At 47.3% G+C, this 144,179-nt stretch overlaps 1 protein-coding gene across 1 annotated transcript; it reads left to right on the top strand.

The window, feature by feature from the left end:
* The first annotated feature begins 54,650 nt into the window (after positions 1 to 54,650).
* ATMIN (ATM interactor) lies at positions 54,651 to 100,115 on the top strand. The gene is made up of 4 exons (XM_086945090.1): positions 54,651 to 54,952; positions 77,686 to 77,814; positions 79,375 to 79,574; positions 97,506 to 100,115. The coding sequence occupies exons 1-4, from the start codon at positions 54,728 to 54,730 to the stop codon at positions 99,349 to 99,351; spliced, it is 2,400 nt and encodes a 799-aa protein (XP_086801216.1). The 5' UTR covers positions 54,651 to 54,727; the 3' UTR covers positions 99,352 to 100,115.
* The last annotated feature ends 44,064 nt before the right edge of the window (positions 100,116 to 144,179 follow it).

Raw genomic sequence — 144,179 nt, 5'->3', positions numbered from 1 at the left:
CTCTGGCTGTGGGCCTGCTAATCAGACCCACAGCCTAGCTGTTCTCTCACTAAATTACAACGTGTACCTTAGGTGCATTTACCAATTGGTACTGGGTCACCTTATCAGACCCTGTAACTCAGGGCATAGGTGTACCCAGGGCCTACCAGGGGCTGAAGCATATATTACGCCACCCCTGGATGGCCATCTAAATCGGACACAACTGGCTACACGACAGCTGGGGCAAGGTGGTGTAATCACCCTTTGCTTTAGATATAGTATACCTATATTTAACCCTAAAAATGGACACACAGATTCCTATCAGTCACTCCTATGGCAGGCCTTGACAATCCTGAAGGCAGAGTGCTTGGAATCGTGTGAGATGGTGCTCTGGCATGAGCTGAGCCCGTCTGCAGCTTGCGGAACCAAGTCCTAATAGCTGTTCCATGATAACGCATACCATATACTCTTAAGTGCATTATAATCCTCGCGGTTAAATGCTATCTTTGGTATTGCTTTATCAAAACATGTCGAGTAAAGTGTCATACGAATTGGAATACTAACCCCTCGCCAATTCTGGCGACGAGGTTAGCATTCCACCCTTCTAGAGGGACACGACATGTATGTAACTGTGAACCCCGGTTAAAGTTAACTCAAGCCTCAGCTCCACAAAATGGATGCTGCCACCACAGACACGAGTCTGACCTCCTGCTGCTGGGAGTCCTTCCAGCGAGGAGAGCTTGGACAAAGGGTTTCCTGTCAGGGGCGGTGCTAGCGCCATCCCAGACAGGGTTTTGTGTATCCTGGGTAGGCAGGGCTTTACAGGAAGGTGACTGCAAGTGGCACCCCGGTGCTCACTACGCATCTGCCGGCTAGAACCAGTTCTAGGGGCACACCAGCCCCTGGCCTGGGGAAAGTCCGGCATGGGAGAGGGGTGTAACCACCCCCCTTCCTAGTCCCACCCCTAGGGCAGGACCTAGTCGCGTACCCACCCCTTTCTTTAGGATAAAGGCAGGAGCGGGGACCCTTCCAAATTAGATCATCTTTGATTCAAGAAACTACTTTCTACGAAAGGAACTCTCGACTTCTCAAGATTTCTCCCTTGTGGCTAAGGAGTAGTCACCCTGCATCCGCAGGCACCATCTAAGAACTCTGCGGTTTGCTGCACGTCCTTCCTCAGGAATCCGACCGACCAGCTCGACAAGACCCGGCTTCCCTGGCACCTCTGACCTCTACCTACCTCTACAGCTAAGCTGAGAACCGTAGGTGCGACGAGACGTCGAGGGACCGGCCATCATCAGAACTGCACGACTTCTATCCAGCACGACCGCCGAGGGATCCTCTGGTGAGTGCTTTGGGGTCCGAGAAGCCCCGACCCTGAGCAGCTCCAGCACCGAAGTCCAGCCCCCCAGCATCTCCACGATCTGCGTGGGGCCCTTCTGCTTTTTGGCTGCTCACCGCGTTGTCTGGCTACTAGCCCGCTGGCTTGTGGCCTTCCCGACGACGATCAACGACGACAACACTGCTGGTCTGGTTGCTCCAGACTGGCCCTTGCTCCCTTCCAAAAGAGGAGCACCCCGGACCCTCCTGGTCCACTCCAGACGCCATTTTAGGTCCACCGCGTGGGCTTGAATTTGCCAAGACTTCTTGCCCCAATCCTGGGTCCAGCGACGTCGACAGCATCAACCATCGTGGGACAGCTCGCACCTCCATCCTGGTCGCCGACAACGCCTCCTGGTCCGTGAGACTGCAGAGCCCAGCGTCGCCCACTCACCTGGTTGAGGTGACTTCGCCCGGTGCCATCCTGGTGCCCACACAATCACTGGCTAGTGATTAAGAACTTGGTCCCCTTTGCTTTCAGGTGTCATCCATCTTCGATCCAGGCTTGGATCACTCGAACAATCTTCACTGGTCGCCTGCCAGCAACTTCTTTCTTCAGGCTCCTGGTTCGTCAACGAGGATTCCCGACGTCTTTTCTGACCTATGCAGCTGCAGCCCCTGGGCTAGGTAACTTTGGCATTTTGGTGCCCCAGCATAGCCTCACTATCCAAGGGTCCAGATCCACTTTCGTTTTCAACCTACCTTATCGGGTTCGCCCGAGAACACTAACTTTGCCTTTACTAGCTCCCATAGACTTTGTCCCGCATCCCGCGTGAGAGTGCACACTCTGCACCCGAGTCCCCTAGGCCTCCTACTAGTAATCTGAAGGTTCAGTAACGTAGTCCTAGCGATTCCAAAGCCTATTAGTACAGTACTTACCTGCTAGTAATTTCGCATTCCACTTTCATAGTATATGGTTTTTCGTGCCCCTCGGGCATTTGTGTAAATTGTGCGAACTTAAGTATTTTCGTAAGAGTTTTGTTGTGTGCTTAGTACCCTGTCCTCATAAAGAGTACAGGGCTGTTGTGATCTAAATAAATACACTATTTATTTTCATAACACTTGTGTGGTGTCCTTTCACTTGGTGTTCAAGGGGTATATGTGATAGTATAACAGCTGGCTTAACAAGCCCTCTAGAGTTTAGCCCGAAGACTGCTCGTATCCATGCTACTAGGATAGCTGGTCTATAAGGTTGACTTAAAACCAATCACCATAAGGGTTGTTTGGACTGATACAATGTGCTCACTAGAATAGTGGACATTATATATCAGGCCAACTTCTCACATTGGTGAGCAGCGGTTGGGATTTGAGCTTGCTGTTGTTTTACCACACGTATCCTAAGAATATCTTGTGAAAGATCACATAAGTACTTCAGGTACATATAACTTAGCTTAGCATACTCTGAGTTCTACTGAACCAGCTGTTGTAGCTCCTCAAGGCTTAGCACACCTTGGCTACAACTCTTAGCAAGGGATCAGTAGGCAAACAAATAGTGTAGGTAGGTGCATCACTTACACCACACTAGAAACAGCATGTCAGACAAAGGAGGAAACTCTGAGTCTCCCCTTGTGTCAGTGGACCCTCCACAGGTCACTTCCAGATATGCTGCTCTTAGCTTCCAGGAGATGAGACAAGTGTGTATCTCCAGGAAGCTAAAACAGGGTTCTAACCCTACAATCCCATTCCTGATTGGTCTCTTAGAGACTTATGATGCCAGGAGGGCTGGTAACCCAGAACCTTCTAATCCAGATGGGACAATGCCTCCCCTAGAGGGAACCTCAGGTGACCCTGACCTTATCCATCTCTCTGCAGAAGGTGAAGAGGAGGATGAGGATCTAGAGCCATCTGAGGACGAGGCAGACAAAGGTCCAGAAGTAGTTAGCCAGCTAACTAGGGCCAACTTAAGCAGGCATGAGAATGGTACTAGGAGACCCCTGGGGCCCCTCTCAGGCCAGCTTAACATTGGGAATGGACGAGTTAGGTCTCTATCCAGAGGCTCTAACAGATCCATTCGAACCAATGGCTCTCAGGCCTCTTCTCACAGAGGGATGACATCCCCTCAGAGGAGAGTGTATGAAGCCAAAGTGAGGGAAGTCAATCTGAGGATTGAAAGGGAAGAACTTGCCCTGGCCAAAGAGAGACTTGCCTTTGCTAGAGAGCAAGAATTGAGTGGGACAAACCCCACTGGCGGCAGCATTCTCCCAAGAGAAAACAGGAGTTTAGATACTAGGCACCTGAGTAAGATAGTGCCCCCCTTTAAACAAGGGGATGATATCCACAAATGGATATCTGCTTTGGAGAGGGCTTGCACTGTACAGTGTGTCCCCCAGAGTCAGTGGGCAGCTATCTTGTGGCTCTCCTTTGAAGGTAAAGGTAGAGACAAGCTCCTCACTACTAGAGCTGAGGATGCTAATGATTACCAAGTCCTGAAAAATACACTGATAGATGGGTTTGGCCTAACCACTGAGCAGTACAGGTTGCTGTTGTACCCAGAAAACTCAGTCTCAGGATTGGTCTGATTTTGTAGATTGTGCCACTAAGGCTTTGGAGGGCTGGTTGCTGGGCAGTAAGGTTACTGATTACACAGGATTGTATAATCTGATCATGAGGGAACAGATTTTAAACAATTGTCAGAACCAGTTGTTGCATCAGCATCTTGTTGACTCGGATCTGACATCTCCCCAAGAATTGGGAAAGAAGGCAGACAGATGGGTCAGAACAAGAGTTAAGCAGAACCAGGGCCAGAACCAGGGTGGTCAGAAGAAAGACCAGAAGGGTAAAGATACTAAAGGTGAACAAAATGACCAGAAGTCTTCAACAGGTCCCCAACAATCCAAAGAGGGTGGGGGTCAGGCTTCCCAGAAGAAGAAGACTCAAGAAGGCCAGTCAAAAAGGTGGTGCCAGTACTGTAAAAGTAAAACTCACTGGTTTAGTGAGTGCACCAAGAAAGGAGGGCAGACTCCTACTACTGCAGCCCCTAAGGCACCTGTGCCCCCTAGTACAGCCAGCAGTAGTAGTGCACCTCCCAAGGGACTAGTTGGGTTAACCTTGGGTTCTGAGGGGTATGACAACTTAGTTGGCACACTCACTCAGGCTATCCTTGTCTGTACAGGGGATGTGGATATATCCCCTGATGTCAGTCCCAATACTTTGGGCAAATACAGACAGACACCTTTTATCAATGGCAAAATGGCTCAGGCCTATAGGGACACTTGTGCCAGTGTCACAATGGTGACACCTAACTTTGTGGACCCTGGACAGATCATGCCAGGGACAGATTTCCTGGTGACCAATGCAAGCAATGTCACTACCAGTCATAGTATGGCAATTGTTGCTTTCTCCTGGGGAGGGGTAATTGGCCAAAAGAAGGTTGTAGTTAGTTCAGACCTCCCAGTGGATTGTTTGTTGGGCAATGATTTGGAGTCATCACAATGGTCAGAGGTGGAGCATAGCACTCACATGGAGATGTTAGGCTTGCCAGCACATGTGCTTGCTGTGACTAGGTCACAGGCCAGAAGATGCCCCACTGAACAGGTGCTGGATCCTGGAACAATGGACCAGCCACCTTCCAAGAAGAAGAGCAGTAGGGTAAAGGCATTGCCTTCCCCCTTGCCCCAGGTTGAGGATCAAGTCTCAGAGGAAGTGTGGCTCACTGGATAGAGGCGGCAGACCCGAGAGCAGAGGACGGCCCGGGACCAGGGTTCGATTCCCGGCGCGGCACGTTTCTGGACCAGGGTCAGCGGACTCGATAATTCTCTCGCCTCGGTGCCCACTCTGATCAGCGATCACACTCGGCAACTCTGGGCATTAGCTTGCCTCATCTTCACTAACGGCCCCACCAGACCGCCGGGGATGCCTGGTCTCACCCTGGAGATACCCATTAAGGGACCATCTCTCAGGGAAGCCAGGAAGGGTTTCGCAGCGGTCGAAGCGCCTTGGGACCCTCCGGGTAAGTAGTGCGCTATATAAATGCCTATACATACATACATACAGAGGAGGCTGACCTACAGGAATTGAGGGAAACTGAGCCTAAAGAATTTGAACTTGATCAAGTTGAATTTCTGGGCTCAGGGGGACCCTCAAGAGAAGACCTGGGGAAGGAACAATTAGACTGCCCTTCCATTGAACCCCTCAGACAGCAGGCTGCTGCTGGGAACGCCACAGGTACCCACAAGGTATACTGGGATGATGGACTCCTATACACTGAGGCAAGAGACCCCAAGCCTGGCATGGCCAGGAGGCTGGTTATCCCCTTGTCTCAGAGAGGTTTCCTCCTTACCTTGGCCCATGAGATTCCCTTAGCAGGACACTTAGGCCAGACAAAGACTTGGGACAGACTTGTTTCACACTTTCACTGTCCTCACATGAATGAGGATACCAAGGAGTTTTGTCGCTCCTGTGTCACTTGCCAAGCCAGTGGTAAGTCAGGTGGCACAACAAAGGCCCCCCTTATACCAATGCCTGTGGTTGGGGTGCCCTTTGAAAGAGTGGGGATTGACATTGTTGGTCCAATGGAACCCCAGACAGCATCAGGGCACAAGTTTATACTGGTGGTAGTGGATCATGCCACCAGGTATCCTGAAGCTATTCCCCTTAGGACCACTACAGCACCTGTTGTGGCAAGAGCCCTAGTTGGAGTGTTCTCCAGAGTGGGCTTCCCTAAGGAGGTTGTCTTTGACAGAGGTGCAAACTTCATGTCAAGCTACTTAACTGCTATGTGGAAGGAATGTGGTGTCAACTACAAGTTCACTACACCCTATCATCCACAATGCAATGGGCTTGTTGAAAGGTTCAACACGACCCTAAAAGGGATGATTCATGGACTACCTGAAAAGCTCAGGCGTAGATGGGATGTCCTGATTCCCTGCCTTTTGTTTGCTTACAGAGAGGTCCCACAGAAGGGGGTTGGCTTCAGCCCTTTTGAACTTCTGTATGGGCATCCTGTGAGAGGACCCCTGTGTTTGGTTAAGGAAGGATGGGAGAGACCTCTCAAAAAGCCTGCAACCAGCATAGTGGACTATGTACTTGGTCTCCGCTCCAGGATGGCTGAGTATATGGAAAAGGCATCTGAAAACCTTAAGGCCAGCCAAGAACTCCAAAAAGCTTGGCATGACCAAAAGGCTGTCCTGACTGTGTATCAGCCTGGACAGAAGGTGTGGGTGTTGGAGCCAGTGGCCCCAGCAGCACTCAAAGACAAATGCTCTGGGCCCCACACAATCCTTGAGCAAAAGGGAGAGGTCACCTACCTGGTGGACCTTGGAACTCCCAGGAGCCCCCACAGGGTTCTCCATGTAAACAGGCTCAAAGCATATGTCGACAGGAAGGACATGAGCTTGCTCATGGCCATAGATGAGGGACAGGAGGAAGAGAGTGACCCTCTCCCAGACCTGCTCACTCAGAATCCTGATGATGGATCAGTGGATGGTGTTGTCTTTTGTGGCAGCCTCTCTGAACATCAACAGAAGGATTGCAAACAAGTTCTTCAATCCTTCAGGCATATGTTCTCTCTAACACCCAGTCAAACCAATTGGTGTACCATGAGGTTGACACTGGTGACAGCTTGCCAGTTAAGAGTAAAATCTACAGGCAGCCTGATCATGTTAGAGACTGCATCAAAACAGAAGTGCAGAAAATGTTGGAGTTGGGAGTCATTAAACCCTCAGATAGCCCTTGGGCTAGCCCAGTAGTTCTAGTGCCAAAGCCTCACACCCAGGGTGGTAAGAAAGAGATGAGGTTTTGCGTAGACTACAGAGGTCTCAATGCAGTCACTAAGACTGATGCCCACCCAATACCAAGGGCAGGTGAACTTATAGATAGATTGGCTTCTGCCAACTACTTAAGTACATTTGACCTGACAGCTGGGTATTGGCAAATCAGGTTAGCTGAGGATGCCAAGCCCAAGACAGCATTTTCAACCCCTGGTGGGCATTATCAATTTGTGGTGATGCCCTTTGGTCTGAAAAATGCACCTGCCACCTTCCAAAGGCTGGTGAATCATGTTCGCACTGGGCTGGATGACTTCTGTGCAGCATATCTTGATGATATAGCTGTCTTTAGCTCCACCTGGGAGGATCACCTGGTCCACCTGAGGAAAGTGTTAGAGGCACTGCAAGCAGCAGGTCTCACTATCAAGGCCACCAAGTGCCAGATAGGGCAGACACAGGTTGTATACTTGGGCCACCTTGTAGGTGGAGGCCAAGTTCAGCCACTGGAGAGCAAAATACAGTCAATCAGGGACTGGGCTCCTCCAACCACCCAGACTCAGGTTCGAGCTTTCTTGGGCCTGACTGGTTACTACAGAAAGTTTGTCAGGAATTATGGATCAATTGTGACTCCACTTAATGAACTGACAAGTAAAAAGATGCCAAAGAAAGTTCAGTGGACAGCAGGCTGTCAAAAAGCATTCGATGACCTAAAGCAGGCCATGTGCACAGCACCTATCCTCAAGAGTCCAGACTACTCCAAAACATTCATTATCCAAACAGATGCTTCTGAGTTGGGTGTGGGAACTGTTCTATCTCAACTGAATTTTGAAGGTCAAGACCAGCCCATTGCTTTTATAAGCAGAAGGCTGACCCCCAGAGAGAAAAATTGGTCAGCTATTGAGAGGGAGGCCTTTGCTGTGGTTTGGGCCCTGAAGAAACTGAGGCCATGCTTGTTTGGCACTCATTTCAAGATTCAGACCGACCATAAGCCCCTCTTATGGCTAAATCAGATGAAGGGTGAAAACCCCAAACTGCTTAGGTGGTCCATTTCCCTACAGGGGATGGATTTTACAGTGGAGCGTAGACCTGGCACTGATCATGGCAATGCAGATGGGCTCTCCAGGTATTTCCACTTAGAGCAAGAAGACTCACCTGGTCAAGGTTAGTTTATTGTCCCAAAGTTTGGGGGGGTCATGTAGGAGAGTAGGGTCTGCAATCCTATGATCACCCAGATTTTTTTGCTTTTGTTTCACTGGTTTACGACTTTCTCTGGCTGTGGGCCTGCTAATCAGACCCACAGCCTAGCTGTTCTCTCACTAAATTACAACGTGTACCTTAGGTGCATTTACCAATTGGTACTGGGCCACCTTATCAGACCCTGTAACTCAGGGCATAGGTGTACCCAGGGCTGAAGCATGTATTATGCCACCCCTGGATGGCCATCTAAATCTGACACAACTGGCTGCACGACAGCTGGGGCAAGGTGGTGTAATCACCCTTTGCTTTAGATATAGTATACCTATATCTAACCCTAAAAATGGACACACAGATTCCTATCAGTCACTCCTATGGCAGGCCTTGACAATCCTGAAGGCAGAGTGCTTGGAATCGTGTGAGATGGTGCTCTGGCATGAGCTGAGCCCGTCTGCAGCTTGCGGAACCAAGTCCTAATAGCTGTTCCATGATAACGCATACCATATACTCTTAAGTGCATTATAATCCTCGCGGTTAAATGCTATCTTTGGTATTGCTTTATCAAAACATGTCGAGTAAGGTGTCATACGAATTGGAATACTAACCCCTCGCCAATTCTGGTGACGGGGTTAGCATTCCACCCTTCTAGAGGGACACGACATGTATGTAACTGTGAACCCCGGTTAAAGTTAACTCAAGCCTCAGCTCCACAAAATGGATGCTGCCACCACAGACACGAGTCTGACCTCCTGCTGCTGGGAGTCCTTCCAGCGAGGAGAGCTTGGACAAAGGGTTTCCTGTCAGGGGCGGTGCTAGCACCATCCCAGACAGGGTTTTGTGTATCCTGGGTAGGCAGGGCTTTACAGGAAGGTGACTGCAAGTGGCACCCCGGTGCTCACTACGCATCTGCCGGCTAGAACCAGTTCCAGGGGCACACCAGCCCCTGGCCTGGGGAAAGTCCGGCATGGGAGAGGGGTGTAACCACCCCCCTTCATGGTCCCACCCCTAGGGCAGGACCTAGTCGCGTACCCCCCCTTTCTTTAGGATAAAGGCAGGAGCGGGAACCCTTCCAAATTAGATCATCTTTGATTCAAGAAACTACTTTCTACGAAAGGAACTCTCGACTCTTCTTAAGATTTCTCCCTTGTGGCTAAGGAGTAGTCACCCTGCATCCGCAGGCACCATCTAAGAACTCTGCGGTTTGCTGCACGTCCTTCCTCAGGAATCCGACCGACCAGCTCGACGAGACCCGGCTTCCCTGGCACCTCTGATGTCTACCTACCTCTACAGCTAAGCTGAGAACCGTAGGTGCGACGAGACCTCGAGGAACCGGCCATCATCAGAACTGCACGACTTCTATCCAGCACGACCGCCGAGGGATCCTCTGGTGAGTGCTTTGGGGTCCGAGAATCCCCGACCCTGAGCAGCTCCAGCACCAAAGTCCAGCCCCTCAGCATCTCCACAATCTGCGTGGAGCCCTTCTGCTTTTTGGCTGCTCACCGCGTTGTATGGCTACTAGCCCGCTGGCTTGTGGCCTTCCCGACGACGATCAATGACGACAACACTGCTGGTCTGGTTGCTCCAGACTGGCCCTTGCTCCCTTCCAAAAGAGGAGCACCGCGGACCCTCCTGGTCCACTCCAGACGCCATTTTAGGTCCACCGCGTGGGCTTGAATTTGCCAAGACTTGTTGCCCCAATCCTGGGTCCAGCAACGTCGACAGCATCAACCATCGTGGGACAGCTCGCACCTCCATCCTGGTCGCCGACAACGCCTCCTGGTCCGTGAGACTGCAGAGCCCAGCGTCGCCCACTCACCTGGTCGAGGTGACTTCGCCCGGTGCCATCCTGGTGCCCACACAATCACTGGCTAGTGATTAAGAACTTGGTCCCCTCTGCTTTCAGGTGTCATCCATCTTCGATCCAGGCTTGGATCACTCGAACAATCTTCACTGGTCGCCTGCCAGCAACTTCTTTCTTCCGGCTCCTGGTTCGTCAACGAGGATTCCCGACGTCTTTTCAGACCTATGCAGCTGCAGCCCCTGGGCTAGGTAACTTCGGCATTTCGGTGCCCCAGCATAGCCTCACTATCCAAGGGTCCAGATCCACTTTCGTTTTCAACCTACCTTATCGGGTTCGCCCGAGAACACTAACTTTGCCTTTACTAGCTCCCATAGACTTTGTCCCGCATCCCGCGTGAGAGTGCACACTCTGCACCCGAGTCCCCTAGGCCTCCTACTAGTAATCTGAAGGTTCAGTAACGTAGTCCTAGCGATTCCAAAGCCTATTAGTACAGTACTTACCTGCTAGTAATTTCGCATTCCACTTTCATAGTATATGGTTTTTCGTGCCCCTCGGGCATTTGTGTAAATTGTGCGAACTTAAGTATTTTCGTAAGAGTTTTGTTGTGTGCTTAGTACCCTGTCCTCATAAAGAGTACAGGGCTGTTGTGATCTAAATAAATACACTGTTTATTTTCATAACACTTGTGTGGTGTCCTTTCACTTGGTGTTCAAGGGGTATATGTGATGGTATAACAGCTGGCTTAACACGCCCTCTAGAGTTCAGCCCGAAGACTGCTCGTATCAATGCTACTAGGATAGCTGGTCTATAAGGTTGACTTAAAACTAAGGGTTGTTTGGACTGATACAAAGTGCTCACTAGAATAGTGAACATTATATATCAGGCCAACTTCTCACATTGGTGAGCAGCGGTTGGGATTTGAGCTTGCTGTTGTTTTACCACACGTATCCTAAGAATATCTTGTGAAAGATCACATAAGTACTTCAGGTACATATAACTTAGCTTAGCATACTCTGAGTTCTACTGAACCAGCTGTTGTAGCTCCTCAAGGCTTAGCACACCTTGGCTACAACTCCGAGCAAGGGATCAGTAGGCAAACAAATAGTGTAGGTAGGTGCATCACTTACACCACACTAGAAACAGCATGTCAGACAAAGGAGGAAACTCTGAGTCTCCCCTTGTGTCAGTGGACCCTCCACAGGTCACTTCCAGATATGCTGCTCTTGGCTTCCAGGAGATGAGACAAGTGTGTACCTCCAGGAAGCTAAAACAGGGTTCTAACCCTACAATCCCATTCCTGATTGGTCTCTTAGAGACTTATGATGCCAGGAGGGCTGGTAACCCAGACCCTTCTAATCCAGATGGGACAATGCCTCCCCTAGAGGGAACCTCAGGTGACCCTGACCTTATCCATCTCTCTGCAGAAGGTGAAGAGGAGGATGAGGATCTAGAGCCATCTGAGGACGAGGCAGACAAAGGTCCAGAAGTAGTTAGCCAGCTAACTAGGGCCAACTTAAGCAGGCATAAGAATGGTACTAGGAGACCCCTGGGGCCCCTCTCAGGCCAGCTTAACATTGGGAATGGACGAGTTAGGTCTCTATCCAGAGGCTCTAACAGATCCATTCGAACCAATGGCTCTCAGGCCTCTTCTCACAGAGGGATGACATCCCCTCAGAGGAGAGTGTATGAAGCCAAAGTGAGGGAAGTCAATCTGAGGATTGAAAGGGAAGAACTTGCCCTGGCCAAAGAGAGACTTGCCTTTGCTAGAGAGCAAGAATTGAGTGGGACAAACCCCACTGGTGGCAGCATTCTCCCAAGAGAAAACAGGAGTTTAGATACTAGGCACCTGAGTAAGATAGTGCCCCCCTTTAAACAAGGGGATGATATCCACAAATGGATATCTGCTTTGGAGAGGGCTTGCACTGTACAGTGTGTCCCCCATAGTCAGTGGGCAGCTATCTTGTGGCTCTCCTTTGAAGGTAAAGGTAGAGACAAGCTCCTCACTACTAGAGCTGAGGATGCTAATGATTACCAAGTCCTGAAAAATACACTGATAGATGGGTTTGGCCTAACCACTGAGCAGTACAGGTTGCTGTTCGGGGATACCCAGAAAACTCAGTCTCAGGATTGGTCTGATTTTGTAGATTGTGCCACTAAGGCTTTGGAGGGCTGGTTGCTGGGCAGTAAGGTCACTGATTACACAGGATTGTATAATCTGATCATGAGGGAACATATTTTAAACAATTGTCAGAACCAGTTGTTGCATCAGCATCTTGTTGACTCGGATCTGACATCTCCCCAAGAATTGGGAAAGAAGGCAGACAGATGGGTCAGAACAAGAGTTAAGCAGAACCAGGGCCAGAACCAGGGTGGTCAGAAGAAAGACCAGAAGGGTAAAGATACTAAAGGTGAACAAAATGACCAGAAGTCTTCAACAGGTCCCCAACAATCCAAAGAGGGTGGGGGTCAGGCTTCCCAGAAGAAGAAGACTCAAGAAGGCCAGTCAAAAAGGTGGTGCCAGTACTGTAAAAGTAAAACTCACTGGTTTAGTGAGTGCACCAAGAAAGGAGGGCAGACTCCTACTACTGCAGCCCCTAAGGCACATGTGCCCCCTAGTACAGCCAGCAGTAGTAGTGCACCTCCCAAGGGACTAGTTGGGTTAACCTTGGGTTCTGAGGGGTATGACAACTTAGTTGGCACACTCACTCAGGCTATCCTTGTCTGTACAGGGGATGTGGATATATCCCCTGATGTCAGTCCCAATACTTTGGGCAAATACAGACAGACACCTTTTATCAATGGCAAAATGGCTCAGGCCTATAGGCACACTTGTGCCAGTGTCACAATGGTGACACCTAACTTTGTGGACCCTGGACAGATCATGCCAGGTACAGATTTCCTGGTGACCAATGCAAGCAATGTCACTACCAGTCATAGTATGGCAATTGTTGCTTTCTTCTGGGGAGGGGTAATTGGCCAAAAGAAGGTTGTAGTTAGTTCAGACCTCCCAGTGGATTGTTTGTTGGGCAATGATTTGGAGTCATCACAATGGTCAGAGGTGGAGCATAGGACTCACATGGAGATGTTAGGCTTGCCAGCACATGTGCTTGCTGTGACTAGGTCACAGGCCAGAAGATGCCCCACTGAACAGGTGCTGGATCCTGGAACAATGGACCAGCCACCTTCCAAGAAGAAGAGCAGTAGGGTTAAGGCATTGCCTTCCCCCTTGCCCCAGGTTGAGGATCAAGTCTCAGAGGAAGTGTGGCTCACTGGATAGAGGCGGCAGACCCGAGAGCAGAGGACGGCCCGGGACCAGGGTTCGATTCCCGGCGCGGCAGGTTTCTGGACCAGGGTCAGCGGACTCGATAATTCTCTCGCCTCGGTGCCCACTCTGATCAGCGATCACACTCGGCAACTCTGGGCATTAGCTTGCCTCATCTTCACTAACGGCCCCACCAGACCGCCGGGGATGCCTGGTCTCACCCTGGAGATACCCATTAAGGGACCATCTCTCAGGGAAGCCAGGAAGGGTTTCGCAGCGGTCGAAGCGCCTTGGGACCCTCCGGGTAAGTAGTGCGCTATATAAATGCCTATACATACATACATACAGAGGAGGCTGACCTACAGGAATTGAGGGAAACTGAGCCTAAAGAATTTGAACTTGATCAAGTTGAATTTCTGGGCTCAGGGGGACCCTCAAGAGAAGACCTGAGGAAGGAACAATTAGACTGCCCTTCCATTGAACGCCTCAGACAGCAGGCTGCTGCTGGGAACGCCACAGGTACCCACAAGGTATACTGGGATGATGGACTCCTGTACACTGAGGCAAGAGACCCCAAGCCTGGCATGGCCAGGAGGCTGGTTATCCCCTTGTCTCAGAGAGGTTTCCTTCTTACCTTGGCCCATGAGATTCCCTTAGCAGGACACTTAGGCCAGACAAAGACTTGGGACAGACTTGTTTCACACTTTCAAAGGCCTCACATGAATGAGGATACCAAGGAGTTTTGTCGCTCCTGTGTCACTTGCCAAGCCAGTGGTAAGTCAGGTGGCACAACAAAGGCCCCCCTTATACCAATGCCTGTGGTTGGGGTGCCCTTTGAAAGAGTGGGGATTGACATTGTTGGTCCAATGGAACCCCAGACAGCATCAGGGCACAAGTTTATACTGGTGGTAGTGGATCATGCCACCAGGTATCCTGAAGCTATTCCCCTTAGGACCACTACAGCACCTGTTGTGGCAAGAGCCCTAGTTGGAGTGTTCTCCAGAGTGGGCTTCCCTAAGGAGGTTGTCTCTGACAGAGGTGCAAACTTCATGTCAAGCTACTTAACTGCTATGTGGAAGGAATGTGGTGTCAACTACAAGTTCACTATACCCTATCATCCACAATGCAATGGGCTTGTTGAAAGGTTCAACAGGACCCTAAAAGGGATGATTCATGGACTACCTGAAAAGCTCAGGCGTAGATGGGATGTCCTGATTCCCTGCCTTTTGTTTGCTTACAGATAGGTCCCATAGAAGGGGGTTTGCTTCAGCCCTTTTGAACTTCTGTATGGGCATCCTGTGAGAGGACCCCTGTGTTTGGTTAAGGAAGGATGGGAGAGACCTCTCAAAAAGCCTGCAACCAGCATAGTGGACTATGTACTTGGTCTCCGCTCCAGGATGGCTGAGTATATGGAAAAGGCATCTGAAAACCTTAAGGCCAGCCAAGAACTCCAAAAAGCTTGGCATGACCAAAAGGCTGTCCTGACTGTGTATCAGCCTGGACAGAAGGTATGGGTGTTGGAGCCAGTGGCCCCAGCAGCACTCAAAGACAAATGCTCTGGGTCCCACACAATCCTTGAGCAAAAGGGAGAGGTCACCTACCTGGTGGACCTTGGAACTCCCAGGAGCCCCCACAGGGTGCTCCATGTAAACAGGCTCAAAGCATATGTCGACAGGAAGGACATGAGCTTGCTCATGGCCATAGATGAGGGACAGGAGGAAGAGAGTGACCCTCTCCCAGACCTGCTCACTCAGAATCCTGATGATGGATCAGTGGATGGTGTTGTCTTTTGTGGCAGCCTCTCTGAACATCAACAGAAGGATTGCAAACAAGTTCTTCAATCCTTCAGGCATATGTTCTCTCTAACACCCAGTCAAACCAATTGGTGTACCCATGAGGTTGACACTGGTGACAGCTTGCCAGTTAAGAGTAAAATCTACAGGCAGCCTGATCATGTTAGAGACTGCATCAAAACAGAAGTGCAGAAAATGTTCGAGTTGGGAGTCATTGAACCCTCAGATAGCCCTTGGGCTAGCCCAGTAGTTCTAGTGCCAAAGCCTCACACCCAGGGTGGTAAGAAAGAGATGAGGTTTTGCGTAGACTACAGAGGTCTCAATGCAGTCACTAAGACTGATGCCCACCCAATACCAAGGGCAGGTGAACTTATAGATAGATTGGCTTCTGCCAACTACTTAAGTACATTTGACCTGACAGCTGGGTATTGGCAAATCAGGTTAGCTGAGGATGCCAAGCCCAAGACAGCATTTTCAACCCCTGGTGGGCATTATCGATTTGTGGTGATGCCCTTTGTGTCAGGTTTACTCCGCGGGATCCAGCCGATGCAAATATGGTTCCACCTCCAAATGTCACCAACACCCTGAAGTATAAACACAGGGTGTTCGAGCCATTAGGCGAGGAAGAAAAATAACAAACTAAAATAAAAAAAATGTGGGATGGGTAAAGGTAGGGTCAGCACGGAAAGGATGCCTGTAACAGAAGACAAGACAGATTTCAGTCAAGTGCTTACTAGCATATAGTACTACGCTCATATAGTCTCACTAATGAAGCATGCACGTGGATAAGTACCTGGGCAGAAAGAAAACCCGACCTTGGTTAGAAAACATCTACAATCCTTCTGCCATAATCTGTGAGGAAGGCCTAAGGAACACATAGATATATGGTAAATGAACACAGTCCTGTCTTAACATACACACACACGCCGTACTGAGACACTTAACCCAACACTCACAACATACCACAGAATTTGTCAGAGGACTCAATGTACAAGGGGGGTCCAAAGGTATCCACAGAAAGTAAAGATATTCCACCACAAAGTAAATAAGGATACGGTAGTGTGTAGGAAGCAAAAACTACAACACTCCGCTCTCTATATAATAACCCAAAAGTGTGTGCATGGAAAATGCCAAACAGGAAAACGTAGTTGCGACCACCACTGAATTCTGTCAACCATACATCCACTGGAAGACAGGACAATAAGACCAGGGGAAATCTGTAGTTTCCTCACTACACGCCCTGATCCTTATTTCCACATGTATCTCCAGCATATAACGGAGACGCGTAGTTGTCCTCACTACAGCGCCCCGCTATTACAGTTCCAAGGAAATTGCAGAGTGTATGGTAACACGTGGTTTCGACCGCCACTGTGTTCCGCCACCTCCAAATGGCCAAATCCGAAATTACAGTGCAAAGATCTGCCAATTAATAATGCAGCATGTCTCCGAGCCCCTCGAAGACAGGAAAACAAACAGCTGACCGCGGAAGCGGCCGGGGAAAAAAGAACAACAGTACCTGTGGGCGCCGACTCTGTCACTAGCCTGGACAGGATGCGGAAGCTCTCCCCACGAGCCCTAGGGGAGTGAGAGCCCACAGGAGACACGATATGGCTGGCGTGCAGAGCGTCCGCTCTCACGCCGAAGGCAGCAAGGAATCCAGAATAACGCGCAACAGGAAGTGCGTCGGAACCTGAGTTAAGCTTCCTGCGGGACCCCGCCTGCTCATGGGAAATGTAGTTTTCCCATTGCGGTAGGCGCGATGCAACCGCGAAACCTGACAGTACATCCCCCCTTCCCTAGCGCCTCCTAGGACCAGGGCGCTGGGGGAATCTACGATGGAAAGCACGTACAGCCGCCGGGGCATGAACGTTCCCCACAGGCTCCCAGGAATCATCCTCCACCGAGTAGCCCTTCCATGACACCAGATACCAAAGGACGCCTCTGCACAGTTTGGAGTCCTTGATACACCGCACCTCGTATTCAGCCCCAGCATCTCCGAGCACCGGAGGTGTGGCCTTCCTTCTTGCCGAATGAGCTAGTTTCAACAAGTGACAATGGAACACAGGATGAATACGCAAAGAACCAGGCAGTTTCAATTTGAAAGCAACAGGGTTGATACGTTTCACAATGGTATAAGGCCCAATGTATCGTGGATGAAACACACTACGCAACTTGAACCGAATGTTGCGAGTCGACAACCAGACCTTATCACCAACCTGGAACGAGGGGCCCTCCATACGATGTTTATCCTCCCATTTCTTGTACACTGCTTTAGCCTTCTCCAGATGCCCCCTGACCTTCTTGTGCAGAACACGGAGCTTCCGTACTTGTCCTAAGACCGTAGGCTGTCGAGACACTTCCTCCGGGATGTGCACAGGAAGGATGCGTGCATCAAACCCATAGGTAGCATGGAAAGGTGAGATCCCCACAGAACAGTGCCAAGCGTTATTATAGGCCATTTCGGCCATCCATAACAGGGAAACCCAAGACTCCTGGGCATCCTCAGCAAAACACCGCAGATATTTTTTCAATGTTTGGTTTACCCGTTCTGTTTGCCCGTCCGTCTGTGGATGGAAACTGGTCGAGAGGGAAGACTGTATATGCAATGCCTGACACCACGCCTTCCAGAACCTCGCAATGAACTGGGGGCCCCTGTCAGACACTATAACCTCTGGGACTCCATGTAATCGTATGACGTTGGTTAGCAACAATTGAGCCGTCTGCCCAGCAGTTGGCAAGTTGACACATGGTATAAAGTGGCCTAACTTAGTGAGGCTATCAATGACCACCAACACCGCCGATTTGCCCTGATCAAGAGGGAGTCCTGTGACGAAATCCAGACTTATTGTCTGCCAAGGTTTCCTAGGGGAAGGCAACGGCATCAACAACCCTTTTTTCTGTCCGGTTGTGTTTTTAGCCCTGGCGCATGTCTCACATTGCCCAATCCATACAGGGACATCGGTGTTAACTGAGTCCCACCAGAAATGCCGTTTCATGAGCCGCAGGGTTTTTTGCACACCCTGATGTCCTGCCAAAGGGGACTCATGACACCACATGAAGGCCTTTTTTCGCAATGCTAGAGAGGGAAGAAACAATCTGTTGTCTTGAAAAGGCAACCCCTTCACCAAAGTGCGATTCCCCCCATATGTGGCCCAACTGACCCAGGCATCATGATTCTTGGCTTGTCGGACAAGGTCCAAAAAGGTATTGGCCTGTATTACGCAAATCACCTTCTCGGGACTGACTATTGACGCTTTAGCGTCTCCTTTGTCTTTCTCCTCCGACTGGTCTCGTCGGGATAGGGAATCGGCTTTCAGGTTGTCTGTCCCTGGTCTAAAGGTAATGGTGAAATCGTATTCCGCAAAGAAGAGCATCCACCTCATCTGTCTTTGCGTGAGGTGTTTTGCGGTCTTCATGTACTGAAGGTTGCGATGGTCAGTATAGACGGTGACAGGGGATCTGGCCCCCCAAAGGTATTGCCTCCATTCCTGAAATGCTCGTTTAATGGCTAGCAGTTCCTTCTCGGAGATGGTATAGTTCTGTTCAGGAGGGCTTAGTTTTTTGGACAGATACGCCACGGGGTGGAGCTGACCGGTGTCCTTATCCCTATGAGCCAGTACGGCTCCTATAGCTTCGTCGGAGGCATCCGCTTCAACAACGTAAGGATGTTCTGGTCTAGGATGTGCCAGGATGGGAGCCGTCGTGAAAGCCTCTTTTAGATACTGGAATGCTGCTGTGGCTTCGGGTGACCACTCGAACTGCACACCTTTACGCAACAATCTCGTCAAGGGGACTGCTACTTGGGAGAACCGCGCTATAAATCGGCGGTAATAGTTGGCGAAGCCCAAAAATCTTTGCACGTCCTTCACACAGGTAGGGGTAGACCACTCCTGTACCGCCTGTACCTTTCTATCAGACATTTGCAGTCCCTCGTGACTTAGCATGACTCCTAAGAACTCTACCTTGTCCACACTGAATTCGCACTTGCTCAACTTGCAGAACAAACGGTTTTCTCTCAATCTTTGGAGTACCTCAATTACGTGTTGTGTATGGTCCTTGACGTTTTCCGAGTAAATCAGGATATCATCAATGTATACCACAGCACTGATATCCACCACATCCTTCAAAACATCATTCAAAAAGTATTGAAATGCCGCTGGGGCGTTACACAGCCCGAACGGCATCACAGTGTATTCATACAAGCCGTATCTCGTTTTGAAGGCGGTTTTCCATTCGTCCCCCTCGCGAACCCGGACCAAGTGATATGCCCCCCTTAGGTCCAATCTGGTAAAAACCTTGGCATACCGTACTTGGTCCAGCAAAACAGAGATAAGTGGCAGTGGGTATCGATTTCTGATGGTGTTTTTGTTAAGCATACGATAATCCACACAGGCCCTTAAATCTCCGTTGGCTTTTTTGATGAAAAAGAGGGGCGAGGCAGCAGGGGATCTGGATGGGCGTATGAAGCCGATGTCCACATAATGGTCCAAGTACTCCTTCAGATGAGTGGTCTCAGGGTCGGACAATGCATAAACCCTACAGGATGGTATGGTGGCTCCCTCCACTAGATCAATCCTACAATCATATGGCCTATGTGGAGGGAGATTCTCAGCCTGACTTTCGCTGAAGACATCCCTGTAAGCCCTATATTCCAGGGGTAGACACACGTCTTTCTCAGCAGCTGTTGCGACCACCAAAGGAAGAACAGACGGAGAGAACCCGACGCCCTCTTCCATATGATTTTTACATTCCTCAGACAAGAAACGAATCGACTTCTCCTTCCAGTCGATTGAGGGATTATGATGACTAAGCCAAGGCATACCGAGAATTATCTCGTATTGAGGGGCTTCGATGATGTTAAGCACCAGTTCTTCCCTATGCCTGCCGTCAGTTACAGCAACAGACAGTGTTACCCTCTCAGTTTGTTCCTTTATGAGGCCAGATATCAGTGGTTTTCCATCAACCGCCAACACTTCCTCAGGGGTGTCTCTGGGTACCCTGTCTATAGACAAAGAGGTCACAAGCCCGCTATTAATGAAATTCCCTGTGGCCCCCGAGTCTATCATAACCGTGACATTGTATACCTGCAACTGACACTCCAGCCTCATGGGCAGCAGTATGTGGGATTCGGATTCACGCAGAGTTAACACCGTTAACGATGGCACCTTCCAGGGCTGAGGTTCCTTCTGGTCTCTCTCTCCCTGAGCACCAGCTTCTTCTAGAGCGTTGCCCGCTGCTATAGCTACACTTTTATTACGAGACCATGACCCAGTGTTTCTGGATTTGGAAGGACAGTTCCTTACATAATGTCCCTTTTTGCCGCAGTACAGGCAAAGACCTGCAACACGACGACTCTCTTTTTCTTCCCTGGTTAGTGGGGACCGAACTGCACCAATTTCCATCGGTTCAGGTTGTGCATCTGCAGAAGGCAAAGGCCTACGTGGACTCCATTCCGACCGCCCCTGCCTTAGTTCCAGGAGTTCTCTATCTGCGCTGAAGGTGGTTGCCCTTCGATCAAACACCTTCTCGAATTCAGTCCGAAAAGTTGCCCAATCGGAGAGCATTGGGTCGTCATTCCGTACCAAATGTACAGCCCAATTGGCTGCATCCCCTGTCAGGAACGAAATCGCAAAAGCCACCCTAGAATGGTTGTTAGGGAACGAGGCAGGTTTACATGAAAAGTGCAACATGACTTGCGTTATGAACGCCTGAGTTTTGGATGGATCCCCGGAATACCTCTCCGGACTAGCTAGAGGAATAGGGGGGGGAACCGTTACTTGTACCTGGGGTACCGATGTAGAAAAGGGATTCCTAGATAGCTTATCTACTTTTTCTCTGAGTGATGCTGCCTCTGCTTTAGAGGAGGCCAGCTCCTGCTGCACTAAAAGCAGAGCCTGCAGAAAATCATCCATGGTGGCCATATTGCAACAACTGGACCGGGCAGAGCAACGTTCGTGGGCGCGTTATTCTGTCAGGTTTACTCCGCGGGATCCAGCCGATGCAAATATGGTTCCACCTCCAAATGTCACCAACACCCTGAAGTATAAACACAGGGTGTTCGAGCCATTAGGCGAGGGAGGAAAATAACAAACTAAAATAAAAAAAATGTGGGATGGGTAAAGGTAGGGTCAGCAGGGAAAGGATGCCTGTAACAGAAGACAAGACAGATTTCAGTCAAGTGCTTACTAGCATATAGTACTACGCTCATATAGTCTCACTAATGAAGCATGCACATGGATAAGTACCTGGGCAGAAAGAAAACCCGACCTTGGTTAGAAAACATCTACAATCCTTCTGCCATAATCTGTGAGGAAGGCCTAAGGAACACATAGATATATGGTAAATGAACACAGTCCTGTCTTAACATACACACACACGCCGTACTGAGACACTTAACCCAACACTCACAACATACCACAGAATTTGTCAGAGGACTCAATGTACAAGGGGGGTCCAAAGGTATCCACAGAAAGTAAAGATATTCCACCACAAAGTAAATAAGGATACGGTAGTGTGTAGGAAGCAAAAACTACAACACTCCGCTCTCTATATAATAGCCCAAAAGTGTGTGCATGGAAAATGCCAAACAGGAAAACGTAGTTGCGACCACCACTGAATTCTTTCAACCATACATCCACTGGAAGACAGGACAATAAGACCAGGGGAAATCTGTAGTTTCCTCACTACACGCCCTGATCCTTATTTCCACATGTATCTCCAGCATATAACGGAGACGCGTAGTTGTCCTCACTACAGCGCCCCGCTATTACAGTTCCAAGGAAATTGCAGAGTGTATGGTAACACGTGGTTTCGACCGCCACTGTGTTCCGCCACCTCCAAATGGCCAAATCCGAAATTACAGTGCAAAGATCTGCCAATTAATAATGCATCATGTCTCCGAGCCCCTCGAAGACAGGAAAACAAACAGCTGACCGCGGAAGCGGCCGGGGAAAAAAGAACAACAGTACCTGTGGGCGCCGACTCTGTCACTAGCCTGGACAGGATACGGAAGCTCTCCCCACGAGCCCTAGGGGAGTGAGAGCCCACAGGAGACACGATATGGCTGGCGTGCAGAGCGTCCGCTCTCACGCCGAAGGCAGCAAGGAATCCAGAATAACGCGCAACAAGAAGCGCGTCGGGACCTGAGTTAAGCTTCCTGCGGGACCCCGCCTGCTCATGGGAAATGTAGTTTTCCCATTGCGGTAGGCGCGATGCAACCGCGAAACCTGACACTTTGGTCTGAAAAATGCACCTGCCACCTTCCAAAGGCTGGTGAATCATGTTCGCACTGGGCTGGATGACTTCTGTGCAGCATATCTTGATGATATAGCTGTCTTTAGCTCCACCTGGGAGGATCACCTGGTCCACCTGAGGAAAGTGTTAGAGGCACTGCAAGCAGCAGGTCTCACTATCAAGGCCACCAAGTGCCAGATAGGGCAGACACAGGTTGTATACTTGGGCCACCTTGTAGGTGGAGGCCAAGTTCAGCCACTGGAGAGCAAAATACAGTCAATCAGGGACTGGGCTCCTCCAACCACCTAGACTCAGGTTCGAGCTTTCTTGGGCCTGACTGGTTACTACAGAAAGTTTGTCAGGAATTATGGATCAATTGTGACTCCACTTAATGAACTGACAAGTAAAAAGATGCCAAAGAAAGTTCAGTGGACAGCAGGCTGTCAAAAAGCATTCGATGACCTAAAGCAGGCCATGTGCACAGCACCTATCCTCAAGAGTCCAGACTACTCCAAACCATTCATTGTCCAAACAGATGCTTCTGAGTTGGGTGTGGGAGCTTTTCTATCTCAACTGAATTTTGAAGGTCAAGACCAGCCCATTGCTTTTATAAGCAGAAGGCTGACCCCCAGAGAGAAAAATTGGTCAGCTATTGAGAGGGAGGCCTTTGCTGTGGTTTGGGCCCTGAAGAAACTGAGGCCATGCTTGTTTGGCACTCATTTCAAGATACAGACCGACCATAAGCCCCTCTTATGGCTAAATCAGATGAAGGGTGAAAACCCCAAACTGCTTAGGTGGTCCATTTCCCTACAGGGGATGGATTTTACAGTGGAGCATAGACCTGGCACTGATCATGGCAATGCAGATGGGCTCTCCAGGTATTTCCACTTAGAGCAAGAAGACTCACCTGGTCAAGGTTAGTTTATTGTCCCAAAGTTTGGGGGGGTCATGTAGGAGAGTAGGGTCTGCAATCCTATGATCACCCAGATTTTTTTGCTTTTGTTTCACTGGTTTACGACTTTCTCTGGCTGTGGGCCTGCTAATCAGACCCACAGCCTAGCTGTTCTCTCACTAAATTACAACGTGTACCTTAGGTGCATTTACCAATTGGTACTGGGCCACCTTATCAGACCCTGTAACTCAGGGCATAGGTGTACCCAGGGCTGAAGCATGTATTATGCCACCCCTGGATGGCCATCTAAATCTGACACAACTGGCTGCACGACAGCTGGGACAAGGTGGTGTAATCACCCTTTGCTTTAGATATAGTATACCTATATCTAACCCTAAAAATGGACACACAGATTCCTATCAGTCACTCCTATGGCAGGCCTTGACAATCCTGAAGGCAGAGTGCTTGGAATCGTGTGAGATGGTGCTCTGGCATGAGCTGAGCCCGTCTGCAGCTTGCGGAACCAAGTCCTAATAGCTGTTCCATGATAACGCATACCATATACTCTTAAGTGCATTATAATCCTCGCGGTTAAATGCTATCTTTGGTATTGCTTTATCAAAACATGTCGAGTAAGGTGTCATACGAATTGGAATACTAACCCCTCGCCAATTCTGGTGACGGGGTTAGCATTCCACCCTTCTAGAGGGACACGACATGTATGTAACTGTGAACCCCGGTTAAAGTTAACTCAAGCCTCAGCTCCACAAAATGGATGCTGCCACCACTGACACGAGTCTGACCTCCTGCTGCTGGGAGTCCTTCCAGCGAGGAGAGCTTGGACAAAGGGTTTCCTGTCAGGGGCGGTGCTAGCACCATCCCAGACAGAGTTTTGTGTATCCTGGGTAGGCAGGGCTTTACAGGAAGGTGACTGCAAGTGGCACCCCGGTGCTCACTACGCATCTGCCGGCTAGAACCAGTTCCAGGGGCACACCAGCCCCTGGCCTGGGGAAAGTCCGGCATGGGAGAGGGGTGTAACCACCCCCCTTCATGGTCCCACCCCTAGGGCAGGACCTAGTCGCGTACCCCCCCTTTATTTAGGATAAAGGCAGGAGCGGGAACCCTTCCAAATTAGATCATCTTTGATTCAAGAAACTACTTTCTACGAAAGGAACTCTCGACTCTTCTTAAGATTTCTCCCTTGTGGCTAAGGAGTAGTCACCCTGCATCCGCAGGCACCATCTAAGAACTCTGCGGTTTGCTGCACGTCCTTCCTCAGGAATCCGACCGACCAGCTCGACGAGACCCGGCTTCCCCGGCACCTCTGATGTCTACCTACCTCTACAGCTAAGCTGAGAACCGTAGGTGCGACGAGACCTCGAGGAACCGGCCATCATCAGAGCTGCACGACTTCTATCCAGCACGACCACCGAGGGATCCTCTGGTGAGTGCTTTGGGGTCCGAGAAGCCCCGACCCTGAGCAGCTCCAGCACCGAAGTCCAGCCCCTCAGCATCTCCACGATCTGCGTGGGGCCCTTCTGCTTTTTGGCTGCTCACCGCGTTGTCTGGCTACTAGCCCGCTGGCTTGTGGCCTTCCCGACGACGATCAATGACAACAACACTGCTGGTCTGGTTGCTCCAGACTGGCCCTTGCTCCCTTCCAAAAGAGGAGCACCGCGGACCCTCCTGGTCCACTCCAGACGCCATTTTAGGTCCACCGCGTGGGCTTGAATTTGCCAAGACTTGTTGCCCCAATCCTGGGTCCAGCGACGTCGACAGCATCAACCATCGTGGGACAGCTCGCACCTCCATCCTGGTCGCCGACAACGCCTCCTGGTCCGTGAGACTGCAGAGCCCAGAGTCGCCCACTCACCTGGTCGAGGTGACTTCGCCCGGTGCCATCCTGGTGCCCACACAATCACTGGCTAGTGATTAAGAACTTGGTCCCCTCTGCTTTCAGGTGTCATCCATCTTCGATCCAGGCTTGGATCACTCGAACAATCTTCACTGGTCGCCTGCCAGCAACTTCTTTCTTCCGGCTCCTGGTTCGTCAACGAGGATTCCCGACGTCTTTTCAGACCTATGCAGCTGCAGCCCCTGGGATAGGTAACTTCGGCATTATGGTGCCCCAGCATAGCCTCACTATCCAAGGGTCCAGATCCACTTTCGTTTTCAACCTACCTTATCGGGTTCGCCCGAGAACACTAACTTTGCCTTTACTAGCTCCCATAGACTTTGTCCCGCATCCCGCGTGAGAGTGCACACTCTGCACCCGAGTCCCCTAGGCCTCCTACTAGTAATCTGAAGGTTCAGTAACGTAGTCCTAGCAATTCCAAAGCCTATTAGTACAGTACTTACCTGCTAGTAATTTCGCATTCCACTTTCATAGTATATGGTTTTTCGTGCCCCTCGGGCATTTGTGTAAATTGTGCGAACTTAAGTATTTTCGTAAGAGTTTTGTTGTGTGCTTAGTACCCTGTCCTCATAAAGAGTACAGGGCTGTTGTGATCTAAATAAATACACTGTTTATTTTCATAACACTTGTGTGGTGTCCTTTCACTTGGTGTTCAAGGGGTATATGTGATGGTATAACAGCTGGCTTAACACGCCCTCTAGAGTTTAGCCCGAAGACTGCTCGTATCCATGCTACTAGGATAGCTGGTCTATAAGGTTGACTTAAAACTAAGGGTTGTTTGGACTGATACAAAGTGCTCACTAGAATAGTGAACATTATATATCAGGCCAACTTCTCACATTGGTGAGCAGCGGTTGGGATTTGAGCTTGCTGTTGTTTTACCACACGTATCCTAAGAATATCTTGTGAAAGATCACATAAGTACTTCAGGTACATATAACTTAGCTTAGCATACTCTGAGTTCTACTGAACCAGCTGTTGTAGCTCCTCAAGGCTTAGCACACCTTGGCTACAACTCTTAGCAAGGGATCAGTAGGCAAACAAATAGTGTAGGTAGGTGCATCACTTACACCACACTAGAAACAGCATGTCAGACAAAGGAGGAAACTCTGAGTCTCCCCTTGTGTCAGTGGACCCTCCACAGGTCACTTCCAGATATGCTGCTCTTAGCTTCCAGGAGATGAGACAAGTGTGTACCTCCAGGAAGCTAAAACAGGGTTCTAACCCTACAATCCCATTCCTGATTGGTCTCTTAGAGACTTATGATGCCAGGAGGGCTGGTAACCCAGACCCTTCTAATCCAGATGGGACAATGCCTCCTCTAGAGGGAACCTCAGGTGACCCTGACCTTATCCATCTCTCTGCAGAAGGTGAAGAGGAGGATGAGGATCTAGAGCCATCTGAGGACGAGGCAGACAAAGGTCCAGAAGTAGTTAGCCAGCTAACTAGGGCCAACTTAAGCAGGCATGAGAATGGTACTAGGAGACCCCTGGGGCCCCTCTCAGGCCAGCTTAACATTGGGAATGGACGAGTTAGGTCTCTATCCAGAGGCTCTAACAGATCCATTCGAACCAATGGCTCTCAGGCCTCTTCTCACAGAGGGATGACATCCCCTCAGAGGAGAGTGTATGAAGCCAAAGTGAGGGAAGTCCATCTGAGGATTGAAAGGGAAGAACTTGCCCTGGCCAAAGAGAGACTTGCCTTTGCTAGAGAGTAAGAATTGAGTGGGACAAACCCCACTGGTGGCAGCATTCTCCCAAGAGAAAAACAGGAGTTTAGATACTAGGCACCTGAGTAAGATAGTGCCCCCCTTTAAACAAGGGGATGATATCCACAAATGGATAACTGCTTTGGAGAGGGCTTGCACTGTACGGTGTGTCCCCCAGAGTCAGTGGGCAGCTACCTTGTGGCTCTCCTTTGAAGGTAAAGGTAGAGACAAGCTCCTCACTACTAGAGCTGAGGATGCTAATGATTACCAAGTCCTGAAAAATACACTGATAGATGGGTTTGGCCTAACCACTGAGCAGTACAGGTTGCTGTTCAGGGATACCCAGAAAACTCAGTCTCAGGATTGGTCTGATTTTGTAGATTGTGCCACTAAGGCTTTGGAGGGCTGGTTGCTGGGCAGTAAGGTTACTGATTACACAGGATTGTATAATCTGATCATGAGGGAACAGATTTTAAACAATTGTCAGAACCAGTTGTTGCATCAGCATCTTGTTGACTCGGATCTGACATCTCCCCAAGAATTGGGAAAGAAGGCAGACAGATGGGTCAGAACAAGAGTTAAGCAGAACCAGGGCCAGAACCAGGGTGGTCAGAAGAAAGCAGACCAGAAGGGTAAAGATACTAAAGGTGAACAAAATTACCAGAAGTCTTCAACAGGTCCCCAACAATCCAAAGAGGGTGGGGGTCAGGCTTCCCAGAAGAAGAAGACTCAAGAAGGCCAGTCAAAAAGGTGGTGCCAGTACTGTAAAAGTAAAACCCACTGCTTTAGTGAGTGCACCAAGAAAGGAGGGCAGACTCCTACTACTGCAGCCCCTAAGGCACCTGTGCCCCCTAGTACAGCCAGCAGTAGTAGTGCACCTCCCAAGGGACTAGTTGGGTTAACCTTGGGTTCTGAGGTGTATGACAACTTAGTTGGCACACTCACTCAGGCTGTCCTTGTCTGTACAGGGATGTGGATATATCCCCTGATGTCAGTCCCAATACTTTGGGCAAATACAGACAGACACCTTTTATCAATGGCAAAATGGCTCAGGTCTATGGGGACACTTGTGCCAGTGTCACAATGGTGACACCTAACTTTGTGGACCCTGGACAGATCATGCCAGGTACAGATTTCCTGGTGACCAATGCAAGCAATGTCACTACCAGTCATAGTATGGCAATTGTTGCTTTCTCCTGGGGAGGGGTAATTGGCCAAAAGAAGGTTGTAGTTAGTTCAGACCTCCCAGTGGATTGTTTGTTGGGCAATGATTTGGAGTCATCACAATGGTCAGAGGTGGAGCATAGGACTCACATGGAGATGTTAGGCTTGCCAGCACATGTGCTTGCTGTGACTAGGTCACAGGCCAGAAGATGCCCCACTGAACAGGTGCTGGATCCTGGAACAATGGACCAGCCACCTTCCAAGAAGAAGAGCAGTAGGGTTAAGGCATTGCCTTCCCCCTTGCCCCAGGTTGAGGATCAAGTCTCAGAGGAGGCTGACCTACAGGAATTGAGGGAAACTGAGCCTAAAGAATTTGAACTTGATCAAGTTGAATTTCTGGGCTCAGGGGGACCCTCAAGAGAAGACCTGGGGAAGGAACAATTAGACTGCCCTTCCCTTGAACCCCTCAGACAGCAGGCTGCTGCTGGGTACGCCACAGGTACCCACAAGGTATACTGGGATGATGGACTCCTGTACACTGAGGCAAGAGACCCCAAGCCTGGCATGGCCTGGAGGCTGGTTATCCCCTTGTCTCAGAGAGGTTTCCTTCTTACCTTGGCCCATGAGATTCCCTTAGCAGGACACTTAGGCCAGACAAAGACTTGGGACAGACTTGTCTCACACTTTCACTGGCCTCACATGAATGAGGATACCAAGGAGTTTTGTCGCTCCTGTGTCACTTGCCAAGCCAGTGGTAAGTCAGGTGGCACAACAAAGGCCCCCCTTATACCAATGCCTGTGGTGGGGGTGCCCTTTGAAAGAGTGGGGATTGACATTGTTGGTCCAATGGAACCCCAGACAGCATCAGGGCACAAGTTTATACTGGTGGTAGTGGATCATGCCACCAGGTATCCTGAAGCTATTCCCCTTAGGACCACTACAGCACCTGTTGTGGCAAGAGCCCTAGTTGGAGTGTTCTCCAGAGTGGGCTTCCCTAAGGAGGTTGTCTCTGACAGAGGTGCAAACTTCATGTCAAGCTACTTAACTGCTATGTGGAAGGAATGTGGTGTCAACTAAAAGTTCACTACACCCTATCATCCACAATGCAATGGGCTTGTTGAAAGGTTCAACAGGACCCTAAAAGGGATGATTCATGGACTACCTGAAAAGCTCAGGCGTAGATGGGATGTCCTGATTCCTTGCCTTTTGTTTGCTTACAGAGAGGTCCCACAGAAGGGGGTTGGCTTCAGCCCTTTTGAACTTCTGTATGGGCATCCTGTGAGAGGACCCCTGTGTTTGGTTAAGGAAGGATGGGAGAGACCTCTCAAAAAGCCTGCAACCAGCATAGTGGACTATGTACTTGGTCTCCGCTCCAGGATGGCTGAGTATATGGAAAAGGCATCTGAAAACCTTAAGGCCAGCCAAGAACTCCAAAAAGCTTGGCATGACCAAAAGGCTGTCCTGACTGTGTATCAGCCTGGACAGAAGGTGTGGGTGTTGGAGCCAGTGGCCCCAGCAGCACTCAAAGACAAATGCTCTGGGCCCCACACAATCCGTGAGCAAAAGGGAGAGGTCACCTACCTGGTGGACCTTGGAACTCCCAGGATCCCCCACAGGGTGCTCCATGTAAACAGGCTCAAAGCATATGTCGACAGGAAGGACATGAGCTTGCTCATGGCCATAGATGAGGGATAGGAGGAAGAGAGTGACCCTCTCCCAGACCTGCTCACTCAGAATCCTGATGATGGATCAGTGGATGGTGTTGTCTTTTGTGGCAGCCTCTCTGAACATCAACAGAAGGATTGCAAACAAGTTCTTCAATCCTTCAGGCATATGTTCTCTCTAACACCCAGTCAAACCAATTGGTGTACCCATGAGGTTGACACTGGTGACAGCTTGCCAGTTAAGAGTAAAATCTACAGGCAGCCTGATCATGTTAGAGACTGTATCAAAACAGAAGTGCAGAAAATGTTGGAGTTGGGAGTCATTGAACCCTCAGATAGCCCTTGGGCTAGCCCAGTAGTTCTAGTGCCAAAGCCTCACACCCAGGGTGGTAAGAAAGAGATGAGGTTTTGCGTAGACTACAGAGGTCTCAATGCAGTCACTAAGACTGATGCCCACCCAATACCAAGGGCAGGTGAACTTATAGATAGATTGGCTTCTGCCAACTATTTATTAATTTATTAATTTATTTTTAATATTTATAGAGCGCTGCGTATACCCATGGGCGTCTTGGCGCTACTTAAGTACATTTGACCTGACAGCTGGGTATTGGCAAATCAGGTTAGCTGAGGATGCCAAGCCCAAGACAGCATTTTCAACCCCTGGTGGGCATTATCAATTTGTGGTGATGCCCTTTGGTCTGAAAAATGCACCTGCCACCTTCCAAAGGCTGGTGAATCATGTTCTCACTGGGCTGAATGACTTCTGTGCAGCATATCTTGATGATATAGCTGTATTTAGCTCCACCTGGGAGGATCACCTGGTCCACCTGAGGAAAGTGTTAGAGGCACTGCAAGCAGCAGGTCTCACTATCAAGGCCACCAAGTGCCAGATAGGGCAGACACAGGTTGTATACTTGGGCCACCTTGTAGGTGGAGGCCAAGTTCAGCCACTGGAGAGCAAAATACAGTCAATCAGGGACTGGGCTCCTCCAACCACCCAGACTCAGGTTCGAGCTTTCTTGGGCCTGACTGGTTACTACAGAAAGTTTGTCAGGAATTATGGATCAATTGTGACTCCACTTAATGAACTGATAAGTAAAAAGATGCCAAAGAAAGTTCAGTGGACAGCAGGCTGTCAAAAAGCATTCGATGACCTAAAGCAGGCCATGTGCACAGCACCTATCCTCAAGAGTCCAGACTACTCCAAACCATTCATTGTCCAAACAGATGCTTCTGAGTTGGGTGTGGGAGCTGTTCTATCTCAACTGAATTTTGATGGTCAAGACCAGCCCATTGCTTTTATAAGCAGAAGGCTGACCCCCAGAGAGAAAGATTGGTCAGCTATTGAGAGGGAGGCCTTTGCTGTGGTTTTTGCCCTGAAGAAACTGAGGCCATACTTGTTTGGCACTCATTTCAAGATTCAGACCGACCATAATCCCTTCTTATGGCTAAATCAGATGAAGGGTGAAAACCCCAAACTGCTTAGGTGGTCCATTTCCCTACAGGGGATGGATTTTACAGTGGAGCATAGACCTGGCACTGATCATGGCAATGCAGATGGGCTCTCCAGGTATTTCCACTTAGAGCAAGAAGACTCACCTGGTCATGGTTAGTTTATTGTCCCAAAGTTTGGGGGGGGTCATGTAGGAGAGTAGGGTCTGCAATCCTATGATCACCCAGATTTTTTTGCTTTTGTTTCACTGGTTTACGACTTTCTCTGGCTGTGGGACTACTAATCAGACCCACAGCCTAGCTGTTCTCTCACTAAATTACAACGTGTACCTTAGGTGCATTTACCAATTGGTACTGGGCCACCTTATCAGACCCTGTAACTCAGGGCATAGGTGTACCCAGGGGCTGAAGCATGTATTATGCCACCCCTGGATGGCCATCTAAATCTGACACAACTGGCTGCACGACAGCTGGGGCAAGGTGGTGTAATCACCCTTTGCTTTAGATATAGTATACCTATATCTAACCCTAAAAATGGACACACAGATTCCTATCAGTCACTCCTATGGCAGCCCTTGACAATCCTGAAGGCAGAGTGCTTGGAATCATGTGAGATGGTGCTCTGGCATGAGCTGAGCCCGTCTGCAGCTTGCAGAACCAAGTCCTAATAGCTGTTCCATGATAACGCATACCATATACTCTTAAGTGCATTATAATCCTCGCGGTTAAATGCTATCTTTGGTATTGCTTTATCAAAACATGTCGAGTAAGGTGTCATACGAATTGGAATACTAACCCCTCGCCAATTCTGGCGACGGGGTTAGCATTCCACCCTTCTAGAGGGACACGACATGTATGTAACTGTAAACCCCGGTTAAAGTTAACTCAAGCCTCAGCTCCACAAAATGGATGCTGCCACCACAGACACGAGTCTGACCTCCTGCTGCTGGGAGTCCTTCCAGCGAGGAGAGCTTGGACAAAGGGTTTCCTGTCAGGGGCGGTGCTAGCACCATCCCAGACAGGGTTTTGTGTATCCTGGGTAGGCAGGGCTTTACAGGAAGGTGACTGCAAATGGCACCCCGGTGCTCACTACGCATCTGCCGGCTAGAACCAGTTCCAGGGGCACACCAGCCCCTGGCCTGGGGAAAGTCCGGCATGGGAGAGGGGTGTAACCACCCCCCTTCATGGTCCCACCCCTAGGGCAGGACCTAGTCGCGTACCCCCCTTTCTTTAGGATAAAGGCAGGAGCGGGAACCCTTCCAAATTAGATCATCTTTGATTCAAGAAACTACTTTCTACGAAAGGAACTCTCGACTCTTCTTAAGATTTCTCCCTTGTGGCTAAGGAGTAGTCACCCTGCATCGGCAGGCACCATCTAAGAACTCTGCGGTTTGCTGCACGTCCTTCCTCAGGAATCCGACCGACCAGCTCGACGAGACCCGGCTTCCCTGGCACCTGTGATGTCTACCTACCTCTACAGCTAAGCTGAGAACCGTAGGTGCGACGAGACCTCGAGGAACCGGCCATCATCAGAACTGCATGACTTCTATCCAGCACGACCGCCGAGGGATCCTCTGGTGAGTGCTTTGGGGTCCGAGAAGCCCCGACCCTGAGCAGCTCCAGCACCGAAGTCCAGCCCCTCAGCATCTCCACGATCTGCGTGGGGCCCTTCTGCTTTTTGGCTGCTCACCGCGTTGTCTGGCTACTAGCCCGCTGGCTTGTGGCCTTCCCGACGACGATCAATGACGACAACACTGCTGGTCTGGTTGCTCCAGACTGGCCCTTGCTCCCTTCCAAAAGAGGAGCACCGCGGACCCTCCTGGTCCACTCCAGATGCCATTTTAGGTCCACCGCGTGGGCTTGAATTTGCCAAGACTTGTTGCCCCAATCCTGGGTCCAGCGACGTCGACAGCATCAACGATCGTGGGACAGCTCGCACCTCCATCCTGGTCGCCGACAACGCCTCCTGGTCCGTGAGACTGCAGAGCCCAGCATCGCCCACTCACCTGGTCGAGGTGACTTCGCCCGGTGCCATCCTGGTGCCCACACAATCACTGGCTAGTGATTAAGAACTTGGTCCCCTCTGCTTTCAGGTGTCATCCATCTTCGATCCAGGCTTGGATCACTCGAACAATCTTCACTGGTCGCCTGCCAGCAACTTCTTTCTTCCGGCTCCTGGTTCGTCAACGAGGATTCCCGACGTCTTTTCAGACCTATGCAGCTGCAGCCCCTGGGCTAGGTAACTTCGGCATTTCGGTGCCCCAGCATAGCCTCACTATCCAAGGGTCCAGATCCACTTTCGTTTTCAACCTACCATATCGGGTTCGCCCGAGAACACTAACTTTGCCTTTACTAGCTCCCATAGACTTTGTCCCGCATCCCGCGTGAGAGTGCACACTCTGCACCCGAGTCCCCTAGGCCTCCTACTAGTAATCTGAAGGTTCAGTAACGTAGTCCTAGCGATTCCAAAGCCTATTAGTACAGTACTTACCTGCTAGTAATTTCGCATTCCACTTTCATAGTATATGGTTTTTCGTGCCCCTCGGGCATTTGTGTAAATTGTGCGAACTTAAGTATTTTCGTAAGAGTTTTGTTGTGTGCTTAGTACCCTGTCCTCATAAAGAGTACAGGGCTGTTGTGATCTAAATAAATACACTGTTTATTTTCATAACACTTGTGTGGTGTCCTTTCACTTGGTGTTCAAGGGGTATATGTGATGGTATAACAGCTGGCTTAACACGCCCTCTAGAGTTTAGCCCGAAGACTGCTCGTATCCATGCTACTAGGATAGCTGGTCTATAAGGTTGACTTAAAACTAAGGGTTGTTTGGACTGATACAAAGTGCTCACTAGAATAGTGAACATTATATATCAGGCCAACTTCTCACATTGGTGAGCAGCGGTTGGGATTTGAGCTTGCTGTTGTTTTACCACACGTATCCTAAGAATATCTTGTGAAAGATCACATAAGTACTTCAGGTACATATAACTTAGCTTAGCATACTCTGAGTTCTACTGAACCAGCTGTTGTAGCTCCTCAAGGCTTAGCACACCTTGGCTACAACTCTTAGCAAGGGATCAGTAGGCAAACAAATAGTGTAGGTAGGTGCATCACTTACACCACACTAGAAACAGCATGTCAGACAAAGGAGGAAACTCTGAGTCTCCCCTTGTGTCAGTGGACCCTCCACAGGTCACTTCCAGATATGCTGCTCTTAGCTTCCAGGAGATGAGACAAGTGTGTACCTCCAGGAAGCTAAAACAGGGTTCTAACCCTACAATCCCATTCCTGATTGGTCTCTTAGAGACTTATGATGCCAGGAGGGCTGGTAACCCAGACCCTTCTAATCCAGATGGGACAATGCCTCCCCTAGAGGGAACCTCAGGTGACCCTGACCTTATCCATCTCTCTGCAGAAGGTGAAGAGGAGGATGAGGATCTAGAGCCATCTGAGGACGAGGCAGACAAAGGTCCAGAAGTAGTTAGCCACCTAACTAGGGCCAACTTAAGCAGGCATAAGAATGGTACTAGGAGACCCCTGGGGCCCCTCTCAGGCCAGCTTAACATTGGGAATTGACGAGTTAGGTCTCTATCCAGAGGCTCTAACAGATCCATTCGAACCAATGGCTCTCAGGCCTCTTCTCACAGAGGGATGACATCCCCTCAGAGGAGAGTGTATGAAGCCAAAGTGAGGGAAGTCAATCTGAGGATTGAAAGGGAAGAACTTGCCCTGGCCAAAGAGAGACTTGCCTTTGCTAGAGAGCAAGAATTGAGTGGGACAAACCCCACTGGTGGCAGCATTCTCCCAAGAGAAAACAGGAGTTTAGATACTAGGCACCTGAGTAAGATAGTGCCCCCCTTTAAACAAGGGGATGATATCCACAAATGGATATCTGCTTTGGAGAAGGCTTGCACTGTACAGTGTGTCCCCCAGAGTCAGTGGGCAGCTATCTTGTGGCTCTCCTTTGAAGGTAAAGGTAGAGACAAGCTCCTCGCTACTAGAGCTGAGGATGCTAATGATTACCAAGTCCTGAAAAATACACTGATAGATGGGTTTGGCCTAACCACTGAGCAGTACAGGTTGCTGTTCGGGGATACCCAGAAAACTCAGTCTCAGGATTGGTCTGATTTTGTAGATTGTGCCACTAAGGCTTTGGAGGGCTGGTTGCTGGGCAGTAAGGTTACTGATTACACAGGATTGTATAATCTGATCATGAGGGAACAGATTTTAAACAATTGTCAGAACCAGTTGTTGCATCAGCATCTTGTTGACTCGGATCTGACATCTCCCCAAGAATTGGGAAAGAAGGCAGACAGATGGGTCAGAACAAGAGTTAAGCAGAACCAGGGCCAGAACCAGGGTGGTCAGAAGAAAGACCAGAAGGGTAAAGATACTAAAGGTGAACAAAATGACCAGAAGTCTTCAACAGGTCCCCAACAATCCAAAGAGGGTGGGGGTCAGGCTTCCCAGAAGAAGAAGACTCAAGAAGGCCAGTCAAAAAGGTGGTGCCAGTACTGTAAAAGTAAAACTCACTGGTTTAGTGAGTGCACCAAGAAAGGAGGGCAGACTCCTACTACTGCAGCCCCTAAGGCACCTGTGCCCCCTAGTACAGCCAGCAGTAGTAGTGCACCTCCCAAGGGACTAGTTGGGTTAACCTTGGGTTCTGAGGGGTATGACAACTTAGTTGGCACACTCACTCAGGCTATCCTTGTCTGTACAGGGGATGTGGATATATCCCCTGATGTCAGTCCCAATACTTTGGGCAAATACAGACAGACACCTTTTATCAATGGCAAAATGGCTCAGGCCTATAGGGACACTTGTGCCAGTGTCACAATGGTGACACCTAACTTTGTGGACCCTGGACAGATCATGCCAGGTACAGATTTCCTGGTGACCAATGCAAGCAATGTCACTACCAGTCATAGTATGGCAATTGTTGCTTTCTCCTGGGGAGGGGTAATTGGCCAAAAGAAGGTTGTAGTTAGTTCAGACCTCCCAGTGGATTGTTTGTTGGGCAATGATTTGGAGTCATCACAATGGTCAGAGGTGGAGCATAGGACTCACATGGAGATGTTAGGCTTGCCAGCACATGTGCTTGCTGTGACTAGGGCACAGGCCAGAAGATGCCCCACTGAACAGGTGCTGGATCCTGGAACAATGGACCAGCCACCTTCCAAGAAGAAGAGCAGTAGGGTTAAGGCATTGCCTTCCCCCTTGCCCCAGGTTGAGGATCGAGTCTCAGAGGAAGTGTGGCTCACTGGATAGAGGCGGCAGACCCGAGAGCAGAGGACGGCCCGGGACCAGGGTTCGATTCCCGGCGCGGCAGGTTTCTGGACCAGGGTCAGCGGACTCGATAATTCTCTCGCCTCGGTGCCCACTCTGATCAGCGATCACACTCGGCAACTCTGGGCATTAGCTTGCCTCATCTTCACTAACGGCCCCACCAGACCGCCGGGGATGCCTGGTCTCACCCTGGAGATACCCATTAAGGGACCATCTCTCAGGGAAGCCAGGAAGGGTTTCGCAGTGGTCGAAGCGCCTTGGGACCCTCCGGGTAAGTAGTGCGCTATATAAATGCCTATACATACATACATACAGAGGAGGCTGACCTACAGAAATTGAGGGAAACTGAGCCTAAAGAATTTGAACTTGATCAAGTTGAATTTCTGGGCTCAGGGGGACCCTCAAGAGAAGACCTGGGGAAGGAACAATTAGACTGCCCTTCCATTGAACCCCTCAGACAGCAGGCTGCTGCTGGGAACGCCACAGGTACCCACAAGGTATACTGGGATGATGGACTCCTGTACACTGAGGCAAGAGACCCCAAGCCTGGCATGGCCAGGAGGCTGGTTATCCCCTTGTCTCAGAGAGGTTTCCTTCTTACCTTGGCCCATGAGATTCCCTTAGCAGGACACTTAGGCCAGGCAAAGACTTGGGACAGACTTGTTTCACACTTTCACTGGCCTCACATGAATGAGGATACCAAGGAGTTTTGTCGCTCCTGTGTCACTTGCCAAGCCAGTGGTAAGTCAGGTGGCACAACAAAGGCCCCCCTTATACCAATGCCTGTGGTTGGGATGCCCTTTGAAAGAGTGGGGATTGACATTGTTGGTCCAATGGAACCCCAGACAGCATCAGGGCACAAGTTTATACTGGTGGTAGTGGATCATCCCACCAGGTATCCTGAAGCTATTCCCCTTAGGACCACTACAGCACCTGTTGTGGCAAGAGCCCTAGTTGGAGTGTTCTCCAGAGTGGGCTTCCCTAAGGAGGTTGTCTCTGACAGAGGTGCAAACTTCATGTCAAGCTACTTAACTGCTATGTGGGAGGAATGTGGTGTCAACTACAAGTTCACTACACCCTATCATCCACAATTCAATGGGCTTGTTGAAAGGTTCAACAGGACCCTAAAAGGGATGATTCATGGACTACCTGAAAAGCTCAGGCGTAGATGGGATGTCCTGATTCCCTGCCTTTTGTTTGCTTACAGAGAGGTCCCACAGAAGGGGGTTGGCTTCAGCCCTTTTGAACTTCTGTATGGGCATCCTGTGAGAGGACCCCTGTGTTTGGTTAAGGAAGGATGGGAGAGACCTCTCAAAAAGCCTGCAACCAGCATAGTGGACTATGTACTTGGTCTCCGCTCCAGGATGGCTGAGTATATGGAAAAGGCATCTGAAAACCTTAAGGCCAGCCAAGAACTCCAAAAAGCTTGGCATGACCAAAAGGCTGTCCTGACTGTGTATCAGCCTGGACAGAAGGTGTGGGTGTTGGAGCCAGTGGCCCCAGCAGCACTCAAAGACAAATGCTCTGGGTCCCACACAATCCTTGAGCAAAAGGGAGAGGTCACCTACCTGGTGGACCTTGGAACTCCCAGGAGCCCCCACAGCATGCTCCATGTAAACAGGTCCAAAGCATATGTCGACAGGAAGGACATGAGCTTGCTCATGGCCATAGATGAGGGACAGGAGGAAGAGAGTGACCCTCTCCCAGACCTGCTCACTCAGAATCCTGATGATGGATCAGTGGATGGTGTTGTCTTTTGTGGCAGCCTCTCTGAACATCAACAGAAGGATTGCAAACAAGTTCTTCAATCCTTCAGGCATATGTTCTCTCTAACACCCAGTCAAACCAATTGGTGTACCCATGAGGTTGACACTGGTGACAGCTTGCCAGTTAAGAGTAAAATCTACAGGCAGCCTGATCATGTTAGAGACTGCATCAAAACAGAAGTGCAGAAAATGTTGGAGTTGGGAGTCATTGAACCCTCAGATAGCCCTTGGGCTAGCCCAGTAGTTCTAGTGCCAAAGCCTCACACCCAGGGTGGTAAGAAAGAGATGAGGTTTTGCGTAGACTACAGAGGTCTCAATGCAGTCACTAAGACTGATGCCCACCCAATACCAAGGGCAGGTGAACTTATAGATAGATTGGCTTCTGCCAACTACTTAAGTACATTTGACCTGACAGCTGGGTATTGGCAAATCAGGTTAGCTGAGGATGCCAAGCCCAAGACAGCATTTTCAACCCCTGGTGGGCATTATCAATTTGTGGTGATGCCCTTTGGTCTGAAAAATGCACCTGCCACCTTCCAAAGGCTGGTGAATCATGTTCGCTCTGGGCTGAATGACTTCTGTGCAGCATATCTTGATGATATAGCTGTGTTTAGCTCCACCTGGGAGGATCACCTGGTCCACCTGAGGAAAGTGTTAGAGGCACTGCAAGCAGCAGGTCTCACTATCAAGGCCACCAAGTGCCAGATAGGGCAGACACAGGTTGTATACTTGGGCCACCTTGTAGGTGGAGGCCAAGTTCAGCCACTGGAGAGCAAAATACAGTCAATCAGGGACTGGGCTCCTCCAACCACCCAGACTCAGGTTCGAGCTTTCTTGGGCCTGACTGGTTACTACAGAAAGTTTGTCAGGAATTATGGATCAATTGTGACTCCACTTAATGAACTGACAAGTAAAAAGATGCCAAAGAAAGTTCAGTGGACAGCAGGCTGTCAAAAAGCATTCGATGACCTAAAGCAGGCCATGTGCACAGCACCTATCCTCAAGAGTCCAGACTACTCCAAACCATTCATTGTCCAAACAGATGCTTCTGAGTTGGGTGTGGGAGCTGTTCTATCTCAACTGAATTTTGATGGTCAAGACCAGCCCATTGCTTTTATAAGCAGAAGGCTGACCCCCAGAGAGAAAAATTGGTCAGCTATTGAGAGGGAGGCCTTTGCTGTGGTTTGGGCCCTGAAGAAACTGAGGCCATACTTGTTTGGCACTCATTTCAAGATTCAGACCGACCATAAGCCCTTCTTATGGCTAAATCAGATGAAGGGTGAAAACCCCAAACTGCTTAGGTGGTCCATTTCCCTACAGGGGATGGATTTTACAGTGGAGCATAGACCTGGCACTGATCATGGCAATGCAGATGGGCTCTCCAGGTATTTCCACTTAGAGCAAGAAGACTCACCTGGTCAAGGTTAGTTTATTGTCCCAAAGTTTGGGGGGGGGTCATGTAGGAGAGTAGGGTCTGCAATCCTATGATCACCCAGATTATTTTGCTTTTGTTTCACTGGTTTACGACTTTCTCTGGCTGTGGGACTGCTAATCAGACCCACAGCCTAGCTGTTCTCTCACTAAATTACAACGTGTACCTTAGGTGCATTTACCAATTGGTACTGGGCCACCTTATCAGACCCTGTAACTCAGGGCATAGGTGTACCCAGGGGCTGAAGCATGTATTATGCCACCCCTGGATGGCCATCTAAATCTGACACAACTGGCTGCACGACAGCTGGGGCAAGGTGGTGTAATCACCCTTTGCTTTAGATATAGTATACCTATATCTAACCCTAAAAATGGACACACAGATTCCTATCAGTCACTTCTATGGCAGGCCTTGACAATCCTGAAGGCAGAGTGCTTGTAATCGTGTGAGATGGTGCTCTGGCATGAGCTGAGCCCGTCTGCAGCTTGCAGAACCAAGTCCTAATAGCTGTTCCATGATAACGCATACCATATACTCTTAAGTGCATTATAATCCTCGCGGTTAAATGCTATCTTTGGTATTGCTTTATCAAAACATGTCGAGTAAGGTGTCATACGAATTGGAATACTAACCCCTCGCCAATTCTGGCGACGGGGTTAGCATTCCACCCTTCTAGAGGGACACGACATGTATGTAACTGTGAACCCCGGTTAAAGTTAACTCAAGCCTCAGCTCCACAAAATGGATGCTGCCACAACAGACACGAGTCTGACCTCCTGCTGCTGGAAGTCCTTCCAGCGAGGAGAGCTTGGACAAAGGGTTTCCTGTCAGGGGCGGTGCTAGCACCATCCCAGACAGGGTTTTGTGTATCCTGGGTAGGCAGGGCTTTACAGGAAGGTGACTGCAAGTGGCACCCCGGTGCTCACTACGCATCTGCCGGCTAGAACCAGTTCCAGGGGCACACCAGCCCCTGGCCTGGGGAAAGTCAGGCATGGGAGAGGGGTGTAACCACCCCCCTTCCTGGTCCCACCCCTAGGGCAGGACCTAGTCGCGTACCCATCCCTTTCTTTAGGATAAAGGCAGGAGCGGGGACCCTTCCAAATTAGATCATCTTTGATTCAAGAAACTACTTTTTACGAAAGGAACTCTCGACTCTTCTCAAGATTTCTCCCTTGTGGCTAAGGAGTAGTCACCCTGCATCCGCAGGCACCATCTAAGAACTCTGCGGTTTGCTGCACGTCCTTCCTCAGGAATCCGACCGACCAGCTCGACGAGACCCGGCTTCCCTGGCACCTTTGATCTCTACCTACCTCTACAGCTAAGCTGAGAACCGTAGGTGCGACGAGACCTCGAGGGACCGGCCATCATCAGAACTGCACGTCTTCTATCCAGCACGACCGCCGAGGGATCCTCTGGTGAGTGCTTTGGGGTCTGAGAAGCCCCTACCCTGAGCAGCTCCAGCACCGAAGTCCAGCCCCTCAGCATCTCCACGATCTGCGTGGGGCCCTTCTGCTTTTTGGCTGCTCACCGCGTTGTCTGGCTACTAGCCCGCTGGCTTATGGCCTTCCCGACGACGATCAATGACGACAACACTGCTGGTCTGGTTGCTCCAGACTGGCCCTTGCTCCCTTCCAAAAGAGGAGCACCGCGGACCCTCCTGGTCCACTCCAGACGCCATTTTAGGTCCACCGCGTGGGCTTGAATTTGCCAAGACTTGTTTCCCTAATCCTGGGTCCAGCGACGTCGACAGCATCAACCATCGTGGGACAGCTCGCACCTCCATCCTGGTCGCCGACAACGCCTCCTGGTCCGTGAGACTGCAGAGCCCAGCGTCGCCCACTCACCTGGTCGAGGTGACTTCGCCCGGTGCCATCCTGGTGCCCACACAATCACTGGCTAGTGATTAAGAACTTGGTCCCCTCTGCTTTCAGGTGTCATCCATCTTCGATCCAGGCTTGGATCACTCGAACAATCTTCACTGGTCGCCTGCCAGCAACTTCTTTCTTCCGGCTCCTGGTTCGTCAACGAGGATTCCCGACGTCTTTTCAGACTTATGCAGCTGCAGCCCCTGGGCTAGGTAACTTCGGCATTTCGGTGTCCCAGAATAGCCTCACTATCCAAGGGTCCAGATCCACTTTCGTTTTCAACCTACCTTATCGGGTTCGCCCGAGAACACTAACTTTGCCTTTACTAGCTCCCATAGACTTTGTCCCGCATCCCGCGTGAGAGTGCACACTCTGCACCCGAGTCCATTAGGCCTCCTACTAGTAATCTGAAGGTTCAGTAACGTAGTCCTAGCAATTCCAAAGTGTGAGAAGTTGGCCTGATATGTAGTGTTTCCAATTCTGGAACCACTGGGTATCAGTCCAAACAAACCCCAAAGATGTCAGGTTGTAAGTCAACCTTGTAGACAAGCTATCCTAGTGGTAGCATGGACTAAGCAGCCTTAAAGGCTTAACTTAAGAGGTCGTGTTAAGCGAGCTTGTTTTACCACATACAATCCTGTAATCAAATGAAAGGACACCACACAAGTATATATTGTAAAAATATATGTATTTATTTCTAAATTACTCCCCAGTACTCTTTATGAGGAAAGGGGCACAAGCGTTAAATCAAAAGCACTGTTAAACATATAAAGTTGGCACAATTATGGCTGAGGGCGGGGGGCCACTCAGACCATATACTAAAAAAATGGTATAAGTAACACTTATCGAGCAATGGTTAGGCCTAGGGCCTAGAGATTCGCTGGGAGCAGTCAGGACAAGCAATGAAGAAGTCGGGAGTAGCCCACAGGATACGGGTGCAGCACGGAAAGTGCGGCGCGCACCAATGTAAAGTCAATGGTGCGTAAAAGTTAGTTAAAGTGAATTAAATGATACTTCCGCTGAACCTAGGAACACAAAACTTTAGACACAGACCCTAGAGGTGTGTGCCAGTGTAAGGACACCGGCGTTGCAAAGTTACCTCACCCACAGGCCGTGGGTGCACAGGGTCGAAGTGGCGTCGGGTTCTGTCACGCAGGTTCTTGGTGCTTGGAGCTGTTGCAGCTGCAGGCGCTGTGAAGCAGAAGTGTCCGGTGCGATCCAAGGGTGGATCGAAGTAGAAAAGTACCTGAAAGCAGAGGGGACAGAGTCTGGGTCACTCAGCAGTGACCAGGGTGGAACCAGGACGGAACCAGGCAATGTCGGGCGCAATCAGGCGGTTGTCGATAGGCTTCTCTCCGCTGTCACGTGGGCTCTGGGGCATCTGCGACGTCCAGGAGCAGGTCACGATCTGTCCCACGTAGGCTCTCGCCGTCAGTACCGTCGGCTTCAAGATTGCAGCAAACAGCACTTGGCAAAAGCAATCCACGCAGAACCGGGAGATTGCTTATCACTCGAACCAGGAGGGTCAGAGTGGGTGCTCCTTTTCACAGGAGCTGGTGCAGATCTGGAGCAACCAGAAAAGCAAGTCGGATTTCAAGTTTCGTCGGCACAGGGGCCACAAGCCAGCTGGCAAGTGACCGGGCCAACGCGTCGAGCACACACAGGCAGAAGGGCCCCACGCAGCACTCGTCGAGTGTGGAGGGGTGAGCTTTGGTGCAAGTGGAGCTCGGGGCTGGGGCTTCTCAAACCCCGGTGTACAGCTTCGAGGGTCACTCGTGGGCTGCACGGTCAGCGTCTCGTGGCCTTTTCAAGATGGCGTGCCCCACGCTTCCGGTCGCCTCCACGGGTCTCAGCTCTGCAGGGACTGTGGATCGGGCAGGTAGAAGGCAGGCAAGCTTGATCTCGTCGATCTCTGTCGCTCGAGTTCCGGCGGGAACTGCAACAAAGCAAGGGTCAAGGGCTGGATGGTGCCTGTTTGCACAGGGTGGTCACTCCTTGACCACAAGGGAGATTCTTCAGTCTTCTCACGTCGTGTAGAAAGTCGAAGGGTCCAGATTTCGTTTCTTATGTTTCTTCAGGATGATCTGAAGTCCGTTGGGACTGCTCCCCCTCTTATTCGAATCTAGGGGGTTGGACATCCTGCTAGGTCCCCTCCTATGGGTGGGACCCAGGAAGGGGGTGGTTACACCCCTCTCCTTTGATCCTGGCCGCGCTGGGACAGGGGCTGGGAGGCCCCAGAACCGGTTTGGCCGGATCCTGCAAGGGGCAGCCTTGTGCTCCCCAGGCAGTGTCTGGTTTCTTTGAAACCTCCCTACTCCAATCCACTATCTCCTGTCTGGGGTGGTTTGACACCGCCCTGTGACAGGAAACTCTTTGTCCAGGCCTCCTCTGCCGGGTTTCGGTCAGCAGCAGGAGGTCAGACCCGTGTCTGTGGCAGGGGCATCCATTTTGTGGATCTGAGGCTCATTTTAAATCAACCGCGTTTCAGTAAAGTAACATGTCTTCTCCCTCTAGAAGGGTGGAATGCTACCCCCGTCGCCAGAACTGGCGAGGGGGTAGTATTCCAATTCGTATGACACCTTACACGACATGTTTTGATAAAGCCAAACCAAAGTTGCTATATAACCGCGAGGATTATAAGGCGCTTAAGAGTATATGGTATGGCATTATCCCGGATCAGCTTAGGGAGTTGTTCCCGACAGCTGCAGACAGGCTCAGCTCATGCCAGAGCACCATCTCACATAAAACCACGCACTCTGCCTCCAGGATTGGTGAGGCCTTCCATAGGAGTGGCTTACAGGCTATATATGTGTCCAGATATAGGTTTAGATATAGGTATACTATATCTAAGCAAGGGGTGATTACACCCACTTGCCCCAGCTGAGGGATCAGCCAGTTGTGTCAATTTAAGAACCAGCCAGGGGTGGCAAAAGCTATGCTTCAGCCCCTGGTAGGCCTTGGTGGCACCTATGCCCTGAGCACCTATAGTGCATGGTACAGGGGCTGACAAGGAGTCCATTTCCAATTGTGGTATGTACCTAGGGTACATGGAATCCATTTTACAGAGAGAGCAGATAGCCTGGGGCCCTGATTAGCAGGGAACCAGGCCAACTAAGTCGAAAACCAGCTAAACACAGGGCAAAAAATCTGGGGTAACCATAGTCAGGTAGCCACCTTCCTACATAACCCCCCCCCCAAACGAAAGGAGATAAGGCTATCCTTGGCCAGGTAAGCCTTTATTGCCTGAGTGGCCATATAAGGAAGTACCTGCACTAGCATGGGTACCCCCTGTCTCATGGTCCACTAAGCAGTCCCTCACCCTAGGGGTATTAGAGGGTCTCCACCATAGGGAATCACTACCTTGGGTGTGTTTATGCAAAGTTAAAGGCTGGTTTGGATATGGAGTATTGAAGTGAGGCTCCACTATTTTTGGGCTCAACTTCCTCCAATTATCTTCCACCATATGTGCCTTTCTTTCTTCAACTGAGTTGCACTGAGCTCTCAGGGTCAACCTCTGGCTACCTAAAGCTGGAGGCTGGGTCCCTCTGTTTGGCTTGCTGGAGGGACAGTTCAGGTTTGGGCCCTTTGGGTCCCAGGTTTGGCTGTGCCCAACAGAATCCATCTGTGGGAGGTCCCTAACTATTTTTAAGGGGGCTCCCTCAGGAGTTTTTAAAGTTTTCACCTTACTAGGCCTACTAGTTTTGGTGCCCCTAATCTGTTGATGGGGGTGCTTTATTTGACAGGGGGCCCTCTGGGTCTCACTGTCCTTCTTGTCCTCTGCAGCCCTGGGCTGACTAAGGCAAGGTAGAGAGGGGCAGGTTACCTGCTCCAGACTGGATCCCACCTGAGAAGGGTCCACTGCCATCAGAGGCTCTGTCAGGCCAGGCCTAACAACCTCTGGGGCAGTTCCTTCATCAGGGGTAAGATCAGTTCCCTGAGGAGGCTGATCCTGTCCTACTGTCTGGTGAGGGGGAGATTTCTCTTCCTCCTCCATGCTCTCAGTTTGGGTGGAGTGATCCATCATTTCAGGCTTCACAACACACATATCTGTTTGAGTTTGGGCTGTGGCCATCACAGCCCCACCAACCTTTTCAGGTGGAGACTCAGTTTGGGTTTCTGCTGTTATCATAACAGCTTTGCTATTCTGTCTTGGAAGAGCTTCTGGTAAAGATGGGGCAGAGAGTTGCTCAGCCCTACCAACCTTTTCAGGAAGGACATCTTGAATTGGGGCTATAGCCAGTACAGCCCCACTAACCTTTCCATTGGAATTTACCATTCTAGAATGGATTTCCTGTTCAACCTCAGCCCAGGCTGAGATTTCCAAATCATTACCCAGTAGACAGTCTACAGGCAAGTTTGGTGACACTGCCACTCTCTTTGGCCCAGTGACACCTCCCCAGCTGAGACTTACTACTGCCATGGGATGATTGGTTTGGATGCCATCAATGTTTGTTACCTGGTATGTGGCACCTGGTAAAAGTTGTTTAGAGGGGACTATACAGTCAGCCACCATGGTGATGCTAGCCCCTGTGTCTCTAAAAGCTTCAACTTTCAAACCATTGATGATGGGTTCTTGTCTATATTTGCTCAAGGTATTTGGGCAAACAGAGAAGTTGGCAAACCCCATGCCAGTCTCATGAACAAGATTATTTGGGGATGGGGACCTGGATAGGCCAGGGTCCCCTTGGGCTCCAAAAGTAAACCCACCCAGATTCCTGGGTGTGCTCCCACTTCCTGGGGGATTACTGCTGACAGTAACAGGAGGTGTTGGAGCTGGCTTTGGAGGTATGTTTTCTTTATTGCCATTCTTGGGACAACAGCTGTCTGTTTTGTAATGCCCAACCTGTTTACAGGCATGGCAATAAGGCTTTTTCTCTGTTGAAGAAGTGTCTTGGGACCCACCCCCCTTCTTGGAGTTTTGGGGCCCTGGGGAAGTGTTTTCTTTACTTTTATCCCCACCCTTATCTTGAGGCTTGGTAGACTCCTTCTTCTGGTTATTGTCCTGATTCTTAGGCCTAATCCTGGTTCTGACCCACTTATCTGCCCTCTTTCCCAATTCTTGGGGAGAGGTCAAATCTGAGTCTACCCGGTGCTGGTGTAAGAGCTGGTTCTGACAATTACTAAGGATCTGCTCCCTCATAATCAAATTATACAATCCTGTGAAGTCATGTACTTTGCTGCCATTCAGCCAACCCTCCAGAGCCTTAGTTGCACAATCAACAAAATCAGTCCAGTCCTGAGTCTGTGTCTTCTGGGTATCTCTGAACTTTAACCTGTACTGTTCAGTGGTTAAGCCAAACCCATCTATCAGAACACTCTTCAGGACTTTGTAATTGCTGGCATCCTCATGTCTGACAGTGAGGAGCCTATCCCTCCCTTTCTCTGAAAAGGAGTACCATAAGATTGCTGCCCACTGTTCCTCAGGAACCTGCTGTACCATGCAGGCTCTCTCCAGAGCAGTCATCCATTTGTGGATGTCATCCCCTTCCTGATAGGGGGGCACAATCTTTGTCAGGTTTCTACTATCATAGGACCTGGGTTTCTCTTTAGGAATTTTGCTGCCACCAGTGGCATCTAAGCCACTTATTTTTTTTTCCCTTGCCAAGGTAAGTTTAGCTTGTTCCAAGGTAAGCTTAGCTTGAGCCAGGGCTACCTCTTCCCTCTCTATCTGGAGTTGGACAGCCCTCATTCTGGCCCTATGCTCTTTTCTCTGGGAGGAAGTCATCCCTCTTTGAGATTCTCTTGAGGCACTAGAAAGATGAGAGTCCCCTGATGGAGATCTCACCCTCCTGTTGCCTGGGAGAATTTGGTTATGAGATCTGGAGTGGTGCTGGCCCTCTCCATTCTCATGTAGGTCCAAGTTGGCCTGGTTAAGGCTGGTAACCTGTACCTGGTTTCCCCTCTGATCCTGATCTTCAGGCTCTTCTAAATCAGAGCCTTCCTCTTCCTCTTCCTCCTCCTCTTCTTCTTCTGGAAGATTCTCATTCTCAGGGGAGTTGTTCCCTTCACCTGAATCTAAGGGAGCCTGACTCACCTTATCTAGATCATCCTTTTCTAGGAGAGCTATTAGGGAAGGAATGGTAGGGCCTCTGCCCTTTTTTAGCCCCCTGGCTGTGCACAAGGCACCCAGGTCTTTGTGGCTAAGGTTGTCATATCTGGATGTTGTCCCTATAGGATCAACTTCTACAGGAGCAGAGCCTGAGGCTCTATCTGTATCAGACATGACTGCTAGTGAGGTGTAAGTGGTGCACTTACCTACACTAAGTGGTTTCCTACTGTACCTTGCTAGTGAGTTGTAGTCAGGGTGTGCTAATCCCTTTAATCTACAACTACTAAGTTCAGTAGAACTTAATATGCTAAGCTTTTGATTTATATGTACCTAGAGGTACTTGATGTGATCTTTCAATTTGATAAAGATTGCAATGGTAAAACAAACAGCAAGCTCAAATCCGCACCGCTGCACACCAATGTGAGAAGTTGGCCTGATATGTAGTGTTTCCAATTCTGGAACCACTGGGTATCAGTCCAAACAAACCCCAAAGATGTCAGGTTGTAAGTCAACCTTGTAGACAAGCTATCCTAGTGGTAGCATGGACTAAGCAGCCTTAAAGGCTTAACTTAAGAGGTCGTGTTAAGCGAGCTTGTTTTACCACATACAATCCTGTAATCAAATGAAAGGACACCACACAAGTATATATTGTAAAAATATATGTATTTATTTCTAAATTACTCCCCAGTACTCTTTATGAGGAAAGGGGCACAAGCGTTAAATCAAAAGCACTGTTAAACATATAAAGTTGGCACAATTATGGCTGAGGGCGGGGGGCCACTCAGACCATATACTAAAAAAATGGTATAAGTAACACTTATCGAGCAATGGTTAGGCCTAGGGCCTAGAGATTCGCTGGGAGCAGTCAGGACAAGCAATGAAGAAGTCGGGAGTAGCCCACAGGATACGGGTGCAGCACGGAAAGTGCGGCGCGCACCAATGTAAAGTCAATGGTGCGTAAAAGTTAGTTAAAGTGAATTAAATGATACTTCCGCTGAACCTAGGAACACAAAACTTTAGACACAGACCCTAGAGGTGTGTGCCAGTGTAAGGACACCGGCGTTGCAAAGTTACCTCACCCACAGGCCGTGGGTGCACAGGGTCGAAGTGGCGTCGGGTTCTGTCACGCAGGTTCTTGGTGCTTGGAGCTGTTGCAGCTGCAGGCGCTGTGAAGCAGAAGTGTCCGGTGCGATCCAAGGGTGGATCGAAGTAGAAAAGTACCTGAAAGCAGAGGGGACAGAGTCTGGGTCACTCAGCAGTGACCAGGGTGGAACCAGGACGGAACCAGGCAATGTCGGGCGCAATCAGGCGGTTGTCGATAGGCTTCTCTCCGCTGTCACGTGGGCTCTGGGGCATCTGCGACGTCCAGGAGCAGGTCACGATCTGTCCCACGTAGGCTCTCGCCGTCAGCACCATCGGCTTCAAGATTGCAGCAAACAGCACTTGGCAAAAGCAATCCACGCAGAACCGGGAGATTGCTTATCACTCGAACCAGGAGGGTCAGAGTGGGTGCTCCTTTTCACAGGAGCTGGTGCAGATCTGGAGCAACCAGAAAAGCAAGTCGGATTTCAAGTTTCGTCGGCACAGGGGCCACAAGCCAGCTGGCAAGTGACCGGGCCAACGCGTCGAGCACACACAGGCAGAAGGGCCCCACGCAGCACTCGTCGAGTGTGGAGGGGTGAGCTTTGGTGCAAGTGGAGCTCGGGGCTGGGGCTTCTCAAACCCTGGTGTACAGCTTCGAGGGTCACTCGTGGGCTGCACGGTCAGCGTCTCGTGGCCTTTTCAAGATGGCGTGCCCCACGCTTCCGGTCGCCTCCACGGGTCTCAGCTCTGCAGGGACTGTGGATCGGGCAGGTAGAAGGCAGGCAAGCTTGATCTCGTTGATCTCTGTCGCTCGAGTTCCGGCGGGAACTGCAACAAAGCAAGGGTCGAGGGCTGGATGGTGCCTGTTTGCACAGGGTGGTCACTCCTTGACCACAAGGGAGATTCTTCAGTCTTCTCACGTCGTGTAGAAAGTCGAAGGGTCCAGATTTCGTTTCTTATGTTTCTTCAGGATGATCTGAAGTCCGTTGGGACTGCTCCCCCTCTTATTCGAATCTAGGGGGTTGGACATCCTGCTAGGTCCCCTCCTATGGGTGGGACCCAGGAAGGGGGTGGTTACACCCCTCTCCTTTGATCCTGGCCGCGCTGGGACAGGGGCTGGGAGGCCCCAGAACCGGTTTGGCCGGATCCTGCAAGGGGCAGCCTTGTGCTCCCCAGGCAGTGTCTGGTTTCTTTGAAACCTCCCTACTCCAATCCACTATCTCCTGTCTGGGGTGGTTTGACACCGCCCTGTGACAGGAAACTCTTTGTCCAGGCCTCCTCTGCCGGGTTTCGGTCAGCAGCAGGAGGTCAGACCCGTGTCTGTGGCAGGGGCATCCATTTTGTGGATCTGAGGCTCATTTTAAATCAACCGCGTTTCAGTAAAGTAACATGTCTTCTCCCTCTAGAAGGGTGGAATGCTACCCCCGTCGCCAGAACTGGCGAGGGGGTAGTATTCCAATTCGTATGACACCTTACACGACATGTTTTGATAAAGCCAAACCAAAGTTGCTATATAACCGCGAGGATTATAAGGCGCTTAAGAGTATATGGTATGGCATTATCCCGGATCAGCTTAGGGAGTTGTTCCCGACAGCTGCAGACAGGCTCAGCTCATGCCAGAGCACCATCTCACATAAAACCACGCACTCTGCCTCCAGGATTGGTGAGGCCTTCCATAGGAGTGGCTTACAGGCTATATATGTGTCCAGATATAGGTTTAGATATAGGTATACTATATCTAAGCAAGGGGTGATTACACCCACTTGCCCCAGCTGAGGGATCAGCCAGTTGTGTCAATTTAAGAACCAGCCAGGGGTGGCAAAAGCTATGCTTCAGCCCCTGGTAGGCCTTGGTGGCACCTATGCCCTGAGCACCTATAGTGCATGGTACAGGGGCTGACAAGGAGTCCATTTCCAATTGTGGTATGTACCTAGGGTACATGGAATCCATTTTACAGAGAGAGCAGATAGCCTGGGGCCCTGATTAGCAGGGAACCAGGCCAACTAAGTCGAAAACCAGCTAAACACAGGGCAAAAAATCTGGGGTAACCATAGTCAGGTAGCCACCTTCCTACACAAAGCCTATTAGTACAGTACTTACCTGCTAGTAATTTCGCATTCCACTTTCATAGTATATGGTTTTTCGTGCCCCTCGGGCATTTGTGTAAATTGTGCGAACTTAAGTATTTTCGTAAGAGTTTTGTTGTGTGCTTAGTACCGTGTCCTCATAAAGAGTACAGGGCTGTTGTGATCTAAATAAATACACTGTTTATTTTCATAAAACTTGGTGTTCAAGGGGTATATGTGATGGTATAACAGCTGGCTTAACACGCCCTCTAGAGTTTAGCCCGAAGACTGCTCGTATCCATGCTACTAGGATAGCTGGTCTATAAGGTTGACTTACAACCAATCACCATAAGGGTTGTTTGGACTGATACAAAGTGCTCACTAGAATAGTGAACATTATATATCAGGCCAACTTCTCACAATCACACAATGGCCAAAGTGGCCGAGAGTAGTTCAAAGTTCACAGCGTTGAGTATATGTGCACTATAGGAAGAAGATAAAACAAGAGAAAATAGTCAAAAATAACTCAGTATTGAACAAGTGTTAAAGGTACGTGTGAGTCACTTGCGTGGTTCCATGCGGTCTAGCCGATAACGTGTTCATCCACCATCTTGACTAATCAAGTGCCGCGGGGGACAATCTCGTCCGGCGTCGCGGGTCCATCTGCGGCAGTTCCTCTCTCCATTTCTTGAATGGCCAGTGCCAGCGGGTGGAGCGACTGATCCTCTCCTTCCTCGATCTCGGACAGTTCTCCTCCCGTTTCGCTCTCCATCTCCGTATGCTCTTCTACAGCAAGGGCGCTAAACCTAGATCCCGACGGGTCTCTAGGCCTCGGTGAGCCAGGCAATCGCTCTTTCCATGGGGATCCATTCTGAGGTGGATATGGCGTCATTTGTGTCCTCCTTTGTCCCCGTAATCTATGTCTCCTCTGTGGTTGTACTCGCTCCCATAGGTTTCCGGCTACCGGGTCTGTCCCCGGCGCAGTTGTCTTATTCCCCTCTCGCCTGCGAAGAGGCGGGCGTTCTTCAAACCATTGCCACGCATCATCCGGATGTACGAAGAAGTACGCTTTGTCCTTATAGACGACCCTTAGTTTCGCCGGGAAGAGGAGCAGTTACTGTATTTTCAGCTCTCTAAGTTTGGCCTTTACTGAATCGAAGGAGCGTCGGGCCTTTTGTACCTCCTGACTGCAGTCGGGAAAAATCATTATTTGAGCGTTCTCGAGTCGGATCTCGCCCAATTTTCTGGCCCCTCGTAGGATCAAGTCTCTGTCAGCAAAGTTTAAGAGCCCTTATGGCCAATGGCTTGGCCATAAGGGCTCTGTGCGCCCTTTCAATGATGAAGCAGTTGGAGAAGTGCGCCCGGGGCAGTGTCTCAATCAGCCACTTGCGCATAAACACCGCCCTCAATACCTTCTCTAAATCCCACAAAACTGAGGTTGTTCCACTTCGCCCTGTTTTCTGCATTGTCCACCTTCCATAGAAGCTGATTGAGCGCTGTCTGTAAGTCTTTAACACCCTTCAGGTGGCTGTGTATGACATCCTCCGCCTCCCCGAATCGCGTCTCCGCCGTGGTGACCCTCTCTGTAAGGTTTCTGAAGTCCTGCCGTAGTAGATTGACCTCTACCTCCACCTCACCGATCTTCACTTCAAGGGCTGCTCTGGACGCCTGAATGTCCGCTCTAGAAGCCTGAATCGCGCTCATCAGGAGAGCTGTATCCGAGCTCGATCCCGCCGCATCTCCGCCGCCATTCTGCTGCGTCACTGCGAATTTGTCAATGAGGCCTTGCTTCTGCGCCTTTGCGACCGCCTCCTTCTTCCCCATTACGGACTGGCTTCTCTGGCGCCGGTGGGGGGGGGTCAAAATCTAGGGTCCGAGTGCCTGCCCGCAGACCACTTCTTCCCTCCACCGTGCTCTCGGAGTGGGGGTCCAGCAAGGTGTATTGGGGAGGATGTCAGTGGCCCCAGGAGAGTGGCCCGGTCGGAAAGGGCCTCAGGCTGCAGCAATCTTCTTCTGGGTGCGGGAGGCAGGGATAGCGGCCAACCGGGGCAGCCGGTCAGGTCAGGGCTAGAAGGGTGTCTCTCGGCCCTGTGAGGAGGAGGCGGGGGCGCAGCCAAGGGGACACCCAGCCCGCAAGCTAGGGGTGTCAGCGCTCGCCCGCTCCCATGCAGTCCCCCGGTCCAGCCGAGTCCACCGGGCACCAGGTATATGACACGCAATGTGCGGCTGCAGACACCACCGCGCCGTGCACCCCCCAACCTGCCTCCTTCCTCCGATCTCCAGGCAGCAGCGGGGTCGATCTCCTCCTGTCCGTGATGCTCCGCAGCTCCGGTCGGGTCGTCTCTGCACCCCGCAAATGGGTTGGGGGCCCCACTGTCTCGCAGGGGGTCTCTCTACCGCAGCCCTCACACCCGGGTCCCGTCAAGAGTCCGGACCCGGGTTACTCCGCCTGCTAGCCCTCGCCCGTCAAAACCCCGCGCCGCGCGGGGGGGGGGGGGGGCGGGCGGGCGGGCGAAAGTCGACCTCCTCCGGTCCGCCACCTCCGCTAGGCCCGGGCAGGTCCCAGTGCAACAATTGAGGGCTCCGGTACAGCCTCCAGCCCCAAAGACGGTAAGCGCCAGAAGGCCGCAGCTCCGCCGCCCCACCGGAGGCCCTCCGGTCCGAGCCTCGGGTGAGTCAGTAGTCCGATGCGGCTGCCGCCATCTTGGCCCCGGCTCCGAGTCCGGCGGTTGTTTCTCGACGATTCCTGTGTTCTCGGGTCTCAGGAGGGTTGGCAAGGGCAGTCGCTTGGGTCAGCCAGTCTCGCACTACATCATGCTGTAGAATTGAAGGATGGCACTTCAGTGTAGGTTGAAATAGGTTTAATCTTCAAACAAGCAGGTACACAGCTGACAGGTAGTCAGTCAGCGTCAACTGAATAAATGTAGAACACATAGAGGAAAGTGGAACACAGTACACTCAATTCTAAAGAATGTGGAATGCACAAAGTTAAAGGTACATTACATATTACACAACATAACACATGCCTTGGTTAAAGAATCGGTGGATCAAGGTAATAATGTCGGATTATTTTGGCTTGCCGGAGCTGGCGCAGAGTGCGACTCACTCGGCTATGCTGCTAGCCACGCCCACCATATTGCAAGCATCCTTGTCTCTTCTTGGCACTGAACCATAATTTCTCTGTGGATTATTTTTGGGGGATTTTATAATAAGATGCTCTGCCCACTGGCAATGCACTCAATGCAACATACACTCCAAATAATACCACTCACTGCCACATAATTACATACCACATAATTACACTTAACTCATTACATTAATACAATCCACATCATATCAGTCAGGGCCACGTAATAACACACCACACATTTATAACTACACTCAATACAATATACATACACTACACATAACAACACTCAGTACCACATAATTACACACCACATAATTACATTATACTCAACATCAATACACTCCACATATTACCACTAAGGACCACATATAACACCCTTTATTACAAATTGTCTACATAAAACATCAGACACAATACTCTACAACGTAGCCAAAACTTCAAACTAAACACATAAAGTCCCAAAAGCAGACCTCTTGGCTACACCAATCCTTGCTTATATTTATATGTTTCCCTAATCATCTTTGCTTCATTTTGCTGGGAAGAAAGTGTCACTCATAGTCTTTGAAATGTCACTCATAATTATTCAGAAATTAAGAAAATGTCACACATAGCAATCTGAAACCTGCAGCTATGTAAATCGCGTGTTACTTGAAATGTCTCACAATCAGTTTAAATATCACCTAAAGATCCTTAACCAATGGGCGTGTTCAGGCTCTCAGCTAATCAAAGCATGCGCTGCTCGAGGACACATTCTGAGTCCTCATTTTGTGGGCTTGTCCCGTTTTAAACCTTTTTCTTTGGACAGTTGGCCTTCTATCCTTACTACACTTTGCTACTAGCTCCGCCCCGGAAATGACAGCGGTGTCATTGCTTAGTGTTTTGGGGCGGCTGGTCCGTCGTGCGGCACCATGGCAGCTGCCTGTGTCTCTACTGCCAAAAGGACATCTAAGAGTGGAAGCCCGCGGGTTCGGGCCGATTTCTCCTGCGAGCATTGGGAGATCGTGAAGCCGTCTGTTACCGACTTGACGCGGGAGGGGCGAAGCAACATCCTCTGCACTGTGCAGGGCTGCGGGAAAGTGCTGTCTAACCCTCCGGCTCTCAATATGCATCTCGTTAAGAGTCACGGTGTTCAGGTGTGCCGTCTCCGTTTAATTACCAGTTTGTGTGTATGGTCTCAATTTTCTCCAGTTCTGCCTCCCAAATTACCACATTTTTCAATCGCATCTTTTCTGTCCTGACCCTGCCGGGCCGTGTCTTCCACCGTGCTACACCCGTCCTCTCATTCCTCATTATGGCGTGGAAGTGCACACCGTTGCCAGTCCTGCATTAATGTTTCTCTAGTGTCCCTGTAAGCGACCTTCTTCCACTATTTTATAGCCATTAATGATCTCTTCTCCTGTCATTAGTGTCTCTTCCTCTATGGACCGTTTTAAGTTCTATATAGGTGAAAATTGGACCGAAGACATAAAAGCACCAGATTATTTCACACATTCTTTAAACATTGAGAGATTATGTGATTTGACCAAGATCACTGGTTGCTAAACCGAGGCCGGGACTCCAACGCGATTAGTTCCAACCAAAGTCGTCAGCTTTGGCTGGATCAATTTCCTACTTCACGTCCAGACCCACTCCCTTCTCTTTCATGAACCCGTGTATAGATTTTCAACACGTTTTCCTGTCTATTCTTTTCTCCTACCTTAACCATACTATCATTATGACCACTCGGTTTTGTTACCACTGTTATCAGGGCTCGAGTCGGGGTACCACGCGGGTGGACGGCGTCCCCCCACTTATTTTACTGGGAGCTCGATAAACTAGAGCAAATGGAGCCACATATTCACTCTATGGCCTCTCTAGGGCGAGATTGAGCTCATTCAGAACGCTGCTCACGCGCTGGCTTCTTTGGTGTAATTGCATCTAAGGGGTGAGCGAGGGGGAGGCAATGAGTCTGATGGTGCAAGCCACCTTTCGTGACGTCACTTCCTGTTGTGACGTCAGCGTCCCCCACTTCTTTTTTTTTTTTTTAGGACTTTTGCCCTGACTGTTATACAAATTTTGTGACCTCCCTATCTTGCCCCTTTTGCCTTCCTTCAGTAATAGCTTTTACTGCACCCATTTACTTTCTATTTTACACATCCCTTACATCGGCAGTTTTCTCTCATTTTGTTTCAGACGAAATATAATCGTTTTTTCCCCAGTGGATAGAATGATAAACGAGCTTGTAATATTGTATCGTGTTAAAGATGCAGTAGCGTGGTGGCCATCATGTTTGAAATAATTCTTTGATATCGGCACATTATATTAAGTATCTATGGTGTGGGGCCTCTCTGTAATTTAAAGACAGGATGTTTCCGCTTTCTGAGGTTATTGAATATGTATATTGAAGACAAAAGTCCTGCATTACTTAAACTGCTTGTACACGTACGGTTCTTTGTCATAGCAGCACTTTGAATAAGAGTTGTCTAGTGGGACTGTAACTTAATTGTAGAATGTATGTAATATTGGTTGTGTAGCATGAAAAACAAAATTCAAAAACATTTTTATTCAGTAAATATCTAAAACATCAACATTTTAAGAGTAAAATAGTTAATCCGGTATAAATCAGTAGAACGTTTAAACTCCTCGCTTAACTCGTTCTAAATACAGAAAGCAAAATTGTTTATCGTAGCTGCAGGCAATTTTTATTCCTCCATATAATTCTTTTACTTTAAATGAAGTAACATTTGCACTAAAATACGGAAAACATGTGTTATCACTCCAAGGTCTTTGCACTCAAATATATTTTCTGTACAAATAGTGTTTTTTTAGGTTTCACTCTCGAGACCTATTGTTGTGGAGTTGCCTCTCAAGGGAGACAGACCTGGGCACGCGCGGCGATTCTGGTGTGTGGACGCGCACGTCCAGCCCGGCTCCGTGCACATCTCTTGCTCCACATTCACAGCGGCAGCCTCTCACAATCGCTCGCGCGCGCACACAGCCACACTCACGGAAGTACACTCTCTCACACACTCTCACACACCTACACACACACACCCCTCCTCCTCCTTACCTCAGCACATCTTTTGTTGCACATTCACAGCGTCAGCCTCTCTCCTTCACACACGCAGGCACACACACACACACGCAGGCACACACACACACGCAGGCACACACACACACACACACGCAGGCACACACACACACGCAGGCACACACGCAGGCACACACACACACACACGCAGGCACACACACACACACACACCCACACCCCTCCTCTCTCTTACCTCACCGGGCTCCTGTTAGGTCTCGCACATTGGCGACGCAGTCGCTAGCGAAGAGCAATCTTAACAGAGTAAACTTTTTGTGGATGTCACTTTAAAGAAGAATAAAACACCTTTTACACAAAAACAGATGCTATAGTTTGGCTATTATCATGGTTTACTACAAAAAAAGTCTAGGCTTAAGCAAGAAGTTCTCCTAACATCAAGAACAGGGGCTCAGTACTGGGAAGTAGCAAAAGAGTTAAACGTTATCGCTCCAGAACATGGACAATACTGTAAGCGGATGGTTTAAACGGTTCCATAACTACACCTCAGGAACCAGAGGTCATTTATAGCTACAATCAGGAACAGAATAAATGGGGATTTTAAAATGAGGAACGGTGAAAAGCTGTTTCCCCTTATACTCTGAAGCAATGGAGGTTTTGAGCATAAAAAAGCAAAAATAAAGTAAGTTTTGGCTTACAGACTTTGTTTTTCTCCTGGCTAAATCACAACTGTTGAAATGCATGAAAGAACACTCTTGTGTCCGTCTCAGTGCCTGACAAGGAAGAGGCGTCAACCCTGGTGCCTTCGTAGTTCAAAAAACTCACGCCAGTGTACACAGCACTGTCAACACGACATTCAAACAAAAAACACCAATACATGTCCATTGTACCTTGCTGTTATTCTTTCCAGTGCTGCTTTGAAGGAGACTGCAAATCCGCTTCCCCCAAGGTAATCGGAGATGGGTGCCTGTAAGGGTTACAAGGAGTTCCTAACTGGAATTTATCAAAGACGAATCACATAGTAGTGACAGGAAACACCTTCTTTCTCCACAAAGGAAACGCTTAGGAGCAGCAACATCAGTGGAACGACGCACTGACGGCGCCTGTGAGAACCGTGTTCTTCTAGTCCACACGTGACACGTCAAACCTTAATTGGCACCTGACTGCAGCAGCGCGCACGCGTTCCTGCAGCAACTAATCAATGGGAGTCGCAGCTATGAGTGTGGCGGGGTGAGCTGACAGTTATCTGTCCTTCAGCGAGTCGTCCCACTGTGAAGGCGTGTCTTCAACTGGCTGCCTGGAAAGTGCCTGCTCTAAGCTCCTCCTCAGGTGATCATTCTCGAATCTACCCATCAACTTTCAGATGTAAGCCTAGCAGTTGCCATGTTCAGCTGGAGGGGGCAGCTTCAGAGCTAAGTGCAGCTACTGTGAAACCACGAGTATTTATGACCAAAGCGCAACTAACTGCCAGTGTTCTGGCTTATTGAGTTTAGTTGGTTCCTGGCCTGTAGTTACATCCTTTAAAAGTTTTGGGAAACTAGCAAAAGATGGTTGTTACCTCTCTTCGAAACCTGAAAAGTAAATATGTGCCACATTCACTTAGAAATATTTTAGGGCTGTATTAATCGTTCTACATTAAAAGAGAGGCAAATATGTTATGTTAAGTATAGGGAATGCTAATAGGCCTCACATTGGTTGTAGACCTATTGGCTCGTTCAATGCTTGTTTCGTTGCTCTATTCTTATATGGCTGACCATTAGGTTTTCCACCTTGCGAGTTTTTTACTGGCGAGACAAGTTATTTTATATTCCGGCGGGTAGACAAATGTGGAAAATCACAATGTACAAGTGCAGAGTGCAGAATGCCATCATTCACAGTGAGGCGAGTCAATACCTGATGTGGGCATACTCATTGCGCTATGCTCTATGATGCGGTGGACAGAATCAAAATGTAGATGACTGCAACGAACCAATGGATGGAGAGAATGACCAAAAGCCTTCTATGTATGATGTATATGTTCTATGTATATTTTCAAAAGAGTGTGGCTAAGATCAGGCAAAGGATTTACATTAAGTGTTCCTCATCCATTAAAAAGAGATGGATGTGCCAACAAATTAACTGGGACAGCTGAGTAAAGGGTGGTCTCTGGCTCTCATAGCTTGTGTAGGAGCTGAGTCCTGAAAATAGCTGGCATGTAAATCATGCAACAAATATCATATTATGGTAAAGTACGGTAGATGTCTTCAAATTTAAACATTTCATAAAAGTATTTCTTTAACACATGGCAGCGTTTCACCTTAGTACTGCTGATTATTTGCTAAGTATATATTAAAAGTGCCCGTTTTTAGGGCTCGCCTAGCGTTGCAGCGCGAAGCGCTGCTGCTAGTGAGCCTTATTGTCGATGTGAAGGCCTCCCTAGTGGTACAGACCGGTGCACGAGCAGACACTGGTCTGTGAACGCGCGAGCCGCAGGGAACGTGAGCGTGCACGCTCACTGCGTGCACGCTCACTGCATGCACGCTCACTGCGTGCACGCTCACTGCGTGCACGCTCACTGCGTGCACGCTCACTGCGTGCACGCTCACTGCGTGCACGCTCACTGCGCTCCCGCGTCTGTTCCAAGGCGCGCTCCAGGCCGACTTGCGGTGTGCGTGCTCCAGCATTTTCTTGTTTCGGGCTCTTCTGGTAGGTATTGTGCTTGTTATTATATACACACCTTCTATGATCTGTCTAGTGAATCAACGTCCCTGGCTCTCAGTCATTTTATAATCAATGTGTGCAAATTTCCAAGTGGCATTAATTAGTCGAATGATGTTTTGGTTGCAATTTTGAATTTGTTCTGCACCTAGTACATGCACATCACTGCAGTTTCACCAAAAGTATTGGGTGTTTGTAAATGCTGTCTCTGAAAAGCATTATTTGAATAATACTGCTGGCCCTTCTCATTCTGTACTCTTGCTTGAGCACCGAACCTGTGTCCAGTGTACGCGCAACATCGCCTCTCCCTTATCACACCTTTTTAGGACGTCCGTTTTTGCAGAAGCTCTGTTCAGTGTTGCAGACTGTGCATACAGCAATGGCAGTAACAGGCATAGCGATGAGAGTGGGTCTCCTTTGGTCCCTGGGAGATTTTCAACTTTGATTAGCCAAACTCTGCAATTTAGATGTATGAAATGCACACATGACCCTGCTTCTAATCAGTAGGGATATCGGGTAACCATACACAATTGCAAACTGTTTCTGTTAGTGAAATGGGAGAGGTGGGGGTTTACAACTGCACTCTGGTGGATACATCTGGAGCAGTGCCCTGTGGAAATGGTCCAAGTGGTGCGATTTGCACTGGCAAGTTTGCACACTTTTGTATATGTAGGTCCTTCCATGCCTTCTTTTTGGACACACAGCACTGATTTTCGCCACCAATAACAACGTATTAACCCAATCGTTATAAGGTGCAACATAGCAGAAACTGTTCATTTACCATTACCGATGATCTGCAACGGACTGCCCATACCCGAAGTTGTTGAAATAAATTGTATTTGTTTTTCTTCTTCATGAGTGGTCATAAACTATGTGTGTTATGAGTACACTTGGCTTACCCCTAAGCACCCCACTGTCTAAATGTGATGGCGCCAGGTCCCCAAGTTAAGGTCACGTTTTAACTCTACTTTTATTTGTTAATTGATTTTCACTTCTTTTTTCAAGCTTACTCGTTAAGAGAAAAGGGAGTTTGTGAAGTAACTGTACCCTCGCCTGCGATTGCGACATAAAATACTCAGTTCTTGAAAAGCAGAAATGCCAATGAGCTTAACTGAACATTTTAATTTGAACACGTTTACAGTGCTCTTCTTTGAAAAACAGAACAAATATATACCCTGCATGTCCCAATGACAGCTGGGTTCCAACGACCCCTTGAAGTTGCACCTCAGAGGTCTGGCAGATGTCCAATGAACATGAAGATAAGTAACTCGCACACAGACCTGTTTTTCGCAAGCCTCCTTCATTCACCCCAAGGTGCAATGTGACACATATTTTGTTTTGTTCATAGCTGGAATAACTTTACAGCACATACTGCCCTTTCTGATCTCAAAATGTGTGAACGCTTGAAGCTATCCTGGTAAGAATTTTCCACTTGAGGGTACGCAATCGAGCAAGTGCGCTGCTATGTAAGTAGATCGGTTGCGACAGAATTCTCTCTGTTATCCCATCGCATACGTCTCAGTAATCCGTTCCTGACAGAAGTAGAAGGGAATTCCAAGGTTAATAACATAATTGAAAAAGGTGGTGCATCAAATATGATTTGTTTCTAATTTAAGTCTAGGTTATCCGAAAGAGTTCTTAATTTTATTCAAATGAAAACTGGATCTGATTCCTTGTTGTGCTGAGCGACATTGCTTATCCACTTGGCTTCCCTTTGTTTGAATAGTGAATACAATCTGTGTCCTGGATGTTTATTTTATGCTCCGCAGGCCCTCTCTTATGCCTCCAAGCATGCAAACATGCGTTGCTCTCAGGGCTTTCAACTTATTTTAATTTACCATGCAAACTACACCACTCCTTAACCTCATACTTTATCATACTGTGTATCTTCACACTAATTGCAATGGAATAGCTTAGATTCAGGAAAACAGTAAACAGTTATCGAAAGATCATAATCACATTAAAATACATCACCTTTTTAGGAAGGTTATGCAGCCAATCCTCTTATTGAACACACACTGGAATCTTGGTACCCCAGCTGTAGACCATTCAACAAAGTACTAAACCAAAATGGGCATGCTAGAGTGCCCATAACAATGCTCCCACTATGCCCCTAGCCCCTGTATAGCTTGTCTCACCCCTAAAGACCAGCAAACAGCATTGTTTGTCACTAATGTAGGATTCTCTTCCTCATCCCTAACTATGAGTGCACCAATTGACAACATGAGTTCCAGGAGCGCCTCACCTTCTGTCAGCACTAGTGGGCTGATACCCACCTAGGACATATGTTATAGGATTGACACACAACTTTGTTTCTCTGGATTTCCTGAGCATGGATGTACCAGAGAATTATGGGTTTTCGGTGTTTTCATGGTGCCGACAGGCAGTAAATTGGGTGTAGTTTCTTTGGAACTTGGGAAAGCAGCAGCAGGTAAAATCTCTGCTTAGTCTACTTGTCTTTTGTTCACAGATACAACTGCTGCGCTGTGTAGAAACATACCATATATTTTTTAATATATACATATCCTAAGATGATATTCATCCCTCATTGGTTGTTTTTGATTCCAAATAGTTTTTTCCAAAACAGATTTTATTCATTTTCCTAGGTACGGGATGGACAATGCCCAAAGCAACATTGAAAATACAGTTTGATGTAGAAAGTACCATATTTGTGAATACTTTAACAAACTGGCCTGCCATACAGCTGGCCTAACAACTGAAATGTAGCACAGATCATCACAAAAGTCCCTCATACGCAAATGACATACGTATGTGTATCAACTCCAGAGTTACTCGTCTTAAACATAGTAGAAAGTAGGGCATGGTACCTGGTGAATTTGTATGGGGTCAGTTTATGGCAAAGGGGGTAGATCAATACCCCGATATGCCGCCCAGCCGGACCATATGTTCCTGTATTTCTGCGGGCAGCCCCATGCCTGGTAGACTTGAATCTCGGCCCCTATACATATGCCCATAGCCGTCTTCCACCCACCCATCCTTGGCGGGGAGGTCGCCTTCCACGCCTGAGCGATGTCCCTTTTGGCCAGTGTGAGGCCCAGGAACAGTAAGCGTTGTTTGGAGCGATTCCCAACAATCTCCTCAGTCCTGTGGAGTAAAAACAGCCAGGGGTCAAGTGGGAGATCCCAGGACAGGACACTGCCCAGGCAGGACGAGATTTTCTGCCAATATGGTTGTAGTGCCTCACAGCTCCAGACCATATGTAGGAATGTGCCCTCTCCGTCCCGAAATCTAAGGCATATGGGGGACTGGATGACACCCATTCTTCATAGACTAAACCCTGTATAATATGCACAGTGAAGGTATTTAAACTGAATAAGGCAGTATTGTGTGGAAACAGCAGCACTCCAGGGATTGGAAAGGGCCTCGGTCCAGTCATAATCTGTCATGGTTAGCAAATCTATCGCCCATGCCTCCCTGGTCTTGTGTAATGTGGTTTGGGTGTGAGTTGTTAAGGTCTTGTATATTTGTCATATTTTTTGTGCTACCAGGTCTCCCATCAGTAGACGGCCCTCTAGGGGGTGAAATTCTGGTAGTTTGTCCAGCGGATGAATCAGAGGGGTCAGGGCATGCCTCATCTGTAGATATTTGTAGAACTGCGACTTGTGTTGCTGAAACTAGTTTTGCAGATATTGAAATGATTTGAGGTGAGACCCTGCATGATATCGCCTAGTGTGAGAATCCGGAGGAATTTAAAAATAATTAAAAGTTTTAAGAAAGAACAAAACAATGAAAGAACATTCAAGTGTATACAATATGTGCAGACTGTAGTGACCCCAGCGTGTCATCCATATGAGTACATTAGGACAAGTAAGTAAAGATTTACAAGAATAGTTTGATCACAATTGATTGTCAATACTCCCTTAAATTAATGATAACTCACAAAGAGAATGTTAATGGTTGTAAGAGAAATAATGCAATTGTAGAATATTTTGTACCCTACTATCTAGAGGTTGGGGACAGATGAATTTACGAAGATGACATTGAGAAACAAGCATCGAAAATGCAATAGGTCTCGCTTTTGGTTAAGTTAAAGCCATTTGCTTTGCTAATGGTATTGTATAGCAAAGCAAATGGCGTTAACTTAATGAAAGGCGAGACCAATTGCATTTTTAATGCTTGTTGTGTGACCTGCTTAGGTTTTACAACCTTTAGGCACAAAATGTTAGTCCTGCCCCCTCCAAGCCGCCAGTTGCCTGTAATGCTTTCCTTCAGAATGTGCCTAGTCTGAGACAGCCTTCACGAATCCTACAATATATCGCTTTCTGATTGCATTCTCTCTTCCAATAGTGGGGAGGGAGGGAAGTGTGCTGGTGATAGAACTTGGAATTATATAAATGTAACCTAGTCATGGTGTAATACCGGTCGCAGAGTATCTTATAATTAACCTCTTCATTCTCCACACAAAAGACCGCTTTTGCCTATCAAGACATAATGTCTCCCTGTTTTTAGGTGTAATCCCTTGCTGCAAATGTGACTTCCGTTTCGTCATACGGAGCAGTCTGGCAGAAGCTATGGACTTCAAGGTTTGCATGCAGTTTGGTGGTTATCCATCTTTTAGGCATTGTGGAGAAAAATGTTCTCTCAAAGTGTCCTCATCTAATGGCTGACTCACTTATTGTCAGATGCATCTTTCAATTTCGAAGTTGGACATAATGTAGATCTTCAGATTTGGTTAGTCTTTAAGTCTACCTTGCAGAGGCAAAAGGACTTCACTGTGCAATTTCTAAATGTATCAGAAATCACACTACCCCCACTGTATCGCCATTTGTCAAACAGTACTTATTGAAGTATGCTGTAAAGTCGCTGTTACTGTGTGTGTGTATGTATGTGTGTGTGTGTGTGTATATGTATATATATATATATATATATATATATATATATATATATATATATATATAATTATTTGCCAAACCTCTTCCTTCCAGAAAAGAATCTGGGCCCACTCCAGTGATAGTGTTTCAAAACTTCAAATTAATTTATTCCATAAGGTTCCAAACAAAAAAACACACCAACGCGTTTTGATCTTCTGTGATCTTGTTCACGGTCCGTGAACAAGATCTGAGCAGATATTGAAACTCGTTGGTGTGTTTTTTTTGTTTGTTTGGAATCATATGGAATAAATTAATCTGAAGTTTTGAAACACGATTACTGGAGTGCGACACAATTCTTTTCTGGGAGGAAGAGGTTTGGCAAGTCTTGTCGGTTTGGCTGAACTGCAGGGTCACGCACGGCAGAAAGCCACGTCCGTGACTAGAGCCACATGATTGTTATATATATATATATTCACTGAAAAAACCATAGGTTATAGACCATATATAGTTAGGGATTAGCATTTAAAAAACCTTATTTTATTTGCACAAAACCATTGAAATTCCATATATAGTTAGTTGCACTAACTATATATCGCGGACCCGCAATCCACTGCTAATGATGTCACATATTACATCATTCATGACATGGTCAGTGACATCACTGATGACATCACTGATGACATCTCAAATGACATCACTGATGACATCACTGATGACATCTCAAATGACATCACTGATGACATCACTGACATCTCATTTGACATTACTGATTACATCACTGATGATATCATTTATGTGATAATACATCTTCAGACTCTAATATAACCTTTGATACACTCAGTGTAAACAGGCACTCACAGACTGTCACACATCCATGGAGTTACTCACACACCTATTCAGTCATGCAAAGAATCAATCACATCTCCATTTCCTTAACTATACAGTTATACACACCTTACTTATTCAAACATATACTAACACATATTTACTCTCTTATACAATCCTTGATACAAGTTCACAATGATTCATACAGCCACTCTCACATTCACTGACTCTTATGTTCAGTTATTTATATATGTCAACTCTCACATGGAGTGTGTTTTACATATGTACTTACTTTGACATGTAGAACTGAGATATCCATTCACTCACCAATATACTCATGCACACAGTCAACTGTCCATACAGCTGTTTCTACATGCACTTTTGAACCCATACACCTAGGGAATCAACCGCTCACACATCTATGCACAGAGTTATACACCTCCCAGCCACCCACACACACACTCAGTCTCCCATACAAATACTTGGGCAACCATTCAATAACCCATATAGTTACTGATATAGCTACTGATTTAAACATGCAGCAGTTTACAGAAGAACATAAATATTGATTGCCAAATTAAGACACTTTAATCACTAACCCATGCACTCAGTGAGACACATTTAATCATTCTCTCATACAGTCAGTCATGCACCTACTAAATCCTTCATCCAGACACTTATACATCCACTCATTCTTCAATATGTAAGACATATTTTAACTTTACAGAAACATACAGTCACTGGGTGTTGTCATCAGTGATGTCATCAGTGATGTCATTTGAGATGTCATCAGTGATGTCATCAGTGATGTCACTGACCATGTCATGAATGATGTAATATGTGACATCATTAGCAGTGGATTGCGGGTCCGCGATATATAGTTAGTGCAACTAACTATATATGGAATTTCAATGGTTTTGTGCAAATAAAATAAGGTTTTTTAAATGCTAATCCCTAACTATATATGGTCTATAACCTATGGTTTTTTCTGTGAATTTCATTGGTTTTTTAAAAGCTAATATCTATAGCTGTAAAATATATTCTTTATTAAGTGACGTATCACGTAGCCCGTGAGACGCCTCATGATGCATCGCATAACCGTGACGTATCGTCTCTGCAGCGCAAACCAAACCCAAAACGTAAGCGCGCCAGAACACGCTTAAAGATATATATATTTTTTTTTAACCTTAATTAGACAAAATCCACACGTGCACATATCACAAACGTTCAAAAAACACAATATGTCGGACTCCCGTTACGCTGCCGGTTAGCTGCCCGGTTAACGTACCAGGAAGCACCTTTACCACGAAAAATCGCAAATTTTTTTTTTTCACCCCCCAGGGAACTTTAATAGCACCCTCATCAATCCTAGGGGTTCAGGAGGGGTCTGCCTTACCCCTTTCATTCATTTACACCTTTTTTTTTCCACCTCTTGTCTCTCGATCCCACAGAGAGACAAGATGGCGGCCGCTCCAGACTGTTTACAATGATAACAGCCAATCAGCTTCTCCTCAGACTCCCGTTACACTGCCGATTAGCTTCCCGGTAGCTGCCCGGTTAGCTGCCCAGTTCGCGTACCAAGACGCGTCTCTACGGCGAAAAAAATCGGATTTTTTTGTTTGTTTTTTTTTGGCCCCACGTGGCTTTATAATATCCCCCTCATCAATCCTAGGGGGTCAGAACGGGTCTACCTTGCCCTCTTTCCTTCATTTCCCCCTTTGTTTTGGCCTCCTCTTGTCTCTCGATCCTACCGAGAGACAAGATGGCGGCCGCTCCGGACTGTTTACAATATTGACAGCCAATCAGCTACTCCTCAGACTCCCGTTACACTGCCGGTTAGCTTCCCGGTTAGCTGCCCGGTTCGCGTACCAAGACGCGTCTCTACGGCGAAAAAATCTGATTTTTTTTTTTTTTTTTTTTGGGTTACACTGCCGGTTAGCTTCCCGGTTAGCTGCCCGGTTAGCTGCCCGGTTCGCGAACCAAGACGCGTCTCTACGGCGAAAAAATCGGGATTTTTTTTTTTTTTTTGGGCCCGGCGTGGCTCTATAATATCCCCCTCATCAATCCTAGGGGGTCAGAAGGGGTCTACCTTGCCCCCTTTCCTTCATTTCCCCCTTTGTTTTGGCCTCCTCTTGTCTCTCGATCCTACCGAGAGACAAGATGGCGGCCGCACCGGACTGTTTAGAATGTTGACAGACACCGGAGAGCCAATCAGCTTCGCTTCGCAAAGTTCCGATACGCGAAAAGTTCGCGAACCGGAGCGCTGCCCGGAGCGCTGTTACAGATATATATCTTGATTTAAACGTTAATTTCTCAAAATCCACTGAAGCACATATATTGAGACCTAGCAAAGGCACATCGGGCTAACAGTCCCTACAATTTTGCCAAGTTTCGTGCAAATCCATTCAGCCGTTCGAGCTAAAAGTGAGTCCAACCGCCCTATGGAAAACTCAATGTTAAAAACGCGTTTTGGGACCCCCCTTTTTTCTCAGCCCCCCCTTGACGAAACACCCCCAAATTTTCAGAGGCTGCTCAGAAACAAAATGTGCCATTTTCCTGGAAATTTCAGCCGATTCCGTCCACAAACGCCAAAGTTATTAGACATAGAATTTTCAAAAGTCCCATAGAGAAAAAATCCTAACTATATATACCTACTGGCGACCGCCAGTAGGTAATACACCAAAGTGCCACAGAGCTATGAGCGGGCACACAACAGTGTTCTCCCTTTCGGGTTTCAGAATTTAGCCTGCCTTTCTGCTCCACCATTAATTTTGCCTCTTGCCGACGCGTTTCAAGGCTGATGGCCTCTTCTTCATGGGTTGCTGGAAAAATTGCATTCGAGCCTCGCATTGATTCAATTTCCGGCTTTATTTGTTTGTTAGGCCCCTTGGTGGGCGTATCCTCTGTGCAAGCTCTCTTAATGCCTGATGGGATCAGAAGTCCTTCATGCGAGTCAGTGTTTACATTAGTAAGTTCAAATGTATATTTTTCATTCATTGCGCTTTTAAAATCCTGTAGTAGGTGACGGAGCTTACAGGCAGGCTAATTAGCATATAGAACGCTGTGCAAACGGTATTGAATAGTTCCACTCCTCAGCCTCAGCTAACTGGTGATTTCATTTCTTCCCCAGCTGGTGATGGTGCTCCTCTCCACGGCCGGGCTGCCGTGTCTAAATGTTTCAATTTCTTGATTTAGAACTGGAAGGAATCTCCATCACGCTAAGCTGGTCTAATCACCACTGTATAATTCTTCCCGGATAGCCGCTGCCTTTAAGGCTATTTCTTATGGCTTAACTTTGTTGACCTTGGAAACGATCTGCGGGTGCCTCCTTATAAATTCAGAGACCCATATAGATTTCGCCCCACTCCGGGACTACTCGCAGAGAATGTGAGCTGCCTCAAAGAAACTTTGAAAATTTGACCCCCATTGGCCCCCTATTGAAGTCTGAAACTGGAGTCCATTTTTAAGCCCCTCCTGCCGTCCTCTGGTCGGTGGTGACCACAAAGTTGTGTGTCCTCCACTCCGTGGTACCTCCTCGCTCTGACGAAGGTGCGGCCTGACCCGGGCCTTACACCGAAACGCGCGTTGGCATATTTCCTGTTGGCGGTAGAATTTAATCTGATTTAGATGACTTTTTCATTCCTTTTCTGCTCGCCTTGTGATTTTGTCAATGCAATATTGTCCATCTTGATTGCACTTATAGGCATTGATGTACCTTTTTGTATGTGACGTATGGATGTGTGAAAGGAACCTTGAATGAGAGATAGTGGAAAGGATATGGCTGTGGATTGAGTTCTGATGTGTGCGGTGTGTGTGGGACCCCAATCTTCACTGAAATTGTATATATTTTAATATATGTAATGTCTTTTCTATCTAAACAATTTTGAAATCCTATATAAAAAAAAAATTGGGGTTAAATGGTTGATAACATAGAGAAATCTGAAAAGTTCCTATGTGTATTTGGCTCTAATACTACTTGTCGTCACCTGCTTTTGAACCCAAGAACCCTCTTACAGGACCTTAGTCTACAATACGGGCAGGGTCTGTTTTTGATTCTTTTGTGCTACACCATTAAGCTTGTAATGCGCATAAGAATAATAAATGTGTATGTAATGCCTGTGCTTTATCGCAAGCTGACCACTGTGAGATAACCTCCTATCCTAGAGACAAATAATGTCCGAGTGATGGATTAGAAGTTAGTTCTACACTGCCAGTCTCATCATAGGAGATTTGATTCCCTTCACGATGGATGACCAAAACCAGGCTAGAATGGCTTAAAAGGAATAGCATTTAAGAGTGCATCAGTATGTCTTTCATTTCCTTTGAAAAAGCTTCAATTAAGCTCCAAAGTAAACAAATGTTCGCAGAATGTTGCAGAACATTACATAATTACCTGCAAAACGTAAGCCTTTGCATCCCCCCCTTAAAAAAAATTAAAACCCCATAAAACAGGTAATCCACTTTGTAAGAAACACCCAAAGTGCAAGGGGATATACCTCCCAATGTGCTTGTAAGATTCCATATGTCAGCCATCACCCATGTGGGCTAACAAAAGACTATCCAATCCCAACTGCACTGTAGGGTGCCTGCCACTATATATTTTATCTACATACTAATGTGATATAAATTAATAACCCTTTCCTCCATCAACCACACTTCCACTTCTTTAAATAAAACCTATTCTCCTGAGCCCTTTAATATACTTTACATAGACAGTTTAAATGTCCTAAGCCTTTCCTGTTCTTGTGTGGGATTTTTCAGCCTAGTCACTTGTCTCAGCCCTTATGTGTTTGTGTTCTCTTATCCCCTTCAAGTAGAATTTATTACTCTGAGCGTGTTCTCTCAAAATACCCTTGTAACTCGGGCCTACCTGCCTCGATTCATTTGTTAATCATTAGGATCTCTTCCCTTATGTACATTTTTCTGTAGTTGAAATTTTATGACTGTCTCTGCCTCTCCTCTGTCTTTAAAGAAACACATTTTATTATCCTATACAAACACTGTACTATAAGATTAAGCCCACTTTCAGCAAATGATTCCCTCCTCGAGTCTGTACTATGTTTGAATGATAGCCTTCTCTTATCATAACCATAGAATTAGGGGAGGGTGTGCATGTATAGTCTTTTAAGCTGTCGTGCTTCAGACTTCTTGCCACCCTCAGTACTTCTCCTTCCTCTTTTTTTCCCAATGTTTTTTCTATTAGATTTTAGTTTTCAGTATTTCTTGATTAAATTTGACAGTTTTACTACATCTGAGGTGGATACAGTAGCGATATGGTGTAATCATAATATAAATGCAAGAGGGAAAATAAATTAAGTCGTCATGTCTGAAAATTAATACACATGTATAGAGAAACATTGTGGTGACCAAATGTACACGAAAAGAAGTACAAAAATAGGAGGCACAATGTAACACTTTTAAGTAACACAGATGCTGTATGAGACTATCATAATATGATGTTACAAGGCTTACGTGTAGACATGGCGGTAATATGCTCAACACCGTGCAGAGATGCTCCTGCCACTTCTTCCTTCTCCTTGAAGTAGTGCAATTTAGTGAGGGCAGTTCTTGGACTTTGATCATGTATATGTTGCTGTGGCCCTACTGTGTTCTATGTGAAGCTGTACCTCTGTATGGCCTTCATCCAGCAGCAAAGTGAATATGCATAATGCAAAATATTCTAGATCCGGCCCTCCTGCGCCTTCTTTCAGCGCACTCATGCAAATCTATTTCCTTCTCGGGCAGTTTTCCAATTCCTCTCATTTCGAGTCTCAGATTCTCTCCCAGAATGAGGAAATGGCTTGCAATGTTGTTGAACCAGGCCTTTCTTGGTGGTTCATCCTATTCTCCACCTCCAAAATTTGTGACCCACACCAAATCCTCTTTTCTTACATCTTCCAGTGTAGGATATAGATTGGTGAGCAGTTCTTGTATCCCTCTGCAGAGGTCTTTAACATATCATTTATTACTTCTCTTGATAATGCTGCCTGGCTACCCTGCAATTCTGACTTGATGAGACCCCGGCTAACACTTTATCATGGTTCTGTCCTCCTTCCAGGAGCACGTCTCCTCACATCGCCTGTTTCTGCACCCCCACTGTGGGTAGCTATCAAAGCAGGCCCTTTTGCATGCAATTTGGTGGCATTTGAAGCATATTTTCTCATAGGATTGCAAGCTCATTGGGTTTTGATCTCCTTGGAGGGGAGGCACACTCTTTCATTGCACAACATGTGTCAAATTGAACCTCTCCTTCCATGCTAGTTTAAGGATCAGTGTCCCAATGATTTCTAGACATCTCTTGGCTTCCTCCATAGACAGATCATTTAATTCATTTCCCTGAGGTGGGAACGGGAGGGAGTTCAGCAGTAACATCAAGATTTGAAGTTCCATCTCTCTCTTTGGCCTCCTCTCTCCAGTGTACCATCCCTACTTCACTCCTAAAGATTGGGACCACTCTAGTCAGCAGTGCAGTTTGTGCTACAGCACACAAACCCTCTGGCACCCTAGGGGCTGTGCTGACAGGTGTCAGTGCTGGTGGTGTAGGTGGGGGGGGGGCGGGCGGCAGAGGGTCAAGGACTAGAGACTACACTGCAAAATCTGTATTTGTTTTCGTAAGTCCAGGAACTAAATGAATCCCCGGCTTCTTCCTTGCCGCCACAGTAGTGGGAATAGTCCTGGAAGAGTACTTTTTGACTGTGCGGAGAAGATTCATAGTGCCGCGGTTCACGTACAGGTGTTCACATTACAGATGTTCTTTTGCTGGAAAGCAGTCTCTTCCCCATCTGTTTGTCTACACTGTCGGGGTCAGTCTCTATTTATCATGGGGCCATTCCCCAGGCAGAGCACGTGCAGAGCTCACTTGGGCCACCTCTCCATCTTGGTAGGATGTCTAGCCACTTCCTTATTCTCCACTTAAATGTCCCTAAGATTTGAAAGCAGTTCAATGCCTGCACACTTTTACTATTGATAGACATTTTCACGATTAAGAGTTGCGTTCACTCTCATTGAACATTACTCTTTCAGAGTTGGGCATTCTTTTTGTAAAGACATAACTCGGCCTGCTTTCTCTTGGGTGGTTTGTTTATTTCAGTCGTCTTCTTTTGATGTGATGGCTTACCGCCCCTATTCTTTGTCATACTTAAAAGCGTTTTTGGTCTCCGTGCTATGATTCGTTCACTTATGTCCTTTTAATACTTATATTGCTTGCATTCAGCGAAATTATATTTTTTAAATTTAATTTATGCAGTTCAGTGGAGTGTTGGTGATTTCTTATGCTCCACGTTTTGCTGCGTTTGCTTAACTCCCATCACCCCATACCATGTCCTAGTTCTTATGTTGCTTTTGCTGCCCCACCCCTGTCCCGTCCTTGCTCCCATGACTCTATACAGTACATTTTTTTTTGCCTGGTGTACCATAGTCGGTACAAAAGGGGGTGGTGATGGACGTCCATCACCACCCCCTTTTGTACCACAGTCAGGCATCCATCTTTAAATGGGTTTTTACCATTTCAAATTGGCTGCCCATGAATGCGCAGCTGGCACCAAGAAATGCATTTGTAATGTCTGAACATACCCATTCAGAGATGGCCACTGTCAATGCACACATATCATCCTCTGCCATATTTGAATGGGTTTGTTCAGACATTACTAACTCATTCAAAGATGACTGCCATTGATCCATACCCATCCATTGATCCTTGCCCCTCCATGGCGATTATCTTTTAATTAATTTTTACTTTTTTAACACTTTTTTCAGTAAATGTAACATTATAATTCAGCCACATTGTCTGATGGTGTGTTTTTTGACATGCAGATGCTTGGATATGATGACCTTGTGGCTAGAGCTGCCGACCTTGAAAAATGTGGAACCAGGTTCAAATCCTGGTTTTGACTCCACTTGCTGTGATTCTGGGCAAATCACTTAGTGCCTGATTACGAGTTCGGCAGTCATAGGTGTGCAATATGCTGGTGGTGCCGCTGTGGCACCGCCAAGCATATTACGAGTTTTCTTCAATGTCAAGATTTCATGGCAGTGTTCACACAATGAAATTCTGGCGGTGAGGAAACAAAGGGGACCCTGCAGGGCCCCCTGTTGCCTCTGAGCTCGTTGGTGCATGCAGGGTGGCTCATGGTGCGCCCCTTTGTGTATATGCACCTTCTTTCCTGAATGGCATGGACTTAACAGTCCATGCTGTGAAGGAAAGGGCTTTAGCTTTCCCATTGCGGTGCAGATTTGAAAGGCACTGCCGTAGAAACGCAAAAGGACTGTCCGCCATACAACGAGAATTTGTAATCGGGTGTGGCAGCCGGTGGTCAAGTTTAGCTGTGCGGGTGGGGGTGGTGGCCTGCCGCCCCACACTGCCAAAATCTTAATCAGGCCCTTAGTCTGTGTCTTAAAACATTTGTAACAAAGTTTGGTCTGTTGTAAGACTCTCTGATGCCATTAAGCCATGATAGGTGCTTTATAAAAAAAAATGCAGAAGTTATTTGCAAAAAAACATCTGTATCCATATGTACCTTTTTATGATAATGCGAAGTGGCATTGAGAATAAAAGACATGAATCTTGTATGATTTGATTAACTTGTATCTCTAAAAAGTGACCTAACGAAGTGTCTCAGTAAAAAAAAAAAAAAAAAAAAATATATATATATATCAGCACACTCCTGGTTACAGCACTTCATCAATCGAAAAACCAGAGTCGGAGCCCAAATCAGATGCGGTGTTGTCAAGGTTTATTCGGCAAAGGAAACACCCAACGCGTTTCGTGATCCACTGACCACTTTCTCACGGGTGGAGTTTACCTGGGTCAACCTTCATTTAAAGCAACATACTGTTTTGGGTTTTACACACGTGATCATAGACATGGAAAAAATAGTGATAAACAAATTATAGCTATGTCGACAATTTAAAAGACATTGTTTTCAAGTGAAATTTTGTATCACATCCAGGATTATTGGATACATGTACGGTCCATAATAATGGTGTGCAATTCACTGAATATTGCACGATTTAAACCCGTTTTCAAACTGAAACGAGGTAATTTCATGTGCGCCAAGATAGGCCAGCCCCATTATACAGTACCATGTTACACATTCACATCAGTACTTGTGATGGGGTATTTAGAGGTCGTGTTGCCCCAGTGGGCAATTCAGTCCATTCCATGACAGACAGGGTTTTCAATGAGCTCCAAGTGGACAATAATTGAGACCATATTCCTGGAAAAAAAATGAAAAAGGGAATAGCTATAGATGATAGTGGTTACATTTGGATCAGTGCACAGTTAAAACCAATCAATTAAAAGCTTTTGAAATTGTTACCAAAGAAGCAGCAGCATTACAGTTTCACATAATTTAGTCACAATCATTTACGTATTCAGATGGATTGCGAGTTCTTCCCCCAAGTTATGACCTGTTGGTTGCAAAGGTACAATTTTATTGACTTGCGGTTGTTGCTATATTTGCAGGCTTTACATTTGTGACAGGGGAAGAATCCTATGGATAGAGAAGACTTACTGGTCCCTAAGCAACGTACGGTTGATGATAAGGTACGCTTCATCACTACCTACAGTAATCAATCATGGAAACTACGTAAATCTTTGACTAAATATTGGGAAACTCTAAAACTTGATCCGGATGTGAAGGATGTGATCCATGAAAATCCCTCACAGACCTTTAAAAAGGCGAGATCAATGAAAGACATATTGAGCAGTACACTCATAAAAGACCAAAAGAAAATCAATCCTATCCAAGGATTCTTCCCCTGTCACAAATGTAAAGCCTGCAAATATAGCAACAACCGCAAGTCAATAAAATTGTCAATGGAAAGAGAGGCCCACAAAATCACAAAACACCTAACTTGCACTACGGAGTATGTTGTTTATGCCCTTGAGTGCCCCTGCAATAAGTTTTATATAGGGTGCACTACAAAACAGGCTAAACTTAGAATCTTGGAACACCAAAGGGCAATAAGAAATGAAAATCAGCAATACCCTGTAGCGAGGCATTTCTCTGATGCACACAATAAAAACCCAAATGTCATGAAATTTTGTGTTCTGGACAGCATTGACAGCAACGAAAGGGGAGGTAACAGGTGGTTAGATTTGCGGAAACTGGAATCTAAATATATCATTATGTACAACACTTTGCAACCAACAGGTCATAACTTGGGGGAAGAACTCGCAATCCATCTGAATACGTAAATGATTGTGACTAAATTATGTGAAACTGTAATGCTGCTGCTTCTTTGGTAACAATTTCAAAAGCTTTTAATTGATTGGTTTTAACTGTGCACTGATCCAAATGTAACCACTATCATCTATAGCTATTCCCTTTTTCATTTTTTTTCCAGGAATATGGTCTCAATTATTGTCCACTTGGAGCTCATTGAAAACCCTGTCTGTCATGGAATGGACTGAATTGCCCACTGGGGCAACACGACCTCTAAATACCCCATCACAAGTACTGATGTGAATGTGTAACATGGTACTGTATAATGGGGCTGGCCTATCTTGGCGCACATGAAATTACCTCGTTTCAGTTTGAAAACGGGTTTAAATCGTGCAATATTCAGTGAATTGCACACCATTATTATGGACCGTACATGTATCCAATAATCCTGGATGTGATACAAAATTTCACTTGAAAACAATGTCTTTTAAATTGTCGACATAGCTATAATTTGTTTATCACTATTTTTTCCATGTCTATGATCACGTGTGTAAAACCCAAAACAGTATGTTGCTTTAAATGAAGGTTGACCCAGGTAAACTCCACCCGTGAGAAAGTGGTCAGTGGATCACGAAACGCGTTGGGTGTTTCCTTTGCCGAATAAACCTTGACAACACCGCATCTGATTTGGGCTCCGACTCTGGTTTTTCGATTGATGAAGTGCTGTAACCAGGAGTGTGCTGATTTATAGGGGTTGGCGTTCCCCGTCGAGAGCCCGCCGTGGAAGACGGCTTAAGCACGCCAAACCTGTGTGTGTCTATATATATATATATATATATATAACAATTCTGCAGTACTGTTCCCAGATATACGCAGTTAAGTCCAAAGTAGACAACGATGACCCACTCCCAAATGGTGAGTTGAGAAGTATGCAGAAACAGTTCATAGGGCGCCCACCAGCATACAGACCATTTGCCTTTGTGGGCCAGCTTTAATTTGGAAGTTGGGACTGTAGGAAGATAATGGCTATCTTGAAAAACTGATGAGCTGTCTGCAACTAGTTAATTAGGTGTCAAAGTATAGATCTAACATATCGGTTTCAGGATGTAAACATTTTATGGGGGAATCAGGAAAACGTACCCATAGATAAAAATAAATAATTATGGTTACAGGTCAAAAGTGGCTCATAGTTAAAGCATGGAATATAGGGGCCTAAATTCCTTGGGTATTTAGTGCGTACTCTGGAAGCAGCATTAGTACATTAAGATATGGGATAAAGTACCCCCTCTGAAACATTAAAAAGATATTGCAAGCCATGGAAGAGTTCCATGGCCATTTAGAGAAATAAGGCTGAAGGCCGAGTTTCTTTTTAAGGTTTTAGAACTACAAGGTGACTTAAAATACCTTATAATGTTTTGGAAGGGGCGCATGCACCTTGATTTATTGCAGCCCTTTTAGTCACTATCACTATGAGTGAGCATTTCACTGTGCTCCTGTCATCTGCACTTTCCTGGTTTTATGATATTTTAGGATTGATGTCTCCTTGTAATAATTTATTTAAGCAAATGCAAATATTGAATTAAATACATGGATAACAGAATCCTGTGTATCTATAATACAGTTATCCCATCTGTTATAACTTTTAGTCAAGTTCGGACACCATCTTTATAATCGGCGACTGAGTGCGTCACAAGTCGCCCATTATAAAGACATTTAAGACAGGCGAATATACAGACTTACAGAATCCTATGTCTTATAATAATGTTAACATGAGGGGTGAGAGTGCAGAAGAATGATGCAGTGAACTTTGAGAGACTGACTGAACTTGAGAGAGGCATATTGTCTAGATGATTGAGTTTACTTTGCCTGATTTAAATGGACACTAAAGTCGGGGTGGAAACTCCCAAAGGTATATTTTAGGTCTCAGAGTATTAACATTGTACCATCGGTGGATATTCAAAATTGGGAGCAGTGATACTAAAGAAAAGTCATCTGTAAATGTGAGCGAATGTGGAGGGGTTTCCTCAATTTGTGTTATCCTTTAGACTATTTAGACTTCATGAAAGCTATTCGAAAAGTTCAAAGTTACAATGACTCTTCAGAATAGTAGGTTCATAACTTTTTAATTTTAGTATTCGTTTTTTTTTTTGTTTTATGTTCTGTGTGTGTGTTTTCTTTAATTTTAATTAGCTCGTTAAATCATTTCATGGGCACAAGAATGTTTATTGAACTATTTGCATCTGCGCGAATTTCGTATGTTGGTAAATGTTAAAGGTCTGCTGAAAAAATCAAATTTAATCAATTACTTAATTTTTTTTCAGGAAGGCCTGATAAATCCAACCGTGAGGAAAGTTTTCAAACCTCATTCCCAGCGTTTGTATTGTTGCCCCATTGAAGGATGCCCTAGAGGGCCGAACAGGCCCTTTTCCCAATTTTCTCTCGTGAAACAGGTATGTAGATCTGCACTGTTGAAATAACAAAGAATGATCCATTAGTGTGGCTCTTTTGTTTTATTTTTGCAGGCAAGTTTTTTTCTGCACTAAACATGACCGGCAACTGTGTATTTTTACCCAGTAATGCTATTGAGTGTTACTGGCTACATGCTAATAAACCACTAAACCAAAAAGGTTACCAAAACTCTGCAGTTTTTTTTTTTTTTTACCATGATGCACATTGCCCACTACGTTTTTAGTATTGCATGTTTAATTCAGTTAATTTAGTTTGAAAAAGATCTAATTTCAAACCGATCATTTTAAATGGAAACCGTATTTTGTGTATTTAAGTCAATAGAAAAAAATGTTTTAGTCAATGGTGTGTTCTTAGGAAAGACTTTGCTGCAGAATAAGCTCGTCTTGTCTGTGGAAGTGAGGTTTTACAACGCTTCTCTTCAGTGTTAAGCTAACAGTGAGCCACTGACTGCAAAGAGACCTTTCATGATGAGTATGGGGCTTAACAAACCAAGAGAAGTGATAAACTTAGTGTGTTTTGATAAGTACATTATTTAAAGAACCTGCTCTAATTAGCTAATTAGATGGAAATCTGACTACAGTAGTAATTCCCCAGGTCTCCAGGATAAAGTCTATGGTTTCGGAATTTTCAAGCCTGCAAGTTATGAATATTAACTCACGGGTTTCACTTGAATTCGATATAATATGAGTTTGAACTCCTTCTGTTTGTGCTTTAACATGAAGCTAAACGTAATAGATCACAAGCACACACGTTTAAGTATATTTGCACTTTTGTTGTACTTCTCCAGTATGTAAACACTTATGTAAAGTTTTTTCATGTAAATAAAGTTTTCAAATGTACATCAGTGAATGGCAAGGTCAGATAGTATGCTTGAAAATAACCACAGTTTCAGCAGGTAGAGTTGCGGCCTATATATAGAGAGAACTATCAAAAAATGTGTCATTTTGCTTCATAGTATTTGAGACTAGGATGTAGCTACTTGGCTGTGTTACAACAGTAACGTAGAAAGTAATAATGCAGAAAAGCTTTCTGGAAATGGCATAGCGTGTGTTCAGACTTCAATACCTCAACTGAATAGTGAAACCAATTAATTCTTTGTGGCAATATACACACGAAGTTCTCGCTACAACTTTTTGCAGAATTCTTCTGCAGAATGGAAGCACAGACAAACTTTGAATATGTATATTTTCACAATGTGTTACTCTGTGTATTTAGCACCTTACAAGTAGCTTAAATGAATGTGTGTAGGCTTGAAATAAATACCAGTCTTCAAGGGAAACTTTACTTTATAAATGTATTGTAAGGAAGAACTTTTAATTTAGAGTTTGACTGATGGTTACAAACTTGATGGATATTACGTGCATGCCTTATTACAATTGCGTCCTATCCTATGGCACTTGTTATAAGAGTTGTGCTGTAGTAACCTGCCCAACAAACTCTAATTCAGGCCCTTAGTTAGTAGATCACATGCACCACTTCAAAAACTTTTTAATTCAACATAAAACTTTCTTTGTAGTATAATTCTTTCCTTTCACTTGTAGCACTTTATGAAAATGCATGCTGAAAAGAAGCACAAGTGTGAGAAGTGTGATAACTCTTACAGCACAGAAGGTGATTTGAAGCGGCATGCTAGTTGCTGTGGGAAAACATTCCAGTGTACTTGCGGATGCCCGTACGCTAGCCGAACAGCACTATTGTCTCACATTTACAGAACTGGGCATGAGATCCCAGCTGAACACAGGTAAGAGGAGTGTTACAACTTTCCTTTTCACTAATTGAAAAGGGCCAGAATTGGGCTGCACAAGGCAGAAATATGGATATGTCGCTCCATGACGAGCTGATCTATCTTTTTTTTATTTGTCTAATATAATTGTTATTATTATTTTTATGTTCTGATTTGTGTTTACAGACATGTCTCCAGGACAAATGTCTAGAACACCAATATAAATGTCTAGAGTACCGAAGAAAGGCTCTGATGAGGCAAACCATTGTCCTTTTCATCCTGACATAGAGTGTAGAATTGTGCCTGTGGCACGGGATATTGCCTTACAAAACTGTAAGAATAGCCCACTTCTCAAGATGTGGTCTGCTACCTTATTTATGGAGAGCTTTATGGATCCAAAGGTTTCCATCAACTCCTTCCTCCTCCATCCCAAATTTGTCACAACCTGAATACTCTATTGCAATTGTCTTCTTAGATTTTGGAAGTGCCATGCTTGCTATCAAAGCAATGGTTACCTCTTCAAAGCGAGACTTAATATGTTGTCATGTCTCCATCATGAGTGTGTTCCCAATTGCGAGTGGCTTCTGCAAGAGTAATCTAAAATCAAGGTAGAAGGTAGGGTGGTCTGTGAATGAGTGGCTGTCAGATATAGCCTCTTGGGCATTCAGGCATGCCTTTAGTTTTGATGGCTGCTCGGATCTTTTAAACGTGAAACAGGAATGCAGGCGAGTAAGTGGGTCAGTTTTTACTGATATCACTGCGGAGAGTACCATGAGTATGATTTGAGGTGTATGGGAAGAAGCAAAATACTGAGTTATTGAAGAGTTATACCCTGCCTACATTGAAGTTTTTTTTATAGGATTTTTTGGCTCCCTTGGCTGTTCAAGGAACATTAAGCCTTCTCTGGCAGATGTATGAACGTTTCATATACTGCTAGGATATCAAAGGTGTGAGTAAACGGGTATGTTTGTGTAATATTCATGTGACAATATGGTTGATAATTGAAAGTATCAGCTCTGGTCCTAGTGAGTAGACATTTGCTTGCTCTTTGTCCATAATGATTGTATTTGACACATAATGCTCTGAGCCCAGCTGTGAAGGCTGAAGCCTTTTACTTCCGATGTTCTGGGGCCAGAACCCCTTCATCACATGACTCTCAGTGGTAGCGCGGGTCGCAGGGTGATCCCAGGCTCACAACTCAAAATGCTTTCTGCAGCAACAATACAGGATTGTTTAGTCGCATACTTAATTTTATGGGAAAAAGTAGTATTTATATATCAACACGAAGTAAAATAAAACATTTACAAGCAATACACACAGTTCCCGGAGGTCATGGCTCTAGTTAGTGTTTTAACAAGCAGGTTCCTGAGTCCCTCACCCCTTTTACTAGCGGTAGTGATGATTATTCCCCATTCACTATGACACATTCAGGTAAAGCCCCACAAGTAGTCAGTCTTAGAAGTACTGCTACAGCTCTTATTAAAGTCAAAAGTATATGGCCGGCAAGATCCCCTAGGGCCGTCCAGCCTGTAAATAGGTCTTATCTACACCAGCAGGACCTGCACGACTGGAGTTCCCCCGCCCCCTTTGTGGATGCTGAAGCGCTTCTCTCTGGTGAGATCTTCAGATGTAGCCCTGGAGGGGAAGCGATCTTCTGTCCTAAAGTGCCTCACACGTGGTCTTGAAGAGACAGTGACCCAGGGATACCTAATGCTCTTCAGATGCTAGTAAATTTTCTGGGGTCCTCTGGTTGGGGTGATTTGTGGCTCCTAATCCTCAGTCAGGGCTGAACAGGTCACTACAGCAGCCTCCTTCTTGACCATGGTCTTGCCCATACCATTCTCCTTGCCTTTTCTCAGTGCCTTTCTATTGATGGCTTAAATGAAGAAGTTGGGCTGATTCTAAATTAAGAGGGGGAAGTGTGAGGGGAAAGCAGTCCCTAAAGTTACTACAATTGTTTTTTTAAATTTCTCACTTCCTCAGCTCGGCTAAGAGGACGCAAGGTCAGTTCGCTGCCACAATGCACTACTCAGACCGCAGTCTTAAAATCCCCCAAATATCACACTGCATTGTTATTTATGTGGAGCAGCATGCAGCGACCAATTTTCCCTCCTAATGGCCTTAAATCCACCTAGCGCTACTCTGACAGAATGCAGCAGCGCTCCATACACCATGAAGAAGACAGCAGAGAGCTCCTGCCCAACTGATCTTGGGACACTTGCAACTGTTATACTTGCTAAAGAAATCACATATTTAAAAAATAAATTACTGGTGAGTGAAGGGAAACTCGAAGTCTTGATCGGTGGCTATGTGCCAGCAATGAATAGGCAAGAAAAAAGGCTTTACCCCCAAATGGTACAGTAGCACATACTTAATGAGCTAGAAGGGACAAAGTCAAAACATCTTCCAGCACTTAATAGGATGGACATGTGGGATAAGAGATGCAATGGTGATTGCAAAAACTACACCACATAGTGGGGTGATAGCCTCCCAAGGTCTGACTGATTTTTAGCCAAATTAGACGCTGACTACATAAAAGTTCCCCTTTTAGCGCTTCAATGTTAGCCATATTCACAAACAAGTCCACTGGGACCCAACAAACATGTAGAGAACCATTGATGATCCACCACCCTTCACTCCGGAATAGGGAAGAGATCACATGTATACATGATCAGAATCCCAAAACTCCCAGAAAGCAATAGGGAGGGCACTGACTTAAAAAAACAAAAACCTACAATTATACATTGGATTAGACACACTAGACTATTCAATAATACGCTCTGACATTGTTCATGCACTACGCCACTCTAGACCCAAGGGGCCATTTGATTTATACAGCTCTCTCCTTGGAAAATGAAGACTTGGTTAGTGGCCTGCAGGCTCTTGACGTAAAACCCACTTCTATTAACTGCTGTCAAATACAGTGTAAGCTACCCTCTCGCCCCCATACATTACAAATCTTATTCCTCCATTGGCTCAGGATAGATCTCTTTTGCCTAAGCGAAATCTTATGCTCTGCATTGATTTTCCTAACACACAAAGGGAATCTGGATTGACAAACCTGGATTGTCTGCCTGCTCTGATTTCCCTTTTGCAAAATGAGCCATTGCAGGATTTAAATGCAACAGAACTTCATACCTCTCTATGCATTTTTGTATTGAGGTAGATGAAGGGGATCCCTCTGCATTGTCTGGGCACATTCGAGATAGACCAGTGGATGCCGGTCTAGATATAGTAAATCTCGTTGGTTCTACACAGTATGACTCATGTTTATGCTCACATTGCTATACTTCCTGGGAATGTTGTAGGCTTGAATTCTAAACTAGGTGAGCCAATATCAAGAGAATGTATAGTTAAACATTACATTTGCATCTTCCATGATACTTTGTCAGTGTCTGCTGTCCATAGGACAGGATATGTGAACTATAGCATTGATGCCAGGCCTTTAGTTGCTGGATGCCCCTTTGGAGGTCTTACGGAATGGATTAAGAACTCGCTGGACTGTAAGGTAAAGTACCTAGATCACAGATTGTCTGATACTCTAGGTCTACTTTTTCTGACTACATCTGGTCCATTGCTGAGATTATTTAATGTTTATAACTGCTATGTTATGCTTAATAGAGAGTCTCCTATTTGACAAGCTTTAGATTCACATATAGAGCACTGTGATGGTTATCATCCACTCATCTTGCAGATGATTTCAATGTGACATTCGAGCTAACTAGCTCAAAGTACCCTTTCCGGCCAGGAAGAGGAGTGGGGCAACCACTTTTACCTTGTGACATGAATTACGTGCCTGTAATGATTACTGTCTATCAGATGGGGCACTGCTCATACCGACGAAAGAAGTAGAAGCACCAGCAGGACTGATTATATCCTTTTGGATGTTCGCCTCTGGACAAATAAGCAAGATATGGAAGTTGCCAGAAGAAATGACAACAACCACAAGACACTGTTTTTCTCTGAGCAGATTGCTTCTGAAAGATCTGACCGCTCCTGCCAACGGCAATGACCTTCTTACAATTTACTCAAAAAGATCTGTCAAATGGCCAAGCATTGCGAAGAGTATAACTGTTTTAGCAAACATACACAAGCTGTTAGTCACAATTCTTGAGCAACTTGAAGATGCTATCATCTCAAATCTCTATTTTTAGATACCCACCATTGAGGGGGATATCTATTGTAAAGAATCCTTAATTTGATCTACAGATTCAAATGCAACACCTTGGTGTGACAAAGTGTAGAAAAACAAAAACTACTTTAAGCTAATAGGAGCCATGATCATGCAGGCAGAGTTGACTGCAGAAGGAGTTGCACAAGGGTGCAAGATATCAATAAAAGAGATTGGGAGGATTCAATGTGGAGGGATCTTCTGTCTGCTGACAATGATAGATAATTTTGACATATTTTAACATATGGCACGTTAAGGCTGGATAGGTCTGACAAACACTTCATAGAGGCGCAGGCTTGGGTCGAACATTTTTCAAATTTATACTCTCTACGTGGCGGGAATCATTTAGCAAGTTCGAGTAACTAATTAAAGAGTAGCCTTATTGTTGAGCTCGCATCTGGCCTCATCTCCCTCTTTACATTAGATGAAACTCTGCAAGCTAGAAATTCCACAAAAAGGGCAAAGCCCCAGGCCCTGATTGAAATTCCAGGGGACCTATATCGCATGGGATCTGGGACTCCTTTAATCTACCTTCTTTCTACTTCAATCGGATCTGGTGCTAATATCCCTGACTCTTGGAAAGAGGCAGAAATAATTCCAGTATATAAATAAGATGAGACAAACTGCCCTGGAATTACAGACCCATCAGTCGGATAGTCAATTTTCAGAAGATTTTTTGCAAACCGGGCCTGATGAGGGTCGAGGATTGTATGCAAGTATCTTGGTTTTTATCCTACCTTCATTTAGAGCGAAAATAAGTACTATAGATCAAATATTTTGCTCTGCTGTTTTGTTGTAAAGACTGTCTTCTTGCGCCAAGACCATCTGTATGTGGTATTTGTTAATCTTAAAGCTGCAGGTTATGGGAGGTTTTGGACACTAATTGTGACCGCTCTTGTTTTCTCCATATAAAATCTTGGTTTTAGCAACTGAATTTAAAGGAGGTCTGGGAAACTTCGGTAACAGTCACTATTCAACCAATGGCACTTGTCAAGGCAAGTTATTGGTCTCCTGTCCATGATAAATGGCCGAGGGAGTCATTAAAGGGAACTTAAGGGGGGAAGTTTGTCTTGATTAAAAGTAAGTTATTTGAATCCTACCGTGACAAAATTGAGCCTGTGAAAGCAAAACACTATGTATGAAATTCAAGTTGGGGGCTCTTCCAATAAATAGCTTCCGAAACACATGGACTACTGCTCTGAAACAGAGGCTATTCATAATTATCACACTAAAAATGAGGCTCACTTGCTTTTTCTTTGTTATGCATACCACAACATTAGTAGGAAATGGCTATTACCTACTTGTTTCAGTCTTGCCATAAGACTGCACAAAAATGCATTCAGGATTTTAAAAACTGATACAAATGAGCTGATTTTATTTGCTGTATCAAGATTTTTATATTCAGCCTGGAGATTAAGACTGTTTGTCTTCCCAAAAATGACAACACTCATGCACAATCATTGTAATTTTATGACTTGGCTTGTGAAGAATTAATAGCTATGTGTACTGTCAAGTGTTGGTTTTGAAGTCTGGTCGAGTGGAGGATTGTATAACCAGCCGACCAGATATGGGGAAATAAATGCACCCTTCTAAAAAGATAAGTTGGAAATAGGGCCACAACTTTAAAAAAAAAGTGTTTAACAAATCTTTTTTTGAACATAATAAAAAACAAAGTGCAGTACGGTAGTCAAAGAGAATGGTTGACCTCATTCAACACCGTTTCATGTCATGAACAATCAATTCACTAGATCGCCAGACTTGCAGTATTAAACGGTCTTTTACGAGAGTTCTTGCACCATCTGGTGGCCGGTCCGCTCCCCACCCATACCCCCTCCCCTCCTATTACTTTACAGGTCCCTATAAGCTACCCAATGATGCCACACTTTCTCCCATTTCTTGGGACAGCCCCTGCTTTCATATACAACTTTTTCTGCTGTACAGCACCAGTCCAAGTCAGTTTTCCACTGATCCACGCTTGGCGGCAGAACTGCCCCCCCACGTCCGGGCCGTATTTCTCTTGGCCACCATTACAGCCACCATTAGCCAGAGTTTCTGGTATTTCGGCCATGTTTGCTCCCCTGTTGCACACAGTATGCGTCACCTGGCATCTATAGGAATTTCTTGTCCCAGGAGCTCTGACATGAGCCATGCTACCTTCACCCAGTAACAGTGTATGAGAAGGCATTCCCATAGGATATGAAAGAAAGTACCTTTACTGCCACAGCTCCGGATACATCTATCTGTGTTTAATACTCCCAGTTTATACATGAGTGCATTAGTGAAGTAGGACCTGTGGAGGATCTGCAATTGGACTAGCCTAAATCTTGCCCTAATTGGCACTTCACTCGGTCTTTGCACGGTTTCCACCAAATCGTCATCTTCTAGTAACCCGATGTCGGTCTCACAGGCCTCTCTCAGTGCCCCTAAGAGGTCAGGCGAATTAATAACAATCTTCTTATATGTTAGGTGTTGGACAGGCCACATGAAGGGCCGCTCTCCCCCGGCCCGACCAGGCCCGAGCCCGGTCACGCAAGTACCACACACCACCATTGCACGTCCTCCGTCCCCTCAGGGACCCCTGCCTTCGAACATATCGACCTCGTGGGCCCGATCCACTGCTGGCCCGCGCGCCCATCCAGGACGCCATCTTGGACACTCCACCACGAGGCCGCCTGGCCCCCGATCGACCTCAACCCTGGGCCTAGCCAGGCCTCAGACATCCCGGCACCACCATCCACCCAGGAGGTGAGCGGGCTACTTGGCAAGTCAATGGGAGAAAGAGGTGTCGATGGCTCTCCCCCGCCAAGTGCAGCCCGGCCATCGCCTCCCCGGGCGCTGGCTCCACCCCCCTGCTGGGTGTCGGGACACCCTCATCCCGGACCTCCCGACCTCCAGGTGCGAGGGTCCGGACATCAAAGAACATCAGCCCTATAACTGGGGCAGCTCCAGAGCAGGAGGGCAGTTGTATCTTGGAGTCGAGAGACGCAAAGAAGAACTCATCCTTGACGGACTACCGGCGCTGCCGTAGCTCTGCCTTGTGCACCTTTGTCTTGCCTGCTGGCGCTGCCACAACCTTCGTAACCTTCCGATCCTTCATCGTCGTCGGGACCTGCTGGCGTGGCCGCGGACCGTTTGCAACCATCATCTCATCGGGACCTGCTGGCTCCGCCGCGGACCGTCGTTTCCTTCGTCCATCTCGGGACCTGCTGGCTCCGCCGCGGCCCGATCATCTAGAACGCCGAGCTCGAGGATTGAGAGCTATTTCCACCTTTTTGGTAACAAGACTGTCCCGCTACCCTTTTTCCCAAACCAGAGACCAGAATCGAGGGGACCCCTGAGTCCAGACCTCCTTGTACCATTCCATCGTACTTAGAGAATTGCCTATAAAGTCTCGTTGAACTTTACCCTTGTGTGGTGTCCGTCTGTGGGGGGGAAGTTACTTGTCTGTACGATCGCTGGAGACGGCTCTCCCCGGAGACCTCTCCCCTTACCCTCGGCCGACCCTCCCGGTCCGTCTAACATTGGTGGCCAGCGGCGCGATCCGAATCACCGCAAAATCGTACAGAGAGTAGCTTACCCCACGACGAAATCACGATGACGACTAAAGAAAGCGGAGCAACCGAGAAATTCCAGATGGAGAAATTGGACGAGTACAGCCATCGTGAACTAAAACAATTCTGCATCGAACTAGGTATCGCTACCACCGGACTAAGTACCAAAGACGATTTTAAGCATGCCCTGGAATCTTGGGCAGAAACCGGGGCTGCCGGAACCCCTGATCAAAGCATCGCAGCAAAAACCACCACGGCCCCTGAAGAGCGAAGAACGGGTCTCTCGCAAGACGAGATCCAGGAACGAGAAAAAACCAGACTACACGAGCTGGAAATGGCCCGGCTCAAAATGGACATTGAACTTAAGTTGGCCGAACAAAAAATCAACTTAGAGCACCTGCGTCTCCGAGAAGAAAGAGAGGAGAAACAGAGACAAAGGGAGCTCGAGGAAAAGAGACTGGCATATGAACACGAGCGAAAACTAGCTGAGATCGACCTACGCAAGCAGAATAAAGAAGTAGGGGTGTCCGAGCAACCCCACACCCCAGGGGCAACAGAGAAAAAGGTACACATCCCCAAGGATGTCGTTCGAGAATACTTCCGAGAGGACGACATCCAGCAATGGTTTAAGGCCTATGAAATCGCTATGACTGCACACCGGATCGATAGAAGCGATTGGGGAGCCGGTCTATGGGGGAGATTCCTCAATGAGGGCCGCGACGCCCTGCTACAGCTCCCGGACCACCAGATGACCTCCTATGACCATATGAAAGCTGCACTCCTCACTCGCTATGGCCTCACACCCGAGATGTACCGTCAGAGGTTCCGAGACTGCACCCGCATCCCGGGTACAACTTGGGTGGACTATGTAAACTATTTTAGCCGAGCCTTCGAGGGCTGGATCAAAGGAAGCAAGGTCACAACCTACGAACAACTGTTCAATCTTATGGTATGGGAGCACCTGTCGAACAATTGCTTCATTGAACTCCGCCAGCACCTCCTCGACAGCAAGTTAACGGATCCCCGGCAGCTCGCAGCCGAAGCTGACCGGTGGGAAATCACCAGAGTGGGCCGGAATGGGTCCTACGAACAGAACCGGAACAACAATGGTCAGCACCGTCCCCGAGGAGGAGGAGGGGGCCAAGGACGAGGAAGAGACAACGCCCCGGTCGCCCCCGCTACCAGCACCACCCCCCCGGCCAACCGGGGCAGCACCCCGGCGCGACCGGGATACCGAGCCAATGTTACGTGCCATCGATGCCAACGAGTCGGCCACTATGCAAACGACCCAAACTGCCCCCAGTACCAGAGCCCAAGACCCCGCCAAGTAGCCGCTGCTGCTCTGGGGGAGGAACAGATCTCAGAGGAACAAGAGGAATATGAACAGGAACATCAAGAGTGGGAGCCAGCCGCCATGGCTCTAGCCTGCTTAGGGGGGAAAGACATGGTCCCGCGGGTCCCCCTACCCGCTAACACCCAGAAGTACAGCCAATGGGTGAGCATCAATGGACGCCGGGCCGAAGCCCTTCGTGACACCGGGGCCAGTGTAACAGCCGTCCGCTGTCACCTGGTGACCCCAGAACAGTATCTACCAAACATTCTCTGCCCTGTACGTTCCGCCGATAACTCGGAAAGTCTGTGCCGGATGGCCTGCGTCCCCTTCGAATGGGGAGGGGTCACCGGCATGTTGAAGGTAACGGTCCGAGACGATGCCCCCGTAGACTGCCTCCTGGGGAATGACCTTGAAAGCTCTCCGTGGGCAGCCGTAGAACGAAGAGAACACCTGGGGATGTTAGGCGTCCCGGACTGGGCGTGTGTCACCACCCGGTCCATGGCCGCCCGTGCCAACCCCCGCCCAGAGGAACCCGAATGGCCGGCGCCGCCGCCTCCGGTCGCCCCGGCTGAAACCACCGACCGTGACGTCCCCCCAGAACCAGCTCAACCTCCAAACCTCGCTAACCTCGACCAGTGGCCTCAAGAGGGGGGGCCCACGCAAGAACAATTTCGCCAAGAACAGAAGACCTGTCCCTCCCTCGAGGGACTCCGCCAGCAAGCACTCGCCCAAAGCGCAGGGGATACCTCCGGAACACACTGGATCTACTGGGACAATGATCTGCTGTACAGTGAGCAAAGAATCGCGGAGCTGGGGGCCAGCCGAGTACTAGTGGTGCCCCTCCGTTTTAGAGACTTTCTGCTAAACCTGGCCCACGACGTCCCCCTGGCGGGACACCTGGGTCAAGATAAAACCTACAGTCGTCTGGTGACCCACTTCTTCTGGCCCAAAATGAGGAACGATGTACACCAGCATTGCCGATCTTGCCCCACGTGCCAAGCCAGTGGAAAGAGCGGCCGCAAACTAAAAGCCCCCCTGCAACCTTTTCCCGTGGTCACCACCCCGTTCGAGAGGGTCGGGATCGACATCGTGGGGCCCCTGGACCCGCGTACAAAACAAGGCCATCGATTCATCCTGGTGCTAGTGGACCACGCCACCCGCTACCCCGAGGCTGTCCCCCTGCGAACTGTGACAGCCCCGGTAGTCGGCCGGGCTCTAATGGGGATCTTCTCCCGTGTGGGCTTCCCCCGAGAAGTCGTCAGCGACAGAGGCACGAACTTTATTTCTAAATATATGAAGTCCCTCTGGCAACAGTGCGGGGTTACCTACCGATTCACGACCCCCTATCACCCTCAAGGAAACGGACTCGTTGAGCGGTTCAACCGCACGCTCAAAGGGATGATCGGGGGGTTGGAAGAGCCCCTCCGTCGCCAGTGGGATGTGCTGCTGCCGTGCCTCCTCTTCGCATATCGAGAGGTCCCCCAGAAGTCCCTGGGCTTCAGCCCGTTTGAACTGCTGTATGGACACCCAGTACGGGGGCCGCTCAGCCTAGTCAAGGAAGGCTGGGAGATGCCCCCTCTCAAGAACCCACCAGATGTCTTCCGGTACCTCCTAACCCTCCGCAACCAGACCCGGCGGTTCAGAGAGCTGGCAAAAGCCAACCTAGAGGCCAGTCAAGAGGACATGAACAAGTGGTATGACCGGAATGCCTCCTCCATCGAATTTGAACCTGGGCAACAGGTATGGGTGATGTCCCCCACCGAACCCTGCGCCCTGCAAGACAAGTGGACGGGGCCCTTCAAAGTAGTCGAGCGCAAGGGTCCTGCCACCTATCTCATCGACATGGAATCTTCCCGGAACCCCCTCCGGGTCCTCCACGCTAACAGACTGAAGCCCCACTTTGTGCGTTCCGAACTCAGCCTCCTGATGGCCACAGACAATGGGGCTGAAGAAGACTCCGAGCCCCTCCCTGACCTCCTACGGACTCGGGAGAAAGACGGCTCCGTGGATGGGGTCCGACTCTCAGAGGCCCTCACCCGAGAGCAACGCCAGGAGTGTCGAGTCCTCCTATCACAGTTCGCCAGCCTGTTCTCCCTCACCCCAGGTGTCACTTCCTGGTGTGTGCACGATGTGGACACGGGGGACAGCCCCCCTATCCGCCACCGGGCCTACCGCGTGCCAGATCGGGTACGGGCCTGCGTCCAGGAAGAGGTAGCAAAAATGCTCACGCTCGGGGTCATCGAGCCCTCAGACAGCCCCTGGGCCAGCCCTGTAGTACTGGTCCCCAAAGCGGCCGCCCCAGGCACCACACCGGAACTCCGGTTCTGCGTTGACTACCGGGGCTTGAATGCGGTCACCCGAACAGACGCACATCCCATCCCCCGGGCAGATGAACTAATTGACCGCATGGGAGCTGCCCGCTACCTCAGTATTTTCGACCTGACGGCGGGCTACTGGCAAATCGGCCTCACACCCCGGGCCCAAGAACGTTCTGCCTTTTCCACCCCCGATGGCCATTACCATTTCAAGGTCATGCCCTTCGGCATGAAGAATGCTCCCGCAACATTTCAGCGGCTCGTCAATCAAGTCCTGGCGGGGCTCGAAGGGTTCAGCGCCGCCTACCTAGACGACATCGCTGTATACAGCCACCATTGGCCCGAGCACCTCCACCACCTCCAAGCAGTGCTACAAGCCCTTCAGCGAGCTGGCCTCACGATCAAGGCCAGCAAATGTCAAATTGGTCAAGGGTCTGTAACCTACCTCGGACACCAGGTGGGAAGCGGCCTGGTGGCCCCTCTGCAGCTCAAAATTGCCGCCATCCAGTCCTGGCAGCCCCCCATCACCCAGACCGAGGTACGAGCCTTCCTGGGCCTCACGGGCTATTACCGAAGGTTTGTGAAAGACTATGGTACTATAGTGGGGCCCCTCACAGAACTCACGTCCAAAAATCAACCCAAGAAAGTCAACTGGACCGCAGATTGTCAAACAGCATTCGAACAATTGAAAGCCGCCATGTGTTCCGCCCCTGTGCTCCAGGCCCCCGACTACAGCAGGGAGTTCGTCGTCCAGACGGATGCCTCCGACCATGGCATTGGGGCAGTCCTGTCTCAAGTGAACACCGAAGGCCTGGATCAGCCAGTGGCCTTCATCAGCAGACGACTCCTACCACGAGAACAACGATGGAGCACCATAGAGAGGGAGGCCTTCGCTGTGGTATGGGCCCTCAAGAAGCTCCGGCCCTACCTCTTTGGCACACACTTTCGGGTGCAGACCGACCACCGACCCCTGCAGTGGCTGATGCAGATGCGGGAGGAAAACCCGAAGTTACTACGTTGGTCCATCTCCCTACAAGGGATGGACTTCACTGTTGAACACCGGCCTGGGCCAGATCACACCAACGCGGATGGCCTGTCCCGGTTTTTCCGCCTCGACGAGGAGAGTCCCCAAGAGGATGGGTAACTCTCCCCGCCTTCAGCTGGGGGGGACGCATGTTGGACAGGCCACATGAAGGGCCGCTCTCCCCCGGCCCGACCAGGCCCGAGCCCGGTCACGCAAGTACCACACACCACCATTGCACGTCCTCCGTCCCCTCAGGGACCCCTGCCTTCGAACATATCGACCTCGTGGGCCCGATCCACTGCTGGCCCGCGCGCCCATCCAGGACGCCATCTTGGACACTCCACCACGAGGCCGCCTGGCCCCCGATCGACCTCAACCCTGGGCCTAGCCAGGCCTCAGACATCCCGGCACCACCATCCACCCAGGAGGTGAGCGGGCTACTTGGCAAGTCAATGGGAGAAAGAGGTGTCGATGGCTCTCCCCCGCCAAGTGCCGCCCGGCCATCGCCTCCCCGGGCGCTGGCTCCACCCCCCTGCTGGGTGTCGGGACACCCTCATCCCGGACCTCCCGACCTCCAGGTGCGAGGGTCCGGACATCAAAGAACATCAGCCCTATAACTGGGGCAGTTCCAGAGCAGGAGGGCAGTTGTATCTTGGAGTCGAGAGACGCAAAGAAGAACTCATCCTTGACGGACTACCGGCGCTGCCGTAGCTCTGCCTTGTGCACCTTTGTCTTGCCTGCTGGCGCTGCCACAACCTTCGTAACCTTCCGATCCTTCATCGTCGTCGGGACCTGCTGGCGTGGCCGCGGAACGTTTGCAACCATCATCTCATCGGGACCTGCTGGCTCCGCCGCGGACCGTCGTTTCCTTCGTCCATCTCGGGACCTGCTGGCTCCGCCGCGGCCCGATCATCTAGAACGCCGAGCTCGAGGATTGAGAGCTATTTCCACCTTTTTGGTAACAAGACTGTCCCGCTACCCTTTTTCCCAAACCAGAGACCAGAATCGAGGGGACCCCTGAGTCCAGACCTCCTTGTACCATTCCATCGTACTTAGAGAATTGCCTATAAAGTCTCGTTGAACTTTACCCTTGTGTGGTGCCCGTCTGTGGGGGGGAAGTTACTTGTCTGTACGATCGCTGGAGACGGCTCTCCCCGGAGACCTCTCCCCTTACCCTCGGCCGACCCTCCCGGTCCGTCTAACATTAGGGATCATGCCTTTTCGGGGATGGGATCCAATAGAAGCCGATCCTCCAAGGGGCTGTACTCCGGGATACTTCCCCCTCACGGATATGTGTATGAAGTGCGTGCCTAGTTGCATGTATTTATATCGCTCTGTTTCCACAAGTTGGAACTTAGACTGTAGGTTTTCGAACTAGATGATCGCTGGGCCCTGCCATACATCCCCATGTAATTAAAAAAATAAACCCTGGAAGTAAATTTCAGTCCTAAATGAAATACTTTGTACTGATAGAACACGTTTCTTTTTTTAGCAAATTTTAAACTGAGTTTAACCAGACTACAAACCCAGGCTCCTTGCTGCAAATGAAGAACAGTTTGATGAAGTTCTCTTTTCACCCACTTGTTTACTGCTTATAGATGTGAAAATAGGTGACCTGTGACCTTGGTTGTGGATGAGGAAATAACAGGAAAAGACTCATGTTTCATAAATGTCTTGCCGTTGGCCTTATCCGGCCTTTCTTTAGAAGTGTAAAATGTCTAGATCCAGCTGGTCCAACACTGTAGGATTTTAACCGTTCTACATAATCTGAATGAAAGAGCTAGAATTTGTTGCTAGGGATAGAAATTGTTGGAAATTTTCACTCCTGCTGTAGTGCTTGTTGTTGTAGGCTGGATTAATTGTTTTGCAAGTGCCTTCACTGTAGCTTAAAACTATTGCCATTTGCCTCTTCCTATGGAAAGCTTTTGCCTTAAAGGTGCTGCTTCTGTTCCTGAATTTGACTTTTCCAAAATGGTATGTGCAGCTGTGTTTTTTTTTTTTTTGAGGGGCGGGGGTTCCATTCCTATGCCTGGGGATGGAAAAGAGATGTCCCATTGAAGGGTTATTTCAGATTCTTTTGTTGCACATCAGGGGTGAACACACGTCTGAGCCAGGAAAAGTGTCTCGCTAGAAATCTATAATGTTTGCAGTGGCCAGATCAGCAGAATCCATCTTAACACTAATCGGGATTTCATTCTTTCCTTCAGTGTCTCAAATTCTCCCTTTAGTCATTAAAAAGGAACTCCAGGAACTGTTATTGAGTCCCAAAGAAATGGAATGCACCCAGGGAGCCACGCACCCAGGGAGCCACGCACCCAGGGAGCCACGCACACACTGCTCTGGCGTCTATGCCCTGGGCACCCACTGCCCCCCACCACACGCCCACCTCTGCCCAGTAACGCGCCAGGGAACAGAGGCAATAAAAACAATCATAAGCAGGGAACAGAGGCAAGAAAAGCGAGCACAACAAGGGAACAGAGGCAAGAAAAGCAGCACAACCAGGGAACAGAGGCAAGAAAATCGAGCACAACCAGGGAACAGAGGCCCTAAAAACTATCACAAGCAGGGAACAGAGGCACGGAAACAGAGGCACTAAAAAAGATCACAAGCAGGGACAGAGGCACTAAAAATGATCACAAGCAGGGAACGGAGGCACTAAAAACGATCACAAGCAGGGAACAGAGACACTAAAAATGATCACAAGCAGGGAACAGAGGCACTAAAAACTATCACAAGCAGGGAACAGACACTAAAAACGATCACAAGCAGGGAACAGAGGCACGGGTACAGAGGTACTAAAAATGATCACAAGCAGGGAACAGAGGCAAGAAAACGATCAGAACCAGAGCACAACAATGGGACTCACCTTGGCGATGGTCTTCCTGTAGTGGGTCACCGCCTGCTCGATGAGGCTTTAGACCTGTAGGACCCCACCACCCGGGTCCTCCCGCCCGCAGGAGAGTAGAGGCCGCAAGACCGGGGCGGCCCTAGTTGGGGGACTGCCGAGGCTGACATCCATCCTACCAGCATCCCCTCAGCAAAAGGACGGCGACGTGGGGCCCCATCCGCCGCACAGAGCGCCAGCACCTATGGCCCCAGTTTCACTCTGGGCCGTTTCCTCACAGGTGGTGATCGAGGTGAGGCCTCCCCCTCTCCTGTCTCGTCCGCAGCTCCTGTAGCTCCTGCAAAACTGCTGCCACCACAGCGGGCATTGGCGCTGCCCGCCTGCCCCATCGGCCCTGCCTCTGCCGACGGCCACTGGGAGTCTGCCCGGCCAGGGCTACCAGTGGTCGGGCCAGCGCTCTGGCACGGACGCCAGCCAGCCTGACATCAAGAGACCTCCCGGGCTCTGCATTGGTCTGCTGCGTTGCGGGTCTGTCTCCCCCCCCCCCCCCCCAACCCCCCCCACCCCTGGTGGTTTGGTGCCCGCGGGCCTCATTATACCGGAGCTAGGCCCTGCGCCCTGGAGGTGAGTGGCGCGGGCCGCGATCAACAGAGGAACGCTGCAACACCGTGGATTGTGGCCCTCCATTGAGCCATCATTGCAGTGCTGTGATTGGGGAACCCGGAGTTGTTGCACACGTGAAGAACCAGTGAATTCAGTGATCTGAGGCCCAGTGGAGGAGGTAGGCCCCTGTTGTGTGATGGGGCCGCGCGGGACACAGTGCAACTGACTCAGATCCTGGTGATCAAACAAAGAAATTCCTTTCTGTGTGTTCCAACTCATATACTCACATTAATTTACAAAAACCATTTGTTTAGACCAATTTCACACTATACAAAGCCCTATGCAGATATTATAATCACAACATAATCTTGTATGTATCTTTATACTTTATATTAAAAGAAATTCAGAAATTGATTTTAATGGATTGTTAACAAATATGCATCTATTACACATTTTATTCACAATAACAGCATTATGTTCAATTTTGGTAAATTTCATATACCTCACAATACATCATTTCAATAAAAAAAAATTTTATACACATAAAAAAGATCCGTATGTCGACGCGTTTCGGTGCTTTGTTTTTATAGAACACCTTCCTCAGGACGATATGGTTTAAAAACATCAAATCTTTTTTCTAAAATTAAATACATACCATAAATGTCACTATATTAAATTTTTTTTTTTCATCTAACGGGCTACTAGAGTGAATGGTCATAAACAGATCTTACTTCTTATTAATTACAATCTTTCGGGTACCAGATGAGTATCCCTGGGGTCACAGTAAATGATGAACCTCCACTTCAACTCTCTATTTCATCAGAGAATCTGTATAGAAAATAATATACACTTTTAGTTATCGATTTTGTTTTAATATCTAAGGTGTAAAGACATTTACCCCATTCTGCACTTACTTAATGCATGGTGTGCCGTGCTTAGTTTTGAACTATATTTGTCTTTCAGTCCTCAGGTTTTGTTAATGCTCGGCTTGGCTTGCTGGGGGGGTATTTTTCCTCCTCTGTCGTTTTCCAAGGTTAATCCCTCTTTATGCTTTGAGGGGAAACTGAGCGCCTAAGATACATAATACACAGTGTAAGAAACACTCTATCCTCTACTATTTTGTCAAAGGATTCATCTTTCCTTATTACTTTCTATTTTTATAAACCAAATAATTTCTTCTACTCGGGGCATACTACTATATCCTCCTCTTCCCAATGATTAACAGGGATCCCCCTACAATTTTAGTTAAAATGACAAGACACCTGCTGATATTCATTAATAGGTAACTTTTCCACATTCTAGCTATCTCGGCCCTTTGTGTTATGGTAGGCAACTTGGCCCGAAATAGAACTACTGCTGGCAGGTTGGGGTGTATTAGAGGCACAATAACATGTTTACCCCTTGGACAACGCCATGAACAGCACCATGTTTCTCCGAGGTCAAGCAGAAATGCCTTGGAGAAACGCCCCGTCATTTTTGGACTGTTTTCTTTCTCTCCTCTTCCCATTGGCTGGAATGTAAAATTCCAGCCAATGGGAAGAGGAGAGAAAGAAACTAAAAACACACCCCTCAATCCGAATAAGCCATGGCTTAAATGGAAAGACGCCAGTCTTCTCCAATGGCTGGCCTCTGTTTAGGAAGCCAGCCTATGGAGAAGAGGGGCGGGTTAATGCCCCACACTAAAACATAAAATCTCGCCAGCGAGACTGCACAAGCGCAGCCTATGCAGGCCGAGACCTAAAAAAATGTAGCGAAGAATAATTCCAAGAGAAGTACAGCTCCTAGAAAGGACTATAAATGCAAACCACTGCATCTTCATTTTAAAGTCCTATAATGTATTGCTTGGTCAGATGGAGTGTAAAAATAGTTTCTTAATTGAATTATGGCGGTCAGCCAGCTCTATGCATGATAGTGAACATGTTAGATGAGACACTTTTGGAACTTGGTGTGGGGAGGTCACAGTTTTGAGAGCAGCACAGATTGATAATGGTAACTACTGATGTGAAACATTTAAATGCGAAACAATGTCTCACCAGATTGACTTTTTCATTGTAAGTCATTGCTTTACAACATTAATGTACTAAAGGTGTCTCTTTAATTCATACAGGGATCCACCAGTTAAGAAGAGGAAGATGGAAGAACTGGTGCAAAGTTATAAAACCTCAGACAAACAATCTGAATTCTTCAACCAAAAAGTGTTGCACGGTGATGTTGCTCAGAAATTTGATTCTTCTTCGTTCAAGCCCCTGGTAGCCTTTTCAGACTTGCATAACCCTTGTATCATTGAGCAAGCCCTCGGACAGTCAAAACGTACCCCGAAATTTCTTCTTCCAAAGCCAAATATTGGGCTGGTTCAGCTTCCAGTCATGCAGTTTGCTCTCTTCCCTACTGTACCATCAGCAGATTGCTCTCTTGCAAGTCCAGTTCATTTGGTATCTCGCTCAGTAAATTCTTCTCCAAATGCAAAAATATTTGTGTTAAAGGGAGCAATGCCTTTCTCAAAAATAGCCCCTTCTAGTTCAGAAACAGTCATCGAACCTGTACAAACGGATATTGGAAGCACTCTGTCTAGAAGTGTGGTTCAGGGGTTAGGACATAACCGATCGAAAGTTAGGTTTGCATCATCAAATGCACAAACCGATTTATCTTGCATCTCACAGGTGCTTGTGCCAACTGGATCTTGGAATGTTAGTGAATCCTCATGTTCACAGACTGACTTATCATTCGGTGCTCCAGTGTTTTTACCAGTTAGTGTTGAGATTCAGACTTTGGGGTCCGATTCCAAAGGGAGTTCTTCAATGGCCACTCAGACTGGTCCCTTTGGTTGTGATTCCTTTTCACCCAGTAGCATTACAAGGGAGACTCAGACCAGTGAACCTGTAACTTCAGCTGAGAACAGAGAGCAAATGGACCAAGCTGTGATGTGTAATGATCTTTTCAATATTGTCAGTTCATCATATACTGTGTCAACTCAAACAAGCCTTTCAGAAGAGACCTTAAGTGCTGAAACTGTGGACCAACGCTTTCTACAGTCCAATATGTTCAGGGACGTGAGTTCTGGCACAGTCAAATCTGAAACCAACCTCTCAGAAAACCGTTTAATTGGTATAAATATGGACCAAACGTTCCTAGAAACAAGCGAAATTAGGGAATTGGGTTCACATAATGTAAAATCTGAACCGTTTATCAACTTCACTGAACAGAGAGATGTCCTGCCACAGCAAAACATGACAGACAGTCAAACACAGACTATGGACCTGTTAAGTGATCTGGAAAATATTTTATCTGGTAACTTGTCTAATCAAACGTTAGATAACCGTAGTCTTCTATCTGACGCAAATTCTGGGGGTGAAATGCATCTGTCTTCTGCCTCCGCACCTCATGCAGGAATTGACTTTGACATTGAAGAGTTTTTTTCAGCTTCCAACATACAGACTCAAACTGATGAAAGTGATCTTGGAAATATCAATGCAGAATCTCTGGACATCGAAACTCAGACCGATTTCTTTTCCTCTGGCTCTACACTAAGAGGAAATGCCAACTTCTTGGCAATGTTTGATACGCAGACCCAGACTGATTTAAATTTCTTTTTGGATCATAGTACTCCTCTCCCAATCGGAAATATCCTGAAAGAAGCCAGCTTTTCTGTGAGCACAGACTCGTCTGACAATGAAACACAGACTGATATGACCTCCTCTGGAAAACTTGCTCCCACTCTGAGCTTAGAAAATCAAGTGCAGCTTAATAGTGCGGAGACACAGACGATTGACAGCTGCTTAGATACTCTTGGTAGCCTTTTCCTGACCAGCAATGAGACTCAGACTGCAATGGATGACTTTCTTCTTGCTGATTTGGCTTGGAACACCATGGAATCTCAGTTTAGTTCTGTAGAAACACAGACCTGTAAGGAGCTGTTGTCATTGTTTCAAACTTCAGATAATTTGGGAGACTGATGTAATCTGAGGGACTATTGCAGTTGTTGACCATATCTTGTGCATGACACCATCCTGCTCTGGCAAAGTGACTTCTCCCCGTAGCAAAGTGAACCAATAAGTGATGAGTGTCTGATTTATTTATACTTTCCACTGTTAAACACCAAAAATTGTTTGCCTTTTTACTGTGAAGCTTCAATTTCAAATGTATGTTGCAAGTGTCCATAATCTTCTTACGGTTTTAAAATAGTCGATCATTTGAACCGCAATACTATGCCAAACTGTGAGTTAAGTATTTTCTCAACCCATTCAATGCATGAAATTCATTGTTTGGACACAGCTAAAAGTGTCTTCTGTATTGGCAAAACTGCTCAGATCTTTAAATTGAATGTGGCATATGATGGTTTGTAGAACAAACCATCATATGCTCCGTGATCTGGTGGATTAATCTAGTTTTTATGTGTGACGGTTTATTTTGGTTTTGCAGTTGTTCTAGATCGACACTAATACCAGTAGAGATGTATGCACAAGTTTACAAATGGGTGACCCATATTTATTCTGCCTTACAGTTCATTATTGACATGCCTATTGCACTTTGGTTGTACTACATAAATATTGTTGCAAAGTATTTTGTTTTTTGTTGAATAACCTATTTTGAACATGAAGTGTTTTGACTATACTGCTCATTTGCAGACATGTGAAAAAAGGGATGAATTTACTGGTCATTTATCTGTTTCTTCAATGTATGTTAAATTCCAGTATGTTCAATAAAACTGCAAACATTTCTTCTGTTTCTCGGTATAATGAAGTGCACAGAAAGCTCTTTTGCCTTTGTTTAGATTTTTCAATGCAGAATAATTAAGCTGGTGTCGTTTTGGTAGAGTGCAGTTATTGCCAGTCATTGCTTTTCAAGCAGTTCTAGGGAAAAAATATTGAATTTATAAATGATGGTTTCTGACTCAAATCTGTTACCTTAACATCTTTCATTTAGAATAAATTGGTATACTTCCACATGACATGTTTAACTAGCGAAGGAAAACATGCTGGTAGAAATGAGTTTGTGACTATCTGTTTTTTTATGAAAGAACTCTTGGTATGTTGTGATAAGATAGAGGTAGCTGTATTGCACAACTGTAGCAGTTATTGAAAAGTAAAAACTGGTACCAACCAGATCCTTAGTCTTGGTCACCCTGGTTGTTTTGCCTTTTGCTGTACCCTACATTTCTCCTTTATTTAGAACTCTGCACCTTACCCCTGCTAACCAGTAGTATAGTGCCTGTGCTCCCCCATTAAGCATGGTTGAATTGGCATATCTGATAGAGACTACTAGCTGCAGATTCCTTAACGTAGAATTATCCCCAGGCATGAGACTGGTCCTGGAAAAAAAATTCCACAGCATTCTGACCAGGGCCAGTTATGTAGCTAAGACTATTACAGAAGCATCCAACAAATCTAAAATACTCTTTGGTCTTGTTAAAGATCTTGCGGGCTCTCATACTACAGCCAAACTTCCACCCCTTAATAATAACCAATGTGAAGAACTAGCGCAGTTCTTCACCACGAAAATAGATATCTATCAAGATATTTTGGACCAGAGCTGCAGCAGTTCTCCACCACAGATGGCTACTGGCCTGAGAGACACAAGCCACCTCCCTACCACTACCCATGCTCCCTTACTTTCATGGCCTGACCTTAATCCGCAAACACTCCTCGAGATTCTGAGCAAAGTTAAATCCGGCTCACCGCAGACCCTCTTCCCGTCCCCATACTCAGATTACTGGACTCCCCACAGCTCTCCACGTTTCGCGATACTCTTAATCTTTCATTAAAAAAAGCCATAGTCCCGTCTTGCTGGAAACATGCCATGGTGATGCCCCTGCTAAAAAAGCCCACTGCTGACCCAAAAGTTCACTCAAATTTTCGCCTCATCTCCTTGCTGCCATCCTTCTCCAAAGTCTTGGAGAGACATATCCATTTCCATCTAGCCCAGTTCATTGCGTTCAATGATATACTTCATTTCTCCCAATCTGGCTTTCGCCCCGGGTTCTCCACTGAAACAACTCTTCTAGACGTCACTGAAAATCTTCAGCATCTTTTAGATAGAGGAGATACCGCTGTACTGATCCTACTTGACCTCAGTGCAGCGTTTGACACCATCTCCCACAACATACTCCTCAGAGCGCTTGCCTCTATGGGCATCGGTGGCCAGGCCCTTGACTGGCTAACATCCTTTCTGACTGACCGGACTTTTCAGATTTTTTCCAACACGGCCACCTCCAAAATCCACGCGTCCCCTTATGGAGTTCCCAGGGCTCGATCCTCAGCCCTCTTCTTTTTATTCTATATGTACACCTCTGGCCCGCATCACGCAAGATGTTGGGCTTACTCTGTTTACCTACGCCGATGACTCTCAGATCGTTTTTTCCCTATCTCAATTCAACCAGGCCTCCTCCCTCCTTCAGTCGGGTCTTAAGGAAATATCCAACTGGATGAACCTCAATTTACTCTAACTGAATGGAGAGAAGACCGAAGTCTTGGTTTTTGGTCATAAACAAGACCTCTGGAGTTCAAAGCACCGTCCATCGGAGATGGGTACCCTTCCATCACCATCTGAACACGTGCGCAATCTGGGAGTGATCGTGGATAATGGCATAACAATGCAATGCCAGGTAAACAAAGTGGCAGCCATCTGCTTCACCATTCTGCGTTGGCGGAAGAACATTTTCTGGATGCTGCCACTTGACACCCAGAAGTCGGTAATAAATGCCTTGATAACCTCTCGGTTGGATTACGGAAACGTACTTTACTTAGGGGCAAACAAGGCAGTCCCGAGACGCCTCCAACTAGTTCAAAATGCTGCTGCACGTTTGCTCTGCGGCAGTCATAAAACTGATCATATTACGGGACGCCTGCGCGACCTTCACTGGCTCAAAGTAGAGAGCCGAGTCAAATTTAAAACCTTGAGCTACATGCATAAAAAAAAGCAGGTAACGCACCCAGTTATTTACAATCTCTTGTCAAAACCTACACACCTGCACGCTGTCTCCGTTCCTCATCACAAGGCTTTTTCTGCGTGCCCAAATACAGACTTGCAAGAGTGGGCGGCAGAACTTTTTTCCTTTTTAGGTCCCAGACTTTGGAGCTCTCTCTCTTTCACCATTCGTTCAGAGACCAGCTATGTTCGCTTCCGTAGAGCGATAAAGACCTGTCTGTTCAACCAGTAATCTCCCAGCTTGTTAGTTTTTCTCCTGGCCTTCCGGCTCACTGCCTCTTTTAGCACCGGGAAACCCTTCTGGGTAGCGGTCGTTCTCTATAAGCTCAATAAATAAATAATAAATAAATAAATTCCTGGGGGCGGGGGGGGGGGGGGGGGGGGATGGCACCACGCGACTCCGCCCTGACGCTGTCCGCGGACGTGACCTCTGCGAGGTCACATAAGTCCCATCCTGGCGTGCTGACGTCCGTTTCCTTCTTTTCCCCGTGCAACGCGGATCCGGAGTGAGTTCCCTTGTCCTGTTTTCAGGCCTCTTTTAACATCTTTGTGTTGGGAAAAGTGTGCAATGCCTTCGGGTTTCAAGATGTGTGCTTTTTGTATGTATCAGATGCCGGCGACGGATCCTCACCCTATTTGTATGTGGTGTTTAGGTGAGCACCATGATTCTACGGACAGCGCCGCTTGTCAGAATCTCAAGCCGAAGTCCCGGCAGGGGCGCCGGATGAAATTGCTTCTGGCCCGCAGATCGGACTAGTCACCGTGTCCATCCCCTACCTCGGAAGGGTCCAGAAACCGCCAATTCCGGTTGGTGCATAGTCCTTCACCGAGGCCCCACGGGTGTCGCTCGCCTGCCGGTAAGTTTTGCAGCTTGTCACCGGGGCCTTGCCCTCGTTCTGCAGGGGGCACAGGTTCCTCTCGGGACGTGCGTCCTCGCCCGTCGCCACCCTATTCGCCGTTTTCTGGCATTGGGGCGACAAGGACCCAAATGAAGGCCTATGCTACGGCTCTGCAGGCTTTTTTAGGCCCCCTCCTCTTCCTGAGATGTCTGCGGATCCCTTGCCATGCGCGGGGCCTTCCGCGCACTCGCCGGCGGCTTCGCAGCTGACACATTTGGCTTTAGGTTTTGGAGGTGTGGTGTCGTTGAGGTGCGGCACTACGGCATTCCCCTCTTCGACCCACGGCGTCCCTGCCTCGCCACAAAACCCCGCGGGTTCCCTGTGGTGTTGCAGGACGTCGCCGGGACTCATGGCTCGCCTGTCTCCCTCTGTCCTCTGGGCAGGCGGCTGTCTACCGGAGGCCGAGCCGACGCCTTTCCAGCACGGACGCCTTTCCACCTGGCCCTGCCGGCGCCGCAGATAGAGGCCGGGACCCAGGGCGCCTCCCTGAGTCCCTCTCGGTGCTCTTAGCAGGTGGCTGCCTCGTCTGAGGTAGAGCCGGTGCCTTTGTGGTGCCGTTAATTGGCCGCTTCGGCTCCAACCCCACCCCCTTCTCCTATGAGGCACGTGGTGGTGGAGGTCGACTCGGCACCCCTGGTGGACACTTCGGCGCCGATCGAGGACACACCGGTGCCCAGGGCGGACTCCCCGGCGCCGGATCATCGACTTTTCTCTAGATGTCCCTTCCTCTCCGGAGGATTGTCAGCTTCTTGTCTCCTCTTCACCGGAGACTGGACGCTGCGTTGTTGCCTTTTCCCCAGCGGCTTCCGGGGCAGGTTCGATGCCGTCTCCGGGTCCACAGGCCCAAGTACTGCTCTTCCGCACCTTGCAGTTGATTGCCCCTCAGGCTTCTCCTCAGGCCCCTCACTTGTCTATGGGTCCTCCATCCTACAGGGGCTGGCCTTTTCTTCCTCCAGCCTTGCACCGGGATGGGTGGCTTAGTTTGCAGCTTTCGCCCATGGAAGAGTTGCTCTCTCCCCCACGTCGTTAAACATAAATGGGGTAACCCTGTGTCCCTCAGAACCTGGGTGAGAGTGGTTAAGAACAAAGTGGTTCTGTTGGGTAACAAACAATTGCTTTAAAATTGGCTGTGTTAGCTCAGTACACACTGAAATTAATTAACCTCTCTGAAAACAACTGAAATTCAAGTTTTTTTATCTCAGTAAAATGTAAAAACAATCACGATACACAGGAATGACTTCATTCCATGGTGACACAAGTTTCAATACGTGAGGAACCGTTACGAAAACATGTGATAAACATGACTGTTGGTGAACAAAGTCATCAGTGCATTGAATTCAGTGACACATATATACAATTTATACAAGGGGATTGTTAAAAAAGGCCAGAGTGTTGAGTTAATACTCAAAGGAGACCAGAGGTAGCTTTGCAGGTGCCTGAAGTTATCTTGGCCAATATTGAGCGTCGACGTTTCGAGCCTAAGACGCCCCAGTTGGTGGTCGCGGCGGGTCTTTATCAAGACAGGGGAGTGCTGAAAATGAAAGGAGAGGGTTTTCAGAGAGGTAAGGGATGGAACGTCAAAAACGACGAATGTGAGCGGAGACTACTCACATTGGGAATAGATCAAGCAGGTGGGATTTATCGCAGCCTGGAGGGCAGCCAAATGGTCAACCTGGAATAAATAAGATGAACTATTTTAGGGCGGCTTGGTGGCCAGGGTATTACGAGTCACTAGTGAAACTATAACCCTTTACATTGGGTGAAGAAAGTGAATTACCTCCCAGCTAATAGACCAACCGCTTAGCGTACTACAAGGGGTGTGGGGCATGGTGATTGAGCCCAGCTCCAGCGAATCGAGCAAGGTGAATGGAGGTGCTCTTACTGCGGAATCATATCACGAGCGTGTGGTGTTGGTGCTCGCACATGTGGATGCCACCGTGGGAATTACCCGCTCTACGACAAATATGCTTGGCTCAAACACAGTTAAATAATTAAAGAAAGGTGGCGTGCGCGGGTGTTTGGACGTGATTTAAAAAGGATTATTTAAGCATCGCCGTAAGGTAATTATTTATCGCCGTAAGGTAATTATTTATAGGAAGCGCCAAGTGAGACTAGCTCGTTGTGCCGCTGCTAAGTGACCGGTGTGTGCTCGTAATGAACAGGCGTTGGGGGGGGAGACGGGTGTTTGGTGTTAGGTAGCCGGGTGCCGAGTGCTCATTAATCGTATCCCGAAATGTGCGGGATTGGTGCGAGCAGAGCTGTGGGCAGGCGGCGGCTTCCAAATCAATTAAAACGAAACCTTACTTACCCCTGCGAAAATAATGTGGCGGATCACTAGACCAGCAGTTCGTCCGGTCACGATCACTGCTAAGTCAGACTAACGCGGTGAACCGAAGGGTTTTGGTTAGACCTCTAGGGCGTACGGGTCGCCCGTTGCTAGGCAACCATTGCGCTTTCGGCTATGTCACGCCTGAAGCGCCGTGATGGGGCTGGGAGCCACGTTGCTAGGAAACGTGGAGAAACGTGCCTTATGTCACGCAAGAAGATGAGATTCGTCTGAACACGCCGGGTGGACTGTTCACGCGGAGGGCAAGGGGGACGAGGGGAGGGGGTGAAAGGGGGAAAGAAATTAGCTGGGGCACGTGTGGATGCCCCTATACATTTGCTTCTACAGTTGTACTTTTACAGAAGAGCAGGAGTCTAACAATTTACATGTTACTTAACCAAACAAAATGTTGCAAATTGGTGACTAAAAAGGGTTGTAACATTTGCAATTGTGGAAATATATGTGGAAATATACCAGTCAGACAGTAACCATGTTACTTAACCCAGAGTTCGGTACATAGATTGGTGACTGAGGGAGGCATAACATAACGCGATTGAGCGGTAGCGCCTGTGGTGTATACATACTTGATTATACAGTTGTGCCTGGACTCCCACTCCGGTGCTCTCTAGGAACAGCTTACTTTCTAAAGTTATGTCAGGGATGTTACCCCATCATCCCAAATAATCCTTTTTAGTATGTCATCAACCCGACAAAACCATCTTTTACATGTAGTTTTACATTCCAAAGGCGAGAAAGGGAACTACTTTGCAAAGATGCAGCTAGATAGTATTGGAACACCACGAATCTGGAAGAAAACAAAAACGTACGATACCCGCCAGCATTAAAGGTTGCACATTCCCTCCCACATCTTTTCCTCACTGATCAATCTTCTGTCGTTCAATATTTATGAACCCCTTTTTTGTTCACGTTCCGAGCTACAGGCATCAGCACAGCCGGTTTGTGAGTACGACGCACCTCTGGGATACACACTCGCAGATCTTCTAGCTCATCCGTGTCCTGCTGAAAAGTGTAGCGGCGCACAGTGCGGACCCTGAGCGCCACCGTCTCCTCCATTTTTCAGCAAAGAGCCCACATAATCCGGCTTCTGCTCCCTGTAACTGGACAGGACAGATATTTTGCTCAATCACTCGCTGCTTCTTGGTTGGGGAATTTAACAGAACTCATTTTAAAACCAGAATGGCAAGGCCAACTTTCAGTGGCTAAAGGTGCTTCGAGTGACGCACTGTTTCATCATGGTTTGTACAATTATTGCACTGCTTTATTTACAGACCCAAACATACGAAAGCTTTGCCTTCTATATATTTCAATTACAAAATTTATATAAGTCGTAAACATTAACCCCTTCAGCGCGGCGTGAATTTTCGCCCTGTGCTGAAGGTTCTAATGAGCCTATCGGCTCATGATGGAACGGTTCCGTCATGAGCACAGCTCAACCGACACTCATGACTGAACCGTTCCGTCATGAGCATGGAAGGGGTTAATATTTAAAGGACCGTAAACATCAATATTTAAAGGACCCACTCAAAGGTGTCCAAAACTGGAAATACGGGGTGGCGTAGTGTTGTTGTTTCTAACATACCACTGACAGGGCTTGCGTGGAAGGTCAAAAAGAGGGTGGCCATCTCGGAATAGCGAGATGTGAATTAAAGTGGATAGTGTGTACCTTGAGCACTTTGCAGCTGTTAGGTGGACTGGATAAGGACTTGATTTCTGCTTTTGCAATGAAAGCAGCTACAATGGGTCAGCTTTTACTAAATCCTGGCAATCTTACATGTGGCATAGCAGCCGTCACGACGACGGAGACGATCTCCTCTCCAAGCATGATTCGCAGCACGCACCCACCTGTGTGAATCAGCTGAGACTGTGAGAGTCTGACAAGTCGGCCTGGTCTGCTGCTGGGCTCAGGCGGCTGCTGGCTCTAGTACGTAGTCACAGTCACTCTCTGCACATGGCGGCAACGACAGTACAGTAGTTCTGTTCTAGAAACAGTACTTACACACAACGTCACAACGGCGTGCGTGTCCCAAATGAATGGCCAATCACTGCTGGCTTCATGCTGAAGTCACACAGTGATTGGCCAGATCTATCCACAGTGCTGCAGTGTCTCCCACTCTGCCCCCACCCACGCGGGGCATCCAATAATGGATGTTGCGCGGTGGACCAGCCAATCCTGGCGCTGCATGCAGCACCAATATTGGCTAGGGGGGCATATTGTGTACTCGCCCTGGCGGCCCTTGTAAAACCCGGCGCCCGGCTGAAACAGCACCCGGCCCCTTTTGACCCTCTCTACTATTATGCCTCACTGTGATGACACATCTGCGCATGCTTGGGCAAGTCACAGCCCAGTATTTCTCATGCGCACAGTGTGCTGCTGGCCTGCTGCAGAGACTGAGTCTGTCACTCACAGCAGCAGACCACCAGCAGGCCCGCCCCCACCCCCTGCGCACGTACCGTAATAAATTATTCCTCCTGTGTGTCCCGCGCTGCGGCGCTAATTGAAGATGTTTATAGCTTCAAACGCAACTTGCCACAGTGCATCCAGGCTTAGTGGGGCTACGCCCCTACGCCCCAATGGACGCACCGCGGCTGTGCTCACCCCCTTGGTAGCTTGGCATGAGCAGACAGGCTTATCTCAGAGGCAGTATGTTAAGCATTTGTGAATATACACAGTAATACAGGGAAAACGCTACAGATGGGCACAACACAGGTTTTATAAAAATAAGTATTTTTTATATAGACTTAACACAAGACCACAAACAACAAAAATCCACAATACTGTACTTAAGATTGACTCAAAGATGGTAAAAGTTACTTAGTTCAAGTTGATGATAAATGCGACAAATTTCTCAACAAAGTACCTTGGGAGATGCGTTGGTTCCGTGATCCGGAGGGAAATGATGCGTCGGGCCTCCATGCTTGCGCAGAGTAGGGGATGTGTTGTGATCCTTACCAGTGCTGGGTTGATGCCTAGGTTCTCGGTTTGTGGTCTGGGTGCGATGCGCAAGATGGCGCCTCAATGTGATGCGCTAATCCTGGTGCGATGCGAGAAGATGGCGCCTTTGATGCGACAATGCGATGACACTACGATGATGATGCGTAGGAGACCTGTCAGCCTTGTGAAGACTTTGTACTTTGAAGCCGCGACAGACCCTGCGACACACTTCTCCGGTGATGCAATGGGGACTCTCTCGATGGCGACTCTCTCGATGGCGTCACGCTTCTCTAGTGATGCGACAACAGCCCGCTTTCGACGAAGATACGCTTTCTGGGAGATGCGGCGGCGGCACGCTTCTCCGGCAATGCGACGATTTCAGCTGCGGCGGCGACACACTTCTTCTCGTTGTGTCACACTTCCAGCGAAACGCAGGCTTCTGCAGTTAGAATTCCCAGCAAGGAAATTCAGGGGGAGCTGGAGATGAAGTCTTTTGTCCCTGAGACTTCAGCAGGAGGCAAGCACAAATTCAAGCCCTTGGAGAATATTCTGTAGATGATGAAAGTCCTTCAGTTCCTTCTCCTTTCCCTTGGCAATAAAGAACCCACTGCAGGCCAAGCCAGCAAACAGCACACTGGCAGAGGGGCAGTCCAAACTCCTGCAGCTTCCTTGGTTCTTCTCCTTGGCAAAAGGTTTCTTGTTCCCAGAAGTGATCTAAAGTTCTTGGGTCTGAGTCCCAATATTTATACTGATTTTCTCTTTGTTCTCTGAAGGCAGAGAGGCCTCTGCCTAGTCCAAACCAGTTCCTAAGCACTCTAATTACAGGACTCCTTTCCTTTCACAGTGCAGGGCAGAAACATCAGACGCCCCACAGGAGGTGGAGCCAGCATTGTGGAGGGAAAGCACAGCCCTGGAGCACTTTGTTGACATGATTCCTTCTCTTCATTCACAGTGCAGGGCAGAGACATCAGCCGCACCCCAGGAGGTGGTGCCATCATTGTGGAGGGAAGGCCCAGCCCTATTCAGGTCCCAGGTGCAACTCCTCCCTTTCATCTAGATGCAGATCTCCCTATTCACCACTGGGCTGACTCATTCTGTCTCTTGGAATCCCCCTGCCCTGTCACTCAAACTCCAGACAAGGAATACAAAACCTAGCAGAGGCAGGCATTGGATAGTTTAACAAGAATATACCTAATTTCTAAAAGTGGTATTTTCAAACACAGAATGTTAAACCAACTTCAATAAAAGATGTATTTTATCATTCTGAGTTCAGGTATGCTACATTCGAATTTCTACCATGTTCCCTGAGTCAGTTAGGATTATAAGAATGTAATAATCTAACCTGCATTCTGGCCTATGGAGAACAGGTAACCTTGCAATAGTGAAACACGAAAATGACTGTAATTCCCTATTAGGACATGCTACACACGCCAGAGCATGTCCTACCTTATACTTACAATGCACCCTGCCCTTGGACCTACCATAGGGGTGTCTGATATGAAGCAAAGGGACGGTTTAGGGACTGGCAAGTGGGTGCACTGGCCCAGTCAACATGGCAGTACTAGACTGAACACAGGCCTTGCAATGGCAGGCCTGAGACACACTTTACAAGCTGCTTCTGTGGGTGGTACAACCAGTGCTGCAAGCCCACCAGCAGTATTTGATTTACAAGCCCTGGGCACACATGGTGCACTGTACTAGGGTCTGACAAGTAAATCAAATAACCCATTCATGGAATCACTAACTAGTACATCAATTTAACATAGGGAGCACTTGCACTGAATAGCAGTGGCACAGTGCCCAAAGCATAAAACCAGCAAAAACATATCAAAACAGATGAGGCAATCCGACAAAATGGAAGGGAAGCTCACACCAATGATGCCAGGTCTAACAGGCCCACACAGCATCTTCTTTATAGTAAAGAAGACATAATTGTGGGACAGTTGTCCCTTACACGCTTGCCGTACAATAATGATTTTGATGGCCCTTTAAAAAAAAGGCCCCTATATACTGCACCCTTCCTAGGGGGCATCTCTCTGAGAAAGTCGTCTCAGTTCATTTGTAAATGAAAAAATGAGCCCGCACCTTGTGCCCCTTGTTCTAAGCCACATTTTTTTCCTTTTGTGTTTCTCCTCTGTCGTTACTAATTGATAATGACACATTCACAGTGCTTTGTCGCAGGCTGGGACTTCATAGCACTATAAATCAATAAGTCAGTATTCCACACTGCGCCAATTAGGATACAATTCTGTGCCTGTCTGGTCTCACACACAAACACACAGACCGCTACAGTGATCACATTAACCAACTGAGATGTCACATTTGGCACAGTAAGACTACTTTTTTTTTGTAGTTTTATATAGCGCAAATTTGATCCGCTTTACAAAAGCACAAATTACATTACACAAGGTCACGTTTGTTTGTAGGCATGGGAGATTACATGATTTGCCCCGAAAAACAGGACCTTTAGCTTGCAATTATTTTGTATTTCATTGTGTGTGGTTTACATTTTTGCCTTTGTAACTGCATATAAAAAACAACATCCCTACAGAATTATTTGTTCTTTTTAGCCACTTCTTTGACCCTGCCACCACACTCAATGACCCCAGTACCCATAGCAAGGGGTTTCTATACTGTACACTTCAAGTCTGTTTGATAATGAATACGGCATGGAAATGCACCAAATATAGAAGGCTACACTTCCAGGCGATCTTCATTTACAATTCTTTGCTAATGCATTTGCGCCCCCACTTGGGAATGCAGTCACGGCCCCCAGGCGGGGGCGCGCCCCCACAGTTTGATGACCTTTGACCTAGAAGTAACTTCATACAACCTTCGACAGACGTCAGCAACTGCCCAGTTGTATTTTTGCATCTTTTTCCCCTGCAGCACTCTTTCAGTGGTAAAAGCATCTCTTCTGCAGCTCAAGTTCAGCACCAGGGACAGCCAGAACAACTCTGCAACCCGGGCTCCAAGGGCAACGTAAAATAAAACTGGCTTGGTGCTGGGACCTGTATCATCCTTACCCTGCAAAGGTTCCACGCAACTCGACCTGCAAGTGACAGATTATCATTTCGGTCAATGGGGAAAAACCACTAGTGACAAAGTTTCACTGTATTATGTTGCACTGATGTTATATCGCTTAAAAAATCTATAATCATGGACGCCATTTGAGGCTAGTTAGGGGTCGCAGTTGCGACCTCTAATTTGCTCCCTGCTACTCCTGGGACTTCCTTTGCGACCCCTGGCCTAAGAGGAGGCAGACATTTTGCTCCCTCTGAGGCCAGGGGTCGCAAAGGAAACACCAGGAGTAGCAGGGAGCAAGTTAGAGGTTGCAGCTGCAACCCCTAACTAGTCTCAAATGGCGTCCATGTCTATAATTACTGAAATATATATGCTCTTCCATTCATTTTGGTGTCTAAATGAAGATAAAAATTCACTACTTTTATAAATTGGTTTAGGATTTTTCTTGAAATGTGTCAATTACTTATCATCCATGTTGGTACTCTGAAATGCTTAACACATGTAACTCTAGTAAAGCCTGGCTGCTCTTTGCCACACTCCCAGGACTGAGCTAAGTGTTTACTAGTGGGAATCCAAGGACCATCTTTTGGGTATCATGATTACATGGTGAGGTCTACGCCCCACACCACGGAATACTCCCCTTTTCTACAGTAATTACTCAAAATTCTCCCCAAATTACAAATAATTACTCAAAATGTGGCTTCCTGTGTCTCACCTGCACAAATAGCACAAAACAGCATGACATGATGCATGCATGCATTCCCTCATGGTCCCCATATGAAAAGTAGGAAACAACCAGCTTTTGCTTGGTGTACCTCCAGATTTGTTCCTTAATGCTTTTTGCTGATTGTATAACTCTGGGCACTTATCAGTGGTAAAGTGCCTGTGCTCCTCCTTTCAACATTATGTAATTGGTATACCCTCAATGTGTGTCTATAAATTACCTACAATTCTCTAGTATATGGTACAAAGTGTACCCAGCGCCTGTAAGTTAAATGTCACAAGTGGACTGCAGCACCCATAATGCCATCCACTTCAGTGACAGTCTTAACCAAGGCTTCAGGCCTACCATTGTAGGCTACTTAAAGCAGCTTTTAAGCTGCAATTCAACCTGTCAATATTAATCTTTTTTGACAGGTCAGTGCCTTCCTTTCAAATATTAGTCACCCCTAAGTAGGCCTCACTTAACATAAGAAAGGGTGCGTGGTATTTACAGGTAGGACATAAAGAAATGTTGTGGTAAACATCTCCATTAAAGTGAAAACACTCCTAAAGCTATTCTCATTGTAGCAAGGCTGACTGTTCCATAAGAAAACACAGGGATGCAATATTAAATGTAATGTTATCTCTAGCTAGTGAACAGCTAGAGATGTCATTAGTGCACGCTTTCAATATTTTTAAAAGGCCAATTCACTGGTGAAGTAGGATGGTTAATAAATATTATAAAAAAGATACTTTTAGAAAGTTACCTTTTACCTACCTAAAGCCTCTGCAGCCTAATTTGCAACGACCTCCAGTTCCAACCTTCTAAGTGCTTAACTCTGAATGAGGTGTGAAAACTGCACCCAGAGCAGGAGACAAAGGGGACTACTTAAAAGAAACTAGTGCAGAGCTGTATTATGCCAAAATTGGTTATGCCGCACTCTGACAGTTTCAAAACACAGGGATGCACAGTATTCACGAGAATGTGGCACATCCTGAGAAACCTGGGACTTTGAAACATTTTGCTCCAAAAGCCTCCAGAGCACAGGGACAAGCCTGCCAAGTCGATCAGACAAAGGTGTGTATCTGCTGGGTTGAGATTCAGGTTGGCTGGCGAGTGGGTGCGAAATTCAGATTTCTTTTGCACTGAGCTTTCACACCAAAAGTCCATGACTTCACTGGGACTTCATCTGACAGCTTTCCGCCCTCATGAAACCATTTTCAGCGACAAAAGTGGTTACTTTCAATGCATTTTGAAGCAATTTTTTTTTACCTTAAACTAAAAAAAAAAAATTCTGGTTTGCCTAATTCGATTTTTGCCATTTTGGTTTCACTTTATGTATTAAAATGTACACTATTTTTCTTCTTTATTACTGTTTTCATGCTACATAAATACTTTACACATTGTTTCTAATTTAAGCCTGCCTGCTCTGTGCCACTGCTACCAAGGGATTGAGCTCACATTAATTTACTTTCTTTAGTAGTTCACCCTGGCAAAGATTGTGGTTATTGCTTAAAGTGGGTCCTCATCCCAGTTAACTAATACTCACGATTTCTTACACTATCTAACTTCGTACCATCATTTCCTGTCTGCCTCTCCGATTTTCAAACTTTATTTTCACTTTTTGTCTAGTGTCACTACTCCGGTGCTTTTGTTTTCGATTTTTCCCACACCTGTCAGCTTTGTTTTTATTGTCTCACTGCTGAGAGAAAGGTATCCAAAGATGATAAACAAATTGGGGTTCCTGTCCTACTCTGATGAACTATGCACTTTAAATAGAGCACTAGATCATTAGCGTGTCTTGGGCTTTTGTTCTAGAGAGAGAGAATGAATATATATATATATATATATATATATATATATATATATATCAAAACAAAACAAAACCCTTTCAGGCATAGAGTGACGCATAAATTATGCAAAAAAGGAGAGAACTCTGGGTAGTTCAAGTTTAGGTGGAAAGCATCTCCTGTTAGAGCACTCTCAACACCAGCGACACTCTAGATCCAGGCACAATATTACAGCTTTGAATTGGTAAAATACCAACTCAAGCCAACCTGAAATGAGTAAAAGCAGCCCCTTTGCTTTTACTCATTACATCATTTCAGGTTGGCTTGAGTTGGTATTTTACCAATTCAAGGCTGTAATATTGTGCCTGGAGTGATAAATGCCTTTTGTCATTTTACAGCTCGGCAAGGACAGCACTGTACTAGTCCTATGCTTAAAGACTTTGCTGTGTAAAGGGCAAAGACTTTGTCCATTTCTATCTTGGTGTGGATAGCACTGTGCTAATCCTATGCTTAAAAACTTTGATAGAAAAACAGACATTTGAGGAGAGCAGATCTAGAGTGTCGCTGGTGTTGAGTGCTCTAACAGGAGCTGCTTTCCACCTAAACTTGAGAACTACCCAGAGTTCTCTCCTTCTTTGTTGTATATATGTATATATATATATATATTTGCATTTTCACAGATTATATACACATTAAATAAGTTAGCACTGTCAAACATAAATATCCCCCTTCTGCAGAGCAAAAACGTGTAATATTAAACTATTGTTGTATATAATTCTATGCAAATACATCTTTTTTAAGTATATAAATTAGTTTATACACTAAGACAAATGATATATTATTGTTTCTTTAAATTTTGTAGGTGGCGATTGGGGCATGCTTGGTCCCGACCGAGACTTTTGTGACGGGTCGGTGAGAAATATACTTATTCTTAGCTTAATGGTTAGAAAGGGAAGTGGGCATAGGGGACATCCCAAGTGAGGTAGGGCTCCCTCAGCACAGTCAACCTGTCTTTGAGGTGCAGCACAATGCTGTTGTTTCTTATATTGTGAATTGCATTAGAGTGAAAATGTGATAGGGTAGCCGTGGAGCAATATTGCTAGTTAAAACTAATTTGAGCAACTGGGAACTGTTTTTAGGATGAAGGTTAAATGAGGGAAAAGGGGGGTTACTCAAGCAGTGCATTTGTTTGCTTGCAAATTATCACATGCTTTAATATTATTTTAGATAGCACAACTAATATTCAGTGTCTTTTTCTTTCCTCCATTCAGAGACACCAAAGAGCAATCCCAGGAGAGTGAGTTATCCTCTGCCAACACCATTCGGGAAGGCATACCCTTTGGTACTGGTAAGTCATGTAAATTTATTTACTTACTTTTATGGTTTAAATCTCTTTATTGGTATAATGAGCTTCAAGGCCCGGCTTCCGGCAAGATGGCGGACTGAAGTCGCCGCTGAGTTGTAGCGGCTAGTAGGAGCTCCCCGACGTTACCCGAAATGGCGTGGTTCTTTGGCTTCTCGGCGACGTAACCAACCTGGGGCTGCCGGGTGTATAGGAGGAGGTGTGCTGAAGCCTGGTGAGACCGGGCGGGTATCGGCGGAGGCTTCACGTGGCTCAAGGCGGAGTGGAATGCTGATTGTAGCTGCGGGGGTCTCTGCAGGCACTGTGATACCACTGGCGCGGCTCTGCCCGAGAACGGCACGGTTTCTTGGATTGCTCGGTGCCACAGCCAGTTCGACTAACGGAGAAACAAAGTAGCAATCTTACAAGATCGCAGCGGCAACAGTGTCTCCTGTGCGGTCTCCTGTGTTGATAAAAAAAAAGGAAATTTACCGCTCAGCGAAGCCGAAGGGAAATCGACGGAGATCTCTGTTACATATCAAAACGGAGGAAGCGATTACTATGGCCTAGACGGCACAAAGTACTTTTCTCTCTGATTAAGCGTATTATGACTTTTTCGAGTCTGAGCATTTTCTAAGGTTATCCGCGTACATAATCTTTTTTTGGCTACAACTTAACACTAATGCAGAGGCTGCTTTGCGCTTACCTGTTGCTTGCTCGGCATCTCTTTCCACGGCTGATCAGCGGCTCGGCTCTCAGCTGGTCTGGCCTTGGGCTGCGTCCTGGCTCACAGGGGATCATAGACTCTGCACAAGCTGGTGGGTTGCAGATGGCTCCAAAAAACCCACCAAGATCGACCAGGACAAACAAAACTAACAATGAGGTGGTACCAACGAGTGAAGGAACAACTATATCACCAGTCCCCACATCCCATGGAAAATCAAGAGAGGGGTTCTTCCTACAGGGATTACAGCCACTACTGATAAGCCAGGAGAAACCGTGCTATCTCCAGGAGGGGGAGTTGGTGCTGCTATCCCCTCTTCAGCTTCCATAGTACACAGTAAGAAAGTTTTGCGACCGCCGATCCTGCTTGTACCTCTGCCCTCGCCCTTACCAGCTCCTGCTCTTGCAAAAGACTTTAGCATTAAAATTGGCATAAATGACACAAATAACGTTACTAATGCTAATCATGATATCAACGCTAAACCACTGAAAGGGGGAAAGAGCGCAGTGGAGCCTGAGGGAAACTTAATCAATATGGCTGTCTATACTGAAGCTACAGAGGGGTCTCTGGAGGGGGGTCCTACAGAAGAAATAGAAGGAGAAACAGTTGGTACTACGGGAGCCCACTCAGCTGTCTTTTCCATGGAAGATCTCCCCTCAGAGGGGGGGCTCGGTGCTGATTCACTAGCTACTAGCACGGAGGTAAATAACTCTCCAAATGGGGAACTATGCACAGTGGAGGAGTTGGCCGCTTCAGAGGGCATTGCGGAGGGTATAGTAGAGGGTGAAATATCTAATGATGAATTTGAAGACTTAACAACGACCGGCTCTCCCTCAGACACAGCGAAATACCTCTCGAACAGGAGGGACAAGGCCGAGTCTAAAACAAGGGGCAAGAAGGCGAAAACCATGGGCTTGGTAGTAAGTATAAACCCACCAACAAGGAAAAACCTTTTGGTTGAGAAAAGCCCTCTTAGGAAATAGATCCAAGCTAAGGGGCTGGTGAAGAATATGACACTCAGGCTCTCTGGTACAAGCCCTTCTGATCCTGATGGTACTGACCTCCCTGCATTATCTCCGGAGGATTTAGTAAACACAGCAGGTATTCCTAGACCTCTCTCAGCTGGAGAAACTGGATTAACGAGCGTAACTGACCTGACTGGGCCCCAGGATCTGGTCCCCGGAGAGAAAGACCACATACTGGCTTCCACAACGATTGAGACCTTGCCCAATAGCATCTTTACGGCTAATATGACTACTGCTAATATCTCCTGTCAGGATAAAATCATCTATGATTTTGCCGATATCTATCTCCACAATCCCTCAGTGCATATCTACTCTTAATGAACTTTCAGAGTCACAGATAGAATCACACGGCTCCCTACTGGACATCATCTTACAGACTTTGACTGGACACAGGAAAGAAGCGCAAGAACATTTCTTACAGCTGCGAGATGATAACATCAAGCTCCAGAGTGCTATGCTCGAGATTACATCTAAGATGGGGGGGATAACCCAGGAAATGGAGGGTTTGCAACAGCGAGTGGTTCAGGTGGAAGAGGGCTCAGCTAGAACTGATGCTAAGGTTAGCGAACATGAATCTCAGCTTCTGGCCTTTCAATTGAAAGTTTAGGACTTGGAGAATCGCCAACGGCTTCTAATCTAAGGCTCTTCGGTATCCCAGGGGGGGTTGAAGGGGAGGACCCGAGGGCATTCATGGTAGACTTACTCCAGAAAGCCTTTACGGATCTCTCTGATTGGGATTGGGACTCCCAACTTCAGAGTCCACCGGCTACCATTTGGTTCAGAGGAACAAGCATAACAAATTTCCTCGCCCTTTCCTTATCCACTTTGGTAACTATTTGTTAAGGCAGGCAGTATCATTAAAAGCTAGACCGAATCTACCAGTCTCAGTAGGGAATCTATTTTGTTTTGTCAAATCGGACCTTAGTAAGGCTACCATGGACAGGAGATGGCAATTACATAAACTTATAGATCCGTTTAAGTCACATGGTGGACAAGCTTTCCTTCAGGAGCCCGCCCGCCTCAAGATAATCAAAGATGGCCATACTCGCTTCTTCACAGATGTGAGGGAAGCAGAGAGTTTTCTCGCTTCACTTTCCTAAACTTACTGAGAACTATAAGTGATCTCGTAATATAATATTCTAGACTCCAGTATCCATTTATCAATAGCTTTTCTCTCTCTCTGTTTCATTGAATCATGCACTAGTTTTCTTTTTTTAGACACATGTAGAGGTCTTTGTTCGGGTGGGGTTTGGGGAGGAACCACTGGCTGCTCCTCAGGTTGGCTGCCATTCTAGCGGCAGCTAGTGTTCGGGGGGGGGGGGGCTCCTTCCTGATAGGGGGGAGGGGTTGGAGGGGTGGGGGGGTTAGGAGGGGTTGATGGGGGGGGGAGCAGTATACTATGGGAAAAGCAACTCAGATAGCGAAATTATTGTTTCACTTCAAAAATATTTTTTTATACACTTCAGCCTTGCGGAAGGACAAGATTTATTTGATCTCTTTTTTTTAAATGGCGCGCATAAAATGTCTTGCATGGAATGTTGCAGGTTTAAACAGCAGAAATAAGAGAAGACTTGTCCGGGAAGAATTAGCCCTCCATGACCCGAATATTGTTTTTCTGTCTGAGACACACATAGCCTACAAAGACAGGAAGTTACTTGGTCAATTGGGCTATGATGTGATTATTTGCTCCACTTTTAATGCTTCAATAAGAGGGGTCACTATCCTAAAAGACAAACGCTTTAAGACTGAGATATGTAGAACCGCTTGTGATAAGAATGGCAGATGGGCTTTAGCGCAAATATTAGTCGGAAAATGCAAACTGGTTCTCTGTGTGGTTTATGGTTCAAACTCCGACGAGTCATTTATTTTCGATCAATTAAATATGGAATTACTACAGTGGGAAGGGGAATTAGTCATCAAGGGTGACTTTAACTGTATAATGAACTATCAGATTGACACTACTAAGCACAACTCTTTCCAACTAATGCGGAGAACCCGCACCGCCATATTAGAGCTTGGTCGCATTCATAACATCAAGGATGCTTGGCACAGTGCTTTCCCCAACATGCCCGGTTATACATATTATTCCACTCCCCATAGGCTTTGTACATGTATTGATATGGTCTGGACAACAGATAACCTGCTGAAAGACAGTACTATGGAACTTTGTCCACAAATAAATTCTGACCACAACCCCATCTTATTCTCTTGCGATACTAAAGAGAACCGCGCAGCGCCCCGAGCATTTTCCTTTCCCAAGCGTTTGTGTTCAAATACTCTATTTATTTCCCAACTTAAACTGCATGTTTTAGATTTCATTGAGCTTAATATTAATTCTACCACTTACCTCATTGTGTGGGACGCCTGTAAGGCTAGTATTCGCGGGTTCACAGAACAGTTTCTATATCAACAAAACACTGAGCGTCGCAGGAGAGACAAAATAATGGTTAACGATATTATGAATGTAGAACTTCAACTAGCCGATGCTCTACGCACTTGCCCCGAAAATGTGATTACATTAGGGCTACAATTAGGGTGTTTGAAGGCAAGACTTAAAACGATTTTCTGGGAAAAGAGTTGTTTAAAACTACATAAAACACGTCTCTCGCAGTATAAAAGCGGAGACAAGGTAGGGAAACTGTTGGCCTATAAAATAGCGGATGAAAAGGCTAGCACTCGTATAAAATACATTAGCGGCCCTAATAATATAATATGTGACCAACCATCTCAAATCCTAGAGCAATTCTCGCTGTTTTATGAAAAGCTGTATACACCAGAAGTATGTCCCACCTCGGCAGCTATTGAAAAATATCTGGATTATTATGTAGGAACATTTGAACCCCTTGAATTGGAACACCTGTCTAATAATATCAGCCAACTGGAGATCAGACAAGCGATTTCCTCTTTACCATCCGGAAAAGCCTCTGGTGAAGATACAATACCAATTGAGATTTACAAATTATGTTCGGACGAATTGATTCCCCTACTCCAACAAGTTAGTAATTACATTGGGGACCACGGGAAAGCCCCTTACTCCTGGAATAGGGTTAATCTTGTGTTCTTTTTGAAAAAAGGGAAACTACCTGATAATTGCGGCTCTTACTGCCCTATTTCATTAGTCAATGCTGACGCTAAAATATTTGCTACGGTACTCGCTACACGGCTGGCCCCGTATATACCAAAAATTGTCAGCCCGCACCAACCCGGTTTTGTAATGGGCAGAGATACTACGGCACATATTAACATGGCAATAACTGCCTTTGATATTGCAGACAAGGAATCCACCCCATTCGGCATGATTTTGCTGGACGCAGAAAAAGCTTTTGACCGAGTGGGGTGGGGATACCTTTGGCAGGTTATGACTAATTTTGGTTTTAATGGCAAATTTATGAAATGGACTCAATCTTTATATGACAATCCCACAGCTAAAATTAGCTATGCCGGTTTTACATCAATTTCATTTTCAATAGCTAGGGGCACCCGACAAGGTTGCCCCCTCTCACCATTATTATTTGCCTTGTCAATGGAACCATTTCTATCTGCTTTGCAATCTCAACCCCATATCCCTCCTTTTGAGTTTGGCCCTCACACATTAAAAATGACGGCATATGCCGACGATATTGCGATTTATTTCACCGATATTACAGAAGCAATGAAGGGTATCAAAGAGGAGGCCAATCGATTCGGAGAGATCTCCGGGTATAAATTGAATCTAAATAAAACTCAAATTGTATTGAACTATAAACCAGTGCTGCCAACTGCAGGTCTATGCCAGACTGCAACTTATCTAGGGGTTCAAATCTCTGATAATATAAAGAGTATATCAAAATAAATTTTGAAGCCCTACTCAAAACCACGGGTACACTCTTAAAAAAAATGGCACAAGATCCCTCTAAACATCATAGGCAGAATCAACCTGATACGAATGGTTATACTGCCAAAATTCTTATATTTATTTCGTTCTATCCCTTTGGCTCTCAATAACTGTTTTTTTTAAAAATTGGATGGCTTATTTAGCAGCTTTATATGGGGCTACCCTAAAGCTAGGCGCTCAATGGCTCTGTTAAAAGGGCCTTTGGATGTAGGGGGATTAAACTTTCCGGACTTTAAGTTATATTTTTGGTCAACATTCATTGAACGTCTCCGATGCCTAATTAATCTGATAGCTGAAGACAATCAATTTTATTTTTTTACTTTTATGTTAGACATGGACTCAAATATGTTTCTCTGGAGGGTGAACGATCCCAATTACTTCAAAAGGGTCAGGTTTAAGACCGCTAGGGATTTAGTTAAAATATGGCGGAACATCTTGGACTTTAGTCACACTTCTTTTTTCCATCCTAAATTATCACTGTGGGGCAATCCGGGACTTCCGGAAATTTTCAGTACTGGTGCAATAAACACCTGGTCATCAATTGGTATAAGGACATTAGGAGACTTATATGGAGCACAGGGATTCCTCAGCTTTGATACATTAAAACTTCTTTATAAAGCCACCGATTGCATGAGATATAAATACATACAGATACATGACTTCCTTATACGAAATATGAAACTTTCTAATCTCTGATTTGGATTTTTGGGACTGTATTTATTTATATAAAAAAAGGGGTTAATTAGCGTGGGCTATAAATGCCTTAATACCTATAAAAATACTGAATGCAATAAAATAGAAAAATTGAGCAAAATGCTAGATAGTAACATCACAACGGCGATGATTAATAATTCATTGTGCAATATCAACAATGCTGTTTCTTCATCTAGCTTAAGACTCCAACAATTTAGAACAACTTGCATGCTCTATCACACTCCAGAAAGAATTTCTAAATGGGCTGGAAATCTATCAAATAATAATGAACTAACTAAATGCCCTAAGTGCGCTCTGGCAGCAGCGGACTTGGTACACATGTTGTACTTATGCCCAATGCTATTAGAATTCTGGAGTATTTTGGGTAAGATAATTAATCAAAAACTGAATTGCCTCTTATCACTTACAGCTTCCTCAGACCTATTGGATATTAATATCATTAACTCTCCACATAAGGATATTATCACTATCATGCTGTCCTGCGCCAAACTTACAATCGCACATGCCTGGATTTCCCCTAACCCCCCGTTAATTGCTGAGTGGTGGGCTTTGTTAAATGAAATATTTAGTATGGAATCTTCCTTAGCTAGACTAAGGGGTCCGAAGTCAATATTGAGGTTTGAAAGGATCTGGGGACCTCTCGGTCTTTGATGGCCATTTTTCTGATGAAACCTGTTCCCTCGCCCTATATGTCTCTTCTCTCTTCTTATTCTTACTCCTTTATTTATCTTCAACTAGAATGATCCTTTTATTACCTGCAATACCTCAGGATATATAGACCTATCATGTATTCTGTTTCGCATTATAATGATTGTTTTCTTTTTTTTATGCAATGATAATTCTTGTATCGCTGAATGATTCATGTGTATGCTAATGCGTTGCTGTAAATGCTTTTTTTTCTGAGTTGCAATAAAAAAAATTAAAAAATTAAATCTCTTTATTGGTTTCAAAGACAAATAAGACAACAAAGAGCATGACCCCCAGCTCTCAAACTTATCTTAGTACAGACACCAAGTGTCCTAGGTAGCTGTAGAACTGTAACGTCTACATGGAGCGGGTCTGGTAAAGCCGGTGTATACGGCGCTGCAAGAAGCAAACAACTGGAAAACCCCAACAGTCCAACCCCCACCCCACCCCTCATCCACCAAATGAATATGAATAAGAAAAAGAAAAAAGGGGAGAGGCTAAAAGAGAAGGGAAAGGAAGGGACAGAATATCTTAAGATTCATCGCGGTTTGCGAGACCCTCCGGCGGAACTCTCCTGTGGTAATGGTGTATCCGCTAGGTGCAAGAGTCGGAGATATCTAGGACATGTCAATTCCCTGAATTCTGTTGTCAGCAGCACTAGGAAAGGACGCCACAGTTCGGGGAACTCAGAGCTCCTACTGGCTAGAGTGAGATACATCTTTTCCATCCCCAACACCATCCAAAGTCTCTGCAACCATACGGAGTGTGGAGGCGACTGGGGGAACGCCAGTGTGCAAGTATGTTTTGGGTAGCCGCTCCTAGGGCGATAGCAATCAGGCGCCCTTTCCGTGACTTAGCCGAGTACATGAGCAGATTAGGTAAGCCAGAAGGATATAGGCCGGGAAGCGTGGAAGTTGTGTGTCCAGGTGCGAGTCTACTTCATCTAAAATGTGGGACCAGTACGATTGAATTTGAGTGCAACACCATAGAAGGTGTTCTAATGTATCCACCTCCCCACACTCCCTCCAACACATGGTGCTCTGGCAGGGGTCAAACTGGTGGAGATGCTCTGGGGTGTAATACCAGTAGGTCACTACTTTAGTCAGTGTCTCGGTAAGGCCTGCGTGATACGCAGAGTGTCTGGCCCTGTAATAAATACTATCCCATTCCCTATGAGTGAGAGTGCGGCCTAAGTCCCTCTCTCAGCGTACTCGCCCTGCATTATATGTGTGTACAGTGGTGAGTAGTAGGTGCTTGTAAAGGTCTGAAATGAGTTTCTTGTCTCCAGTGCGAGTTAGGAATCGATGAGCCCCAGGTCTGAATTGTGGATGAAGAACCCAGTGTCTTAGTTGTAGATAGGACAGCCTCTCCATCTCTGGTATACCGTAATCTGTCCGGAGACGTGTAAATGTGATAATTCCTTCCAGGTCAAATAAGTGACCCAACGCTCTGCAAGGGGTGGGGCGCCAATGTGTAAAGGCCTTGGCAATGGTACCCGGGTGGAACTCCGGATTATTAAATAGTGGAGTGAGTGGGGAGGGGAACAACGTCAGCCCATGAGTTATGGCAGTGCGATCCCATACTTCCATCATGGTGCCCGTGATTTAAGAGGCATACAGATTAGGTGGTCTTGGTGCTCTATTAAGAAAGGGGATACCCTGTAGGGGCGTACCGGCGACTGCTTGGTCCTGAAACAGCCAATGTTTCTCGGATTCGAGACAGCTCCACTCCACTAAGTAGCGGAGCTGGGCGGCGTAAAAGTAGAGCTGTAGGTCGGGGACTCCGACCCCTCCTTGTTCCGGAAGCAGAGTTGCTATGGCATGCTTGAACCTGGGCTTGCGACCCTGCCAGATGAATCGCGCCAAGTCTGATTGGGTTTGTTGGATCCAGCCCAGGGGGGGGGGCGCAGGGGAAGCGTCTGGAAAAGATAAAGAATCTGTGGAAGTATGGTCATCTTGGTGGCTGCTATTCTGCCCAGCCATGAGAGGGTATGATGTTTCCAATGATCAAGCTCCTGACGGATGTGGGTACGGAGCCTCCCATAATTAGCGGCGACAGTGGCAGGGATGGTGGCCCACAGCTGCACCCCTAGGTATGAAATGGTGGAAGCGGACCATTGTATCGAGTGTTGGTCGCGGATGTGAGCCAGGGTGTCCGGCGCGAGTGATATGGCAAGGGCGGTGGATTTCTCCATATTAATCGTGAACCCAGAGGCCCTATTTATTTGCTTTTAGATTTCATTTAACAATCCCATGAATACTAGTATGCAGCATGGACTTCTGACAAACTGTATTTTCTTTTTCCTAACTTCCTTTTTTATCTACTTCAGTGTCCGTACATCCCACACACATGCATGTTTTTCATTTACATTCCCTTCTGCAGCCTACTTCTTCCTATCCTCGTTTTTTTATTATTTCTCCATTTTTGTTACTATGGTATCAACCGATTACTTAACCCTCGTTCATTTCTCTCTCCATTCCTTTCTTCCTCTAATCAGTTGGCTGGTAAGTCTTCTCCCTCTAGAATCCAAAGCCATATTTTTGACCATTGTCAAACATTCTTTGTGCTTAAACCATCTTAACTTGTTGTTTTCACACAAGGTATCCAGGCCAATTTTTTTCCCATGTCTTAGGGATTAGAAGTGTATTTGGAGGTTTATGGATTCCCCAGGAGGCAACTGAGGACATAACAAAACTATAGCAAATTGTTTTGGGAAAAATGGGGAAAATTATGTTCAACAAAGCATGTCATGTTTTTCCACTCTAAAAATGGCATCAAATAAAGAAGGCTGTACTAGGATCACCATCTAGGCACTAGGATCAACATCTTCCTAGCTTCAAGGAACAACTAGAGTTGTGTGGAAAAAAAACTATTCTACACTTTTTGTATTTTCTAAGTGGTAGACTATTTTTTCTTATTTTAGTTGTTTCAACCTACTTGCAGTTTGTGGTGGAAACAGGTGTGAAAACCCTCGGAGATACTGGAAAGCTATGCATTTCTGAAAACTAGTCAAGATTCTGAACGTGATTTGTGGAGATTTCTCATGGTTCTTCCTAAGAAACTAATAAAATAAAAAAATGAAAATAAGCAGGCAAAAATTGGGCAATTTTATTTACGGTTCCAATGAAGAAATAGATATTGTTTGTTTTTGAGAAGAAAAAGGCCGCAGATGAAAATGTAGCTGCCGGCATAAAACCAAAGTCCGGAAGCAGGTTGGTCCCTCTGAAGTTTGAGATTGCTTCCAGAATTTTTTTAACATCGTAATGCAGAAAAGTCCTTCCTGAGTGGGCCACTGTTGAAAGATTAGATTCCGCTGTGGAAAAAAGGCTGGATACTTAAAGCAGGGAGTTCTTTCTGGAGCTCTGGCACTTTGTGGCATTCTGGCTGAAAAACGTTTTAAGTGGAGAAAGGAATTTTGCTATTTTTTAATAAAAAAATGTTCAAATGTATTCCAAGCCCAAAGCAGGAAGTGACACTTTTTGAGATGAAAAATCCTCCTTGAGCACCAACACTGAAACTGTAGCCACACCCATGGAACCAAAGGGTGGATATTTGAAGCAGGTTAGTCCCTCTGGAATTCAGAATCTTTGGAGATTTCCCTGTGAAAATGTTCTAAGTCCTAAAGCAGAAAGGGACATTGTGAAGAAAAACAGAGACATTTTTTTCTAAATCCCAAAACAGACTTTGTAACGTTTCTGACTGAAAAGCTTGATATTTCTTTTACAGTCCAAAAGGTCAAAGGAACTTTGTCACTTTTCTGAAGAAAGCAATGAAATTTGTTCTAAGTCTAAACGCAAAAGAGGACGTTGTCACTATTTGACAAGAAAAATCCTCCTTGATTGGGCCACTGTCAAAATAGTAGCTGCTATCAAAATTGTATCCGCCCCTACTATAGAGCCGAAGGCTGGATACTTATAGAGGTTTTGTCCCTTTGGAACTTTGAAGAGTTCTTGCTGAAAAATGCCTTATTCCCTAACACAGAATGGGATTGTGACTTTTCTGAAGAAAAACGTTGGCATTTCTTCTAAATTCCAAGACAAAATAGGGATTGTCGCTTTTCTTTAAAAACAAATTGATATTTATTTTTATTTCCCAATGCACAAAGGTACTTTGCAAATTTTCTTTGGAAGAACATTGACAGTTCTTCTAAAGTGCAAAGTGAAAGGGGCTTTGTCACTTTTCTGGAGAAAAACATTGATATTTCTTCTATTTCCCAATGCATACAGGTACCTTTTCATTTTTCTGAAGAAAAACATTGACGATTTTCCTTTTTCTGAATGCACTGTGGGGCGTTATTGCTTTTTGGAAACAAAGCATTGAAATTTCTTCTAAGTTCCAACATAGAAAAGTACTTTGCCACATTAAGAAAACGTTGACAATTCTTCTATTTCCCAATACAAAATGAGACTTTGTCACTTCTCTGTGAAAAACATTGAAATTTCTCTTTCCCAGTGTGCAAAGGTACTTTTCTACTTTTCTGAAGAAAAACATTGCAGTTAATTCCAAGTTTCAGCACAAAATAGACTTTGTTACTTTTCTGAATAAAAAGTTGAAATGTGTAATCTGTTCCAATGCAGAAAGGGACTTCACCATTTTTCTCAAGGAAACATTGATATTTCTTCTAAGGTGCACCGCTGAAAAGGACTTTGTTACCTTTCTGAAGAAACACAATGACTTCTGTTGTAAGTTTCAATGCAGAAAGGGGCTCTGTCACTTTTCTTTAAAATAAAACAATTTCTACAGTTTCCCTATGCACGAAGGTACTTTGCCACTTTTCTGAGGAAAACATTGACATTTCTTCTACTCCCAATTCAGAATGGGACATTGCTACTTTTTTCAACTTTTTATTATGACTGACTAAACGAAATATAGACATTGTAATTGTAAACCTAGCTGTATAAAATTATCTCCAAATAACTAAAACAAGAAATGTGGCACTTTATCAGACATGAACATCTAACAAAGAATGTATAAACCTAAAATAAACATGACAGTTTGAAAGTCCCACAACATGTTGCTTTGGATCAATCAGTAAAAGCGTATACAAACATGGTGTTTTCTAGTGGCTAAGTTGCTGCTGTTGTAACTCAGAGCAGCCTTGGTACTTATTTGAGGCTGGGTCAATGACTTCCTCTATATTCCTGAATTTGTAAATATATGTAATGTAAACCAAATGCACAATGTAAAAATGTATCACTGGCTTAGTGCACTGTCGAAATTACTTGCTCCTTTCTCCATCACATCTGGATTTCTGTTATCCCAGACACAACATACTGTTCCACGTAAATAATGTTTGAAATACTGAATTTCCAATAACAAAAGTTCTGTTTAGGGCGCTCACTTTGCTGCTTACTGGAGCTGACATAACAAACCCCCGCAGCTGCCGCAGTGCTGGGGGCCCCCAGTCTTCAGTACATGAAGGGGGGCCCTTCAGCTCCTCGGTAGAGCGCTGTGGGAGGTTTGCTCTAAGGCAGCTGCAGGCTGTGTACCTGCTCTGAGCCCCTCACTCTGACCCAGGACTGAAGAGAAACAATGTAACCAGTTACATTATTTCTCTTCAGTCAGAGCCATGAGCCCGGAAAGAGGATGGGGTGGGGGCCCCAGAGAGCAGAAGGCAGTGCAGAGCACTGCTCAGGACACTGACAAGGGTGGGAGTGGGGGCCCTCAGAGACGGCATTCCCCACAGGGCACAGCCTCTGAGAAGGGATGGGAAAAGGATGGGGGTGGGGGCCCCAGAGAGAGCAGGAGGCAGCACAGAGGAGAGCTGACAGGGGAAAGGATGGGGGCGGGGGCCCCAGTGTCATGGTTCCCGTGGCCCGACCTCCCGAATGTCAGCAGCCCGTTTACCTCTTGCTCGCATGCAAAACTCATCGGTTCTCTTCCGGTGGAATGGCGTGTTGCGGTGTAGCTTACGACCGGAAACCACCACTGTCCACAGCGCTTCTGGGGGAAATCGCATAAACAACCGCGGTTCCCCCGGTTCAACGCTTCAGATTAATGCTGATGCTAACTTCTCCTGCCTGCATCCTCGCCCAGTCTTCTGCCACGCCGCGCTGGAGCGCTATTCCGGTCTCCTGACACGCCGCGCTGGAGCGCTCTGTTGGGTTTTGAGACACGCCGCGCTGGAGCGCTTTTATTTTTTTGCCTTAACTAAACACCCCACTCTTGTGTCTCGTGTTGGGGTGTTCACTCTCTGCGCAGGAGCGCATTCTTATTTTCCTTTGTTCCTGCTTTCTATGAGGGGGTTAGACTAAACTTTCCTGACTGCATCATAGCGCTTGGAAGTGAATGAAGTGAATTCCTTTCATCGCGCTGGTGCGTTGGACATTTACTTTTCCTAGTTTCCCTGGAGCTGATACTGCCATCCTTGTGGAGCCTCTGCGTAGTTCCTGAACTCTGCGTAGGAGCACTACCTCTTCTTCAAGTGGTCTCTGCCATTGCCTCCACGCCTGATCCTACTCTCCACAAGGTAAGCGCTATACCAAATGTGCGTAGGAGGTAAACCTAGATAGGGTGTTGTCTGCGCCAGACATTACAAGGTCTCCCTACTTCCCCTACAGCTGAGTTGGCGGTTCTTCTCCAAACCAAGGGTGGTTCTCTGCTGGTCTCTTTGAACATTCCCCCTTCATCCCTGGCTTTCTTCCCCGGTCCCATCTCCATCCCGGTTGGTGTACATTCCGCAACAGGGGTAAGGTGGGTACGGGAGCGGTAGCTCATTTCGTCTCTGTGGGAATACTTTGCAAGCAACAGGTACGCCTTGTGGGGTACTTGACAGCCAGAGAGCAGGGGCAGCACAGAGGAGAGCTGCCTGGGGAAAGAATGGGGGTGGGGGCCCCAGAGAGAGAATATTCACCACAGGGCCCTGCTCCTCCGAGAAGGGAGAGGACAAGGATGGGGGCCCCAGAGACAGCATTCACCACAGGGCCCTGCTCCTCTGAGAAGGGAGAGGGCAAGGATGGTGGTGGGGGCCCCAGAGACAGCTTTCACCACAGGGCACTGCTCCTCTGAAGCTGCACAGAGCTGACTTCGGCCAGAAAGTTTGCAGCTCCAGAAACAGGATCTGATGGGACGCATTGGAAGCTGAGAGCTAGAGCTATTGATGTTGTAAAGGACAATGTATTTTACCTATGCGTTTTTTGTTTGGAGTAGAGGGAATGTGTGTGGTGTCAAGTGGACATGTATGGTTTGGATTGGAATTGTTAGTTGTGGAATTTTGTTGCGTGGATTGGATTTGTATAGTGAAATAATGTGGCATGGTGTGCAGTGTAATTATGTGGTATTGAGTGGAGTGGGATTGTGTGTCTTGGAGTGGGATTATCTGGAATGGTATTTTGTGTTGTGGAGTGGTATGTAGTAGAGTTTACTTATGTGGTGTGTTGTTAAATATTGTAGAATGATGTGGAATGTTGTGGTGTAGATTGGATGTATGTGGTGTGTTTTGCATTTGTGCTGTTAGTCTGAATTATGTTTTTTGTTGTGAATTATGTGGTGTGAAATGGAAATTTGTAGGGTTGAATTGTGTGACTTGGAAGTTGCGGTGTTGCATGAAATTATGTTGAGTGGTATTATGAGGCATAGTCTGAAGTGTAGCTATGTGGAGTGTTGCTACGTGGCATAGACTGGATTTATGTGGAGTGTATGTATGCAGTATGGAGCAGAGCATAATTATGTGGAGATTAATTATGTGGAGCTGAGTGGTATTATGTGTAGTGGTATTATGCTGTGTGATAAATTGTGTGGGAATGAATTGTAGAATTGTGTGATGTGTGATGTGTGGAATTATGTGGCATGGTGTGGTGTATAATTATGCGGAGTGGAATTATGCAACATGCTGCAGAGTTGTATTTTGTGGAGGGTAATTATGTGTTTTAGAGTTGAGTGTAAATATGTTGTGTGAAGTGTAATTATATAGGTTGAAGTGGAATTATGTGTAGTTGAGTTGTGTGGAGTGTAATTATATGGTTGGGAGTGGTATTAAGTTGTGTGGAATGTTATTCTGTGATGTGGAATTATGTGGTATGGAGTGAAGTGGAAATATGTGTATTTTTAGGATTGTTATTATGTGGCATGGAATGTTGTAGGGTTACATTATTTATAGTTGAATTGTGTGGTGTGGAATTATAAGCAAGGGGTAACACAGGTCCTGCAGACCCCGCATTGCGGAGGCCCCTGCACTCCAGGGGCCGCCTTAGCGGTGCCAGCAAGCACTACACATCCGTGACCATCTGGCGTAGGTAATGAATTAATATAGGTATGTTATGTAACTTACTCTTGCTCTAGACTTTTCTTCATAAATTAAATGGTAAAGTTAAAAAGAATGGTAATGGTGCACACTGTGCAGCGTGCAGCAGATGTCTGTGCCGCCCCGTCTGCGCGTTCTTACTCTTCACCCTTAGGGTGGGGCTGGTGACCAATTGTCATGCACATTGCTGACCGGTGAAGCGAGAAGGCATCCCAGAGGCCAGAGTGGAGACAATTGAGAGGTAACGTGGGACGGCGACCACCGGCCATAATTTTATTATTTCTCCGGCTAGCCTTGTTTGCCCTGTCTTCTGCGGCCCGTGCAGATGAGTCTGTCTGTTCCCCCAGTCTATGCCACCCCCCGGAGACAAGTGTACCCCACCCAAAACTCATTGCAACTACAACTTGCGTGCGTAAGAGTGAAGGTATTTAGTAAAAGAAAGGCGTCTTTGGTACATGAAGGTTGTTTGGAAAAGAGGGGGGTTATGTTACACATTAAAGATTAAAAGTTTATGTTGATTTGTGGATTTTACAGAAAATACAAAAATCGTCATTGCAGTTTGTGGGCGCAAGAAAATTTACCCTTCACCTATGAATTTACACCTTTGTCTGTGACTTTCGGAGAAGTTTCCTGGTTTTACCCGACTTTGTCAAGGCAAAGTGGTATCCACTTTTCCCCAAAACTGACCCGATTTCTTGTTGCTGATTTCTAGTTGCTGAGTGACGTCAGTTCTGAAGGGGCGGGTCCAGCTGAACTGGACATCAGGGTGTGAGTGGGTGGAGTGGGGGAGTGGGGGGGAGGGTTGGGGCAGAGAGTGTGAGGATTGAGGCTGTGCTGGCCGTGGTGCTACATAAATTGCAGCTTGCAGAAAAAATGGTTTCTAGCTGAAACAGTTAAGTTACTAAAATACAGCAACATGCATTGCTGCACAGTTGAATGCCCTTCGCTAAAATTGACAGGCCACCTTTCAGTTACTCTTTGCTGTTTGGTTGTTAAACTGAGACTGAGGTGAAACGTTTGCCAGAACCGTCTTAAAAGGTGCAAAAGTTACAAAAAATTAAGTATAAGTATCACAAAATGTGCAGTATTAGACCGCATAATTTGCCTTTTCGTGCTGCATAATTGAGTACCTGCAGCATAATTCTCATGGCACTGCATACCATGTACTTCCACTCTGTTTCCTGCTGTCGCAAAGAGCCACCAATCCTACCCCATTGATATGAAAGGAAAAAAATAAAATTTAGAACCTTTCTACATTACTAAGCATGTTCTACCATAGGTTGCACATGTCTTCCGTGGAAACAGGCATCAGCGTGTGTAACTCTATGCTCTTTCTGACCTTTTTCTTTTTACCACCAGCACAACCTACCTCACTTGCGACCTTTGAACTGTTGGGCGCTCCGTGTATTATCCGCCCTGAAGCCGTCGTACGCCGCTCAGAAGCAGTAAAAGGATCAAAGTTTCTGGTCCATAAATGGCTCCAAATCCCTGATTCTGGGGTTGTAACAAGATCACCCAGCATCCAGCCCCAGAAACCTGCCAGCCCCACAGACCTCTCCAGGCAGAGAAACCTACCAAGCCACACAGACCTTTCCGTGCACAGAAGCCTGCCAGCCTCACAGACCTCCCCAAGCAGAGAAACCAGCCAGCCCCACAGACCTCCCCAGGCACAGAAAGCTGCCAGTCCCACAGACCTCCCCAAACCATCTCCTCCATTACATCGCTGATAACAATTGATGCCCACATATATTTTTTGAATCTTATGTATCAACTAGAAAGTGGAAAAAAACATTTTTAAACATTTATTCCAATATTTTAGAAAATGTGTTAATGAATATGTTCATGCCTACTTTTATTAATTCAAATTAAATCAATCATGACATTGTAGTACTTTGTTGTTTCTATTTTTTATGTGTTTGTGCTAGACATTTTATTTTGCCTGGGTTTATATTGTATTTTAAATTGCTTTACCCTGACCCAGGAATTTTATCCTTTTCAGGGGGTCCTTGTTTATCTCTATAAAAGTCCTTCAGACCTCCACAGGCACAGAATCTGCCATCCCCACAGACCTCTCCAGGTAGAGAAACCTGCCAACCCCACAGACCTCCGCAAGCACAGAATCCTCCCAGCCCCACAGACCTCCAAGGCAGAGAAACCTGCCAGTCCCACAGACCTCCCCAGGCAGAGAAACCTGCCAGGCCCACAGACCTCCCCAGGCACAGAAATCAGCCAGTCCCACAGACCTCCCCATGCACAGAAACCTGTTAGCCCCACAGACCTCCCAGGGTACAGAAACCTACCAGTCCCACAGACCTCCCCGGGTATAGAAACCTGCCAGTCCCACAGACATCCGCGGGCACAGAAACCTGCCAGCACCACAGACCTCACCGCCGGGGCACATGAGAACATTTTTCTATTTTTGTGCTGTGGCCAAAATAGAATAAGCTTACTATGGGCTAATTATTGTTGCTATGTCAGTGCAAAATGAATTTGTTCTGTTTTTTACCTGGTGTTAAAGTGGATGTCTTATGGCACGAAGTTGTAGGTCTGTTGTTGTTCTAATGAGATAGCTCAATAACTGAAATAAAAGGCATTTCTGGCATCTTCACAGTGGCATAAGATAAGCCCCCGCAGCCCCCTCAGTGCAGGGTGGGCCCTCAAGCTCCAGGCGGCCTCCTCTGCAAAAGTGGTAGGTGGTGGCCCGGGGAGGGGGCCACCTCCGTGTACTGCAGGGGGGCCCCCTCAACTTTCGTTACGCCACTGGTCTGTAATGTATCTAATATCCAAAGTATGGCAGTTTGCGGTTATCACTGTTTTCACACGGGCTTCAGTGCGGATTGCAGTCTTCGTTGCACAGTAGGGGGAGCTCATCGGGTTATGTTCGACATGGTCTGTTTGTTTGTTGACCGGCTTGCCGCAAACAGGTTTGCGCAGAGGGGAGAATCCATTTTGGTTTGTGTTCTCCTTCATGTAAATGGGCTAAGATCACCAGCTGCCTCTTCCTTGCTTTCAAAATAGCAGCAATAGACATAACCAGGGAGAAAGAACTAACTGGACCATGAGTTAGTCAGAAAGTGACATAGGACTGCACCTTAATATCAAGCCAATAGAAAACAAAGGACAAATGACCGCTTTGCAAATAAAAACAGTTACAGGACTACACTGCAAGAAGTCCAAACAATTAAAATTGAAAGAGGACTACCTCACTGGAACAGACCCAGGTAGTAAACAGGGCGACCTTCTTGGACTGACTCAGTCGGAATGGATTGGTTCCAGAGAACTCAGTCAACATCCGCGAGTCCCCACTCAACAAATAAACAGGTGAGAGCACTGACCTCCTGACCTATCCTCACCTCAACCTCTTAGTGCACACTGCATCACGTATTCCCCCGACCCTCTCTACCCCCTTACAAGCTTCAACCCCATCATGAAGCGCTAGGGTCTATACACCTATACCATTAATTACCCCCAACCTTACTAAACAAGCATTGGCATAGCCAATAGGTCTCGTTTTTGGGACCTTATAAGTGTTTAGCCATGCAACAGTTGGTGTTGTTGCACTAAGTATATTGTGCTGCATACCTAAAGCGAGACCTATTGGCTATGCCAATGCTTGTTATAACATCTTGTTTCTTGCCGTCACAGCAATGTTTGACAAGGCTCGGCACTCAGGATGCAATGTTATGTCTATGGTAGCAATCACAGATTAATGAGGCAGCGATTTGGACTTTTAAACCTTCACACCACGGTTATCAAAGGCGTACCTGCACAGCATTAATGTGCTCGAATACACAGCACTTCATTATTTTCCCTTTAGTCACAGTGGTCGGCTGAATAGGATTTAGACATCCTACTATTTTCCATATTTAAACATCTAATGCACGATCCGGGTAACGTTAAGCACAATACCATTGCAAAGAAAAATAAAAACATTGTCATTTACAGCGCCAATAGCTTTAACTTTCACAAATGCGAGATCAATCGCATTGCAAATACTTGTTTATTTAGCTAACTGGTTCGCTAATGGCACAGGTATTTTTATGAGTTCCTGGGTCTATTTGCTGCCCCAGTCCAACCGTATACAGGTTCCAAAAATATTAATGTTGTAGTGCACCTTCGTGCTTAAGCCACAACGGGTACTTCTTACTGAAGTCCTCCAAAGGATAAATTCTTTAAATGAATCACTTTTTATGCCTCCCTGTATGCAAAATGTTTTTTAAACGTTGCAGGATGTCGGCCCCGGGTTTCCTAAATATTTCTATTTTCACTCAGGAGTGATACAAACTGTAAAAGGCTTTGCAACGTGAAATATTGTCTCCGTTCTTGTAGCTCACGGCTACTGCTGTTTTATGCCTTTCTGCGTTACCCAAAAATATTGCGGCTCGCGGTTTTCCTTCTGGGTGCTCTGTCCACTCTCGCGCTTTTCTTCTGTCTCTGCTTGTGACTGGGGTACGCCGGAATGGCAGAAATGTACCCGTCTGAATAAAACACCCCCCCCCCCATTTTACTTACGGCGCACATTAATCCTTTACTGTCACACTGACTCCCGCCTCCACTCAGCCTTGGTTAGCAGTGTGCGTCGGTAATGAACCAAGGCCGTGTTCGGGAGGATCCTGTTTATGCCCCCGTTTCACTATGACAAGGGAACAACTGCGTCACGGCCTTAACCTGCTCACTGATGCAGCGGAGAGCAATGGAGGCCAGCGCGCAGGCGCAGGATGGAAAAGAGCCGTCTAACTGGACTGATTAAGCAATCTGTCGACCGCAGCAGCTTCAGATGTTTCTTCCTGTCAGACCTGCAGGACCATTGATTGATGGAATCAGACCAGTGTCAGGATACCAGCTGCTTGCTTGGAGAGACCTCAGTCATAAGGATTCACTAATGAGACTCCCACTCGGTGGATTTTGGGAAACTCGTAAACGCTGTCACTTTCCAAGTTTTTGTCCTCAATGAAAAAAACTGTGCGCCAGCAAAATGTATGCTCTGTGAATTGTGGGCTATTGTACCTCTCCATAGTAATCCCTCATAGTCAGCCTGGACACCTAATTAAAAGTGGCGATCGGATAGCTAAACAAGCGTATGCCTCGCGAACCAGCAGGGGGAGGGGGCCTGCGCAATTCCCTTGCGGGAGCGTGCGACCATCTGGCACCACCATAAGGTGCTGCGCGCTCCCACAAGGGAATAGCCAGATGTGCACGCGTTGACATTGCAAGCAATGCAACGTGTGCACGTTTTTGCCCCCAAAGCTGTGCCGATGGCATTAGGTCTCTCTCCTATGCAACGCATACGCCTGCTTAGGCGAAACCTAAAAGCAGCCAAAGGCTTTAAACATATTTGAACCTACCCCCCCAACCCCCCCGAAACCCCTATCTCTGACCCTTACTTCTCGTCTACTGAAGGACACATAACTAATGACATCATCTTCTATACTAAAAGAAGAGCACAATGGAGAAAAGCCTTCCCCGCGCTATTTTCAATCGCCTCCACGAGGAAAACAGCACATGATCTCACGCTATCTATCATCCCCTCCCCAATATTCAAAACTACAGCAACAATCCCCATCTATCATAATGGGATCATCCTCATGCAAGCATCAGATCGTAACCTAAACTTACTAGACAACATCTTTCCTCTCATCAGGGGAAAGGTTTTAAAACCATCCCTCCTCCCCACCCGATCTCACTCTCAGTTCACGGACCATTCTCCTGTATGATGCCCCATTAAGTCCTGTTCCCCAGTTTTCCCATGTGGCATATTCACCCACCCCAGACCTTACCGTCATCCCCGGTGATGACACACATCTCCCCAAGTATTACATGTCCCCCAGCACGTCCAATATTCCCACTATCCCAATCACAACCCCCACCCATTTATCCCTCACATCGTGCCTTCCTACCCTCACCCTCTCCCCTCTCCAATATTCACACGGTCCTACTCATACCTCACATCCATACCCTCTCACTTCCTCAAGTTGACGCACCTCACCCCAATTCCTATTCCAACGCCAACACCACCATTACTCACACTGTCCCAATCACACCTCCCACCCATATCGCCTCACATCCCACCTTCCTACCCGCACCCTCTCCAATACTCACATGGTCCCACTCATACCTAACATCCATACCCCCTCACTTCCTCGAGTTGACGTACCTCACGCCAATTCCAACTCCGTCAACACCACCATTATTCACACGGTACCAATCACACAACACCCTTACAGCCTCACAACCCGCCCTCCCACACGCACCTTCTCCCCTCACCACTTCCCATTCTGCCACATACACAACCCACAGCCAAACCTCTTCACACCCCATTGTTACACCCCCCTTCTATTGACAAATACATAGGTAGATTGCAATACAGCGAGCCAGATTGCGACTCCCCCGCAAACTACATACATGGCTCAATCACCCCTCCCTCACCCACAGTACAAACATCAAATATGCTACCTCTCACTACGGACTCAGACTCGATAAGATATTATTGTCTCCTCAACAAGTCAGAGGACCTCCAAACGCTTCATGACCTGATTATGCAACAACCTAAGCTCTCACACCCTAAACTAGAATGTAGAAAATCGCTCCACACCAAACATTTGAAATTCACCCAACAACAGCACACTGGATCCCCGATACATGAGCCCCCAAGATGGAGAACAACGACCTATCCCAATGCCTCATTCCATCAGGTCCGGAGAGAAAACCCTTTATCAGCTAAAGACTTAAACATCCTTCTCCATTCCTATGAGCTACCGTCTCTCCCACATTATACTGCACACCCTGATAAAACCATTCCTTAATCCAATCCATCCCCGCTAATACCCATAGAGTCACAAGACACAATTCCAGAGGTATAGTTGAAAACAACCTCATGCAACCCAATACAACACCCATCAAGACTCAATTAAAATGCATACTTCTTAAATTGCAGGTCGGTATCAAAACATGCAACTGATATAGCTGACCTCATACTCTCTGTTGTACTTGGCCCTTTTGGCAGGTTCACCCTGAAACTTTTTGCATTTCCCTAGCCTGTTTCTGTAACCTGGTTTTGGGGATTTTAGGCCTCTGCGCACTTTTTCACTGTGGTCCAGAGTAAAGTGCGTGCACTCTTTCTGTATGTGTGGTGAGAGTGACCTGCCCTCCCATAGGAATGCATGGGGAATATGTGTGTCCATGATGTTCCTGATGTGTGGGGAGTGCAGGGTCGAGTTTTGGTATGTGCGAACTTGTGAGATTAAATGCTGCGCGAAGATGTGCGCGGATCTAATGTGTCTAGTGTGGAAGTACCACTTCTAGAAGTTGGCATGTCTGTGCAGTGAATGTGAATTGACTGTCTGGCTTGTGATTGGCTTGAGCTGGCTGGTGTGCCTGGCTACAGGAGTCAGGATGGGTCTGCCCGGTGGTGAATGTTATGTTATGTCATTCTAAATTTATTTAAATTTTTGAAAACCTTTATTGGTGCATCCAAAGAAGTACAAATAGTGGCCTACAACCCTCAGGCCGGCCACAAACACTATTAAGCACATGGCGCATACAGTACAGTGACGCAATAGCACAGCAGGTTCAAATAGCAAGCATTTAGCAGTTACACTGTAGGGCACGTGCTATTACGCCGCAGGAGTAATGAAGGTTAATTTTAAATTTTCGTAGCAACTAGTAATGACCAACTATTCCGTTTCAATAAAGGTAAATTATAGGCAAAAGAATAAACAGGGTCCATGTAGACGTGAAATAGCAATAGCGACAGAGGCATACGCAGCCCAGCTACTCAGATGGAAAACCCCTACAGGCGGTATGGCGGCCAGGATGTACGCAGCAAGGATATTAGACCTAAGGCCCCAACAGTGATCTACCGCCATCCGCCCAACAGTAACATCGACACGAATCCCAGATAGAAAAAGAGAGTTAAATTAAAAAGAAGAAAAACAAGGCACCATAGGAACAAAAAGAAACAAAGACCCCGCCCTCAACCCCCACCCTACACGCATGCGAAGGCTACGGCCTACCCCCCCCCAGCAGCGCGTCTGTCGCCCCATAAACCCGAAATATAGAGTAGAGAGTAAGATAAGAAGGAAAGAAAAAGTATAACATCACATGAGAAATAGGGAGCAAGAAAAGAGAAATCTAATCTAAAACTCCCACGAAATAACTAACCCCGGAGGAGGGCCACAATTTCTGAGTCCCGGACTTCACCACCCGTACAGGACCTACACCACATCCACTATGTCAGAGCGAGTACAAAAGTAGTAGCCACAAATGGGAGGGATATCCAGCGAGGGCCTCTGCGGATAAACAGATAGCGTCCCAACCCGAGTCCCTCCTAGCCGATCAGAAACAAGTTAAGACCACCAACATTAACAGTCCTCCCCGGACTCCCAGCCCCCCAGTACAATCACCCCAGTAGGAAGAATCAAAAACTTTTAGGTACATCAAGTACAACCCAGAGTGAAAATGAGCATGCCAAGCAATAGCAATTGCAATCAAAGTCACCAGCCAATCAGCCGGAAACAAGTCAAGGCACACTATCAGCCCTGGCCTGAGCGCTGAACTCCCTCCAGGCGCGTCCGCCGCCGTGTGCTCCCCTCAGACAAGACAAAGGAGCAAGATGGCCGCCTCAAACAAAGAAGACGAAGAGAAGGAGGAAACAAGCATAGACAGTCACCATTAAGTTCAGTGCCCAGAATGACGGACGCTCCCTCCACAGCAGGCTGGCACATCGTCCACAATTGCGGAGAAATAAACACGGAGGCAGAGGTAGCAAGGGGGGTCAGCACATGGGAGAACGATGAGTGAGGCCACAGTGACGACTCTGCAGTCAAAGTATCAGGCGTCGAGACGAGGGGAGACTGTGCAACTGTATCTTCAGTGGGAGAGGAGCACCCAACATTGTAGCCAGTAGCATTCCGCATCGTTTCACTCTCGCGCTGCATCATTGTATCCGGGTTAGGAGTAATCAGCGGTGGCAGAAAGCATGGCGGTAGCGGGTTCACCAGACACGGCACGACACTCGCAGTCTTCCGCTCCAGTTCTCCGGGTTGTCGGCAGCATGTCGCCCGCAGATCGGCGAGAGCAGAGAGGATATCGCCAATAGTCAGGTCCCTGTGCGGCTTTAGCTGTTCCAATGTACATGGCAGCTCCGTCAAACCATCCCCCAGCCCATGAGCAGGCAGGGCATAGCGTAACGGAGGCAGGGGAGCAGCCACCAGTGCTCCCAGCAGGGGTGGCGACATGGCTGCTCCGGCAGTATGCAAATGATGGAGAGAAGGGGGTCCCATCGTCGATGAGGTCAGGGCGAGAGGGAGCCACCGGAGACGCGGCTCACCGACGCGGAACTAAGTAGAACGGGAGCCCCTTCGGCCACTAGTAGTGCGGGCAACCGCGGCAGAGAAGGTGCCCCAAGATGGACTCCGTCCTGGTGGCAAACAGCGCATCAGGGGGAGCGCCGTGTGAGGGACACCCGTCTCGTCAAAAGTCAGGTCGATCCAGGAGGGAGTCTCACCACAGTGTAGGGGGCCAATATTATCCACCACCACGATCGGCTGCACCTCCGCCCCGGCCGGCACTCTCCCAGCCCGTCCCAGCAAACAATGCTCAGCCGCGTCCAGCGGCGGCGAGCGGCTCTGCGTCTCGGGCCAGCACAGGAGATCGGCGAACGGTGCGAGTTCACCGCCGAAACAGCCGACAAAGGTCTCAAATAAGCGCCAGTGGCCTCAGTGCAAGTTTGTTTCCATTTTGATGCGGTGTAGGCAGGATTACAGGCAGGATATCTGTACAGGATCGGACGACCGGCGGAGCCGAGAGCTCACACGTCCGTCCCGGTCGCCATCTTGGCAGCATCATGAGGGCATTCTAAATTTTTTAAGCGCACGGGCACCCAGGGGTTTCATGGCGCTAGCAGTGAGGAAAGATTGAAAAGCAGTTAACCTATCCAGAAGCTTACTTGAATAGCTAGGTCTTCAAGGCTCACTGAAACTCCATAAGATTAGTACATTTCCTGAGCGACAGAGGGAAAGAGTTTCACACCTTTGAGGCAAGAAAAGCAAATCGACACCCGCCCTGGCGCTTCTGTTTGTAAGAGGGTAGGGTGAGAAAGGACTCATGGGCAGAACGAAGATTAAGGGTAGGCTCATGCTTGACCATTAGCTTATTGATGAACATCGGGCTTTTCCCGTGAAGAGCCTTAAAAGCCAGACATCCTACTTTAAATATTACCCATTGGGCTATGGGTAACCAGTGGAGAGTAACCAGCAATGGTTTCGCCGAACTCCCACCGCGGTGCTTGAAGATCAATCTGGCAGCTTGGTTTTGCGCAATTTGCAAGCGTTTAGACAAAAACAAGGGGAGGCCTAAGTAAATAGAATTAGAAAAGTCTAATCGGGACAAGACCAGGGCGAGTACCGCTTGAATGAGCGCAGAGTGAGTAAGTAAATGAGCGATTTTTCTGATTTTGCGCAGTTGATGGAAGCTGGAAGAAATCACAGCTCCCACCTGGCCTTTAAGAGAGAGATCAGAGTTAATGGTGATCCCGAGGCTTTTCACCGAGAGGGAGGGGGAGGGAGGAGATCCCATTGTTGACGGCCAGTAGTGGGGGCCCCAGCTGATCGAACTTTTGCCCGGGAGTACTAACTCAGTCTTCCCTGGATTGAATTTTAGATGGTTCCACTCCATCCACCGTTGAATGTGCAGCATGGTTGCCTGGAATTCCAAGGCAGAGTCAGTAGAGTCCAGTGGGAAAATTAGCTGCAGGTCGTCAGCATAGTTGTAGATCGTTACCCTCCTGTTCTTTAAGGAATGTAAAAAGGGTTTGAGATATAAATTGAACAGGAGTGGGGACAATGACGAACCTTGCGGGACACCACAGGTAGTAAACAATTTGGGCGCGGTAAAGTTCCCAAGTTTGACTGCCGGGTCTGATTGCTCAGGAATGATTTCACCCAACGGAGAGCCGAGCCTCGCAGACCAGCCTGTTCGACACGGTGTAATAAGATGATATGATCCACCGTGTTGAACGCTGCCGACAGGTCCAGGAGCACCAAGGCCTGATGTATACCCCTGTCGGCGTTGGACCTCATAGTGTCCAGAACTGCAAGAATCACGGCTTCAGTTGAGTGCACCTGGCGGAAGCCGGCTTGGTTGGGCTCCAAATAATCCGATGTTTCAATAAAATTGGAGATGCAGCTTGCCACATGGGCTTCCAAGATCTTTGCTCCAAATGGAAGAAGGGATATGGGCCGGAAATTAGAAAGATTAGCCCGGTTCGGCCCCCGGTTTTTTAATTAACAGGACCAACGTTGCATTTTTAAAAGTAGTGGGGACCCTTCCCTGTACTAGGGACTCATTCAAGAGGGAGAGTATGCCTAGCGGAATGCTGAGAAAACGTCCCTTAGGATGTAAGGGGGACAGCAATCATTAGGTGAACCAGACTTCACACGATTCATCAGTTCCACTAACCTAGGCTGATTAATCGGGGGAATAGCCTCGAGTTCGGATGGGTTCCTACAGATGTCCTCAATAGCTACAGTACTAGGCCTTTCCGGAATACTTTCTTTTTTGGTGGCTATCTTATCCATAAAGAAATTATTGAGCAGATTACAGAGCTCTTGCGTTGCAGTTTGGGGGGGGAAGTTCTTACATCGTTACAGAGATCGTTCACCACCCTAAAAATTTCTCTTGATTTATTGTGCGCATTCAAGATTTTCTCAGAGAAAAATGCTGCCTTAGTGGTTAAGATGGAGTTCTTATAGTTCCTACGGGCAGTCGTATATTACACTATGTCTATATCAGAGTATCCATGTCTCCATTTCCTCTCATATTGATGCAGTTCCAAGAGGGAGATCTGCATGTTGATGGCAGGGAGGAGTGCACCTGGGACCTGAATAGGGCTGGGCCTCCCCTCCACAATGCTGGCTCCACCCCCTGTGATGCGTCTGATATCCCTAACCTGTCCAGTGAATGGAAGAGGGGAGCTGAGCAAAACAAAGTGCTCAAGCGCTCCTGAACCAGTTGTAACTGGTTCCCTCCTAGCCCTGTGCTATGGCACAATGGGAAAAAGCTGTATAAATGAGGGGCTGTGACCCCATGTAAGTTGTTCTACTTTTGGATCTTGATTGCTACCGGGCGTGCTGCTGCTATGGCCCAGGAGGACTTGCCAGGAGGGCTGCCTCCGTGGGCCCTGCTATGCCCTGGAGCCTTTTTGCTTTATTTCCCTGTTTGCATCCTTTGGGGACCATGGGTTTTGTTCCCCTTGTCCCAGAACTTTGGCACACCCAGCGCTGCTAGAAGCGCTATCTTCTGATGACCCAGCTGAGGAGGAGCGTGGGCCGCAAATGGGGATTCCCCCCACCATGCTGAAATCGCAGGTGCCACCCTGCTTATATTTATTTTATACGGGTGCCCACGTCGCGTGATGGATGTGCCAGTGTTTATTTAAACTATGTTGGGTGCCCACCCCGAGGTTTACTTTTGTTTACGAGGGAGCCTACCCCTCATTGTGACCCGAGAATCACCGCCGCAGCCGCGGGCACACAGGTAGTCAGGCACCGTAGTGCCTGACGGTGGGCGGGACTTCCGGTTTCAAAAAGGAAGTCCCGCACCCGCTGCCGAAAGAGGGAGAGGAGCTGCCCAGGAGACGAGGAATGGTGCTGCCGGCGGCGGAGGGGGCGCGAGGCACATTGCTGATGCCTGCCCCCCCACCACGGGAGACATGAGAAGATTGCAAACCGTAGGAGCCCCAGCCAGAGAACAGCCCGGTGAGTGAGAGGCTGCGGGGGGAAAGCTTCAGGATTGTGTTGAAGTGCCTGAGTGAGGCACCGTATCAAGCTGTGCTAGGAGCGGCCCCGTCTGTGCAGTGGGCCGCTCCCTAAAGGCATCACCGTGACGTCAAGAACCCCGAGTGGCTCCACCATGGGGACCTGTCTTGTTTCGAGAGCCAGGTCCCTCCAATGGAGGCATAGTTGTTTTAAGGTCCCCAGTAGAGGTCCAGGGAGAAAGCAGTGCCGGGCCCGTAATTGTCGCCAGGGCCAGAGGAGCCCGGGAATGTCCGACTTGTGGGCACATTCCTTTCTAGAGCCACGTGGCTCCACCAAGGGGGCAAGTTTATTTAAAAGCCCCGTGGGGGTCCAGTGAAGAGCACCATGGTTGTGTGTAGGGTCAGATCGCTCTAACATTTGGGGCACCTTTTTGTTGAAGGAGCCAGTGGGCTCCTGGGGCGCAGTTGATTTTAGAGCCAGATGGCTCCACCGCCCCTAAGCTGTTCCTAGAGCCTGGAGGGATACACCGCGTTGCTGATGATGGTCACAGCCTAGAGGGCTCCAGCCTGTGGCGCAGTTTGTTTCCAGGGCTCCTGAGAGCCCATGCGGCAGTTCCTATTATTCACAGCTGCCCAGCAAGTAGTGGGCAGCTGCACTGTTTAGGCACAACTCTTTGGGAACATGGTCTTTTGAATCTAGGAGTGAGTTGCACTCCTTCGCCCCTACTTTGGCCTCCACAGCTGCACAGCACTTAGTGCTAGCTGCAGCGTTTAGGCCCTGTTCTTGTTCTCAGCTGTCC

The sequence above is a fragment of the Lissotriton vulgaris genome, chromosome 12 (genome assembly GCF_964263255.1).
Source record: "Lissotriton vulgaris chromosome 12, aLisVul1.2, whole genome shotgun sequence".
NCBI lineage: Eukaryota > Metazoa > Chordata > Amphibia > Caudata > Salamandridae > Lissotriton > Lissotriton vulgaris.
The sequence above is the reverse complement of the archived record's forward strand: the minus strand, read 5'-3'. Positions and strand labels throughout refer to the sequence as shown.

Excerpts from the sequence above, each read along its gene's own strand:
- ATMIN (XM_086945090.1), top strand. The coding sequence starts at position 54,728 with ATGGCAGCTGCCTGTGTCTCTACTGCCAAAAGGACATCTAAGAGTGGA. Across the intron at positions 77,815-79,374 it reads AATTTTCTCTCGTGAAACAG|CACTTTATGAAAATGCATGC; the intron begins GTATGTAGATCT and ends TTTCACTTGTAG. Across the intron at positions 79,575-97,505 it reads GAGATCCCAGCTGAACACAG|GGATCCACCAGTTAAGAAGA; the intron begins GTAAGAGGAGTG and ends TAATTCATACAG.